The 138,711-nt window shown below is 54.3% G+C and overlaps 1 protein-coding gene and 2 long non-coding RNA genes across 9 annotated transcripts; 1 reads left to right on the top strand and 2 right to left on the bottom strand.

The window, feature by feature from the left end:
- Positions 1-20,760: 20,760 nt before the first annotated feature.
- LOC118547081 (uncharacterized) lies at positions 20,761-23,949 on the bottom strand. Its single transcript, XR_004922933.2, has 2 exons — positions 23,785-23,949; positions 20,761-21,116 (listed from the first exon to the last, which is right to left on the bottom strand). It is a non-coding gene; the product is annotated as an uncharacterized LOC118547081 (long non-coding RNA).
- DNMT3A (DNA methyltransferase 3 alpha) lies at positions 21,900-124,245 on the top strand. 5 transcript variants are annotated; one of them, XM_036110232.2, is made up of 23 exons: positions 21,900-22,037; positions 48,480-48,714; positions 61,091-61,195; positions 75,503-75,773; positions 81,753-81,796; positions 82,250-82,396; positions 105,213-105,428; positions 105,693-105,851; positions 106,293-106,400; positions 106,668-106,824; positions 107,113-107,262; positions 107,370-107,414; positions 108,141-108,220; positions 108,780-108,892; positions 108,994-109,177; positions 109,318-109,402; positions 111,225-111,370; positions 112,156-112,246; positions 112,436-112,584; positions 113,667-113,752; positions 115,874-115,943; positions 116,744-116,862; positions 117,648-124,245. In XM_036110232.2, exons 2-23 carry the CDS (start codon positions 48,652-48,654, stop codon positions 117,787-117,789), a joined length of 2,730 nt encoding a protein of 909 aa, XP_035966125.1. In that variant the 5' UTR covers positions 21,900-22,037; positions 48,480-48,651; the 3' UTR covers positions 117,790-124,245. The 5 variants fall into 5 exon arrangements, with proteins under 5 accessions (XP_035966125.1, XP_035966123.1, XP_035966124.1 ...); XM_036110230.2 differs by lacking the exon at positions 21,900-22,037 and adding an exon at positions 22,533-22,631; XM_036110231.2 differs by lacking the exon at positions 21,900-22,037 and adding an exon at positions 48,186-48,340.
- LOC144379195 (uncharacterized) lies at positions 62,134-65,476 on the bottom strand. Of its 3 annotated transcripts, XR_013441624.1 has the most exons (4): positions 65,373-65,476; positions 62,969-65,257; positions 62,800-62,848; positions 62,134-62,579 (listed from the first exon to the last, which is right to left on the bottom strand). It is a non-coding gene; the product is annotated as an uncharacterized LOC144379195 (long non-coding RNA). The 3 variants fall into 3 exon arrangements; XR_013441623.1 differs by having other exon boundaries at positions 62,800-65,257; XR_013441622.1 differs by having other exon boundaries at positions 62,134-65,257.
- Positions 124,246-138,711: the final 14,466 nt, after the last annotated feature.

Genomic DNA, 138,711 nt, shown 5'->3' with positions numbered 1-138,711 from the left:
AGCAAACCCTTCCTCTTGGGATAAAACTTCCCTGCACTGGCTCTTGCCTTTGAAGCCACGCGTCCCCTGCTCCGAGCCAGCGCGCCTCCTCTGCGGTCCCTCTCAGTCCGGAGGCCTGTGGGGTGGCGGGTGGTGTGCTTCAGCTGTTTCCAATTAAACCCCTCGAGCTGAATCCGAGCGGATGGCTTTAGCAAGTTGAGTTTCCAAAGGGTCAATCTTATTCTGAACCAGCATGTCAAAACAAAATCAACTCAACCCAAAACACAGACAAAGCAAATAAATACATCTGTTTGCAGATTTACCTTAAAAATACAAGGGCAAGGCGAGTTGCAAAGGGCCCGTGGAGCTTCCAGGGAGGGGAGGGGCATCTGTTTCAGCTTCCCCAACGGAGGCGGTGAAGACATGGCACCCCAAACCAGGGTCCTGGCCCTGGGGCGGTTAAGACTGGGCTCAGGCCTGGAATGACCCGTGTCTCCTCCCCTCCTTGGGCCCAGGATTGGGGCAGGTGACCCAGAGAGCACGCACTTCACCTGCTGAGGCCTCCGCAGCCTCGCCCGCGACAGATGCCAGGCCGGGCGCAGGGCATCACAGGCCGTGGGCATCGGAGGAAAGGGCAAGCCCACTGGGCTGACTCCCCGCGGGCACTGCCCCCTGCCCTCGCCCCAGTCTCGTTCGCCCACTGGGCCCTCTGGGGAACGAGCTCTTTGAGGAGCGTGACGCCACAGGGGGCGGGCCCTCATCATTTGGGCTAAAGAGGTAGATGCTCTGCTTGCTGTTTGGGGTCTAAACTGGAGGGTGCAACAGAGAATGGCCTTAAGTCATTTTCTCTGGCCCAAGAGGTGTTTTTAAAAACAATTCAATGGGTTGCAAACAGTGAAACATCAGAAGATTTCACAGAAAAATCCAGATTTACAGCTTCTCTGGAAAAGTGAGAATATCTGGCTACTCTGGTCCCACAAGTCCCCCATGGCAACGGTTCTGCCGAAAACCCTCAGCCACCCTTCCTCCCCACTGACCATGCCTGCGCGTCCTGGGCAGCTGCTCCGGGGGCTGCCGGGGCCTGGAACTAGCAGGCGCTTTCCTGCTGTGTGGGGTGTCCTTGCGTCCTCTGAAGCCCCAGCCACAGAGCACCCACCCGTCCACTCCCACCTCCCCGCCATTCCCAGGCTGCAGCCCAGAGGGAGCCTCCCTCTGGCCTCAAGGAGAAGAAGGAACCCTTTTATTTTTTTATTTTATTTTATTCATTTATTTATTTTTTAATATTTTATTTATTTATTTGACAGAGAGAGAGAGTGAGAGAGCACAAGCAGGGGGGAGTGGCACCCAGAGAGAGAGGGAGAAGCAGGCTTCCCACTGAGCAAGGAGCCCGATGCGGGACTCGATCCCAGGACCCTGGGATCATGACCTGAGCCGAAGGCAGTCGCTCAACTGACTGAGCCACTCAGGCGCCCCGGAACCCTTTTAATAAGAGCCGAGACAACTGAATTTCTGGGGAGCTCGGACTTGTGGGAAAGCATCCACACCCACAGTCATCCCACCCCCCTTTGCCATGCAGACCCAGAGTGCTGGGCCAGAAAGGCCAGAGAGGGGCCTCCCCGCTGAGTCACAAACAGTCCCCTTTGCCCCGGTCAGCTGCTGCCACCGCGCCTCCAGCTGCCATCACACTGGGGGACTCCACTGGCAAAAGCCCCACACCCCCAATCTATATGTGGACCACGCTGTTTTGCTCATCAGAGGCCGATGTAAAATTTGCATAGGTAAATGCCAAACTGTGGTGTTCCTGGCAGACATGACTTTGGGCCACCCCACGGTGACGGTGGCCCGGTAGTGACTGTCCAGGATGGCCCTGGGCTATAAGCAGGAAGGGAGAGGTGGTTTTAGAGAAACAAGCAACTGAGGAAGACTATGAGGAGAGACGCTTCAATGTTGTCGCACTCAGGAAGTCAGCAACCACCCAGCCCAGAAGCTCACCTCCCTGGAAGCGTTTATGCTTTGTGTCTCCATTCATTCAACACATACAACCTTGAACTTTGGAGCTTTTTATTTTATTTATTTTTTTAAAGATTTTATTTATCTATTTGACAGAGAGAGAGTGAGAGAGGGAACACAAGCAGGGGGAGTGGGAGAGGGAGAAGCAGGCTTCCCGCCGAGCAGGGAGCCTGATGCGGGGCTCGATCCCAGGACCCCGGGACCATGACCTGAGCCGAAGGCAGACGCTTAACGACTGAGCCACCCAGGCGCCCCCCTTCGAGCTTTTTAACATGGACTCCTCTTGCCTTCCTGAATGGACTGCAAGCTCCCTGAGGGCGGGGATGGTGACCTCTTTCTTCAAGTCTTCTCACAACAGGAAATACTGTTCTCCAACATTCCTAGTGACTAAAATGAGTGCTTATGGACAAATACCTAAAGTGCAAATGATTTAATAAATATAGATGGATATAATGTAACTAAATTTCTGCCCATCAGTCAACACCCATGAAATGCTCTGATAGTATCTGAACAAAGTTTACAAATAGTATTGCTATTTTGTTGCTTTTTTTTTTTTTTTAAGATTTTATTTATTTATTTGACAGAGAGAGAGATAGCGAGAGCAGGAACACAAGCAGGGGGAGTGGGAGAGGGAGAAGCAGGCTTCCTGCTGAGAAGGGAGCCCGATGTGGGACTTGATCCCAGGACCCCAGGATCATGACCTCAGCCGAAGGCAGACGCTTAACGACTGAGCCACCCAGGTGCCCTTGTTGCCTTTTTTAAAAAAAGATTTTATTTATTCATTTGACAGAGAGAGAGCACAAGCAGGGGGAGCAGCAGAGGCAGAGGGAGAAGTAGGCTCTCCGCTGAGCAGGGAGCCCGATGCAGGGCTCGATCCCAGGGATGCGGGGCTCGATCCCAGGACCCTGGGATCATGATCTAAGCCGAAGGCAGATGCTTAACCATCTGAGCCACCCAGGAGCCCTTATTTTGTTGCTTTTTAAAAAAAGATTTATTTAGGGCGCCTGGGTGGCTCAGTTGGTTGAGCATCAGCCTTCGGCTCAGGTCATGATCCCGGAGTCCTGGGATCGAGTCCCGCATCGGGCTCCCGGCTCAGCGGGGAGCCTGCTTCTCCCTCTGACCCTCTCCCCTCTCATGCTGTTTCTCTCTCGCTTGCTCTCTAATAAATAAATAAATAAAATCTTAAAAAAAAAAAAAGATTTATTTATTTATTTTAGAGAGAGCATAAGCAAGAGGGGCAGTGGGAGTGGGAGCGAGAATCTCAAGCAGACTCCCCACTGAGAGTGGAGCCCAGCGTGGGGCTCGATCTCACAACCCTGAGATCCTGACCTGAGCCAAAATCAAGAGTCAGACACCTAACCGACTGTGCCACTCAGGCTCCCCTTTTGTTGCTTTTTATTTAAAAAAAAAAAAAATCCACCTCCCATCACCTGTCTTCCTGAATGACCTCCTCCAGCCCACTGCGGCTCCGGCCCAAAGCTGGAGCGGTGAGGCTAGGTGTGCTCTCCTAAAGCGGGGGGCCGTCCTCGGGCCCCACGGGAGCCGGCGCCTGCCTGCAGGTGCTTCCTGGGGAGGCGGCAGGCAGTCCAATTACCCTGGCCCACAGGAAGCAATGTTTTGTTCTGTGGCAGCGACCACACCGGGTATTCCCACTTGGGAACACCCAGAAGGGGTATAGACCTCCCCAGACATACCAATCAACCTGAAGCACGGGAGAAGGAGCTAGAAGTGAGTGCTAAGGGCAGATTGGGTGCTGATTCTGAGCAAGCAAATGGCCGGTGTATGGGGACCCAGAGAGTGCATTGGCCTGGAAATGAAACCTAAATTAGAACCAAATTGTTGTGTAGACTGTTCCTAACTAATATGGGTAAAAGAGTGCTTTTCAGTGCAGTTAATGACTATGTGGTTTAGGATGATGCAGAGACGCATCCATCTGTAGAAAAAACTCGGAGAGGCGAACGGGGACAGTAAGGACCGCCTGAAGAGGCAGAGGGGAGCCAATGCTCGAGCGTCTGGTGTCCTCTTACTGCCTAGGAAAGACAGTGTGGTCCCCAGCTGACCCCTGGTCACCGGGGAGCTCCCGGACCCTTGCTCTAACTCCCTCAGTCCCGGCAGCCCGTGTGCGCCTGCTTCCACTGGGTCTGTTCGTGCCCCCAGCTCACCTGCCCGTGGACGTGACCAGCCCAGCTCCTGGAGGTCTTCAAGTGCCAAGTCAGCCAGGCCTGTTGGGCCACCTCAGGCTGCCCTGCTCTTCTTCCCCCACGACCTCCCCAGACTTGGCCTCACTTTTCCTTTTGAATCTTCTCTCTTTTCTCTCCCTGTGAGCCTGCCCCCTGCATGCCCCTGACTAAGGCTTCTCCTTCTGCCCCATCTTTCCTCCCAAGTGCCTTCACTGGCAAGGGCCCTGCCCTCTTCTCTGAGCCTGTCCCCTCCTCTCTCGGAGGCCCAGGTGAGGTCCTATTCCTGGGGAAACCTTCCTTGGGCTCCCTGCCCCGACCTTGTTTTCTTGGGCAGCCGTAGGGTAGAGTGGAACAAACGTGGGCTTTGGGGGGGCAGACACGCCTGTGTCCGAATCCTCATGCCGCTTCTTTCTGGAGTGTGACCTCAGTCACGCCTTATTCTCCGCATCTATAAAATGAGGATCATTTCAAGCTACATGGTTGTTATAACGATTATATTAAAAGTCTGGGAGAGCGCTCAGCACGTAGCAAATGACCAATAGCCTTTCCTTTCCTTCCTTCCTCCGACACTAAGTGCCCCCCCGCTTGACATGCAGGCCTTGCCCTTCCAGAGCCTCAGCCTTGGGGAGGGCTCCGGAGCCACGCCTGGCCCCAGGGGGCTCAAAGTCACCCCGGTGGTGTCTCCCAGGGCCAGCGAGGGCCGCAAGGGCTTGGGGCACCAGCTCATCTCCCCTGAACAGACACATGAGGGGCCACCTTCAGGTCGAAGGGTGGGATTTGGAGTGTGACCAGCTCACAGACCCCACCCCACCCCCAAGTACCTGCACACCCCTCTCTGGTGACCAGCGGCCCCCTCAGTGGGTGAGGCAGACTTTTCAAGCCTCTGAAACACCAGAGTCTTGCACCAGCCTTCTCTCAGGGCAGAGGCCTCTCAGAACAATTTATCCTTCGATGGTGATCCCCGCTCGGCACATGCCACATTACATGGAAGGAGGCTTCTCTACAGACCAGGAAGAATCTGCTTCGTTCATTTAACAAATATTCATAGAGTGCCTACTAGGGACCAGACATATTCCAGGCCCTGGGGATACAGCAAGGAACAACCAGGTGTCTACCCTCCACAAGCCAGACAACAAACGATTGCGTGATGCCAGGAGGTGGAAGATGCTTGGGTGGGGGCCGGGGGGGCGGGAAGGTATGGTGAAAGTTTAGAGAGGATATGGCGGGGAGGGCAGCATGTGAACCTTCCGGTGTTCTCAGCCTCTGCCCCTATGTGCAGGAATTGGCCACTTTTTAGGGGAACAAAGAGAAAACACAATTACACTTGGCAGGAAATTGCTCTGGTAGGTATCCAGTTGAGGACAAACTCTTTTGCCCTCGCAGCTTATGACCCTCTGGGTCATGTCTCACCATTGCTGGCCACCCAGGCCAGACACTCCCAGCAACCTATCCAGTCTCAGACTAAAACCTTCCTGCCTCCTTTTCCCCTCCTTCTTCCCTCTGAAGTCCACCCTCTGTTTCACAGCCAGATGTTGCTTATTTGCATGCTTGCTTTGCCAGTCCTTCATTGGCTACCTTTTCCAGTGACAAAGTTTGTAGTCCCCCTATCATATCCAATCCCAGAATACAGCTTTCTACCTGGAGCAAGAAAAGAATATTCTGGAAGTTACACACTTTCCAGGGCTTTCCCCCACACCAACCAGACAGAAGGCCAGGTAGCCAACCCTGGCTGCCTGAAGGTATCTCCCGAACCACCTCAAATCTCCTTCTACACCTCCCTGGCTTCCTCATCTTCACAAGGGAGCCCACCGGTCTTCTAGAATGAGATCAGTTACCCTTCAGTATCCTACTCTTTGGGGGAGTGGCTCTGTTACTTGTCCTCAGTACTACACTTCCTCAAATCTCCACACTTCTCTCTCAAAGCACCAGCCACTTCTCATTTATTGCCACAAGGAGTTTTTTGTTTTGTTTTGTTATAATTTGACATGGATGTGATTGCTAAATCGTGTCTGTGAGCTCCTTGAGGGCAGGGTCCAGGTCTGTTTTGCTCACGTTGACTCCACAAAACCTCACCCAATGCCTGGAAGATAGTAGAAGCGTAACAGTTGTCAAACATGCAAATAAAATATACCCAAGATACAATTATATTGGTAATACACATACAACAAAGACCAAGGAAACATGAAAAAGGAAGGTCTGCGTGGTAAACCCTAAATCTTAGCTCCCTTGTAAATAAACCATGTATTTGTTATAAACAGGTCTGACCAAGGATTTTCCCTGATGTGTAAATTTATGAGGTGTCTTATAAGGGTATGAAAAATGGAAACTCAGTTTTAGCTGTAAAGAAAAAAATAATAACATGAAATACACACACACACACACACACACACACACACACACACACACACACTTCCTCTCGCCCCTCCCTAAAACCTGCTCTGGACACGAAAAGAAAGCGAGACTGAGCCCAACCAATCAGAAGTCAGCTTTTCCAAGGCCCCGCCCGCCACATGGGTGACAGACAGCATGTTCCGCACCTGCGCAGCGCCACCTGGAGGTCGAGAAGTGCAAGTGCGGCGCCTGCCGAGGGGTTCTTTGCCCAGACCCGGCTGGGTCTCTGGGGCCCATCGAGACGCTGGCCTCCGGTCCCCACGGCCACTCTGTCACACCCACCCCAAGTCAGACCGCATAGGGGGCTGCTGAGGGGTCCACCAAGCGGGAACCTCTGAGGAGCTGTCGCTGGCGGTGTTTATCTTGTTTACTCAAGTGGCTTTTCCCACAACTTTCCCTACTTCGTTGTAAATTACCCTGCTTGACCAGAAGAATGGATTTAATGAGTGTCTGAGAAAAGTGACACAATAGTGGTTTTAAATGCTTTAGTGGCATCTGTTTGGGGCCCAACCTCCATTAAGCAGATGGATGCGGAGAAGGGGTGGCAGTCTTTCTCTGGTCCCCAGTCAGTGGGGGACGTGGGGGGGGACGGTTTCCAGCTAGTGGCCCAGAGAGCCCAGGCCGCTGGCACTGCACCCAGACCTGCAGGTCCCCCTCTCTGAATGGGCCTGACTGGGTGACTGTCAGCCCTGCTCTCCCTCACCTGGTCGGAGCTAAAATAATCACCATTCATTTCATATTCCTTATTCCTGATTTTTTTTTAATTTTATTTATTATTTATTTATTTATTTATTCATTCATTCATTCATTCATTTGCAAAGTTTATTTATGTAAGTAATCTCTACACCCAACGTGGGGCTCGAACTTACCACCCAAGATCAAGAGTTGCATGCTCTTCCGACTGGAGCCAACCAGGCGCGCCCTTATTCCTAATTTGAAAGAAGGTCTGAGGCGTCTACCTGCAGGACACTGAAGATTGCTTGGCTCAAGGTGGATTTTTCCCTTGTGTCACTCAGTGGCCCTCAGGACAACCCCTTGGTGCTGCCTGCCCTCCTCTACAGAAGGGGTTTGTTCTGGAAGGAGGGCAGCCCGACATCCGGGAAGTCCAGATGCTCTCAGGATCCCCCAGTATGGGGAAGGTCGGGGAGGGTAAAAGTGTGGGGAAGAGGACCTTTTATTGAGCACCTGTTACGTGTCATGTTAGCTTTCTGACCAGAACAGCGACATCCTCACAAAAGCCCAAGAAATTTGGTTTAAAAAACATTTTTATGATTTGAATATCACATATTAATTTTATACAAACAAGAATATCCCTTTAGGCTCTTCTTCTACCACCTGGCCCTGCTTTTCTTACCTGTGGCCAAAAAAAAAATGGGAGTCTATAGGCATAGAATGGACAGGCTAAGGTATGCCACCAAAATCACCTGAGAAGGGAGATGAGATCCTGGTCTGATTAGTACCAGAGGAATTGAGAGAGCTGGAAAATAAGGATCCAGGCCTTTCCCAGGCGGGCAAGGAAGAAGCTTGAGGTTTCTGAAGAAACTGGCTCTGGAAACTCCAAGGTGATGTGTCTGGTCTAGGGGGAGGGGAGGGGAGAGGGCAACTCCATAAGCCCTGCTCACTGCTGGCTGCTGGGAAGGGAGGGTCTAGGCCGGTTACCGAATCTGGGAAATCTGCTGAGTCAGGGCTCCATGGGGGTTGGCAGGGGAACCACTCTGTCCAAGACCACCATAGTGGTGAGGGAAGACTTGCTTCCTGGGGACCCAAGTTTGCCCTAGCAGAACCAACAGCCAACCCAGGACCTAAGACAGGCTATTCCTGTCAATCCCTAGGCCAATCTCTAGGCATCACGTAAAGTAGCCTGTGCTGGGGGCGGGGGGGGGGGGGGATGGAGGCAGGCAATGCTGGGACCCCTGAGAAGAACCAAAGCTTAGCTTTTCCCTCTTTGGGGTAGCCTAACCTCTGACCTCTATTTCTCCTCGTTCCAATTTCCTCCTGGCTACTTTGTCCCCAGGAACATGCTAATCCCAGTTTTGGTCAGAAAAATCGGCTCCCATGCCCAGCTTCTCCTTTCCCCCTCTCCCAAGCCCCTTTCCCCCTCTCCACTCCTCTCCTGCCTGCCCGGGGACTCCGATAGCAGCAGGGCCACAGGTTACATTCAGCGCCTGGGAATTCATTAATTGTGGAATAAAAGGAGTGGCTGGTCTCCAAGTAAAGAAATTTCAAGATGTCTAGGGGTAGGAAGGTTTTCTGAACACTCCTTGGATGCTGGGAACCCGGGCCCCTTTGGGGAGGGGGTGCGGGGTACTGCAGGGGCAGGGCTAGGGTGAGGCCTGCCCGGGGACAGAGCTGTGAGCCCGAAGCCCCACACGTGGCATGGCCACAGTGAGCCGGCGAGCTGTGTCCACGACCTCGGCCACGCTCCCGGGCTCAGAGCGGCCCGGGGCCCTCTGGGACCCTCCACGTGGGCACCGAGTGTGGCGAGGAGTCTAGCTCTGGTCCTGCTGGCCGCTGACTTGCCAGGAGACCTCTCTGGGCCTCGTGGCCCCAGCCTTCACACCAGCTAACGGTCTCTGGCCCAGTGCCTTCAGGTTTGTGATTAGGATCTAAGGAGAGCCCCGTTGTAAACATTAGGTCCTGTTGAGGGCATTTTCCGTATTCCTCTCTCACCTCCTGCGACAGGGGACAGAGAGAAGTGGAAAGGCAATTAATAAAGGTACTGTTAGGGCACCTGAAACTAATATCACACTGCATGCTCATTAGACTGCGATGGAAACATACTAGACTTGCTTTAGAAATAAACAAATCAAAGTGCTGTCTGCTGACGTTTGTGGAGTGCTTGCTGGGTGCCCGTCCTGGGACTAGAGCTCCGGGGAGCGAGACCCCCGGCCTGGGGAAACGCCTTCCGAGGAGTCCGACCTGAGTTCCGTGCTCTCCGCAGCTCCCTGCGTGGGCCTGGGAAATATGGACTTTTCTGGGCCACCACCCCCTCCTTTGTTTACAAGGGGTTTTGCTCTCCATGTCCCCTGCCGGGTGTTCCAGGGTCATTTCTCTCCTCCCGGCGCTAGTCCTCTGTTTGGTTAGAAAAGGAATAGACGTGCAGAAGAGGGGCAGACCTAGGGGGCTGGGGGGGTGGTCCTGAGTCCTAAAGTGGATTCTTGCAGCCCTTGAGCATCCCCACGTGCGGTCTGGACTCAACCACCCCAGGTGTGGGAGGAGAGAGTAGGGGGACATTGGAGCCTGTTGCCAAAGCCCATGTTTCAGAAAACTAATGTCTTCTCGGGTCGAAGAGCAAGTTAGAGGCAGAGCTAGGGTTGATGCAGATCTCTCAAGCCCTAGACCAGGCTGCTCTGGCTCCCTGGGCTCAGGCCCCAGCCTGGAGCAGAGGAGGAAGAACAAGGAAGGGGGTGTCTGCAGGGCTGGGGTCCTTTCTGAAAGCCTAAGGGAGAACCCATGTCCTTGCCTTCGCCAGCTTCCAGAGGCTGCCCATAGCCCTTGACTCGGGGCCCCTTCCTCCTCCTTCAAAGCCAGCAGCAGTGGGTCATGTCCTTCTCAGGCCTTGTCCCTTTGAAGCTTCCTCTTCTGTCTCCTCCCCTACTTTGAAGGCCCCCTGTGATTACACCGAACCCCCTCACCCGGGATAATCCAGGTGATCTCCCCATCTCCAGCTGGGCTGATCAGCAACCTTAACTCCCCTTGCCATGTGACCTAACATATTCACAGGTTCCAGGGATTAGGGTGTGGACATCTTTGGGGGTCATTATTCTGGCTGCCATATGCCCCTTGTCCCAAAGGCAGCTCCCCCAAATAGTCACATTTCCTGCACATCCGGCCCAGGGACTGTGATTTGCATCCGCGGCTCTCCCCTCTGCACCTCTTGGAAAAGACTGTGTCCAGCCGCAGCCTCATCCCTGGAGGATTTTCCCTCCATCCCATTTCCGGCTTCCTATGTTCCCCTGCAAGTGTTCCCAGGGGTGCCAGCTCCTGGGGGGAAGGCCCTGGTTCCCACCTTCCCAGCACTTCCCTGTCTTTCTGTGTGTCCCTCCCACAAGTGGACCCTTGGCATCTGGGCTGGAGGAGGGACAGGCAGACAGGCCCAGGTTGCTGGCCAGGCTCAGCAGGGGAAGGGGCAACGCGTCTGCTGATGGGACAGGTGGTCACTCCTGGTGCGTCAGCTGGCTGGCCGCCAGTCCTGGAGTGTGCAAAGGGCTATGGAATCCTTTCCTGTCCTCCCAGGCCCTGAGGAGGATCCTGTCTCTCACTGGAGAAATGGAGTTGGTTTCAGCTGGTGAAATGGAGATGGGGGGCCAAGCCCTGTCTGCTTGTGTGGCCCTGCTCTGCTTGCAGGGGGAAGAGGGGGTGGAGGAAGCAGACTGGGCAGACAGCTGTGCTGGGATCTTCTGGGAACTGGGGTGGAGGCCGTGAGTTTGTCCGTGTCCCCCGACGTGCTGGGGGCAGCTGGGAATTGGGCATCACCGCTGGTCTCCCTCCATTCTGTCCCCTGACCCTTACACTCTCCTGACACTGTCCTCTCAGGGGCCACCTGGGTCAGTCTTGGGTCAAATGCAGCCCCCTTGTCTTTGCTTCCTGTAGTAGGCAGCTAAAATGGTTTCCTGGGATTCAGACCCTTGTATATTCCTTTCCCCTTGAGTGTGGGCTGGTCCTGGTGACTTGCTGTTTTCAAAGAGAGTAGGACAAAAGCTTCTAAGATGATACAGAAGTCTGTGACTTCTCTCCTGCCTGAATACTGTCTCCCTCTCTCAGGCTTGCCACTCTGACGAAGGTGGCTGCCATCTTGTGAGCTGCCCTGTGGAGAGGCCACATGGCAGCGAACTGAGGGTCGCTTTCAGCCTTCAGCCAGCATTGAATAGAAGGCCTCAGTCTGACAACCCACAAGGAACTGAATCCTGTTAAGAACTAGCACACGAGTAACCTTGGAAATGGATCCTTCCCCATCAAATCTGGAGATGGCTGGAGCCACCCCCAGATTCCCGACACACAGAATCTGTGAGATAGTGAATGTTGCTGTTTAAGCCACCAAGGTTTGGGTTAGTTTGTTACGCAGTGATAGATAACAGATATACCCCTTTGTCCTTGACCCCGTTGCCCCACCAGCCCTATGTCCTTGGCCTTTGTTTACTTATCTGGTTCTCCCCTTGCCTTCCTGAGCCTCCTTCTCTCTCCTTCACTGTCATCTCTTCCACCCCAGGCTGAGGTCTACCCCAGTGTCTCTGGTCTCCGCACACCTCAGGGAGAGCCCATCTACTCATGGCTTCAGTAACGTCTACGTACCGTGTCTATAACGATGTTCTTCCAGTCATTCCATCAGCTCATCTGCATTCAGTTCCATTTCTCCTCCGGCCCCTGAATATATATTTTATCTGGATGTTACTATAACAACCCAAACCAGTGAATATGTCCCTTCCCGTCATCTCTGTTTCCAGTCAGCAATAGATGTTCCTTTTGGAAGGAGGCTGATGGCTTGCCCATACCCCTGCTGGAGCTGAGCACAGATCTCGTCTCTGAGCTGCCTCCCTCCAAAGCAGACTCACCTTCCTTAAACATGATCCCCAAGACATCAGATCATCACTCGCTCCCAAGTCTCCACACTCTTTCCCGTTGAACTTGCCTGATGTTTCCCACCCATAGCCCCACGTGACTCTAGTGGCTGGACCAGAGTCTGCATGCTGGTTCTATCATATTCTGCCTGTGTGCAGTTGGGTTCGTCTCCCTGGCCCCCGGTTTCTAACCTGAAGCTAAAAACTGGAAAGGCCCCAGATGTCCTTCACCAGGTGCGTGGTGAAACTGCAGCACGTCTGTACCGTGGAACCCCCCCAGCAATAAAAAAAAAGGTGCTATGGACACATGCAGCAACCTGGATGAATCTCCGGAGACTTACGCTGGGTGAAAAAAAGCCAATCCCGAAAGGTCTGACTCCATTTATATAACATCATCGAAATGAGAAAACTGTAGAAATGGAGAACGGATTCGTATTGCCCAGGGCTGGGGAGAGGCTCAGGGCAGGTGGGTGAGACTGTAAAAGGGGACGGCGTCAATGTCAATATCCTGATCGGGATATGACGTTTAAGTGTTGAGAGAATTTATCACGGGGTTGGGGGGGGTACTGGTCAAGGGTACAGAGGATTTCTCTGTAGTTCTTACAACTGCACATGAATCTAAAATTATCTCCGAAAAGGGGCGCCTGGCTGGCTCAGTCCAGTAGGGTCGGTAGATACTGTTGTGTCAACGTGACTCTTGATCTCAGAGCAGTGAGTTTAAGCCAAGCCCATGCTGGGCATAGCGCTTACTTAAAAAAAAAAAAAGATCTCCGAAAAAGTTTAATTAAAAAAAGATACCCCTAGGGGCGCCTGGGTGGCTCAGTCGTTGGGCATCTGCCTTCGGCTCAGGTCATGATCCCAGGGTCCTGGGATCGAGCCCCGCATCGGGCTCCCTGCTCAGGCGGGAAGCCTGCTTCTCCCTCTCCCACTCCCCCTGCTTGTGTTCCCTCTCGCTGTGTCTCTCTCTGTCAAATAAATAAACAAAATCTTAAAAAAATAAAAATAAAAATAAATTTAGAAAGATACCCCTTTTATTGAGTTGCATGGAACTGAAAGCCTGGAAGTTACATTACTAATAAAAGAATATGACTGAAAAAACATCACTGCTTTTTACTCACGAAAATGTTTGTATCTGACACAAACCACAGGCTTCCAGTCTTTTATCTTGACATTGAATTACATGCCCCACAAAGAGCCAGGTGGGCTGTGGGGTTGTTCAGCAGCTTCCCTGAGCCCATGAGGCCCGATTCAGCAGGTGGTAGCTTCTTCCCTCTTCCCTCCAGAGAAGCAATGAAAGGAAGGGGTGGGGAGGACTTGGGTGAGGGGAGGCTGCAGCAGAGTCAGGAAAGTTCCATAAGGCAGGGTCACTGAGTCTGAGGGTGCAGGCCAGCAGCAGAGGGAGAGAGACTGAGGGGGAGTGACCCTGGGCATCAAGTTCTTGCCCTCCCTGTGTCTCCCCAAATATTTCCCTCTCAGCCCTGATGCCCTCACCTACCAAATCCCAACCAAGCTTTCAGCTCTGGCTTAGGTCTGTTTCCTGAGACGCTCATGCCAGCCTCAATCCCTTCTTGTTTGAGCTCCACAATTTACATTTTATTTTTATTATTTTTTTTTAGAGAGAGAGAGGGAAAGGAGGGGGGACAGGCAGAGGGAGAGAATCCTCAAGCAGATTCCTCATTGAGCAGGGAGCCCGACGTGGGGCTCCATCCCACTACCCTGAGATCATGACTAGAGCCGAAATCAAGAGTTGGACGCTCAATTGGGGCGCCTGGGTGGCTCAAAAGCAACTGCCTTCGGCTCAGGTCATGATCCCAGGGTCCTGGGATCGAGCCCCGCATCGGGCTCCCTGCTCAACGGGGAGCCTGCTTCTCCCTCTGACCCTCTCCCCTCTTACGCTGTTTCTCTCCCTCTCTCTCTCAAATAAATAAATAAAATCTTTAAAAAAAAAAGAGTTGGCTGCTCAACTGACCGAGCCCCCCAGGCCCCCCTGAGCTCCACAGTTGAGCTCATGATTCACTGGCTGACACTGGGCTGCGTTATGTCACATGATAACGCCTCACAGACAGAGAGCGTCGCACCAGGCTCCTTGGCACAGTGCTAGGCATAGAATACACAGTACAAAAGTCATTGTTGGCTTATATCACAGTCAAAGGGATGACCCCCTTGATTTATGGAGAGGTCATAAAAATCAAGAAGAAAGAGATCCATGGCCTGATAGAAATAGGGTCAAAAATAAACAGATCGTTTTCAGTTTATAAATGCAAATGGCCCTTAAACCTATGAAAAGATGGTCAACCTCCTCAAAATGAAAGAAAGAAATGCAAGACAAAACGTGTGGTGAGAGAGCACTGCTCACCTATCAGATGGGCAAACATCCAAGAGTTTAACAACATACTCAACTGGCAACACACCCTTTCATACATAGTCCTGCGGGGAAGGCAAAATGCTACCACCCCTGGGGGTAATTTTTAAAAACTTACTTAAAAGCAATCTTAAACTTACAGAAAAGATGCAAATACAGTAAAAGAACTTCGTTTTCTCTAAACTTTTTTTTAAAAGATTTTATGTATTTACGTATGTATGTATGTATTTATTTAGAGAGCATGAGCGGGGGAAGGAAGAGAGAGAGAGGGAAAGAGAATCCCAAGCAGATGCATGTGGGGCTCAAGCTCATGATCTTGAGATCATGACCAAGGATCATGTCCTGAGCCAAAATCAAGAGTCGGACATTTAACTGACTGAACCACCCAGGCGCCCCTTCTCTAAACTTTTTACAACTGTGTCGACATGATGCCCAATCACTTCCAGGAAACTTTAGTGTTGTGTATATTTCTTTTCCAATAAGGACATTGTCTTTCACAATTACAGCATAAACATCAAAATCAGGAAAGTAACACTGACCCATTACTACCATCTACCCTCAGACCCCATTCAAGTTTCTCCTATTGTTCCAGAAACGTCCTTTAGAGCAAAAAGATTTGATCCGGAATCACATATTTATTTTTTTTATTTTTTTTACGATTTTATTTATTTATTTGAGAGAGCGAGAGAGCCCTTGAGAGAGGGGAGGGTCAGAGGGAGAAGCAGACCCCCAGCTGAGCAGGGAGCCTGATGTGGGACTCGATCCCAGGACCCCAGGATTATGACCTGAGCTGAAGGCAGTCGCTTAACCAACTGAGCCACCCAGGCGCCCCTGGAATCACATATTTAATTGTCATGTGTTAAGTTTCCTTTGATCTGGAACAGTTCCTCAATCTGTCATTGACTTTCATGACCTTGATATTCTTGAAAAATACAAGTCAGTTATTTTGTAGAATATCCCTTGTTTTGGGTTTGCTGTGGTCTGGTGTTTGTGTCCTCTCAAAATTCGTATGTTGAAACCTAATGCCCAAGGTGATGGCATTAGGAGGTAGGGCTTTGGAAGGCTCTGCCCTCATGATTGGGATTAAAGCCCATATAAAAGAGACCCCAGGGTGCTGGCTTGTCCCTCCCACCATGTGAGGACACAGAGAAAAGATGGCTGTCCATGAACCAGGAAATCCTCATCAAACATCAGATCTGCTGGTGTGATGATCTTGGACTTTTCAGACCCCAGAACTGTGAGAAGTGAATGTTTGTTGTTTTGTTTGTTTGTTTGTTTGTTTTTTAAAGATTTTATTTATTTGACAGAGAGAGAGACACAGCGAGAGAGGGAACACAAGCAGGGGGAGTGAGAGAGGGAGACACAGGCTTCCCACTGAGCAAGGAGCCTGACGTGGGGCTCGATCCCAGGACCCTGGGATCATGACCTGAGCCGAAGGCAGACGCTTAAAGGCTGAGCCACCCAGGCACCCATGAATTTTGTTGTTTATAAACCACCAGCCTCTGGTACTTTGTCATAGCAGCCCAATGGATTAAGATAGGGTTTGTCTGATGTCTCCTCAAGATTAGATTCAGGTGATGCATCTTGGGCTGGAATATCATAGAAATGATGCCATGTGGTTGTCACGGCTTCCTGTTAGGTGGCATACCATTTCAATTTGGCTCATTACTGATGATGTTAACTTTAATCACTTGATGAAAGGGATGTGTTTCAGGTTTTTCCATTGTAAAGTCACTCTTTTTCCCTTTGTAATTAGTATTTTGTTGGGAAGTATTTTGAGACTATGTAAATATCCTGTTCCTCATTAAGCTTGCAATTAATTCATTTATTTCTAGCAGTGTGGACTCCTAGATTCCTATTTTATTTGGTGGGTTGTAATCTGTTGGTATCATCGTGATTCTGATGCTCAAATTTTCCCATATTTTGCCAGTGGGAGCCCCTCCCCTGTACCCCATTATTCTTTGAGCACTTCCTTACTTTTCAGTGTGACATGTTCTGGGCTCATCTTGTTCCTTGCTTGGCCCCACTCTGGAATCTGCCATTCCTCCAGAAAGGCACAGTTCTTTTTAGTAAAGAATGGTGTTTAGAAACTAAGATCTGGGCATGAGGTGTGCTCATTGCTGGGGAGGTTTCATTGCTCGTAGGCGCTCTCCGTGGACAGAAAAAAGAATCCATCTATAGAGACACAGACAGACATGCATATATACACACATATATTTTACATCTATATTTTTATGTCTGTCAAAGCACAGTGTGAGGCTCATGTTGGAGTGAGAGGTAGAGGCTGAGGTGTCTCCTGGGAGAAGGGGCCAAACCAACGTCTAGAAATGGGGGAGGTTCATGACAGTTGCTGTGGGAGTGGGGCCTTCGGGGGGCTGGTTGCTGGTCCACAGAGTTCCCAGAGAATGAGCTGACATGCCTGTCTGGCTAAGGCTTTATGGAAGTGATATCAAATCCCCAGACCTAGGGATGGCTCAAGCTCTGAAGGAATCCCCAGGAAGATGCAACAGCGCCACCAGGAAGTTGGCGCTCCCCGAAGGAGACTTCTTCCCTGTGGGCCCTCAGGCACGGCCACGGAGGACAGTGAACCGGGGAGACTCTCTCAGGACCAGGCCCGGGCTCCCCCGTGGAGAAGTGAGCCCTGGCAGCCCAGCCAGCAGGGTGTGGTGTAGGCTGTGGGCTGGCAACCCCCGAAGGATCTTCCCCTTCTCCTCTTTTGCGAAGTCAGTCCTTACGGTGGATCATCTGTTTTCTCTCTGCCGTCATGGACTTGGTGTTTTGGGGTAGTTATATTTATAATTTAGCCACCGTGATAGATAAGAAGCCACATCCACCTCATTGAGAGAAATGCACATTACTCAGAGATCCTGATTTTAGAGCTGGTCATACTTGGATCATCTTCCTTTGGGAAGGAGATCAAGTGCATTTTTAGTTGTAGATGGCGTGGGTTCTTCATTTTAGTAAGAACATCTTAAAAATATCTCTTTTATTGAGGTGAAATTCCCATAACATTAATCATGTAAAAATGTACATTTCAGTGGTGGGTAGCACATTTGCAATGTTGTGCAACCACCATCTCCATCAGATAGCCAGAGCGTTTCGAAAGCGCGTACACGAGGAAAGAAGGTCCGCGTGGATGCTGGGCAGCCATGGGGGGACGTGCAGAGTATCTGCCCAGCACCCCTTGCTTTGGGGGACAACTCTGCTCCTACTCCCTGGGGCGCTGGCTGGATCTGTCCATGCGAGGGCCACCTCCTGCACTCACTTATGGGCGTGGGCATGTGACTCATGCTGTCCTACTGTTTGTAGAACCTGGGTCACGGTGGGCTTGTGACCAAGGCCAGAACAACTGAAGTGACCCTTGGAACTTTTCTGCTGGGGATGGCCCCTTGAGTGAGGGTAACAACAAAAAACAAAACAGAACAGTTACGTGTCTCAGACCTTGAGACTTGAGGTGGGGGAGGGGTTGTTGCTAACAGACGTGGAGCTTCATGTCCTAGAAGCATTGGGGTGCTTCCGGAGGGGAAAGAAAACATTGTTCTTCCACTGGGATTCTGAACTGGGAGAAGGTAGCCTGAGACTGCTGGCCACCATCTTGGAATCTGATGCAAGGAGGAGAGAAAGTGCCAACACAATGGGGAGCAGACAAGCGTGATGGAGACAGCGAGCTCAGGAGGTGGCATTTGAGTCCCCGGATTTACCTATTCCTGACTCTCCAACCCTGGGCTTCCCAATTGTCTAAACTCTAAACTACTGAATCCCTTTGTTTAAAATCTAGTTTAGGCTGGGATTCTGTCCCATGTGACTGAGAGTCTTGACGAATATAACAAGCCACATGGAAGGTAGGTGGAAGTGTCACCATTTGCTATCGATGAAGAACCTACGTGGATAGTGGCCTGTGATGCAGCTCTCCTGGTGGGTGTGACAAGCAGTGGGTATGAAGATGACCCAAGTGGTGAGTCACTGTGGAGTTGAAATCACCCAGCAGGATGGTAGGTGAGCCAAGTCCGGACATCAGGGAGGGGGTGCAGCAAAGGCAGGTGGAATAGTTTCAGAAGCCGACTGATGGAGAGGACATAAGGTCTAGCAGAGTGTGGGGGGCCAAGGGTAGAGTCTCATCTGAGTCAGAAGTGTGGGAATGGAGCCTTCCGCTGGAGTCGCCGGGTGGAAGATGTTAGAGGAACATGTTGTGGGTGAAGGAGTTGCTGCTGCTTTTGCTAAATGTGGCTGGTTCTCCCTGCTTTGAGATCCGTGGTAGTGTTTACTTCCTGGATCCCAATAGTTGAATGGAGCTGTGGGACTGGTTCTGGCCAATGAGGGACGAACAGCTCTGTCAGTGTGATACCCTCCTGTGCTCTCCTGGCGATGGTGGCTCTTCTGTCAGCCAGGGTCCCAGAATATTCCGTGAGCTCTACCCCTCTGCAGACTCGCCTCAGACATGTAACAGGAGCAGGAAAAGTTATGGTTTTTTATATTTGGTACACTTAATTTACAGTTGTGCCATGCTCAATTTTTTTTATTGTGGTAAAATATGTGTAACATAAAATTGCCATCTTAGCCATTTTTAAGTGTAGAGTTCAGAGGCAGTAAGTACACTCACATATTGTGCAAGCATCACCACCATCCACCTCCAGAACTCTTTTCCATCTTTCCAAACTGAAGCTCTGCACCCACTAAACATGACCTTCCCACTCCTCACACCCACCCCCCAGAGCCCAGTCCCTGGCAGCTACTATTCTACTTTGTCTCTATGAATTTGACTCCTCTCCATACCTCATGTACGTGGAATCACACAATATTTGTCCTTTCGTGTCTGACTTATTTCACTTAGCAGAATGTCTTCAAGGTTTATCCATGTTGCAGCAGCTTTCAGAATTTCCTTCCCTTTTTTTTTTTTTTTAAAGATTTTATTTATTGGGCGCCTGGGTGGCTCAGTTGGTTAAGCGACTGCCTTCGGCTCAGGTCATGATCCTGGAGTCCCTGGATCGAGTCCCGCATCGGGCTCCCTGCTCGGCAGGGAGTCTGCTTCTCCCTCTGACCCTACCCCTCTCATGTGCTTGCTCTCTCATTCTCTCTCTCTCAAATAAATAAATAAAAAAATCTTTAAAAAAAAAAAAAAAAAAAAAAAAAAAAAAGATTTTATTTATTTATTTGCCAGAGAGAGACACAGCGAGAGAGGGAACACAAGCAGGGGGAGTGGGAGAGGGAGAAGCAGGCTTCCCACAGAACAGGGAGCCCGATGCGGGGCTCGATCCCAGGGCCCTGAGATCACGAACCGAGCCGAAGGCAGACACTTAACAACTGAGCCACCCAGGCGCCCCAGAATTTCCTTCCCTTTTAAGGCTGAATAATATTCCACTGTATGTATACGCCACATTTTATTTATCTGTTCATCTATTCATGAACATCTGGGTTGTCTTCACCTTTTGGCTATTGCAAATAATACTGCTATGAACGTTGGTGTACAAATAGCAGAGACTATGAGAGTCTCTGCTTTCAGTTCCTTTGGGTCTCTACACGGAAATGGGATTGCTAGATCATATGGTAATTCCACGTTTAATTTTTGTGAGGAACCACCATGCTGTTTTCCACAGAACTTCTGTGATTTTAAGTCACGAAAATTTGGGGTTGTTTGCTATTGCAGGATAACCTAGCATATCCTGACTGATACTGCCCCTCGATCCAGATAATCTAGGATCAACCAGGATTCTGGTCAGACCACAGTGGAATGGACAGAAGTGAGGGGGTCTAGGAGCCCAAAGGGCTAAACCAATCAGAGCCAGACCCAGTGTGATGTGTGGTACGGAGCCCACATTATGGGCTCCCAGGGACTTCATCATAGATAGTTCTACTCAACAGAAACTTACATTTGCCCTTCTTGATCCTGAGAATTTCAGCTTGTGGAGAGCAACTATAATGTTTCAAAAGTGTGATGTGGTGATTTCAGGGTCAGATGAACCAGGCTTTGAATCCTGGTTCTGTGACTTCCCCAACTGTGTGGTTTGACTAAGCCTCAGTTTCTTCATCTGTAGAGTGAGGATAATATAAACCACCACACAGGTTTGGCAGAGAAATGCGCCAAGCCTGGTGCCTAGCACGCAGGGGCACTCAGGAAACAGTCGCTGCTATTTGGGGGCAGTATTATATAAGCCCTTGAGGAAGGGAGAGGTATGGCACCATCCTTCTAAACATGGTCTTCCCCTTAGCCCCGCTTTACAGTACTTGCGGATGCCTAGCTTGGTGTGGAAAGCAGAGCGGCAAGGAACCTGCGATGCACGCATTCATTCAACAAATGTTTACTGAGAACCTACTGGGTGCCAAGTGCCAAGCTACAGATGTGGTTCTTGTCCTCATGGGAGAAACAGCACGAGTCTCTGGAACTGGACAGGTGGAATCCACGGACAGCAGGGCCTGTCATCAGCGGCATGGGGTGACCACTCGAGTGAGGGTGACACTGAAAAAGGCCAGGACGATTGTGTGGAGAGTGGCCTCTGACCTTGAGGCTGGCGAGTGGGGAAGACTGGAGGATCTGGGAGCATTAGGGAGCTTCCAGAAGGAAAACCTCCTGGACGAAAGTTGGGCTCCATGTCTCAAAGAGTTCGGTAACTGTGTACCTATGCCCTCAAAGGGGTGAAGCTGGTGGGGGAGAAGGGAAAAGCAGGACTGGTTTCAGCAGTGAGGGCCTGAGTGCCCATCTCCGGGAGCCCCCGCCCACAAGTGGGATGGTGGGTGCCTGGGGAAGGGAGCACAACATGTCCTGGGTCAGAGAGCTGAGGGCACCGCCATGCAGCTGAAGTGCTCGGTGCACTGGGGGTGCACAGTAGGAGAGGCTGGGGGAGTACAGGCAGAAGTGGAGAGCCAGGCTGAGGGGATCAGGGGGCCCAGCACCAAGCCCTAGAGATAGCAGTTGGGGAAGTGATGAGCAGAGGGTGGCTGTGCTGACAGAAGTAGAGAGAGATGCCCCAAGTCAGAAACCTGGAGCCCGAAGTCTCTGGGAAATGAGAACAACCCCCGCGGGAAAGGGGTGAGTAAGTGTGAGGGTGGAGTGTAGGTGTGCACAGAATCTTAGAGCTGGAAGGGATCTTCAATGTCATTTAGTTCAACCTCCCACCCCATGAGGTCTTTCAGTCTTCCACTGTCCAACTGAGGGCACTCAACTCTACTTGGACACTTCAAGGTATGGGGAGCTCACTCCCCCTAAGGGGACTCATCCTATAGAGGTGCCCGAGCCTCCAGGACGGCCTGGATGGACCTGGCGCCTCGACCTTGGCCCTGTCGAGTGGGCTGGCCTCCATTCGGCGGCGGCACCTGGCGGGGGTGGCGGGTCGGGTGGGGATTGCGGTGCGGATGGGCCGGCGCTGCTGTCCCCAGCCCCAGTGCTGAGGCAGGCAGAGTGCAGTGGGCTCTGGTGGAGGTCGGGAGAACTGCAGGGTGAAGGCCGCCGGGGGCTCCGCGGGCTGCTGGGGGGAGGCACTTGACACCGGCCCGGGGAGAGGAGGGGCCGCTGTCCCTGCGGCCAGTGCTGGATGCGGGGACCCAGCGCAGAGGCAGCGCCAGGTAGCGGGGTGCCCCGCGGGGGGGGGGGGGCGGAGGAGGGCTGCAGCAAGGCCCCCGGCGGAGTGGCCCGGAGCGCGGCCGCGGCGGGGTGCCCAGGCCCAGCGCAGGGTCGGGGCACTGTGGGGTCCGGCCCTCCGTCTCGCAGCGTGCGGAGACCCCCGGCGGGGCCGCAGAGGCCGGGAAGTCGGGCCGAGGGCGCTAGGACCGGCCGCGCGCCCAGGCCGCTACCGCCGCGGCGCCCCGGGGCCCCCCAGTCGGCGCTGCCTCCCGGGCCGGCTCCGCAGCGCCGGGGCCGGGGCCAGCGCGGCCGCGGGGGGCGAGCAGCGGGCGGAGGCCTGGGCCCGCGGGCGGCCGGAGGGAGGGAAGGAGGAAGGCGGAGAGAAGGGGTGGGAGGGGGGGACCCGGCAGAGGAGGCGGAGAGAGGGAGCGCGACAGCGAGCGGAGGGAGGGAGCGAGCGAGGCAGGCAGGCGGGCCGGGAGGGAGGGAGGGCGCGCGGGCGGCGGCGGCGGCGGCGAGAGCAGAGGACGAGCCGGGACGCGGCGCCGCGGCACCAGGGCGCGCAGCCGGGCCGGCCCGACCCCACCGGCCACACGGTAATGAGCGCCGCTGCTGGCGGCCCGGGAGGCCGGCCCGGAGGCGGGCAGGGAGGAGGGGAGGCCGGGCGGGGGGCACAGCGGCGGGCAGTGCCCAGCTCGGGGCACGCTCCCGGACCCCTGCAACTCGGCGCCGGGCGCTCGCGGGGCCAGGGCTGCGGGCGGGGACGGCGGGCCGGGCTGGCCAGGGCGGCGCGGGGGATTTGAGGGTTTGTTTATGTCCCCGCGGGCTCGGCAGGCGCCCCCTCCCGTCCCGCCCGCTCCCGGCGCGGAGCCCCCTCCCCGCCCCCGCCCGGCTCCGGGCTCAAGTTCAAGTCTATACAATGCCGCGGGGGGCCCCCCTCCACCGCCGGCCTCAGCCGTGGTGCCCGGCTCGGCGCTGCCGCAGGGGCCCCGGCCTGGCCGCCCCCGCCTTCCGGGCCCTGCCCCCGCCCCGGGGCCCCGCCTGGGGCCTGCGGCCGGGGCGCTGGAGGGCGCGGACCCCGACCCGGAATGATCGGCTCCCGCCGCGGCCCGCAGGGAGCGGGGGAGGGGGCGGGGGCCGGGCCCCGCGCAGGCTCCGCGGCGGCGGCAGAAAATGGCAGCCTGGCACGACCCGGCCCCCCGCCCCTCCCCCCGGCTCCCGGCCCTCCTCGGCCCGGCGGGGCGGGGGACCCGGGAGGCCCCCGGGGGCGGGCCGAGGGGTGATCCGGGGGCCGGGCCGGGGAGCGCTGCGCAGCGATCCTCCTCCGGCCACCTGTGGCTGGGGGTGCGGGGTGCCAGCGGATCTGGGAGGGGCGGCGGGGGTGGGGAGAGTGCCACTTTGGGGGCACACCTCCCCGCGGAGGGCCGGGCGGCGCGCGGGGGGGGGGACGTCGTGCCTGGCTCCTCCCTGCCCCCGCCGCGGGCCGTGGGAGCCGGGGCGGCGGCGGCGGCGGCGGTGGCGGCGGTGGCGGCGGTGGCGGCGGCGCCGCAGTGTGGGGGCGGGGCGGGGGCGGGCGAAGATCCCGGGCCGGGGCTCCGGGGGCCGGAAAACGCGGGGATGGGAGCTGCGGGCCAGGGCCAGGGCCAGGGCCGGGAGCGGCGCGGGTGGGAGCGCCCGGGGTCGCCCCCCGCAGCAGCACCCCCCGTCGTACACACTCACACGCACGCGGACACACTCACGCACACGCACCCCCGCTGGGCCGGTGCAGACGTGTCCTTGAAAGCTTCGCATCTGTACAGTGAAGGACGAGGCCTCGCAGAGGCTGCAGATCGGGGTCTTCGGCCCCGCGGCCCCGCGCCCCAGGAGACCCCGAGCTTCGGAGCCGTAGGCGGCCGCGGTCCGTGTCCCGCCCTCACCCCGGCTCCCCTCCCCCAGGCCGCCCTGCCCTCCCTCCCCCTCGGCGCGGACCAAGCTGGCGTGGGTCCAGGGCCCGCCCCCGGCCTCCCCCAGCCCCCCATCGCTGGGGCCCGCGGCCCTCCGGCTGCCAAACTGCGTTTCGCTTTCCTGGAACCTCCCTTCTTGGGGGCACCCACTCCCCTCCCACCCCCTCTCTGTTATTTCCCACTTTTCTCTCCATCCCCACGTCCTTCCACCTCTCTCTACTGCAAAGCCAGTTGAGTAGGTGTTGGTGCCCTGGTTGGGGAATGGGGGGCTTGCTGAGTCTCGGGGGCTTTCTTCCCCTGCTCCTGAGGGGAGCCCCCTGTGGCTGCACCTTGACCCAAGATGGCGTCCAGCACCCAGCTGGGCAGCTCCGGCCTCAGGGCGGGGGAGGAAGGGCGGCGGGGGGCGGGGAGGGGGCGCCCAGAGCCACTCCACGCGGCCCCTCTCAAACCAGCAGGGACAGGAGCCTGGACGAGAAGCGCCCTCTGCCCTGTGACCCAGCTTGCCCCTCGCCGCCATGCCCAGAGACTGCCATCAGCATCCCTGGGGGACTGTTCGGTCTTCATGTTTCACCCTGGGCTGCCAGCGGCCGGACCGGCCTCCAGCCTCCTGGGCCGGCGGGCTGTGAAGGGATCCTGGGATCAGGTGCTGCTCGCCTGTGCCTCCTCCCTTCCAGGCAGATGGGACAGCTGCAGCCAGGGAAGCTTTTCTCCCTAGGCGTTGCTGGAGTGTGAGGACTGGCCTGTGGGATCTGGGGAGCCCAGCTGTCAGGCGGAGGGACCCTCTTTGGGCTTGTCCTCTCTGCTGGCAGGGGCTATCTTCTGGTGGTTTCCTGAGCTGCCTGGCTTTGAGAGGCTGCGGTTGTCAGGAGTTGCTGCTAGGTTTCTGGGGCAAGGGGGTCCCCCTCCGCCTCCAGGTCCCGTTGAGGAGAGCCTGGTTGGGCTGTTTGACAGGCCACTCTGTGCAAGCGTGAGTGTGCGTCCATGTGTGTGCATGTGCTGCTCCCGGGCAGGGGCCGGCCGACTGTGCTTCTGCTCTGCCACCTGCCTGCCTCCCTTCCCCGGCCCCACTTCTGTGGGCCCTGGCTCCCTCTCTGCACTCTTGTCCAGCTGCTTGGTTCTTGTCTGCAGCCACTCCTCCGATGCAGAGCCCCCAGCTCAGGCTGACCCAGGCTCTCTCCTTGTTTTCCAGCCCAGGCACAGGGCGCCTGCAACAGGAGGCTGGCCTTAGAAAGGTGAATTCCTTCTAGAATCGAGGAGTGCCGGGTGCACAGTGCGAGGGCTGCCCCCCGAGCCCTGGAGAGGACACCGGACCGCACTGTGGCCATCTGACAGGGTGTCCGCGGACAGGATTCCTCTGTGGGGTGGGGGTTGGACTGGAGCTTGGAGGTCCGTTCCAACTTTGAAATTCTATGGCTCTGATTCTAGTGGTGGAATTTCAGACCCAGGAATGGGGGTGGGGTGGTCTGTTTTCACCACACAGCGGTAATCCGGAAGGGCTTCCAAGGAGAGGAGGTCTGAGAGAGCAAGGCCTCCTGGGGGATGGGGCTTTGAAAGGAAAAGGTGGCGTGAGGGGTGGGGGCCCTGCAGGGAGAGAGGTTTGTCTCAGGTGTCTCCACAGAGAGTGTAAAAATACAGCCTCCCCGGTAGACCTTCACACGCGTGTGTCCTTCTGTAGGCTTCCATGTGTAAATCCGTGTGTGTATATAATTTCTGAGGTTCCCCCCCCCAGTCCAATTCACAATATGCTCTCGAGTCCCTTGTGGATATTTGCCTATCACAGTCACACATCACTGCCAATGGTCCTCTGAAAAAGGCTGCAAGAAATGCAGGACAAGCTATAAAATACTTGCCCAGGGTGACTTGGCCCTTGGGGAATTTACATTCTCCCCTGCTCCCGCTCTCTCCCATAAGCCTGTGGTCTCCACAGGACAAGGCCCTTGACTTGGCTGCCTCTGGGTCCCCCATCAGACATTTAGCGGGACCTCCATGGGTGTCTGCTGAATGGTGGGGGAGCTTGCTACACATCTGTGGTTTTGGTCCCTGTCCTCTCCCTAGCTGTGGCCAGGCGAGGCTTCTTTTGTTGGGAAGCATGTAGGGAACTTGGAGCAGTCTTAGCTGCTCCCCATCCCCAATGGGTAAGTTAAGAATAGACCACTCACTCCCCATCACTGGGCCTGAAATTTTTTTTTTTTTTTAAGATTTTATTTATTTATTTGAGAGAGAGAATGAGAGAGAGAGAGAGAGCATGAGGGGGTGGAGGGTCAGAGGGAGAAGCAGACTCCCCGCTGAGCAAGGAGCCCGAAGCGGGACTCGATCCTGGGACTCCAGGATCATGACCTGAGCCGAAGGCAGTCGCTTAACCAACTGAGCCCCCCAGGCGCCCCTGGGCCTGAAATGTTACCATTAGTATCCAAGCCTTACAATGTAGGGTTGAAAGAGAACTTTAAGTGCTAAGAGCACTTGGAGCTGGGTTGGGGGATGTTTGGGGGTGGGGCCAGGCTGGGGTTGGGAATTCTACCCAGAGCCTGAGGCCAGAAGAGCCGATCCTGCGCCTTTCGCTGTTCCCTTCCTGCTGCTTGTGCGGGCCTGGGGTCCCTGACTCTGAGTGTGGTGTGTGGCGCGGCCCTTGGGAATTGGAGCCCCCACCTGCCCTTTGAGGCTGGGCATCTCCGTGGGCCTACGTTTTGCTGCTCCTGAGGGCTTTCATGGTAAACTAAGGTGCTAGATTCCTTTCCCCCCAAATCTTGAGGGCTTGTTTTCAGTCAGGTCTCTGACTATTTTTCCCTAAAAAAAAAAAAAGAAAAGAAAAACCAAAACCAAAACCAAATCTGAGACCCATGAAGTGTCAGAGATGTGTGTGTGTGTGTGTGTGTGTGTGTGTGTGTGAAGCCTGCCTCCCCTTGGCTGAGTGTTGTGGGCAGGACAGGGTGGGGTGCACGTGTGTCTGTGCAGACTTCTCTGCAGCCGCGTGGGGAGGGAGGTGACTTGCTTAGACATGAGCCCGTTTCGAGGCAGCCGAGGTGAGGGCCCTGGAGTCAGCCACTTCCCTGCCTCGAGATCCGGGGCAGCTAACTTAGTGGCTCTGTGCCTCAGTTTCCTCACCTGTCCCGTGGAAATGCGACGTGGCTGTACTTAAGGTCGTGGTGAGAATTCCAGAGCACGGTGTGTGTCCCTCCCTTAGCGAAGTGGCGGTCTGAGGGGTTTGGGCAGCGTGGGGGGACCAATGCTGCAGGAAGTGCGCTCAGAAGCCTGGTCCACCGGCCTGCCTCTTTTGCACAATCTTGGACAGCAGAGGAAAGGGCTGATTCTGATTGACAGAGCTTCAGAGGGGAGGGCTCCTCAGTGCCATTTGGCAGTCGGTTCCCCGGTGTAACGGATCACACCGCGAACAGGTTGTCTGTGTGCTCACCTTAAATCCCTCACGCTGTAGTTCCAGCTCTTTCTTCGGTCCCGTGTTTGCTTGCTGAGCATTTCCTGTGGGCAAGGCCCTGTGCTAGGATTTGAGGGGCCACAGAGTGAGTTAGGATGAGCCCAGCTAATTAATGACCACAGACCAAAGTCACAGGAGAGGGAGAAATAAAGCGCTCGAAGGCCAGTGAGGTCACAAAGAACTGAGGGGATCAGGGAAGGCTTCTTGGAAGAGGTGGTACCTAAGATGGGCCTTAAAGCACTGAGGTGGGGCTTCCAGGCTGAGGGGAGGAAGCCAGGCTGTGGGGGATGGGGTGGCTGGAGTGTGGAGGAGATGCTGGGTGGGGGTGGGGGGGTGGGAGGTGGAGTGGGGCCCTGGGTGTGCTGGGGGCCAGGCTGAGGCCCCACATCGATTTGGGGAGAGCGGCCCCTGTGCTGTGTAACTCCTGCTTGTCCTGTGGACAGTCGTTTTGAACTGCCCTGTTTGTAGTGGTATTGTGGGGTGGAGTGGGGTGGGGAGAAGCCAGAAGGACGAAAGGGAGGGCAGGGAAGGGGCCAGCTGAGCTCATTTGGTGTAGGCTCTTGATGATCCCTTTATATTCCATAGACTACTAGCGCTTAAGAGCTCAGACTTGGAGGGAAAGAGAGCATATTTAAATCACACCAACCCCAGGGGGCTGTGGAAGTTAAGGGGAACGGCAGCCAGGGTAAGATCGACATGCCCATGGTTGAATGGGGAGGAGGAGTGTCCCTGGCTTGGCCTCCCATTGCTTCCCCTCACCCAGGCTGAGGTGCTCCAGCCTCCAGAACATTCTTGCAAGGGGCTACGAGTAGGAGGGAAATGGGGGCCACAGAAGCTGACTCTGCCCTTCCCTCCAGTCTCTCTCCGCCACACACAGCTGAACTGAGCCCCCGGCTCCGAGGGGATGTGACCCGGGCATGGCTGCAGGTGCCTGGCAGCCCCCAGCAAGGACAGCTAGTGGTCAGGGCCCTCCAGACCACATCTCCCTTGCTGATCACATCCAGGCCAGGCCTGTCTGGAGGACAGCGACAGGGGGAGGAGGTGCAGACGTCTGGGGCTTTCCTAACTGAATCCCAGTAGGGAGTGGAATTTTTTCTTTCAACCATAGCTCAGCATGGTCCACTCCTGTCCTGCTGAGGTCCCCTCTGACCCCTAAGGCTTCCCAGCCTTATTTACTTCTATACCCAGGTTCCTATTTTCTCTTTCCTGCGGTCATGGCCCTGCTCACTGTCATCCCTATTGATTTTCCCTCTCTGTTTCTGTTTCAAATGTCAAGGTCATTTTTATTCTGAGCCAGTTGTTAGTCACCCTGTCTGGGTACACCGAGGGGACAGAGGACCATCTCTGCCAGCTAGTAAGAGGAGGGTCAGAACTTGGGTGTTCTGACTTCTACTCTAGTTCTCTGCTGCTGTGGTGTGTGGATAGATCTGGGGCTTGGTGCAGATGTTCTGGAACTAATAGCTCACCTAGATCCCTGTGCTCCAGTGGTCCTTACTTGAACAGGTTCAAAGATGCTGATAGGGGACGTTATGGGACGGTGGGGTCAGATCTGTGGTTTACTGAGCACCGAATTGGCCCGGGCCGTGTCACGGTGAATGTCGGGGAATGCTTGGGCTGGGAGGCTGGGGCCTCTGGAAGTGTTCCTCCCCTCAGAGGTTCCCCAGAGGACCCTGAGAGGGCCCTGTGCCTGGCAGGAGGGATCCTCCAACACTCCAGCAAACGGAACCTGTTGGGAAGGGGCTTCTTGAGGGAACGGTCCTGTGTGATTAATTTTAGAGATTCTGAAAGGATAAATACGTTTATGGATAAAGGGGAATCTATTTAGATTCCCCTGAGCCAAGCCTTTGAAATGTGGTAGTAAGCATGTCTATTCTGATGTGTGAAATGTCCACGATATGGTGTTGGGTAACCCACAAAAGCAGTGTGCAGAGTGTAATCTTGTTTTTGTAAAATCCTTTAAAATAAATACAAATATACATGGACAGAAAAAGTTGTTCTGGGAGGATACACAGCAGACCTGTCAACAACGACTTTGCCTTTTTACTTTATATACTTTATACATCTTTGTAATCTTTGAAAAAATGTAAACGCACATGTGTTACTTTCTTAATGACAACAACAAAAATAAATAAAACCACACTTTTTAAATATTTTTTTTTAAAGATTTTTAAAAATTTATTTATTTGACAGAGAGATAGCACAAGTAGGCAGAGCGGCAGGCAGAGGGAGAGGGAGAAGCAGGCTCTCTGCTGAGCAGGGAGCCCGATGCGGGGCTCGATCCCAGGACCCTGGGATCATGACCTGAGCCGAAGGCAGCCGCTTAACCGACTGAGCCACCCAGGTGCCCCCAAACCACACTTTTTAAAGCTTCTGGGTAAGGACATGAAAAAGATTTGAGTCATGCTAGGGTTGGAAGGACGACTCTTTTTTATAATGGATAAGAGGTGAGCTTGGAGACTGACAGCAGAGGGTGGGGCCACTCAAGTACCTGTCCTTCCTGGAAGGGTTGCAGGGAGAAATAGTACAGCTGCTGGGAGGCCTCTAAGCAAAGGCTGGGGCTAAGTGGGTGAGTGGAAAATAGGCAGCTGGCTGAATCCCCGTCTGTGCCAGGGCCAGTGGGCCAAGTTAGCTTGATAGGATGGCGACTTGAACTCTCAGTTCACCCAGGATGGGAAGCAGATCGTTGAAGGCTTCGCTCTGGTGGCTCTTGTGGCCCAAATGGGTCCCTGGGAACCGGAGGTATAACCAGGGCCGGGTCCCAGGGTGGAGCTCAGGCGACCCAGCCCTGGCACAGAATGGCCAGCGTGGGGAGCCGCACACAGGGAGGACAGAATGGGGCTTCAGGAGGCCCCAGAAAGGGATGGAAAGGGTTCTGGGGAACTCATCTGGCATGTGGGCTCAAGCTGCACCCAGCTCTGTGATCGGGAGGCCCATGAGTGGGTGGCAGTGACCCAGGGGACAGGGTGGAGAGGTGAGAAAAAGCAGCTACAAATTCCTCTGTCTGTTGCTTGGCAACAGCCCCCACCTTCCCCTTCCACAGCCCCCCGCTCCCAGCGCCAGCCCCCACACATGGGTGCTCTCTGGGAGTTTGCTTTCCCCTCTGAGGCTGCCCATTTAACATGATACGAGAAAGGGTATGCGTCCTTGTCTGTCTCTGCCCCACCCCTGGATTAAGGCAGGAAGATAAATATGATACCATGCAAGCAAGCGCGGAGCAGGTCCCTCTGCCCCACTCCCCTTCCCGCGCCCTGAGCCCCCTGCCACTAGGGGACAGAGATGCTGGGCCCAGAGGAGACTTGGCAGGCCGGGCGGCGGGCAGACCTGGATGCGCATCTCAGCGCTCGGAGCCCGCAGTTCCTGTCCTCGGGTCCTCGGGCCGGTCCTCGTGCGGCAGGCTCGGCATCTGTGCATCAGGCAGGGAGAAGAGCCTCCGCCTCTCCCCCGCATTGCCCGAATCAAATGCACACTGTCTGAAACACAGCGAGCGCTGGTCCTGGCACGCAGTAGGTGGCCAGGAGATACGAGTTCCTTTTCTTTACGTGGGGTCACGAGAGGGCTGCATGAGGGTTTCTGTGGGGACCGGGCAAGATGACCCCCCGCGAAGGCCCTGTTGCTCCCTCAGACCCCACCAATGTTGTCTGTCATCCTCCCTGTAGGGGTCTCAGGGCTGGTGGATCTCAGGCCCTGGCTGCCCGGTCTCTGGGCCTTTCATCTGGATGCACGAACTTCAGTCTTGTTAGAGTCCATGCCCACTGGGGCCCTCGCTGGTCCCCTAAGCCCTGGGCCTCTTCTCTCGCTCCCCTCTCGTCTCTTTGGGCCCAGAACAGGCAGTGACTCTCTGCTAGGTTCTGGGCCTGCTGGCTCTGCCCCCCGGCCTGGAGGCATGGAAGGGTCTAGACCACAGCGGGCCTGGCAGATGGCACGCGGATGGATCCTAGTGGGGTTATGACCAGCGACAACGTGGTGCCTATTGCCATCCCCTCATGCCCGGCTCCCTTCCCATCTGGTGGTGGCCTGAGGGCCCACCTGGTACTGGAGGCTCAGCTGGGAAGCCCACTGGGGCCGGGCAGTTGCTTCTCTGTTTTCTTCGGTCAACACCCTCTACGCAGCCTGGACTCCAGGAGAGCTGGGTTTCCGTGGGAGCGAGTGGCCAGGACCCCACCTTGGCAGGCCTGGCAGCTCTCGGGTTTCTGTCCAGAGGTCCCCTGCTTCAGATCCTCAAATAATGTTCATCTGTTCCTTTACTCAAGACCTACTATTCACCGGGCACTGGCCACAAAGATGAAAGGGACTGAGGCGGTCTCTAAGTGCCCAGTGAGATGCGTCTGACCAGGGCGACTATTAGAATCCAGGCTGGTGGAGAGAGCTCTGGACACCACGGGGGCTCAGAGAAGGGACGTCTCATTCAGAAGGGAGAGAAAATCAGGAGGGGCTTTTTTTTTTTTTTAATTGAAATTTAGTTGACCTATACTATTAAATGAGCTTCAGATATACAACATAGTGATTCAACAATGACATGATGACGTGCTCCTCACGATACCGTTCTAAAGCGGTGATGCTTGAGCAGAGCGTCAAAGGGCAGAGAGCAGTGAGCCAGGGGGTCAAGGGCACTTTCTGACCTGGTGGGATATGAGGGGTGGTGGGCTGTGGGGCCGGAGGGCGGGGCTGGAGCTGGGCCGTGGAAGGCTGGGATGTAGCCCGCTGGGATGTCGGGCTTGGAGTAACGTGCCCGCATTTATACCTGAGAGAGCCCCCAGGGGCCTCCGGGCGAGAGGCTGGGGGCAGAGGGAGCCTGGGCAGAAGGGGAGAGCAGTGTGGGCATGGAGGCGGGGCACTTTGTGAGGCATTTCGGGAGCAGAGCTGAGCAGAGCTGCCAGGAACGGCTGGGCCATGTCACCTGGCCAGCTGCGTGGGTGCAGGTGGCAGCCGCGGAGAGGCACAGGTGGGGGTAGGCTGGGAGAGCCCTGGGGGTGTTTCACGTGGGGGAAGGGACTGCAGTTGGGGGGCCCAGCGTGGGGCCCCGTCCAGCATGACGGATTAGAAGGGCGGGCACATTTTCTTCCATAACTGTGGCCACCCCTGTATTTTTGAGGAGGGAAGTAACTGGGGGATCCTGATGTCTGGGGCCCTGAGCAGGGGCTTGTACTTCTCAGGAGCCCCCTCAGAAGATGAGCCTCGGGGCGCTTGGGTAGCTCAGTAGTTAAGGTTAAGCGCCTGCCTGCCTTAGGCTCAGGTCATGATCCTGGGCTCCCTGCTCAGCGGGGAGTCTGCTTCTGCCTCTGCCCCTCCCCCTGCTCATGCTCTCTCTTGCTCGCTCTCTCAAATAAATAAATAAAATCCTTAAAGAAAAAAAAAAAAAAAGATGAGCCTCAAGGCCTAGACTTGGTCCCTGGGCTCCCTGGCTGCAGGACCCCGGGTGAGTCCTGTCACCCTTTGAGAACAGTATGTGAATTGCAAAGTTGGCATCCACCCTCCCTTCAGAGGCAGGCCTGCCGAGATAGTTGGGGATTAGCTGGGGACAGGAGTTTTGGGAAGCAAGTAAAAGAAACAAACAAAAACTTTCTCTAAAATAGAAGTGAGTCTTCTGTATGTCACGGGAAAGGCCATTTCCAGAGAACTTCTAGAAAAATGACATGAGCCAGGTTAACACCACTGAGAGAAGAGGCAGAGTGTAGCATCGTGCCAGGGCCACCAGACCCAGTGCCGGACAGCCAGGGGTCTCACCTTGGCCCTGCCACCTCCTAGCTGCACCCTTGGGCAAATCATGCCATGCTCCTTAGCCTCAGTTTTGCCATCTGCAAATAACCTCACAGGCTTGTGTGAGCTTGTTTGAAACACTGCTTCTTGCACTAAACCTGAGTATTTTATGTCACTCGTCACACTTTTCATGTCCCCCATCTTTTAGAAGAATCCTTATGCGGTTGGCCTCACGGGTGTTCGAGAATTAACCTTCAGCCGCGCGGGTTCCCGGTCTGGTGCTGCGGACGCGCCCGCGTGCGTGCCCCTGCTTTCCCGCTCTCGCTGGCTGAGCTGCTTCTTGCTCTTTGCCTCTGGGAGGCCTGTCCCACCTCAGTCAGTTGTCTCCTCAGTCAGTTGTGAGGAGTTCCCTGTCCTGGGCAGGTCCATTTATCAAGCTCCATGGACTCTCAGGCCTGGGTCACCCTAGTGTATTTGAAGAGCATCTAGTGGGTGACATGGGAATTAGGGGAGTTGGTTCCTTTTCTCCTTAATAAAGGGGGGACAGAACTGCCCACGGCTGTGTGGAGAGCAGAGGGCGAGGGAGGGAGAGGCTCTGCACTGTGCACGGCCCGGGCGGAGCATGGCTGGGACCTTGCCCAGGAGCTGCCTCGGAGGGCCAGGGAAAGGGCTGCAGGGCCCTGGTGGGGTCTGGGAGATGAGCTTGGGGTGACCCTGTCTGGACAGTGAGGCCAGCTTCCTCGGGAGCGGCACACATGGTGACCATCGGCTGTATCCTGGCCCCCGGGGCATGCGGCCACGCCCAGGGGGAGACCTTTGAAGCATCTCTGCCTTCTGGAGGAGGCTCTGCTGGGAAGATGGCTTCCCCGCCTGGGGCTCCCATGGTGGTGATGTCAGCAGGAAGGCCTGGGCCGGAGTCAGGCCGTCTCTGACCGAGCAAGGGGTTGGGGTGGGGACCACGCTCGATTTGAGTGTGGAACCCAGTGCTTCTCTGGGTTTGTACGGACCTGCGCGTGTGCCCCGTCGGAGGGGCAGGCCTCTGGAAGCTGGGCAGATATGGACTGAGGGTGTGGGGGTGTAATCAGATGAAACGTAGAGCGTAATTAATCTGGCATGCCCTTAATGGTATGCATAATTGTGCTGCATGGTAATTAGGTGTCAATGGTAAGCAGTTCACATAAATGTTTTTGTAATTGGTATTAATTTTGCAGAGGCAAACTAAGTTTATGCGGTTTTTCTCTTCTTGCTCTGTTAGTTTTCTAGCACAGGCAATTCCTAGCTCTTGGAGGAATTCTATTGCAAATGTTTGTTTATCGGGCGATGTTTTGTGTTTTCTCTCGGAACAATGTTATGAATGGTTATGAGGTTCCCAAGCTGGTTTCCAAATGCCTCTTTGGCCCAGACCGTAGGTGAAATGTATGACGCATGTGCAGGGGGCGCCTGGAGTGGGAGAAGAGTGTGTGTGTGTGTGTGTGTGTGTGTGTGTGTGTGTACCTACGTGTCTGTCTACATATGTGTGTCTCTGTGTGTCTCTGTGTGTCTGTAACTGGCTGTGTGTTTGCGGGGGGAGTGTCTGTATGTGTGTCTGTGTGCGCACACGCATGTGTGTCTGTGTGTGCACGTGCATCTGTCTGTGTGTATCTGTGTGTGCATGTGTGTATGGCCACGAGGACAGATTCTGGGCTCTGGTGTAGACGTCACCTGTCCCTGTGGCCAGGGCCCTTGGACTGGTTGTTTCGCGGCAGACTCGGGCTTGAGCCCCCAAGGGGGGCCTCTGGGTCAGGCCACAGCGAGCGAGAACCACTTGTGGGTGTGGTCTGAAGCCAGAGTCTAGGTTCTAGGTTTTCTAAGGACATGTCACTGGCCTTTTGGCCTGATTGATCACATAATACTTTTTTAAAGACTTAACATTTATTTAGTGCCCACTGTGTACCAGGCATTGTGCTAAATGGTTGACTGGGATTCTCGCATACCTTAAAATGGGTTTATAAAGTAGGGGCTCCTGTTTACTGCACTGTACAGATTGGGAAACCCAAGCCCACGTCTGTGAGGGGCAGAGCTGGGGTTTGAGGTAGGGACCGGCTGAGCCTCCCTAGGGCCGAAGTGGGGGATGAATGGCACCAGGGCTGCTGGGCCAGGGGCTAGTGATTCTGAGGGGTCCTGCCCAGAATCTGGCGCTCTTCTTCCTCCCCTTGGCCCCCTCCACAAGAGGTTTGGTTTTGGGTGGGGCAGAGGGTGAGGAGAAAGCAAACCAGGGACCAGTGGGTAGTTCATTTAGCAGTGGGTGGAGAGGACAGCAGCTCCGAGGCCCTGAGGACCCTTTGGGGGACATCTTAGTTTTGGCCTGGGAGGGGGTCAGGTGGGTGGTCGCTTGGTGTCACTTGATCTGGGAGGAGTGAAAGAAGCATGTGCAGAGATGGTGCGGAGAGAGCGGTCCCAGGCAAGCCGGGGACTCAGCCTCCAAGCGCCTGGAGGGGTGTGGGAGACCAGCCCCCCTTGCTCCCTGTGGTTCACTGACACCCTGACCTGGGACCCTCACAAACCCCTTCTCCCTGGGCATCTGGGGGCTGGTGGAGCAGGTGTACGTCCTGGCCTGAGAAAGGTGATGCAGGAGCCCAGAGCCCCTGAAAGTGGCCCTTTCCATTGGCACAGTGCCTCGGGGAACTCTGCTAAACGACCCCTAGAATGGGGCTTGTGGGGGGTCACTCTGGGCACCGCAGCACTGTGCTAGGGATGTTGCAGCTGCCTGGGAGTGACTTCACACAGTCCTCTCTGCCTCAAGGGTCACCTGGAATAGGCAGGAGGGGGAGGGCGGGAGGGGGAGACAGCTGTTGGCCGTTCAGGGGGCCCTGCAAGGTGCGAGGTGTGAACTCTGACCTCATCTGTTTGGGAAAGCAGACATGTGCATATACACATGGAAAGCAAAATGACCACACAACAGAAACTGATTAAAGACCCCTGGTTGGGTGGTCGAGGAGAAGCAGTGGGAGTGGGGGGTGCTGAGGGATGGGGGAGAGGGGGCCCTGTCAGAGGAGAGAATGGTGTGAGTGTAGTCACAAGTGTGGGGACGGAGGATGTAAGCTGGGGGACAGTGACTGGTCCTGGAACGATGGGGTCAGCTGGGAAGCGGGGGCGGGGGGGGGGTTCTGCAGTGAGCCATGGGCATAGACCAGGCCAGAGTTTAGATTTTACTGTGCGTGAAGATCACTGGCATCATGGGCTTTTTTAAATATCAGCTTTACTGAAATATAATTCACATACCATACAATTCACCCATTTAAAGTGTGCAGTTCGATGGTTTTTAGTACATCCACAGAGTTTTACCACTGTCGCTACCATCGATTTTAGACCATTTTCATCAGGCATCATAGGTTTTGACTGAGGAAGCCATGTGTGGAAAATCTTCACTGAGTGGCTGGGGTGGGAGGTCGAGGTACGAGAGGCAGGGAGCCCCGTTGCACAATAACCACCAAGGCCGAGGCCTGTGGTGGTGAGGGCCAAGGCAGAGGTGGGGATGGAGGCCTGAGGATCAGGTGGGGGAAGGGGGATCTCAGTTCTCTTCGGGGTTTGGGACTTCAGCAGCTGAGGGGAGGGTGCTACCACTTCCACAGACGGAGAGAAGCCAGAGGAAGCAGGAGGCATCCGGTTCTAGAAGAGTAGGATTTTAGTTGACTGCCAATCAGCCAGGTGGAGATGTTCGGAAAGTGGACTCCGAAGCCTGAGTGTTTCAGCAGGGGGAAGTTAGAGGGCAGCTGAAGGTCCAGCGGGACCCCAGAGGGTGCCCACTAGTAGAGACAGAGCAGAGGGGCCCGCGGGGTGGGAGAGTCAAGGCCGTGGAGCCGGGTGGAGGCATGGACGGGGGAGAGAGCCAGAGAATCCCCCACCCTGTGAACTTGCAGAAGCAGGGGTGTCTCGGGGCTCAGCAGTGGCGCTCAGTAGATGATTGACGTGCTGGAAGCGGGGTAATGGTTGGCTGGCACGGATGCTGAATTGAACTCAAGGACTGAGAGGTTGGAAAATGGCCCTTTGAGGCTGTGGGTGACCGTATCAGTCAGAGTCCATTCAGAAGACAGAAACCACATAGTGATTTGAACAGGAAAAGTTCACCATCGAGACTTATTAACTACAACAGGGGATGGGAGTAATGAGAGATTGGCTAGTGAGCAGTAAAACGAATGGCAGAGAATCTAGAAATAGCACATTTGAGACCAGCCACTAAGGGGAAGAGGCCCCCCAGGGCTGAGACCTTTGCTGGAAACCTGCCCCCTAGAACCCACTGGAAGCCCATCCTCTGGGTCCCAAGGAAAGCTGTGCATGAGGAAACATCTTGCTGGGGGCACAATTGCCACTAAAGCCCCCTCAAGGGGGAGTGTTGGGTGAAGCTGCTGCCGGTCACACACGGCAGAGGCCAGGCCCTGCAGGAGCCCGGTGCTGGCCGGGGCAGGACTGGGGGCAGGACTGGGTGTAGGGGAGCCACAGGGGCAGCGGGATCTGGCTGCTGGAGGAGTTGTGTACGGTGCTGGAAACCTCAGAGAGAGCACACTGGGTCTAGGGAAGACGGCTCCCTTTTCTTCCGTGTCTCTCCATCGCCCTCTGCTGGCGGAGTCTGACACCGGGCCCTCTGGCCAAGGAGAAATATTTCAAGGGCCTAGCTCCATTTTCACTGAGCAGGAAATGAAGGATGAATAAATCGATAACTGGCACCGTCTACTCCTTTGGCTGCACAGTTCATTTGCACCTTTCACGCACATTTGGGCCCCCCGACAACTACCAAATAAGCTATATTTCTACCTAGCAAGACACAGCTATTTTTCTCACTGAGGTTCTCACCCTTTTCCCCAGATGAAGAGTCCCACCAATCCTTGTATCAGCCACTGTCAACATGAATAACTTCTCAAATTCAATCACAGTCCCATTGACTATTCTCTTACCTAAAGACTAAATTATAGGGGCGCCTGGCTGGCTCAGTTGGTGGAGCGTGTGACTCTTTTTTTTTTTTTTTTAAGATTTATTTATTTATTTGAGAGAGAGAGAGCATGAGCAGGAGGGGCAGAGGGAGAGGGAGAAGGAGAGAGAATCCCAAGCAGACTCTGTGCTGAGCACAGAGCCTGATGCGGGGCCTGATCCCCAACCCTGAGATCACAACCTGATCCAAAACCAAGAGTCGGATGCTTAACCAATTACACCACCCAGGCCCTCTGCGCCTGCAACTCTTGATCTCGGGGTCGTGAGTTTGAGCCCTTAAAAAAAAGAAAAAAAAGACTAAATTATAAAGTTAACTTCCAACAACTGGTGTATGAAATAATGGGAAGAAGGAGGGAAAACAAGAAAACAGTTACCATGTACAAATAAACATGTATATATATCAAGTAAATAGAAAATATGCAAAACTACTACAGTTCTCATTTCTATATTTGTTTGCAAGGCCACATCTGCTGTCTGGCTCCTTTTTCCCATTGCCCACCCTACATTTCCTCTGCGCTCAGCTGGACACTCAGCAGGCCAGCCTTCTTTTACCTGGTGCAGTGACCTAAACCTAGATTCTCGAAGGATCCGAATCCCCGGTTGTCCTGTCTTCTTTGTTGTTGTCACTGTTACTGAAGTTTTCCCTTAACCTTAACTTTGGGGCATGGAAATTCTAAGAGGTAACTGAGAGAATCCTCTGGATTTCAGACATGGTCTCCCTTGCTTCTGTTGTGAACCAGCAACTCAGTTTCTCTTTGGTAACCAGCATCGATCACCCAAGCCAGTGGGGTAACTCCTTTTTTTTTTTTTTTTTTAAAGATTTTATTTATTTATTTGAGAGAGAGAGAATGAGAGAGAGCACATGAGAAGGGGGAGGGTCAGAGGGAGAAGCAGACTCCCTGCCGAGCAGGGAGCCCGATGCGGGACTTGATCCAGGGACTCCAGGATCATGACCTGAGCCGAAGGCAGTCGCTTAACCAACTGAGCCACCCAGGCGCCCCGTAACTCCTTTTTCTGTCTGTTGGTTCAGTGGCATAGGGATCCAAAAAAGCCAGGCTGTTGACTTGCCTTCCAGGGGAACCATGGTGGTGGGGATCATGACGTTCAGCACTCCTAGAGGGTTTCAGAGACATGGGGTGGGGGACTGGATGCAGGGGCCAACGGTCTGGAGCTGACAGGTGTGGATCACGGGCCACCTCCAGGGGAGGGGAGGACAGAATCTGACCCATGCTCACGGCCACCCCAAATAGGGGGTTCACAGGGCTGATTCTCACATGGACCCTCAGCCTGGCCCCTGACCCCGAGGGCGTGGGACGCCCATCTGGCTGCGGCAGCATGCGTGGCTCCCGACAGGGCATCTCCTGACTTGTCACGCTCAGAATTGCATGCTCCTTTCTGGAAGTCTGTACTGGCTCTTTTCAATGCCCAAGGACAACTTCAGCTCCTTACCAGCATCTATTTTGGGTATAAATCTTTTTTTTTTTTTTTTTTTTGCCTCCTTGCTTTTGGGGCTGTGTCATGGTAACCATTAGTTTGAGCAGAGGAGTCTGATTCAGCTCATCTCCGCTAGTGTGGCCGATAACATGGCAGCAGGTTTGGGGTGATCATAAATGCTCACACTGGTGCTCTGGCCTTGAGGGTGGTGTGAGAACCACAAGTCATCTTGTTGTGACTCCAGAGCCAGACAGATGGGCTTTGAAGTGGCAACAGGATGGCAGGACTGTTGGCCTGTTGCCAGCGGCTTTGGGTATTCTATGTGCAGCTGGTGGTTTGGATGGGAGAGACGTTTCTGGAAGCCAGAGTAATGGTATGATGATATGCATCTCACTCATGTTAAGAGAGAATGAGCAGTCCAAAGGAGAGATACTCATCCCTCCCCACACACATCCAGCCCAGTCTTGTGACCGAGAGAGGCTGTGGTAGGGGGGAAAAGACTTGGCAGATAGACATCTCTGTCTAGGAAGCCCTGATCGCTCCCCTCAGCCTTCTACTGGCCCCCAGCTTACCAGCCCTGGAGCTTATCACCACCCTGGGTGGCGTGGGGCACAAGATTACTCTCCTGCCTTCTGTCATCTACAGGAGTCATTTGCTCCTCCTCCCAAGCTCAAGTGGGAAATTCAGCTATGCAGCTGTTATCTGTGGGCTGGTGTCACAGCAGGGGCATAGACAGCTGATCTGGGGTCTATGCTTAGCGTGCACATCCATGACAGAGTGCTGCCATGTTTGTAAGGCCTCTGGAGTTAGATGGACCTGGATTCACAATCCTGCTCTGGAACTTTCCACCTGCGCTACCTCGGAGAGGGAATAAACCTCTTTTGGCTTCAGGTTCTCCTCCTATAAGATGGAAATAACAAGAGAACGTGCTTCATAAACTTCACAGGATTGTTGTGAGGCTGAAATGGGACAGGGCATGTCTCTTAGCGAGGGCCTGGCACATGGTGGGTACTCAGCAAATAGCCGAATGAATGATGGCCACACTGGGCCGGGCACCGAATACCATGATTAGAAGATTGCATTGCTTACCACCATCCCTACCCCTGCCCCCTCTGCAGACAGACCTGACCAGGAAAGGGAGGCTAACCGGAAACTTTGCTTTTGGACCAATCTGTGCCCAAAGTTAATACGTCTGTAACAGTCACATGTTAATTGTAAGAGGACATGATGGCGTGGAAAACTCTGGACTTCAGGGTAGGACAGACCTGGATTTGAATCTGGCTCCACCGTTTAATCATGACCTTGGGCAGCTTTGTTAACCTCTCTATACTTTTCTCATCTGGAAAATGGGGAAAAAATGACCCCCGCTTCAAAAGGTCGGAGTGAGGCGTAAGGATGAACGAGATGTTGAAATTGTAAAGCTTTATTCACAGAGGCTGGAACATCGTGGGAGCTTCCTAAGTAAAGCTCCTGTTTGAGCGATGTACGCTCACAGGCACTCGGGGGATTTCAAGAAAAGGAGAGAAAACTGTAGGCTGGATTAGTCAGGGACTAACAGTTGTTAAAATGTATTGCGTATTTTCTTCGTGCCAGGCACCCTTGTAAGCGCGTTCAATGCATTTCATTTAGATTCTCACAACAGCCCCGTGAAGTGGCTCCTGTCATTCCCCCCGTTTTACAGCTGAGTAAACTGAGGCTGTGGGCCACGGTTCTGCCCCAGGTCACACAGCTGTTAGAGTAACCAGGTCAGGATTTGAACCCCCGCAGGAAGAAGCCCTTTAGGAGGCTGAGATTAGCATATGAGTCAGGACTGTCAGCCGCAGGGCGGGCGCAGACTCACTCATATCACTCATACCCAGGCTCCCATGACGGGGAGGTTTAGAGATGCCCTGCCTCCAGGTGCAGCGAGATTCGGGGACCCAGACAATGACCACAGTTTGCCATCCGTCTATCTTCAGCCCTTTGTTCTCGGGCAAGCCCTCCCCCGCAGGCAGCCGCTCCTGACTCACATCCTACCCCGTAGCATCTTTCCATTGCACCACCTCGGGCCCAGGAGGCGTGTGATTGGCCCTGCCTGGTCACGTGCCCACTCTCCGCCCGGGGTGAGGGGCGGGGTCAGCGCAGAGGCACCCTACTCGGGCTGGTGGGGAGGGGAAGGCCGCTAGATGGCTGGAAACAAGCAAAGTCCACGAGGAGAAAAGCAGACTTCAGGTGGAGGGGGGAAGGAGGGCCTGCTACAGAGATGGTCAGACGTTTTTCAGCAGTGCAGATCCAGGGCTTGAGACGGAGTCCAAGGGGCTCTTATGGCGATGGCATTAGGATTGTTCTTGATGGAGCAAGGATTTAGGTTTGGGGCAAGGCTGGTTTTGCTTCTGGAAGAGAAAATACTTCTGTGCGGGCCCCTGTTGAGGTGACACCGTGGGGTGACGGTGTCAGTGCTGGTTGGGGCAGACGTGGAGGGGAGATTTGGGATGATCCGCGCGGGAGGGGCTGATGAGGTTGGGCTTCGGGAGGAAGGCGGGAATGGCGCGGGGTGGGGTGGGGAGGACCGTGTGGTGGGGGCGGGGCGGGGGCGAGAGGTGACGTGGCGGGTTTGGCTGCACCGTGGGTCTCCGGCTGAGGTGGGCTGTTGAGTGAGCCAGCGCCGTGATTAGGGATGTAGGCAGCCGTGGCAGGCACAGATGCAGTTTGGGAGGTGCAGCAGGCCCCGGGTGCCTGGGCCGCGCCGGGTGCGAGTGATGTACTGGGAGATATTAAACGTGTGGGAAGGGGTGGGGTGGGGGGGCGGGGAAGGAGGTACCACGTCTGTAGCTGGTGATGGAACTCTGTGTGGGTGTGAGCAGCTAGCTGGTCATGGTTATGCTGTGGGATGTGATGGTTTCATAGAGCAACAGAGGTGGAAGGGCTGAGCTGCGCTCAGAGAGGAGGATGGAAGCCAAACCCAACCAATGGTTGCAGTGGGGAGGTAAGATCTCCTTCCCATCCCCGTTCTGTCTCTGTAAAATTCCTTTTTTAATTTCCTCACAGTAGTACATGCATATCATTTAAGAAGGCAATACCAGCATCTCCTCACCAGAGACAGGCTCCCACCCTCTTCCTCTTCGCAGAGGCCACCCCTTCGAGCTGTTTCTTCTAGCAACTTTACATCTCACGTTTCTGAGGAATGTGCCTATTTTTGACTCTTCCATTTTAGACATTTCCCATTGATTTCTTATTTAGTAAATAAAAACGTAGCTCTCCTACGTGGCCACCCTTTCCACTCCTAAAGAGTTCTTGGGGTGGGCACGCTATGAACGGCACCCTACCAGTGTTCTTTCAAAAATGTTTTATGCGCATGTGGATATATGCGTGTAGACGAGTGTTGTAGGCCCTATAATGCCCCGGCCCCCAAGACGACACATCCTCGGCCCCCGAACCTGTCAATATGTTACCCTTATGTGGCAAGAGGGACTTTGCAGTTGGAGATCTTGAGGTGGGGAGGTTATCCTGCACTCTGTGGGTGGGCCCACTGTCATCACAAGGGGCCTTAGAAATGGATGGCAGAAGCAAGAGAAGCAGGGGAGCGAGGGTGGGAGCAGAGGCAGAGTCATGGCCATTGCTGGCTCCGCGGACGGGAGGGGCCAGGAGCCAGGGCATGTGAGCAGCCTTAGGAGCTGAAAGAGTCAAGGGAATGGATTCTCCCTAGAGCCTCCAGAAAAGAATGCAGCCCTGCCAGCACCTTGATGGGTAGCCCGGTGACACGAACCATTTGGAACCTCTGACTCCCAGAACTGCAACAGAGCAAATATGTGGTGTTTTAAGCCCTTAATTTTGTGGTAATTTATAACAGCAGTAGCAGGACGTTTCTATGTACATATGTGTATACATACACACATCCACACGCATTACATATGTGTGTGTGCAGACACACACGTATTTGTTAAATCAGTGAATGCAACCGTGTTCACAACCAGGCCTTACAGTATCCTGCGAGAGTTTCCTTTCTTTTTTTTCCCCGGAAGTTAATAACGACCTTGTTTCGTCATCTGCCTTATTTTCTCTGTACCTTCTGCTGATTGCTACCTCACCTTCTCACAGCTGGTGGCGGGGCTCTCTGCAAGGGCAGTCACATCAAGTATGACATGTTTCAGTTCCAGTTCTCCAGTTTCTGCCGTCTGGGTGTGTGACACGTCGGAGCGGCCATTCTGGGACTTCCTTTTGTGGGCCTCCCTGGCATTCCCTTTGCCTTCTTTCTGGTTGGAGTTCCTGTTTTCTGGATCTCGTGTCTTTCTCTTGTTTGGCTTACTCCCGCTCCGGGACAAGGTACCTGTCAATATCCGAGTCCGTTCAGTTCCTGAGTCTGGATGGCGGAGTGCAGACAGGGAGGGACACCTGTGGTTTCGTCGGATTGAGAAGACGGTTCGGTGGTCGTGGGCATGGCGACCACAGCACTCAGCAGGCCCGAGTCTTGAGTCACACTGCTTAGATCTGAACACTGGCCCCCTACGGCTTCATCTGACCTCTTTTCACCTTAATCCTGGAGAATCCCTTCCTGTGTCTCGGGTGTCTTAGAGGACATCTGCTCGCGGTCCCTGAGAAAGGAGACCTGAAAATATCTTTATTCTACCATCGCACCTAAATGATGATTAGGCTGTGTAAAGAACTCTAGTGGGAGAATTATTTTAAGAATTCCGAAGGTATTGGTTCTTTGTCTTCTTGCTTTCCACATTAACGTTGAGCAGTTTGAAGCCATTCTGATTCCTGAACCTCAGTAGGTCACTTTTTCCTCCCTCTGTGCAAGTCTGTAGGATCTGCCGTTTGTGCCAGTGTTCTGAAATTTCACAGTGATGTGCCTTGTTGTGGGTCTGCTTTCCTCCATTGTGCTGACATGCAGTGGGCCTTTTCAACTGGGCCACTCATGTCTTTCAGTTCTGGGAAATTCTCTTGTACTCTTTCATCAGTAATGTTCTCCCCTGTTTTTTTTTATTTTCTGTAACTCCTGCTCTTCAGGTGTGGAAACTTCTGGACCAGTTCTCTCTCTTTTCCATCCTGTCCAATTTTCATTTTTCTTTTTAAGGTACCCTTTGCATTGAATTTTGCGTCTTTACTAGCATGGTTTGTATTTCTACAGATCTTTTTTGTTCTCTGAATGCTCTTTTTAAATAGCACCACGGGCCCTTGTTTCATGAACGTAGTATCTTCTCTGTGCATGAAGTGTGTCTTTTCCAAGTTGTGTTTTGGTTTGGTTTGGCTTATTTGTTCTCCTTTCTATTTTCCAAGTCAGAGGCCTCCCTCAGGCGTCTACTGGTCCATGCTTGTCCTGTACAGGATTCAGAAGAGGGGACTGGGAGTTCTGTGCATGCTGGTGGGGCTTGTTTCCTGGCAGACCCATACTGGTTAGCCCCCACAAGCCATTTGGACACCATTTGGGTTCTGGGGGCAGCATCTCTATCCGTAGGCCTTTCCTCTCGGACTGGTAAGATTCTCCAGAGAAGAAGGTAAGGGTCTGGCTGCCAGGGTTCGAGGAGCCAGTGGGGGAAGAGCTGGGGGCACTCAACATCAGCATTTAAAATAACCTTCATCTCCTTGATTTTGCTATATTACCGTTGCTCTCAACTGCGCCAGTCAACTCTGTGCAGAGACCCTGTGTTTTGTGCTCCCCAGAGGGTAAACCTTCAGACTTCTGGGGGAGGGGGTCTAGGGCTTTTCCTTCTTTCATTCAGTCCGCTTTATTTTCACACATGGGTCCTCTCCACCCCTGGCCCGGGAGGTACCGGCTGCTGATGCCTCTAGTGTCTTTCAAGGATTCTTGTTATAAATTAGGTTTGTTTTGATTTGATTTTGATTTGAAAGCAGTTTTGTCTGAAATCTGGCCATCACAAGTCTGCTTTCCAGACCCCAAAATTGTGTTGGTGGTGTGTCCTCTTTGTTCGGCCCACTCGTGTGACTATACGTCTTTAAAAAAGCTTTCTACTAAGTTGGATTTAGAAGGTAGTGAAACTGGGTGTGCGTATTCAAAATCCCAGTGCTTTTTCCACAACAGTTTTGTAACTGGAGTGGTAATAATGGTGAGCGTGTCAGTTGTGATACCAAGACTTTTTTATGATGGGATTCCTTAAACATTTGTGGAAGTTATTGTTAGAAACATTATTTATGGCCCCTGTGGCCATTAGAAGTATAAAGGAGGAAATAAAAGCTGCCTGTCATGGTGGTAGGGTTCTTGGCATGGGTTTTTCTTTGGTGGTGGTTCTTGTGGTACAGCCCTTGGCGTGGGTGAGGAAGATGCTTCAGTGCCAGGAGCAGTAGAACCATGCTTGGCGAAGGACCATCATGGTGGACACAGGCTGCTGGTGTTGGGACCGTGGGCCTCGGGGCAGGTCCCTCCCCTCAGGAGGGCTGCTTGAGAGAAGGAAGCTTCTAAGGCCAGGTGGGAAGCGCTGTGTCAAGTCCTGGACCGTGGCCACCACAGGGGGCCCCCTGGCGTTGTGCAGCACATGGCCTGCCTGGCCATATGCTGGGTGGATTTAGATGATGCCGGGGGACTCTGAGGAACACTTTCTGACAGGTCTGTTCCACTGAGGAACACAAAGGAACCTACAGACTGACCCAGGTCAGCTGAGTTTGCTGTGAGGCTAGCGCACCAGCTCAGATATCAGGGGGATGTGTGGAGGAAGGGGAGAAGGAAAGAGCATTTCCCTTCCTTTCCGGGGTGTCTGCCCTCAGGATCAATGCCTTGTGATGTTCTGCTTTTCCCTCCTACTTCCTTCCTCTTCTCGCTGGCAATCAGAGAGAGGTTCTCTGAAAGTGTGTTTTTTTTTGTTTTGTTTTGCTTTTTTTCTCACAGAAGCTCCCTGGATATTTCTAGGCCTCAGGGCAGTGCTGAGACAAACATCTGGCAGAATCTGCCTCTACTTTGTGCCTGGGTCTTCATGGACTCCATGCTGGGGCTCTGGGGCTCCTGAAAGTGTCCCAGCCTTGTCTGCTTCTCCCCTTTGCCCTTGGCACCTCCAACAGCTTGGCAGGGCAGGGCTAGAAGACGCCTTGTAGATCATGTAGTCCAACTTTCCCATTTCATGGATGAGGAAGCTGAGGGTGGGAAGCCCTGGTCAGGACTACAACCCACATCTGCTGACTCCAGGTTCAATGTTCTTTCCAACCAGACTCTGCCTCTCTTAGCTTCCGCATCCTTTTGAAGGTTTTGATGTGTGTGTGGGGGGTCATTGGATATGTTTGTGCTAACAAACGGTGTGTGGGTTTGAAGCGGGAATCTCTGGCTGATAATGGAGGGGAAGCCTCATAGAGTTCTGGGTTGGACCAGTTCTGTAATGGGCTCTCGGGAGTTGTTTCTGGGCGGTGGTGGAAGCTGGGGGACACAGCTTCACAGAGACCGCCCTCAGAGCTTTAGTGGGAGAGATCTGGATTCAAGCCTCTGCTTTGACTCTGGAATATGGACAAATCCTAATCTCTTTGAGCCTGAGGTTCCACTGTAAACGAGGGATAGTAATAGTACTGGTAGCTGCCCGAAGGCAGGCGGGCAGGCCGGCCTGTCACGTGCTTAGCACCGCGTCTGACACATGAAGCAACACTCTCTATTGCTGTCTACGCACGCGTGTATTGGGGCAGCAACCGTGCCCGGAGCCCAGCCCGGTGCTGAGCTTAGCAGTGCGCATTGCACCTGGAGTTTCCTTAGGGCTCACCTGTGGGGCTTGGAGCACCTTCAGCCCGGTGCTGAGGTTTTAACTTAGAGCCCCTCCTGTCCTGGCCCTAAGGAGGCTGCTCCCAGCTCCAGCCTCCCCCTCCACACCCGCGGCAGAGCCCACGTCCCAGCGAAGCGCGCGTCCCTGGGGAAGGGGCTGCGCCCGTGGGAGACCCAAGCCTGTGCTTTCTCCAGTGCCTGGTTTTCCAGGGAGCCTTGGCTGGAGGGGGATGGGAGAAGAAGCCCAAGAGGGAGGGGAAGCCGGGGAAGCAGAACGGGAACTGGAAGGGGAAGGGTGTGGGTGGGCCCAGATCCAGCTGCCTCCCACTTTCCTTCTCCTGCCAATCCCCTCCCTGCAGGCGGGCGCACTGGGGGCGGGGGCTTGGCCCGTGTTTCCTCCTGGGGGGTGGGGAGCCAGAGAACTCGGTGTCTCTGAGCGGAGGGGGTTGAATCTGCAACACCCCCACCCCTAGCTGAGGCCTGCGGCAGGGGCTTTGTTATTTTACTGGCTTGAGGCCCACACCTGAAGCAGGGAAGATGAAAAGCCCCTAAAATTAAGCCGTGTGGGTGCAGAGGGCCCCCTCAAGCCCCCCAGTTTCCCGAGGCAAATGGGGCCGATTCGCGGGGTGGCGGGGAGAGCAGCCCCCGGTCCGCCCTCAGCGTGGCCTTGGCTGTGGCCTCTGCCCACCAGGACGACCTCCCAACAGCACGGCGGACCTAGGCCTTCAGCCTGGCCGCAGCCCGAGTTCAACCTCAGCTTTCTCGGGGCCCGGGCGCTGGTCCTAAAGTGAGGTGACATTCATTTCACTACATCCTGTGACTGCAGCTCACTTCCTCCACGTGGTGGGAGCGGGGTGGGGGTGGGGGCGTGAGGGGAGGACAGGTTAGGAGGAAAATGTAGCAGGGCTGGGGACCTCTGGGATTTCCCAGGGGGTGGCTGGGTGGGAGGGAGGGTGCGGGAAGCTTTCAAAGGAGAGAACAGAAGTGAATGAAGAGAAGGGAGGAGGCAGGAGGCAGTTGGAAGGCCCAGAAGAGGCGCCCACGGTGCCACGGCAACCCGGAGGCCCGGGGAGACTGTTGCCGCCTCGGAGGCAGGAGGCGGCCCTGAGTCGGCCTCGGTTTCCCCCGCTCTCTGGCGGGCTAGGCTGGCCCGAGCTGCCGGTGAGCCTGGGAAGAGGTGTGAGGTCGGAGGAACAGGCCTCACAGGGCGGCGTGGGGGGGCTGAGGGGAGGGGGGTGTCAGGTGGGGCCCGGGCTGGGGGTGCCCTGCCCTGCTGACCCCTCTTGTCTTCCCCCCGCAGGTGGAGGCACTGGAAGCCCACACCGCAGGCAGCCGGAGTCCGAGCTTCACCGGGATCTATGTCTAAGTTCTAACTCTTGCTTACAAAGACCACGATAATTCCTTCCCCAAAGCCCAGCAGCCCCCCAGCCCCACGCAGCCCCAGCCTGCCTCCCACCGCCCAGCTGCCCGCAATGCCCTCCAGCGGCCCCGGGGACACCAGCAGCTCCGCTCCGGAGCGGGAGGAGGACCGCAAGGTGAGCGGCTGGCTCTGCCCGGGACCCCCGGGACCCCCGGCCCCAGCCCGGGGAGGGGAAGGGGGAGGGCCCGTCCCCGAGTAATGACAGCTCTGGTGTGCTGAGCGCTGGACCGCGCAGCTCAGTCTTCACGCTGGGCGGTGGGGAGGGCTGATGTCCCTGTTGGGGCCATGGCTTGTAGAGGTTCGGTCTTGGGGGTACGGCGGGAATTTGAAGCACATAATCAGGCTCCAGGACCCACGCTTTTTAACTCCCCTGGTGTTTGAGCAGAGGTTCAAGCCCCGGGTCTGTAGACAGTGTTGGGGGGCAGCCTGGCAGAGTGTCCCCAAACCCAGATTCCTTCCTGGATTCACCTGTACCAGCGCTGTGTCCTCAGCTGGGTCACTTGACCTGTCTTAGCTATTCCCCAGGCTGTTCAGTAGCTTCTGGGAGGCCAAAGACCAGTTCGGGGAGGCTCAGGAGATAGGAGGCCGCGTGAGGGCTCCCCCTCTCAGAGTGCCAGGCACACAGTGACACCAGTCATCCTGGAGATGGTGATTTCCTGCCCCTCACCCCCACCCCGGGCTCTGAGTGTCACTTCTGACCATGGAGCCAATGACATCCTTGTTCTCAGAGCCCCCTGCGGGGTGACCTCATCACCCTCTGCTGAACTCCAGGGTGGGCCTGAATCAAAGGAGATCCCAGCAGCCCCGCAGGGATCCCTGCTCGGTCCCAACAGGCTGCCTTGGGACCTCACCAAGCTGTGTCCACCCACAGGAAAGCCGCCCTGAACCCCTAACAATTGGGCTCTATTTTCGCTCTCTGGCAGTGAGATGGTAAACCCCACCACCACCTTTCTGGGGAAGCTATACCAGCCATGGGCCTTTCTGGGGTATCTGGTCTGCTGTGCCCTGGTCCCCACGTTTCCCTCTGCCTGTTCCCCTTTTCCTGAGCAGAAGGGAGGGGTGGTGATGCTCGGTGGGAGGTATAGTTTGTCCTTCTGGAACCAGAGTGGACACCTGGCACCAGGTATGGGCCCCTGGGCACTGCGAGGAGTGTCCCATCTTCTCGCCCACCGTTGGGGACAGCTCTGAGACCCGCTTATGCTCCCTGATGCGTCCCCACATGTGCTCAGCTCCTTCCTGGGCTCCTTCAGCCTTTCAGCCTTTTTCTGTTCTCTGAGTGGTTTCCAGCCAGTTGGTTCTTGGGAACAATCCTTCAAATAAGTGGGGGCAAGGACTGATGGCCCTAGTTTACAGATGAGGAAGCTGAGCCCAGCTACTCCGTGGGGGGTCCAGATGAGAGCCTGGTGGATCAGAACCTTTCCCGCTGCCGCACCTGTGTCGGTCCTTGTGCGGACACGCACGCAGGTGTGCGCACGAAGCCCAGTCACCTGCCTCCCCAGCCTGGAATCATGCGGAATGCCCTACTGGGGGGTGTATACCCAGCAAGCCGGGGAGAGAGTGCTTGCTGTGGCCCGCTGAGCCAGGCTCCTAGGGGCTACAGGTCCCCTTCTTTCTGACCCCATAGAGAAAGAACAGGTAGTCCAGGTTATCCTATGGGCCTTCTGAGCTACTCCTGTCCTAGGCAGCAGTCGACCCACACAGAGTCAGGGCCACCTGCGGCCGGCCACCTGTGCTCTCGAGTGGAGGCTCGGGATAATTCCCTTCCCCCCATCGGGTCTGTTTTGCTCCTCTGTTGGATTAGGTGACCCTGACCTCCCTACCCGGTCTGATGCCCTGACTGGTGCTGACAGGGCTCTGTGTCCATACACTTGCAGGTGGGGGTCAGCTGCCCCCCGCAGGTGGGGAAGGTAGGGACAGTCAGGCCAAGCTTCTCTTGTTACCCTAGATAGCAGAGGCCGTGGCTCCCTCGCATGGAGAGCAGCAGAGCAGGCTCTCTGTTCTGACAGTTCAGGATAGAGAAAATGCCCTGGACAGAGTCAGAAGCCCAAGGCCCTGGTCCCAGGCCCGAGTCTGCCACTTCCTGGAGATGTGACTTCAGGCCATCTGGGCTCGCGTTTGCTCAGCTGTAAAGTGGGGATAGTAACTCTAGCTGTGCCTGTTTTACAGGGTGGTTGTGGAAGTCAGATGAGGTCATGGGCATGGAAATGCCCTGCAAACAGCAAAGTCTGGTCCAATTATGAGGGATTACGATTGCTATTATTATCTACCCATAGTAACTGTTCTGGCTCATGCGGCAACAAACACACCCAGCCCCAGATTCTGGTGTTGATAGAGCGGGCTGATAGACGGGGGCCGGGGCTCGGTGGGTGCTCCTCCCCAGCCGCCCACACCCACGGGGCGCATGCTGGCTCACCTGGCACACCTCCCTGGCATCTCTGGGCTGGCTCCCACAGCTCCGGGGAGCTGCCCGGGGAGGGGGGGGCGGGTAGACTGACAGCCACCCATGGCAGCCGGAGAAAGCCAGGCCTGGGGCAGAGGTGCCATGTCACTGCAGAGGGGGAAGATGGGCTTGGGCTGCAGCCCAAGGAGCCTGGCAGAGTCGCCAGAGGCACCTGGCACTAAGGAACTGTTCGGTGAGCCAGAGGGAAGGGGTGTGGCCACCCCCCTGGCCTTGGGCCCCACGTGCCCTTCCAGCCTCCTTCCCGGCCACGCCTCCACGCACCTTCCACTCTGGTACTTCCTGGAGCCGCCAGCCCTTTGTTTATGCTCCTTCCTCCGCCTGGTGGGCCCTTTCCCTAACTTTCACCGCTCCTCTCTGATCAAAGCCTTTGCTTCCTTCAGTCTGCCTTGAATTACAGTTTGTAGGGGACCCGCGGTGCTTTTGAGAACACCAGTGGCACCTGGAAAGGTTAGAAATGCCAGTCAGAGCGTCTGGGGCTGGGGCCCAGCAGTCCTTGTTTTAGCCAGGCCTCTAGGGCATCTGAGAAGTACTGGTGTGGGTAACATCCAGCCCCACTGCCGCCCCTGGAGGGCAGGGCCTGACTAGCACGGAGTAGGTGCTCAGGAAGTACCCGGTGGCTAGGGTAAGAAGGAAAATGAGAGTGGTAAGAGCCCTCCACAAGGGAATAGCCGGGGGCCTGGATCTGGCAGGCTGGATGCGGAGCCAGGGGTGAGAGCTGAGGAGCTGGGAGTGCATAGAGAGGGGTCTGCCCAGCGCCCCTTCTCCCTGCGGCCTCCCCTACCCTGCCGCCCATGTGTTGGATGGGGAGGGAGCTGGTGGGGAGGCTGGGACCATGCAGGTTTGGGGGAGCTGAGCGCTGGGGTTCTGGCCAGGCTACGTCAGCTGGGGAAATGTGGCCACAGTGGAGGGAGGGGGAGCTGGCCTTATGGGATATGGGTGGGGAGGTGAACAACAGGGAGGCCAGGAGCCGGGGTGGGGTGTCAGGCCCTGCATGGAGGGGAGGGGAGGGACAGAGGCAGCAGCAAAGGGGACCAAGAGCATTCCAACCTTGGGGCTAGAAGGGCCTCCTCAGATCCCCAAATATGAATCAGCGCCTGGCCAAGAGTCCAAGCCCCAGGCTGGGCCCCCGATCCTGCGGCTCCCCTCTTTCCTCTGGCCTCAGAAACACAACAGCCAAGATGCACTGAGTGCTGACTCTCTGCCAGGTGCTGTTTTAAGCTCTGCGCTCGCGGGATCTCTTCCGTCTGCCTTGAATTACAGTTTGTAGGGGACCCGCGGTGCTTTTGAGAACACCAGTGGCACCTGGAAAGGTTAGAAATGCCAGTCAGAGCGTCTGGGGCTGGGGCCCAGCAGTCCTTGTTTTAGCCAGGCCTCTAGGGCATCTGAGAAGTACTGGTGTGGATAACATCCACTCTTCACTCTTAGGGCTGCTCCATAAGGTATTTTTCAGCACTCTAGCTTATTAACCACTAAATGGATGCTTAGACACGTGAGGTCACTTGCCTAAGGTCACACAGCCAGTGAGTGGCTAGTCCAGGGGCGTGGCACTCAGCCGGCGGTCCCCTGCGTGAAGCGGTGCCTCCCGGCCGGGATGCCCCACAGCCCTGCCCACGGTGCTTCTGCTACAGGTTCAAGGCTGTTTATCTAGACTGGAAGTCGGGATGGTCAGAGAATGCTTTACTCGGTGTGGCAGCGCTTTTGCCCTGGGGTGGAGGTTGGGGGCGTTCATGTCCAGTAAGAATTCACGTACGAGGCTAGCATGCACGCACGCACACATACACCCCGGACTTCACTCTTCTGTGAAGACAGTGCCGTGGCCACACGGCTGCTCGCCGTTCCTCCCTTCCTGCCTGTGTGCCCATCTCCCTCCCTCCTGCATTGTTTCCCTTTTTTCCTCTTCTTCTCTTTCCTTCCAGGTACCTTCCCAGGTACCCAGCACGTAGTAGGGCTCTGCAGTTCTGTCAGATGAACTGAATAAACCTTCCTGGAGGACCTGGTAAAGGAAAGGGGATAGGAAGATACAAGTCCTGCCTACCATCCAGGGCGGGGAGGCCCTTCCTGGACAGCTGGGGAGAAGTAGAAGCAACAGCAGGGGATGTGGATCTGTGCTGGGCGAGCACAGCATGTGGGCCTGAGTGCATGTGCGTGTATGGACACGTGTGTGGCCAGTGCTGTGGCCGGGCTTCTCCCTTCTCACCCGAGGCCCACCCGGAGGCCCGGCAAGTGCCGACTTCCCTTGGGCACTCACCACTTCCTGCGGTCGGTCCACAGGCTCGAGGGCACCCTGGGTGGGCTTCTCCCAGCTCCACTCTCCGTTGTTCTTGCTGGTCCGTAGGTCTGTTGCCTGCTCGGGCACGCTCTGCCTTCATTACACTCAGATGCCCACACACTATCGCTGAGGGCCGGCTCTTTGCTTTGTAATAGTCACTATAGGGGTTGTTGAAATAGCATCCCTCTTAGGACATTCAAGCAGTTACAGAAAAGGCAGCTGTCCCCTTCCCTCTTCAGGAACCCAGCTAAGAAGAAGGGTGCATCCATTTTTAGCTCAGTGGAGTCGATTAGATGCTTGGGCACGTGGAGCAGGTGTTTAATGCACACGGTGCCCACCCCTGCACTGACGGGGACCTGTGTTTCCGTGTTCAGATTCTCTAAAGTTCTCTAAGTTAGATAGGACAGGCATACCTCAGAGAGATCTCAGGCTCATTTCCGGATCACCACCGTAAAGCGAGTATCGCAATAAAGCAAGCCAGAGGAACTTTTTTTGACTTCCCAATACATAAACGTGTTTGTACTCTACTGGAGTCTATCAAGTGTGCAATGACACACCTAAAAAATTTACATACCTTAACTTAAAAATAGTGCTAAAAAATGCTAACCCTCTGAGCTGTCAGCAAGTTGAAATCACTGGTCACTATAACAAATCTAGTAATAATAATAATAAGGAAACAATTTGGAATATTGCAAGAGTTACCAGAATGTGACACAGAGACACGAAGCGAGCAACATGCTGTTGGAAACACTTGCTGGACGCAGGGTTGCCACACACATTCGGTTCACAAAACGCGCGATACCTGTGCGGCTCGGTGAGAGGGGGTTTGACTGCACGTCCGGTTCAGGTCAATACAGTTGTGAGCAGGCGTCACTGGGACTCTGGAGACAGACCTGTGTTCGAATCTGGCCTCTGCTGTGTGACTTGGCGATGTGGCCTCTGAGCGGGGAAATGAGAGGTTTACGTGGTGTGTGTTTTAACACGGGGGCCTGACACGTGTTCCGTTAGTCTTGGGACTTACTTTGGATAACCAGCTAGCTTGCTATCTACCTACCTAGCGATCTCTTTATCTACCTGCCTACCTGCACATTCATGCTGTAGATCCACTGCAGCCCCCAGGACCTCAGGGGCACAGGGTAAGAGTGTGGAAAATACAGGTGGGGTGTGAATGGTGTGGGTTGAAAGTCCATGGAGAACCTGGCATGTGGAAGGAAGGTTGTTTCTGGGTCCTTGAGAGCAGGTGGGCCTGAGGTCCCTCTTCCCTTCACACATTGAATAGAAGCAACACTGAGGCAAGAGACAGGGAGCCCTAACTCTTGTTGGGAGAGGCCGTGACTACCTTCAGAAGCTTGGGTGAGGGTCCCTCAGGCCTTTATTGGTCAGGCTGGGGATGGAGCCCCTCCCTACCAAGAAGCGTGTCCCCCAAGGCCTTGGTGGGAAAAGCTGAGCTCAGCTCTGCAGAGTAGAAAAGGGCAGGCTGCACTGGGTGTCCCAGGAAGCTGGGGAAGGGGGGGCGTCGATGCCCTTCCTTTCTGGCACCTTGGCCTGGCCCTGCCCTGTGGAGAGCCACAGGGCAATTAGGGATATTCCTTATAACCGTCCCACGCAACGTTTGCACGGTATGGAAGGGCATATAAAGGAGTTTCCTTGGCTTGGCAATTAACTCACTTAATCCTCACGATTGCCCTGGGGGCATCGCCTCTCATAATCCCCATTTTATAGATGTGGAATTGAGGCCTAGGGAGGTTAAGAAAGTTCGCAAAGGTCACATGGCTCTGAAGCAGTTTCATCTGGATTCTTTCCCTCTTTAAATCGAGAAGAATCAAGCCCTATGTAGTGTTGTAGTGCATCCAGAAAGGGGTTCCCTGGTGGGATTGGGGTGAGCTGGTGGACTGTGCAGGGCTGGGGCGGGCTCGGGTCCACAAAGGGGGACACTCTACTCAGGTTCTTCTTCGTTTATGTGTTGCCTCTCTCCCTAAATTGAGTGTTGTGTTTGCTTATCTCTGTGTCCAGTACACAGTAGGTGCTGGATAAATATTTTTGAGCACGCCCATTGGCCTGGCCTCACGTCGGCCTTGAGGCCACAGAGGTTGACATGGCTGGGCTGCAGTGCACTGGGTATGTGCCTAGTGGAGTCTCCATTCTGGAAGGCAGTGAGGCCCCAGCATGGTGCACAGGTTGTGGGGGAGGGCTGCAGCCCTGGCCGGAGGGCTTGGGAAAACCCACAAGCACCGCCATTTTCAACCATTTGGCACTTACGGAACACCCGCTGTGTGCGGGTCCCCGGGAGCTGTGGGGACATGGAGGGCCAAACAGGACATGGCGGTACCCTCCAAGAGCATGGCCTTTTGGGAGGGATGGAGGCTTTCATCAATACGTATAGTATGAAGCAGACTAAACAGTCGATGACTACTTGTTGAATATTGTTGAATAATTGAAACAGAGGGCTGATAGCTTTGGGAGGCGACTGAAACAGCGGGGGGCTTTGGGGGTTTCTGCGGAAGTATGAGCATGTGCGACCATTCCCGGGGCCACTGTGTGGTCACTCACACAGCAGCCTCATCCTCCCCCCACCCCCTGTTCTCCAGCAGCTTGCCCTGCCGCCCACCTGCATGTAGGCCCAGCCTGGGCGTGCAGCACCTGTTAGCATGTGTGCACGGTGTGGTATGAGGGGTCCTGTGGCCGTTGCTCCGCAGACCTGGGCCTCGGGCAGCCCATAATGGGGGCTGGGCCTGGCGGAGAGGCCAGTTGGTTTCACTGAATTCCACGATCATGGACGGACCCCTGGAGGCCAGCCAGCCAGCTGGCCAAAGCTGTACGTGCTTCTTGTCCCAAAGGGTCTGGGCAAGTGGCTGGCTAGATCCGGCAAGTTCATCCCCTCCACTCAAACACCAACTTGAGACATCTGCTCAACGGATGCTGGGTCAGTAGCATCCGGTGTGTGTTCTGGAGGGAGCACGTACATCTGGCTGGCTGGCTCCGGGTGAGACATAGATCTCTTAAGGGGAGGGGTCCTATGTCCAGGCAGGAGCCTCCTGAGACAGCTGCGTGGATGTGTACATGTGAATGCTAATGTGTGCCCCTGCCTTGGATTGCCTGCCTGCTCATGGTTTCCCGGTGATGCACACGGTGACACATGTCAGGAGCACGGAGCCTAGTAGGGCATAGTGGCAGAAAGACCCATGAGTTGGGAATCAAAAGATTTAAATGTTGGTTCTAAAGCCTTTTTTCCTGGCTCTCTGATCTCTGCAAGTTAGGTAACCCCTCTGAGCTTCAGATTTCCCGCCTGTGTGATAGAAGAAAATAATATGGGCTCTGCTTTCTGTAAAGCAGAAGAACAAAATGAAACAATGTATGTGAAAATGCTTTGTTAATTACCGTGTACTGTACAACTGCGAGAGATTATTATCGTCACAGCCCAGCTCATCAGAATGAGAAGTTGTATGTGGCTTAAAATAATCCATCCAGTGAGCTGTGCTGAAATCTAGGTCAAATCATAGCCTCAGAAGTTTAGAGAGGCTGATGGTAACTACCTAATCTAACAGGCCACCAAATGTGAAGGTGCTTGGAAAGCTGTAAAGAGTTACATAAATGTAAAGTGACATGATTGTGTTTAAGCTAGAAAGTACATTTTAGTCATCCTGTTTCCTGATTTCAAATCCTAGAGATCAGAGCCGCACTAGAGCCTCACGCACAGTTATATTCGTGCCGGTTTGTGGATTTGCATGTGCCCCAATGTGTGTGTGTACCTACGATGTGACAGTCACTCATCAAGGGTTTTTGAGTGCCTGCCTCACACTAGGTGCCTCGGTATAGGCACTGGGGGTGCCGAGGTAAGACAAAGCCCCTTCCCCCAAGGGGCTCGTGGCCTGTCTAGGACACTAGTTAGCAATCGCAGTGCTGGGGAGTGGGTTCTATGGGGAAGGGAGGACCTATGACTCAGTCAGAGGATCAGAGGAGGGAGCCTAGGGGAAGGAAATCTGGGAAATGAGGTTGGAAAAGTAAGGGTTTGCTGGTCCACCTGAGGGGGAGGTAGTTGGGGCAGCGGGAACGGTCTATGCCAAGGCGCTGGGGAGGGAAGCAGCCTGCTTTTGCACCTGGTGCAGTCTGTTGGCGATGGGTGGGAGGAAGGCAGTGGGGAGAAGAGACCAAGGTGGCCCGCCAGATCTTGGGGGCCTTCCTTCACACTGGCTAAGGAGCTTGGCTTGATCCTGCAGGCCCCCGGGAGCCCCCTCAGCAAGGGCTTAAGCTCTGCAGAGTGACATAATCAGCTTTGCATTTTGGAAAGATCAGAGAGCCCCGTGTTCCTGAGTATCTCACTGCAGCAGGACCAGCCAGATGCTGGGGTTTGTCTGTGGTAGTGAGTGATGGCTGCAAATGCAGGGCGCTGGGATTCGCATGCGGATGGGGAGGGAGGGCGGGATGCACTTTTGTGAATAGTTCTGGTCAGGATGTGTGGAGCAGAAGTTAGCGGTTCTTGAGGGACTATATCATGTGTCAGCTTTGGATAGACTATTACCTCATTGAATTGTCACAGCATCGCTGTAAAGGAGATGTTATCATCCCCGTTTTATAGCTGAGGAAAGCAAGACTCAGGGTAACTAGCCTGAAGTTACTAGTGAGTCAAGAGCAGGGCAGGAAGTCCAGCTCACCGCCCCCCCCCCCCCGCCCTCTCCAAATCCCACCCAACTAGAATTTCTGCCCCCCTCCTGCCACTTCCCACTGTAGGGATTGACTAATTCAGTCCCCTTAGTGGACGGATGAGGAAACCAACCTGGGCTCATGTCTGTTCCTGCTCAATTTGTTTTCCAGCTGCCCAAGTCCCCATGGATCAGACTCTTCCCTTTCAGAGTATTAGCGATGCCGCCTAATTCAGTGCTGCTTACAGATTTGATAAGCATATTTTACATTCCTTTGCTCAGCCCATCAGCAAAGATATTGAATGAACCCGGCCCCATGACAGATGCAAGAATGGACCACTTGATACGCCTCCTTGAGGGGTCTGGCCCCGAGCCATCTGCTCACCCTCCTCTGTGTGTTATCTCTCTAACTCTGTGTGAACTCAGGCAGGCCTGGAGCAGGAGGTCCCGCCACCCTCTCTTTGCCCTCATGACATTGCTACATGGTGAAAGAGTGTATGTTGGCCCCAAACAACATGCTTTTCACAGAGCCGTACTCTAGGGCCTGATGGAAACGGCATGGGTCAGGAGTTGCGTAGACCTAGGTTCGAGCCCCCACCCAGGCTCTTGGGGAGATTTGGTTTCTTCGGGCACAAACCAGGGGAGCCTGAGGCCTGAATGCCAGACGGGGCATATCGCACCTTGCGCTGGGCTCAGCACGGGACGGCCTGCCCTGGTGATGTCCACACTCTCAACACGGCGGGGCCTGGCTAGGTGGCATGGCATCCGGGCATTCCTTCCTCCCCGGGTGTATTGCGGCTGCGTTGAATACAACGGGGGAGGATGTGTCGAGCATCTCCTGCTCATCCCACATAGCCCGTGTCACCAACGTGCAGAATCACAGAAGTCTCCAGGTGGTGCAGGAGTTGCCTGCCAGACGCCCCTGGGCCTTTCTCCACGTACTGATGGGAGCCAGGGCTTAGGGGTCCCGAAATACCAAGTGTCTTTGTTGTTAGGTCGTTGCAGTGGGGTAACTGTGGTTCCTTAGTGCTGAGCAGGGGCACAGAATGGCTTTTGCATCTCAGGTCAGTTCAGAATAAAACAAACTCAGATGAATCCCTCTGTCGGAGGGATCTTCCATGCAGTCCGTTAAAGAAATAGTTCATAGCCCAGAATTTCTGGGCGGTAGGAGTCTTTCCAGACCCTGTGGCCACCCAGACTGATCCTGATCCACATTGGTGCCCCCCTCTTGCCTATTGCCTTGTGCATTCCAGTCCCAGGGGCCCTGCTGTGAGGAATGGTCAGCAGCTTGGTGAGGTCTGGCCTAGTGCTTTCCAGGCAAACACAGGGGCTGAGCGGGCCTCCTGCCCCCAGGGAATATGTAAGCCCCCCCCCCCCCCCCCTTTCCCGGCGGTGGCAGGGGGGCGGGCATGTGGAATACTCACTCACTAAGTGCATGGCCGGGTCTAGGCTCTGGAAACTCAGCAGTGCACAAAACAGACAAGGGGACAGAACATTTGTTCATTCCTCTTAAAAACTTGAGAAGCAGGCAGAATGGGCCCCTTCATGCTCCCCTTTTACGAATGAGGAGAGTGAGGCTCGGAGAAAGTGATATACTGTAACTAGCTAATGGACAAGCGGGGCCCAAACCCATGCTGGTCTGCTCTAAATCCCAGTGCTGTTGCATGACCTCACATGACCTCACATTGACTCTGTTTTGTAAACGCTGAGTTACTTAGTCAGGATGATCAAGACAGTGCCCATTTAGCAGCGGTAGAGTCAGACCCAAAGCACCGTCTCGCCCTGAAATTCACCGCCATTGCGTAGATGCAGCTGAAACCATCACCAGGATTAGGGTGCCTTGGTAATACTTCCTCTCTCTGCGATCCAAGTGATCATTTCTTCTACAGGGCTGTCTGCAGGGGTCTCAAGGACAGCCCAGCACCAGAGGCCTGGCCTACCGTGGGGTATGTGCCCCCTGTGGCCATCCTGCCCTCACAGCTTCTCTGCCATGTTTTCCTGAAAAGAGCCTGTCAGGGGTCTCTGGTCCTGGTGCACACTCTCTCTCCACCCTGGACCCTCCCCTCCCACCCACAGACGGGCAAACCACAAGCTATTTTGAAATCACAGAAAATGAAAGTTGAGTGGGATGTTGAGGGACATCTTGATTAAATCCACTGGGAACCTGGGCACCCTCCCTTTCTCTCCTGGGGCACCGGGGCTGCTCTGGGGTGGCACCCTCCCCAGGGAGGACCATGAAGCCATCTTTGGCTCCTGACATCCTGCAGGGGCTTGGAGAGCTGCCCACGGTCCCTCCGCTGGGTCAGGGTCCTTCCCCAGCGTTGTTTCTGTTTGTGATTAGTCATGCTGGAGCCGGCTGAGTCAGAAGCGACCTGTGGGTGGTTTGTGGCCGGGCTGCTGGAGCAGTGAGGCAGGAGGGCTTTCTAGGTTTCTTACTCCATGCTCCATGAGACAACGTAGCAGGGCCCGGCCCTGGCAGGTGTCGGGTGAGGTGGGTCTGTAAACCAGACTTCGGGTCCAGAACTCCATGAGTGCAGGGAGGGCATCCAGATGAACCAAGACACTGTCCCTGAGATGCTCCTGGGGGGTGACAGGCATACGGGGCAAGCGCTCCCCAGCAGGTGTATTCACAGGGGCCATGAAAGTTCTCCATCGTTGGCCATGGTCCTCATTCCAAGTGTTGCTCCTGTTTCCAATTGCTCAATTTAATATTTCTTTTCAGGGGATCTTATTTTCAAGAAAGGTGATCCATTAAATATGAGACTCATTTAATTTTTGTACCCGTGTAAGATGTGTTTCACAGAAACAAACTCCTATCCAGAAACACACTTTTTGTCGGAGCACGCATTGTGATTCCGGGGTTAAGAAAACGTGTCCACCAGGAGGGAGGGCGACATAGCGTTGGGCCAGCAACGTCTACCCTGAAGTCCCCCGAGGTTCTGTTTACACGGGGTCCGAAGGGTGGGTTCTGGCTTTGCCAGGCCAGAGACGGGCGAAGGCCGCCCCTGCCAGGGGGAACAGCCTGGCGTGGCCCTGGAAGTGTGGCCGTCGTGGGGGTCGGGGGACAGGGGAGGGGCCTCTTGGATCCAGCCCCGGCTTCACAGGCTGTCTGTACCCACAGGAGGGAGAGGAGCAGGACGGAGCTCGTGGCAAGGAGGAGCGGCAGGAACCCGGCACCACCGCTCGGAAGGTGGGGCGGCCTGGGCGGAAGCGCAAGCACCCCCCGGTGAGTGTTACGGCACCTCCCCCCCAGCACGCACGCACGCACGTGAGCACGCACACATGCTCTAAACAGCAGTCAGTCATGTGTGTCCTGCAGGCACCTGAGGCCATTAGGGCCGGGCCATGGGGTGCAGCCCTCCAGCTGCAGAGCTCCCTGACCTTCCCCGTGCTCGGAACCCTACCATCATCCTCACAACTTTCCTGCTCTCTGCCTTGAACCAGAAGCCCCTAGGGACCAGAGGACTTGCACTGTGAGTTGGAGCAGAGCTGGGACTTCCTTCTGGAAGGGGCAGTAAGAGAGCCTGACAGTGACCCCCGGACAACCTGCACAGGCCCCTTCCTCCCCGTCCACACACCCACCCTGGGCCTCAGCCCCACCTGAGAACCTGGAGGAAGGGAGCCCAGGCCTGGGAGTCTGATCAAAGTGAGGGGAGATGCAGGCCGATGGGTCCCTTCAGAATAAAGAAGGAGAACCGGACGCTGTCTAAGTGTGGGCTTCAGGGCCGGCCCCAAGCCCAGGTTCTGGCGGCCAGAACCTCTCTGAGTCTGGGGGGGAGCCCCGGGGTTGCCCAAGATGAACAGTGCTCCAGGGGGCACGACCCATGGGCTCTAGGAGCCTGCGTGCCTATGCGCTCGACTCAGAGGCAGAAGTTATTTGCAAGTGCCGAAGACAGCTGGTTCCTTTCCTTCAGCCCCTTCCAGCTGAGAATGGGAGCTCAGATTTGTAACTCAGCCCGTCAAGGAAATGTTCTCAGCAGGGCAGGATTTTCTCCCGTGGGGTGGAGAGTCAGGGTGCATGGTGGCCTTAGCGAAAGGGACAGCGGAGGGTGGGAGGGCTGCAGCGGCGGGAGGTGAGGGGGCCCAGAGCCAGAGGCCGGGCACCTGCGCGTACCAAAGTGCACCGCTGCTAAATCTGCTTAAAGACTGGGAGGGGCAGGGGGGTAGAAGTTAAGTCGTTTAATTGGTAAGTAATTTTAAGCATTTTAATATTAAAGCAAACATGGATATTTTATGGCCTGTAATGAAAAATTCACGTGAAGTTGAAAGATAAAATGGGACTTCAAAGGAATTTCCAGCTTGCTTCAGACTCCAGGCTGTACTCCCAGATTCCCAGGGTGCCCCTCTCCTCTCCTCCTTGTGGGAGAAGGTGGAGGGCCCCAGTGCAGGCTGAAGGGGGAGCCAGGCTGAGTCAGAGCCCACTGGTAATTCCCCATCTGCCCGTGTGACTACGATTTGTGGGCGAGAACTCCGCCTCCCACCTCCCATCCAGGTGCATTGGGGACAAGAGTCACCACCTATAGCAAATAAAGACCTGGCAACCCTTTGGCTCATCCTTGTGAGTCTCCAGGACCAGAGGGAGGGCACATCAGCGGGAGTGGAGTGAGGCCCTGGGGACAGAAAGTGCAAGGAAGTCAGGGGCAGGTGTGTGGAAATGTGTCCAGAGAGGGACCAGTGAGAGGGAGGAGGGGCAGGGCCGAGTCGGGGAAGGGTCAGTGGGTCCTCCAGCCTTCCCACCCCTGGCCCCAGGACAGGGACTTAGTGTAGAGGGAAAAGCACCATCTTCAGGATACAACAGACCTATGTTTAAGTCCTAGCTCCAGCACTCACCATCCATGTGATCTTGAAGAAGTCACTGTCTGAACCTTGGCTTCCCCCCCTGAAAAACAGAGATGATAAGGATGCATTCCTCTTAGATGCCTGGGGGAATTAAATGTGTGCAAGCACCAGAGAGAGCCAGTGCTTAGCAGAGGCCCGTCGTGCCCTTGCCCCGACAAACCTTTCCTCTTTAGGAGGCCACGGCAACCTCAGTTTGATAGAAGAAACCGCACTGGAGTTACTGCTTCCCAGCTGTGTGACCTTGAGCAAGTTACTGAGCTTCTCGGAACTTCTTCTTCATTGGGAAAATATGGCTACCAGTAATACCTGTCCTGTCCACCCCCAGGGGTGCTTTGCAAATTGCAAAGTGGATCCAAATGTGCAGGGCGGATCCCCTGAGCCAGTGGGGCCAGGGTCTACCAGACCTTTCAGGTGGGAGCCCAGCCTTGGCCTCGCAGCAGCCCTGGTGGGAGGTGCTGTACATTCTGGGTGGGTCATAGTCTGCGTGTGGTCCGGCCCATGCCCTAGCTGACACCTGCAGCCTCCTGGACTCTCAACAGAGGCCCCAGGATGGGAGAGAGAGCATGGGGAAGGCAACGCTGATGGGGGAGGCAGCTCTTGTGAAAGGGACCCCTTGCACCCTAGGGGAGCAGGGAAAGACTGACCCCAGAGAAAAGAGCTCGCAGGCCTTCCCAGACAGCAGGCCCCCGGGCCCCCAAGGGAGCCCACGTGGGGGACGTTGGCGCTGCTGCTAGAGGTTGGCTCCTGGTCCCCTGGCTCCTAGGCCGTCTGGCTTGCTTGTGGAGCAGGTGCTTGCCCTGGCCTCCCCTCCCTCCCCAGCAGAGAAGTGTAGCCGGAGGGCTTCTTGGGGACCTGGTGCAGCTGTGGCCCTGGGAATAGATTGACCAGGGAGCTTTAAAGCAGCTGAGTGTGTGTCATCCAGCTAAGGCTGGAAAGAGGAGGGAGCTTGGCTCAGATCCCGACAGGTGGCACGGAGCGGGGAGTGCTGGGAAGCGAGAGTCAGAGAGGGCTGTGGGCTGGGGTCTTTATTTGTGCATATCCCGTGCCGGACGGGGGGAATGAGGCACACCACCACCGTCCTCACCATCCCCTGGCCTCCGAGGCTAAGGAATCATCGTCTCTCTCCTTGTTTTGTCCCCACGGCCCGTCTGTTCCTGGGTATCTCCCACTCATTCCTGCTCCGGTCTCAGCCTCCTGGCTGCCCCCCAGTATACTTTATAACCCCTCAGCGACGGACACTTGACACCCGCTGAGCACGTACCAGGCTGAGGAGGCCACACTGATAAATAAGACTTACCTTTCACCTTGATGTGCTAGAGAGGAGGGCCACATTCAGTTACACTAAATACTGTCCACGGTACGTTTCTGTTCAAGACTCTCCAGGGAACCCCCCCTTTTTTTTAAGATTTTACTTATTTATTTGAAAGAGCATGAGCAGGAGAGAGGGAGGGGCAGAGGGAGAAGGAGAAGCAGACTCCCCACTGAGCAGGGAGCCCAACATGGGAGCTCCCAGGACCCCGAGATCATGACCTGAGCTGAAGGCAGGTGCCTGACTGAGCCACCCAGGCGTCCCCAGGGACCCCATTTCTTATGGGACAAGGTCTGGAATACTCCAGATGGCTCATCACCACATGATCTCTCCTGCCCCTGCTCTGGGACTCAGTATCCATGGCTTTTATCATAGAAACCCCGACTTCTTGCTGCCCCCAGAACACACCAGGCATGTTTCTCCTGCTGCCTCGCGTGCTGGTCCACGGTCTGCTCTTCTCTCTCCCTGCCCCACCGTCCAGACCATCCAAGCCCGTCCTGCAAGTGAAGCCCACTTCAGCCACTGTGACCCTCTCTCCTGAGCTGCTTGTAAAATTAATCAAAATGAACACTAAGGAATAAAAGAGGAGATACAAAGCCCACTGATCGTGTGCTTGGACGGCACTGGTCTTTGACCTGCTACAGGTCTTTATAGGACGGGAGAATAAGTAATTTGAACCCTTTACGTCAATGTGATACTGTCACCACATTTTGTATTTTACCAAAGTATCATTTCTTGATGGATTGAGAATGAAGAAAACTACAGCAAAAACCTGGCCTTTCAGCCCAGATAGTTGGAAAAGCACACAGAGAGAGCTTGTCCCTTCCACTAGATTTGACGCTTACTACCACCCGACCTTGCACTGTCTACCCACCTCCCTGAGGCCAGAGACCACGAATAAAGGCTCAGAGTCATGTAGCACTTTATGGCCTACAGAGGCTTCCGGCAAGGATGACCTCTCTGTGTGGGAAGTAGGTGGGGCCCCTCTCATTACCATGCCCACGTTCAGATGAAGAGACCGAGGTTCAGAGAGGCTGACGGCCTGGGGCTCCACGCGTCCCGCCCTGCAGAGGCCACAGTGCTCATTCCTCCTCACCACTGCAGTCACGTGCTCTGGAAGCCTGGGTGTCCAAAATGCCCCTTAAGTTAACATGTGAATAATGCAGGGCTGTTAGAAGTGTAGACCTGGTCCAAGGAGCATACAGAGAAACAGAACTCATATATATAATAGGAGGAGGGTGATTGACCCAAGTACCGGGGAGCCTGTGGGTCAGCGGGGAAGGCGGCGGCGGTCTGAGGAGTGAGAGCCGGGCCGTCCAGACCAGGCAGCGCGGTGCTCTGCGGTGCTGCCTCAGAGCCGGGATGCCTGAGCGGAGCCGGCAACAGGAAACAGGAAGCCAGGGCAGGGCTGGGCGGGGCTTAGGAAGGGAGCTGGCACCTGGGCTCAGGGCCTGGGGCTGGCCGGTGCCCACGATGGGGAGGAGGGACAGCAGAGCGCAGGGCTGATTTCTGCTGGCCGGAGAGTGTGAGCCTGTGTGTGGGTGTGAGCGTCAGGGTGAGAGACAGAGGCATCTTCCTGTTCACCAACTCCTGAGGACGTCACAAGTGAGGGCGTCCAAAGCTGGGTCCTGACTGGTCACAAGCCCAGGCAGCCCCGCCACCACTTTGTCTTTCATGCTGGTTACAGCTGGGGCATCAGGAGGGACAGTTTCTGCCTTGCCCACCAGACCCTGGGTGACCAGCCCTTTGGGGTTCCATACCCTATTTACTAGCTATCTGTATTTATTCATTGAAGATTTATACCCACCAACTTCCTCCAGGGTTATTTTTGCTCAGTGGGAGCATTCTGAGGTCACCTCTTGCTAAGAATAACCCAGAAAGGGAGGGGTAGGGGGAAGGGGCTGGGGCTGGGAGCAGGGGCTGAGCTCAGCCAGGCCAGCCCAAAGCCAGCATTACTCACTCCACATTGGAGGCTAAGCCTCTGTCACAATGCCCAAATGAGTTCAAGAGGGCAAAGCTGCCCCTCTTCAGGAGCAGAAGACTTGGGGTATAAACTGGGAAGTTAGGGAGCCATTCAGCTACAGCTTAAGCCAGCTGGGGACAGTTTAACTCAGCTGTTGGGAGTTTGCAGTGTGGGCTCATTTGCCAGTCTAATAGGAACTTTTGATTTGTCTCCAAGTTAACACGGAGCTCAAATCCCCTCTTTGTGTCCAGGTCAGAATCGTTCCTTCACCAATCCCTGGAACCTTGATTCAGTGACTTGGTGCCCCCCTTGTTTTTATGCACAAAATTTCCAGAAAGAGTATCTCCCCATCCTAGCCGCCAGCCCCTCCGAGGTCTGCCCTACCCGTGAGCCTGCATGGACACTGCTGGCCCCCCTCTGCTCACGTGTTTGAAGGTGTGAGGAAAACAGGTCTGTCACACGTCTTACGAGGTTAGAGACCTCTCTTGTAACTGTGCCCTGCAGATTCATCTGCCCATTCCTGCACCTGACTGGTCAGCAGCACTCACCAATGGCATCCAGTACCGAGAGGCCGGCTGCTGGGCTGGTCTTCAAGTGCCAAAGACATGTTGTGTGTGTGTGTTGGGGGGAGGGGGGCGGGAGGTCATGTTTCGAAGTCCAGGGCAAAGTGGGAGATTTTCCTACCTGGGACCTTCCTGAACGAAGGTGTGGAGGGAGGAATGTGCACCGGGGGAGGGACACATTAGTCCTGGGTTGGAGAGGTCGTTTGCAGGCGGCCTGAGGGGTTTATGCTTTATCATCTCAGAAATGTGTTTATCTGGAAGGTTTCTGAGGGGATGGGGGGCGTGAAGTGATGGGAGTCCTGTTTTGGGAAGCTGGGCCTGGCATCTGTGAGCATGGTGGGTCGAGCACGAGAGGATGCAGGGAGGTAGGGCAGGGTGGGGTGGGGTGGGGGGGTGCCAGAAAACACCCCCCAGAGCCTGCTGGGGGGAGGCAGCGGGGGACAGAATTGGCAGGGCCCCCGCCGCTGGCTGCCGCGGACCGGGGAGAGCAAGGGGAGGAAGGAGATGTTTCAGGCCCCAGGGATGGCATCAGTGTTACTGTCAGAGACGGAGGGAGACTTCTGGAAGAGAGCAGATTTGGCAACAGCCCTTGCAGAGGCCACTCTAGATAGCTGGTCTTACTTAGTAGGGGAGCATCTCAGTGAAATCCCAGCATCTCCATTTTGTTTTTCCAAAAACTCCCCCTTGCTTTTCATCCCTCCCTGTTCCCTTCCTTGGGGTCACACATTCCAGGGCCACCTCCAGGGAAGTCACTCACTCCCCCAGGTCTGGCCTCCCTGGGCTTCCTAGGAGCCTGCAGCCTTCTCTAGAGCCCAAGCTGCGCCGGCGCCACTCCTGTGCGGAGGGACTCGCTGGCAGGTGCATCTGGACAGAGCTGGTGTCGCTGCTTTCCTTTCATCATCCTCGCCTAGAGAATTGGGTGCCTTTTGGTCCTGCCACCTCGAGAAAGATAGACCTGAATTGGAAAAGCTCCAGAGCCGGGCAGCTAGCTTGATCAAGGGGAAGGCTGTGGTGCCAAGTGAGGACAGACGAAAGAGATTATGGCTCTCCAGTCTGGAGAGACAGGAGCTAGAGGGGACATGATTAAAGCTATGAAATCACGTTGTGGGGTGGGGCAGGGGGAGTGCACCCCAGTAGGGGCGCGGCGGGGTGGGGAGATACCCATTTGAAGCTTTAGAAAGGTACGTGAAGCATAGAAAAAAAAGCCCCATTTCCCATGGTGGGTTTCCTTCTTACCACACCCCAGGCATGGATGGTAGAGGTTGAAAATAGAAATCACTTCAAAAGAGATTTACTTAAATGTATGGATCTCCTGTACATAATGGTTTTTTAGAGGGAGCCTCCAGCTCATCCTGAAATCCTTTGAGGTTGACTTCAAAGAGCACAGCCAGGCCCTCTTCCAGGTGGACAGGTGTCCCAGCTGGAAGCGGAACCCCGAGCGGCTTGGCCACCACCAGGCATGCTCGTTCTTGCGTCCCTGCCATGGCCAGCAGCGGCACGGACTGCGTGACCTCTGAGGCTCTGCCGGGCCCCGAAGTTCTCTCCTAGAATCAGTGTCTGTCTGTCTGTCTCTCTCTGGCACACACACACGTGGTAGAGAGATCTCTGGGAGGAGGGAGGGAAGGCAGCTCCCCGCCCAAGTGGCGAGGGAAATGGTGAGACCCAGAGAGCATGCCCAGGCTTTCCAAAGTTGGCCCTCTTTGGCTTCTGATCCTACTGTCCCTTCATCCCCCTGGTGGCCCTTTTAGCTGCTCCACCAGGGAAAAGGAAATCAGAGGTCCTAGTTCCAAAGTCTTGGAGCCTGACTCCATTCACCCCAGGAAGGCTGAGCAGGGAGGCTTTGAGGACCTCTCTTGGGAGCTGGCACGGGGTGGACCTCTCCTACTCTCCCTGCCTCAAGGCCACTTCCGGCCAGTCGGATGCCGGGCTGCCAGCAGAAGGGGCTGCAGGAAGGCCTGGAGCAGAGGGGATGGGGGAGGCGTGGGCCCAGCGCCAGTGCTTGTGGGACAGGCTGTTTCCTGAAGCTGGAGTCAACCTGGGAAAATCCAGGCCTCGGTCGGGGGCTGATGGGCCTGCAGTTGCAAGGAGGGGGACTGTTGACATGGCTCCGCCGCATCCCTGCACCTCTCCCGGACTGTGTCTCCAGGAGGTAGCGCACCCCTGTGTGTCTGTGCGTGCGACTGGGTGTCTTTAATCAAGAGGCCAAGGCTGGCCGGATGCCAGGGTTCCCGGCTGGCACGGAGCTGAGTGCCGCCACGGGCCTTAAAGGCACAATGGTGGTACCGTGGGGGGGGGGGGCCGCCCCACATCTGCCGGCCTCTGGGCCTCCCTCCCCAGCGCTGCACTGGGGTGCAGCAGAGAAGGCCGCTTCCAGCCGCAGCCCCTGGCCTCCAGCACCGCAGGGGAGAGCGAGGCAGGTGCCCAGAGCCAGCCTGGGACCCTGGCTCTGACCTCCAGGGGCTGCCAGTGAGCGAGGCCGGGCCCTGGGCCTGCCCCCTCCACACCTGGGCCCAGGGGAGCCTGCACGCAGCTGGTCCCGGACAGCTGGTCCCTGTGCCCTGGCCGCCCCCAGCCGATGGGCTCCTCTGACCACACATGGCTGGGCCTTGTCTCCTTTGTATCGTTTCCCTCATCTCTTATTTGCCAGGTTTTAATTTTTTATGTGTAAATATTATTATTATTATTATAATAAAGGGCCTCTCAAAAATCACTTCCTTATTTGGAGCTTCAGCACTCTGCCCCACTTTGGGAGACCAGGCCTCACCTGGAGAGGGAGGGGTGGGAGTTCTGGGGTCTGGTCCAGACTTCCAGCAAAGGGGGAGGAGGACAGGGGCTGGGGCCTGGACAGGTTCACTGCCGAGGGTTGCTCCTCGCTTTGCCTCCGGCTTGTCCCTGCAGTGGCTGCTGCCAGGGAAACAGCCTGGCCCTGCTTAGGCACATCAAAGCCTCCTTTTCCTCCTTGGAACCCTTGGGATTTGAGGTTGGGTTTTTCCAGAGACTCAACCCAAAGAGGGAGCCAGCTTTCAAATGACTCTTTTGTACCTGGGTCATTCTGGAAGCTTTACCACTTAGAAGGTGTGTAACTTGAGGCAAGCCTTGGAGCCTTTTCCCTCAGAAAAGTGAGGGTAGCACTACACATCAGGACAAACGTGATAATTACATTTATTAATTGTAGACGCATATTTATGCCGGGTGCTGTGCTTTGTGCTGGGGAGCTGTAGGTGGAGTGGTTGGAAGGGAGATAAATAAAAAAAAAAAATAAGTAAGGCAAAGCTCACAAGTCTAGGAGGGAGACACGCAGTGAATAATGAGGTGCAGCCTAAGAGCAGGAGTGCTGTAATGAGATAGGGTGTGAAAAGCTCTGTGAACAAGCCATGCCTGCAGTGGGCTGGGGGTTCGGTGACCACTGGAGCGGACTTTACCCCCACTCCTTTGCTGGGGGGCTAGGGGGCGGGGCCTAGCACAAATGCCTCCCTCCCAGGGGTGAGTGTGTGTATAAGAGACAGGCAGACTTTCAGACGTTCCCGAGGAGACAGAAAGCAGAGTAGTGGTGACCAGGGACCAGGGGCCGGGGGGGAATGGGGAGTTACTATTTAGTGGGGACAGAGTTTCAGTCTGAGGTGCCAAAAAATTCTGAAGATGGATGGTGGTGACGGTTGTACAATATGGATGTACTTAATGCCACTCAATTGTACACTTGGAAATGGTTAAAATGGTAAATATTATGTTATGTATATTTTACCACAATATTTTTTTTTAAGTTTAAAAAAAATTTTTTTTGAAAAAGGTTCTTAGAGAAAGGCAGTCTCTGGTCAGTGCGCCGACCTTCAGCCCGGGGTTTTTCAACAACAGCACTATTGACATCTTGGGCCGAATAATTCTTCGTTGTGGTCACCGCCCTGTTCTAGCGCGGGTTTCAGCAGCATCCCCGACCCCTACCCACTGGAAGCCAGCAGTCTCCCCACCCCAGCGTGACCACCAGAAGTGTCTCAGACACACAGTCAAAGCAAAACTGCCTCCAGGGGAGAAGCACTGCCTTCACCAGCTTGGAAGAAGCCGCTCCCGGGGGGGAAGCCTGAGGTGGGGGTGGCAGGCAACAGAGAAGCAGGAAGCAGCTGTCCTGGGATGGAGGGCCTTGCCTGGACAGAAGGCAAAGGGCAACGAATTCTGAGGGACCCCAGGAGGTGGTGGGCAGGGTCTGAAGATCCAGAATGGGGCAAATCGGACATGGGTAGGCGCACAGAGGGCAATAGGATCAGACTTTACCCAAATCTGTTGCCCCCCCAACCCCCAATTCCAGGGGAGACCTCTGCTGCCCGCACCACCCCCCCCGCCAGCCTCACAGGTGAGAAGCAGAGGAAGTTGGAATTGTCAACTTCAGCTGCTGGTGGTGCTTCTAGAAGGACTAGGGGCTTCTGCTGCTCCCCCTCCCCCCACAGGGAAAAATGAGTATCTCAGGGTATATTGTCTCTCCTTTGAAGGCAACTGTAAAATACAAGCAAACAAAAACAGAATTTTAAACAGTTACTTTTGATGTGCAACTAAGTTGAAACTCCCTCTACTCACACGAGCAGGATGTTCTGAGTCTTAAGCGAGGCTTGGCATTCAGGAATCAGTTACGGATACTGAGCGCCCTGAGTCTAGCCTGAGAAAGCAAAGTCCCTGACTCCAGGAGTGGACAAGCCAAGGGTGATGGGGGACAGGAGGTGGCTGAGAGGTGGGGGCAGAAGGGTGCAGGCCTGGCTCTCCTAGTGGCTTCCAGGTGTGGATTAGGCTGTTCTTCTCATCAAAGATGCCCCTTTCAGGGTGCACCGAGCCCCTCTAAGAGATTTGGACAGTTGCTTCAGTCCGTTTACCTGTGGACCTCCTTCTTCCCTCTCAGTAGTTTCTTATACGTGGATTCAACCTGCTCAGTTGCCTGGGCCCCAGAGAGGGAGCCAGTGAAGGTCCACTCCTAGCTGGGGTGGGGCAGAGGGGGTGTGTGGGTCTTTTCTTTCTTTCTTCTTCTTCTTCTTTTTTTTTTTAAGATTTTTTATTTATTTATTTGACAGAGCGAGAGAGGGAACACAAGCAGGGGGAGTGGGAGAGGGAGAAGCAGGCTTCCCGCCAATCAGGGAGCCCGATGCGGGGCTCGATCCCAGGACCCTGGGATCACGACCTGAGCTGAAGGCAGATGCTTAATGACTGAACCACCCAGGCGCCCCTTAAGATTTCATTTTTAAGTAATCTCTATACCCAATGTGGGGCTCAAACTTACAAGCTGGAGATCATGGTCACATGCTCCACCGACTGAGCCAGCCAGTCACCCCAGGGTGGGGGGGTTCTTGAGGGGTAAGTTGGATCAAAGGCTGGCCTGGGTGGGAGTCAGCAGCTTCTCCGATCCCAGAACTTTGGCTAATACAGGGTCATCTAGAACCAGAGAGGGTGGCTCAGTTGGGAGGAGAGGAGGTGAGGCCTGGGGGGATCAAGGGGGATTTCGGCATGCTGAGCTAACCCTGGCGGGGGCTGTGCAGAGCGCTTCCCTTCCCCTCATTCGCCCACCTCTGGAAGGGGTGTGGGCCTCACGCTGCTGCAGCCTGGGGTCCTCCAGGGCCGGCCTGGGAGGGATGCTTGATGAGAGCACGTGGGGGGTCAGAGCAGGTACTCCTGGCTCTCTCTGCTATGGAGATTGCTATGGCAATCAACAGGAAGTGAGTCCCAGGGTGAGAGGAGGCCATGTGGTCCCCAGGCAGGAAGTTAGTGACAGCAGAGTTGTCTCAAGCAGCTTTGTGGGCTGGGAGCCTGCTCCAACTTGAGGTGTCTGTGGGGCAGCAAGTGGCCAGAAGGTAAAAGGACACGGCCGTGGTAAGAGCTTGACTCTGACCTGAATTCCCCAGCCCACCTCCCTGGCAGAGGCACGATCAGAGCTCTGTGATGCCCAGCACAGCTGGACATCGGGGTGGCTGTGGGGGCCTGGGCATGCCCCACTCTGCTTGGGCTGTCTAGAGGTGAGAGGATTTCTACTAGGGAGGGGCGTTCTAGGCCAGGGAACCCTGTTGGCTTGACCTGGGAGGTGGGAAAGGCCATCTCAGTCCTGGACAGAGTGTGTCCCAACACTCAGGGATGGAAGCTAAGGAGAAAGACAGGGCCTACTTGCTCACTCGCATTCCTGTGTCTGACCTCCTGGCCCTGCTGCCTTCAGCCCTCTGTGCCCAAGGCTAGGCCAACAGAGGACTTCTTGCCTCCTTCTCTTGCTCTAGCCCCCACCCCCACCCGCCGAGGACTGCACACCTTTGCAGCTTTCCCTGGGAGCTTCCCTTCCTGGAAGCAGGCCTGCTCCAGGCTGCCCCACTCAGCCAGGAAAACAGCTTAGCAAGTCCCTCTGCTCGCCCTTAGGCTGCTCTGTGTGCCTGGAACCTTGTCCAGGGAAGACTCTGGTTTTTATTTCGTTTTTATTTATTTATTTTTGTCCCCAAGGCCCTTGTCCCTATTTGCCACCCTGGGGGTTCCTCAGCAGACAGCAGTGGGCTCAGAGTTGAGGACATAGACCTTAGAGCAGAAGCAGCCTTGGAGATTGCCGGGCTGTGTGGGAGGGAGCCCAGCGCGCTCTGAGGCTGTCAGGGTGTGCCCGAGGGGTACACCTCTTTGGAGGGAATTTGGCCTGTCTACTCACACCTAGGCAGGCCCTCCACCAGCCAGCCCATCTCTGGGACCCCGATCTATAGACATATGCAGGCGCACGGAACTGTAAGTGCACGGGGTTCATTGCAGCAAAAAGCAAATCGGCCCAAAGGCCCACTATTAGGGAACTGTTTGAATAAATTATGGAGCATCCATTCAATAGAATGTTGAGCAGCTGTGAAATAGGAGACAGATCCATATGCACGGGTATGGAGTGATGCCCACTATGCTTGTTAAGTGAAAAAGCAAGTTATAGAACACTGAGTAGCAAGACACCCTATTAGAAAAAAAAATTCTGGATCTGGCTGTGCGTGTGAATCCATGTGTGTAAACATGTAACTCACACATGATTGTAGACACGTAGAAACAAAGTCTAGAAAGGATCCTCACCAAACTGTTAATAAGGGTTTACCTATGATTTCAGAGGTGGGGGATTGAAAAAGGAGCTTTAACTTTTCACCACGACTCATTTTTGTGTCGTTTGAGGTTTTATATGTGTCTGACTTTTATAAACAGAAAAAAAAAAAAAGACTTAGATGGAAAAAACCTCAGGGGACTAGCCTAGGGATCTCCCCTTATAGGTGGAGCAGCCGAGCGCCCTCCTGAGCAGCGCCTTGCTGGGGTGGCAGGCTAGCCACGTGTCTGCCCTTCCCAGAGGCATTCCACGGATGGAGCCGGGTGGGATTGCTGAGGGCAGCCCTGTGCCCGTGGGCATGAGCACAGGGGACGCTTGCCTCTTCCTCCGCAAGAGAGCACCTCCATTCCTCTGAGATGCTCTAGCCTACTTGCCCCCCGCAGGGCCGAGGACAGAGTGTTCCCCAGGCTCTCATGCCCTCACTCTGTCCTTACAGAGTGTGTGACCTTGAGCAATTCTCTGAGAGCCTCCTCAGGGAGGTTGAGCGGCTCTAAAGGGTGGTCATGGTGAGAAGGAGCCTTGCCCACCAGGCAGTGGCATTTACAGAGGACAGTTAGAGGATTACCCTTGATGTGAGTCTTATTACCTGGAACTGTAGCAAGTTCTGTTCTTAGACTCTTGGGGATGAAGGGATACATTTCCTTCTGGAAGGGGAACGTGAGACCACATGCCAGGGGGCGCTTACTGTGGACGCTGCAAACTGCTTGTGGGGGCTGCGGATCTCCAGGGTCAAGGTGCCGGAGAGACGGGGGGTCCAGAGCTGAAGGAAAGAACTGTGCTGGGCTTTGGGGCCCAACAGAATGCTTATTTGGGAGGCCTCCTTTGACCCTTTTGCTCCAATGCGCAGCTAGTCCCTGTTTGGGTCTGGGCCTTTAGAGGCCAAAAGGAAAGCCGGAGGGATCTGGCAAAAGTCAGATCAGCCCAAGGTTACCCGAATTGATTGGTGGCACTAGAGTCTTCGGAGGAGGGGTCCTGATTTGAAGTAGGGATAGTGTGAAGAATGTTTGTTTTTTATTTTTTTATTTTTATTTTTTTTGAAGATTTTATTTATTTATTTGAGACAGAGAGAATGAGAGAGAGAGAGAGAGCACATGAGAGGGGGGAGGGTCAGAGGGAGAAGCAGGCTCCCTGCCAAGCAGGGAGCCCGATGTGGGACTCGATCCAGGGACTCCAGGATCATGACCTGAGCCGAAGGCAGTCGCTTAACCAACTGAGCCACCCAGGCGCCCAAGAATGTTTGTTTTTTTTAAAAAAAAATCATTTATTTATTTATTTTTTTTAAGTAAGCCCAGCGTGAGGCTTGAACTCATAACCCTGAAATCAAGAGTTGCATGCTCTACCGACTGAGCCAGGCAGGCACCCCAGAATGTTTGTTTTCACTTACACATATATGTATTTCTTTCCCCACTTACGTATAGAGGAACGTTTGTTTTTAATAGGGGCTTCAGAGTAGGCTCGGAGGCCCTATGTCACCTCAGGGAGTGGGGGTGCTAGCTGCCGTGGGTCACAGCTTGGGCATTGAAACCAGGCTGGCAGACCTGCCTGCATTCTTCTGCTTCTTATGCTCGAGTCCACAAACCTGTTGACTTCAGGGAGTCAGGCCCAGAGATCCCTTAAAACTGAGAGCAGAATTGTGTGTGTATTTGCTTGCGCGGACACTTATGTGAACAAGGTTTTCTGGACAACGGGTGCATAACTTTCACCGGAACTTCAGAGGGGTTAGTGATCCAAAAGAGGCAAGGCCACTGATCTAATTGTCGCCTCCTGTTTCTTCATCTTTCCAGGTGGAAAGCAGTGACACGCCAAAGGACCCCGCAGTGACCTCCAAGTCCCCGTCCATGGCCCAGGACTCAGGCCCCTCAGAGCTGTTACCCAACGGGGACTTGGAGAAGCGGAGTGAGCCCCAGCCAGAGGAGGGGAGCCCCGCTGGAGGGCAGAAGGGCGGGGCCCCAGCAGAGGGAGAGGGTGCGGCTGAGACCCCGCCCGAAGCCTCCAGAGCCGTGGAGAATGGCTGCTGCACCCCCAAGGATGGCCGAGGAGCCCCTGCAGAAGAGAGTGAGTCCTGGGCGCAAGGGGCAGCCTCTTCTGGGATCCCCAGGATTCTTCCAAGGGTTAGAGACTGGGGGCCAGCAGGCCCCAGGAGGCACGGGAGCTGGAGGTCTACTTGCCAAGGCTGTACCCCGGAGTCTGCTGGCTGGCTGCAGCCTGCACACATGTTTTATTTGGCCCATATAGTGTTTTAAACATTTTCAAAAATTAGTTGCCAGTATTTAAAAATCAAGAAATTTCACATAAAAATCTGGAGTTTTGGCTTCTCGTGGAAAAAAAAAAAAAGCTAGATCTGGCAACAGTGGATTTATAGGACGCCAACAGTTGCAGGACTGGGGTGATGGCTGTCCCCCTGCCCGACCCCCCCCACCCCTTCATAGGCTGCTTGTGAGCCTCAGTTTCCTTCAGCCCTCACGTGGCCTGCTTCCTCTTCTACAAGACCTGCAGCTCCCGGGGACTGCGTGTGTAGCCCCTGGCCTGGGTGCTCCAGGCAGTGGATGCCCTCGGAGCCCTGAAACCCCAGTTAGCTGCCCCAGCACAGATGTCTCGAACGCACCACAGTTCAGCTGACTCAATTCAAGTGTGGTTGTGACTGAGCAGGGTGGGGGTGGGGCGGAGGGGGGTGGCCAGTTCGCCGCCCCGGCCCAGACCCCTTCCTCCCCACACTTTCTGGTCTTGCCCTGGAGTCCTGGAAAATTGCCTACTTTTCTCTTTCAGGTTAAGCCAGTGATTTCAGGGCCAACCGAGCTGTAAACATGTTAGTAATGAGGACAACTAGCATTTGTACGGGGCTTCACAGTTTACAGAGCGCTTCCTCATATATTATCACATTTGATCCTCCCGGGGCCCTGCCAGGTTGTTTTGCATATGTGCATTTTAATTCAAAAAGTCTTCCAAGTGCGTCTGATGGAATGAGTAAATCGATTAATTGGCATAACTTATTTTGCATGGATCTAAACCCAATATTCATGCAGGATTGAGAGCATTTCCAGAAAGGAGATTTCCAAATTAAAATATATATATATTTCATTCATTTATTATTCAACTAATATTTATGATGTTCCCATTATGTGCAAAGCGCTTTTTAAGGTACTCCGTATTCGCTGTTTTAGTTCTCCAAACAATCTTCTTCAAGAGGTATTGTTATCCTCATTTTAAGGGAGGAAAAACCTGCCGCTTAGCGAGATGAAGTGACTTGGTCAGGGCCTCCGAGCCTGTAAGTGGTAGATCCAGGATGCATTCCGTCTTGGCTTCAAAGTTGGTGTGCCCTTCTGCTGTCTCCTTTTATTCTGCAGTGGGGCTCGGGGCAGGCTAGCCCGGAACTGCCCAGGGCGTCTGGCCTCACCTGAGTGCCTTGTGGGTAGGTCCTGACACTGGGCGGGAGTGTTCAAGGGGCCGGAGTGGAGGGAAACTGAGGAGGAAAGGGAGAAGAGACCCCATCCCTCCTGCTAAGAAGACCAGGTATTCCAGAGCGGAAACTGGGAGCCCATACGTTCCACCCCCCACCATGTGCTGATTCCTGGGACCCCACCACGACTGGCAGTAAGCTGCAGTCCTTCCCGCCTGGTGGGATGGAGCCATAGTTCTAAGGCCGCTCTTAACCCTTGAGGGTTTGCTTTCACTTTGGTGTTTCCCTGTCTCCACTTCCGTTTGTTCTCCAGAGTTCCTTCTTCAGTCATTCAGTAGGTGTATATGAAACATCCATTGTGTGTGTGTGTCAGGATCTGGGCAAACCGTCATGAACAAAATCCTGGTTCTTGCCTTCAAGGACCTCAAAGTCCGCTGGAGAGACAGACGTTAATGAGAAATTCACACTGAAAGGCGTGTGATTATACAAGGAGATAGGTTCTCTAAGAGAAAATAAACACGGTTCTCTGAGGAACTGTGACCAGGGAAACCCCAGGCAGCCCGGCCTGTTCCACGGAAGTGGAAGGATGACTGGGGGTTCACCAGGTGAGGGGTGGTGTGGGAGGGAGTGAAAACAGGTACAGAGGCTCCTGGGTGGGAGGGAGCAGGGCACCCAGAGACCTGACAGAAACCAGTAAGGCTGCAGTGAGAGAGCAAGGAAGAAGGGTGTGAGAGCTGACGGGACCAGGGCAGGCCTTTGAGGACACCCTCCGGCGGGGGGGAGGGCGGGGGGCAGGTGACATGATCTGCTTTATGTTTTGAAAAAATCACTTTGCTCTCTGGTTCCCAGAGTGGAACCGAGGGGCTGGGAAGCCGGGTTAGGGGCTGCTGCAGGTGTGGTGGAGAGGAGGGCAGCTGTAATGAGGTGGCAGCAGAGGTGGAGAAGCGGACAAGCGCCAGGAACCCAAGGGGAAAGGGGAGAGATGGTGTCGAGGTGATTCCTGGGTTTGGGATTTTCCCACATCAGGGGACCTTCCTCAGAATCTTAGTGCTGAGTGTGGCAGGCCAATGCTCCAAGCCTCCCTGACCCCCCAGTAGCCTCGGAGCACTCCTGTGTTGTGTGCTGGCAGCCTCAGAGCTGGGGGGGACCCCTGAAGGCCACCATGCATTGCCTGGATGCTGAGACCGGCGAGGTGCTGCCCGGGGGCGTAGGCAGCGGTCTGCTGGAGGCTCGGCCACCTGGCCCGCAGGCAGCCACACAGAACACGTACGCAGCTGCTTAGTTCCAAGGTGGAAGGAGACTGAGGCCCCAGGGAGGAAATGCGTTGGCCATGGTCTCCCATCCGTTCCCCTCACTCCAGGTCTCCTCTCAGGGGGCCCGATCCATCTCCCCTGAACCCCTCCCATTAGTTCCTATACAGGAAAAACGGAGGACTTTAAGGCAACATTCCTGTGCACACAGGTGCCCCAGATCCTGATAGTACAGCCAGGAGAAAGAAGGAGGAATGGGGGAGATGATGAGTCATCAGGCCAAGAGCCACCTGGATGGGCAGGTGGCGGCCTCGGGACTGCTTCTGCACTCCTAGCATTAATGCTGCCATGATCCTCATAGAAACGATGGTAATATGGCTTTCTTTTACTGAATATTGACTACGTGTTGACTGTCCTATATCCTCACTACTCAAAGTGGCCCATGGACCAACAGCGTTGCCTGGTATCACCTCTGAAGTTAGCAATGCCGAATCTCAGGCCCCACCCTAGACCTGTGGAGTCAAAATCTACATTTTAAAGAGATCCTGATTTCGATGCATATTGAAGTTTAAGAAGCCCGGCTCTTTAGTTACACGTTCTCTTGTTTAATCTTTGTGATCATGTCAGGAAGACTCTTATTGTCCCCATTTTTCAGATGGGGAGACTGAGGGTTCAGAAAGGTTAAGTTACTTACCCAAGATTATCCAACTAGTAAAGGACCCTTTTCTGCTCAGATGGAACACCCAGTATTGGGTTAGTGACTGTCCTCTGAGGCAAGCCTGGCCTTAGCCTTGTCATGGAGATTTGGGTTCCTTTTAAAGGAAATTTGGGGCGGGTCCCCCGGCTGAGTATAGGCTTAGACCGATGGGTAAGTGTTGGAAGCACCCTGGCCTCTCCTGCCCCCTGGACCTGAGATACTCTAGGGTCATGTCTGAGCCTGCCAGGGCCACCCTGGGAGGCATGCAGCCACCTGGCCCGCCTGTGACCCTGGGTCTGGGCCAGGAGCAGATGGACTGCAGAGGGAGTGTTGAGAGAGCAGCTGACCCTCCTTGACTCAGGACAAGTGCTGCATTCGGAGGCAGCCCAGTTTGTTGTTTTGCTGGGCCAGGCTGGAAAGTGTGTGTGTGTGTGTGTGTGTGTGTGTGTGTGTGTTATGTGTGAGATATCACTCAGTGGGCATGTGCAGAATCTGTCAGGGAGAAAATTCCAGAAAGAAGCCAGTTGGAAACTGCACGAGGAAAAGCAATTCTCTTTGGAGGAGCATGGGGGCCAGGGAATGGGGAAGGGGAGAACAGGAAGGTAGTGGAGGGTAACGTGAACGGGCTTGGCATTCAGGAGCCCTGAAATCTGATTTCAGCTCTGTCAGTAAGTCACTCCACCCCCACCCCCAGCCTCAGTTTCCCCATTGGCAAAATCTAGGGGCTGGACAGGTGCTCCATCATCTCTATAGTTCCCTTCAACCCTGATTTTCTTTCATCCGAATGAATAGATGATTCCCCATAATGAGATGCCACGGAGGGACCCCCATAGGAAACGTTCGAGAGGTCCGAGGGACCCCTGGCCGCGGCCTGGTCCAAGGGCGGGCGCCCCCTTCTGGCAGCCCAAAGCCTCGCCGGGAGAACGAGCAGGTCTGAGAAAAGGGGTGGGGGACCCCCGGGGGCGGGAGGGGGACCCGGCTCCAGGAAGCCTGAGAAAAAGTCGGGGGAGCTGGCTGTGCTGAGCGGAAGCACGGAGGAAGAGACAGCGAGCCCGGGTGAGACATACCTTAAAAAGCCTGTCGTGTAAAGTGTTGGCGGCACCCCCGTTCCCACCGCGCGCGCGCCCACGACAGACACTGGCACGTCCGTGTCCCGTTGTTCCCCCCCCCCCGCCCCCGTGGCACCGGCTCGGTGCCCATGCTGGCTGCCGGGGGAGGGCGGGGCCTGCGAGCGCCGGCCCTGCCTCCCCTCCCCCGGGCTCCGGGGGCGCTGTAACCCCGGGACTGCCCCTCCCCCGGGGGCACACACGGAGAGCCCCAGGGCTTCTCTAGTGAGAGAGAGGGAAAGAAACTTCCTGTCCGGGGCCTTCAATGCTGTGTCTGGTTTCCGCCTCAGAGCCGGGAGATGAAGTAGGGGCTGTTTTTTCCGTTTGGGGCTCCCCCACCCCAACTACCATGAGCCAGCCTCAGCGACCTTCCTGCTCTGGGCCCAAGCTCAGTCCTCTTGGCTTCAGAGAAAGGAGTTCAGGGGCCCAGATGAGAGGGGGGGCTCCCCTCCCTCCCCCCCCCCCCCCGAAGTTCTGGAAGGCATAATTACGCCAGCCCCACAGCCAGGGGCAGCTGGACTGCAAGGCGCGTGCTGGGCCTGGGAAGGGCATCCGGGTGAGGACCTGAGACGCCCAGGGTAGGAGCACAAGGATATTCTGGAGGAGTGTGGCTGCCCTCCTGTGTGGGGCTGGGACAGGGAGAGGATGAGACTGTCCTATAGACAGAACTTCTGGGGCCTCCTGCCCCCAGGGAAGCCTCTCCTTCTAGGAACTGGAATCCGGGCCCAGTTGAAGAGCTGCAGGGAAGAGGAGCAGGGAGATGCCTTAGGGAAAGGGATCCAAAGTAATATTTATTGAGCACCTACTATATGCCAAGTCCTGCTCCAGGCACTCGATGTTCCCAGTAACCTAAAGATTTTAGAACAGTTGGCTATATCTTGATTCAGTGACAAAACAGGCTAAGAGAGGTTACAGAGGTCACACGGAAACACCTGGAATCTTTTAGATTTTAGAATCTTTTAGTCTTTTAGAATAAAGGTTCAGAGACCTGAGACTGGGGTGGGGAATGGGGGCACAGAGGCAGGTATCAATAACAGAACCACAGTATTGAGAACTGCAGAAGGACCCTAGAAATCATCTCCAGCATCATTATTTTCCAGATAAGGATGCTGAGCCTCAGAGACAAAGTTGCTTTATCAGAGTCTTGCTGCAGTGGCCGTGTACCCCATTGCCCCCCAGGACATCTCTGCCTCACTCCATAGCAGCATGCAGCTCCCTTCCAGGGCAGGGGGAGACTGTGCCATCTAGGCCCCTCCTCTGGGAAGGGAGCTGTTCCTAGACGACCCCATTTGTGTGCCTGAGACAGAGTCAGTGGGCCAGAAACCGTGGCCCTGGCTTTCCTATCGTTCCTTCGGATTTGGGCCTCCGAACCTGCCCCAGTCCCTTCTCTGCTCTAGGCCATGCTCTGAGTCCTTGGGGCCAGCATGGTGCCTAGCACATGGTGGGCCATCCAGGTTTGACACATGAACAACTGAATGGTTGGAGGACCCCTGTCCCCGTGGCAGGGACCCCAGGCACAAGGTGGGGCCTCTGAGCCACTCCCGTAACTCTGCCGACAGTCCCTTTGTTCTTCCCTCTCCACAGGCAAAGAACAGAAGGAGACCAACATCGAATCCATGAAAATGGAGGCAAGTGTTTTGCTCAACCCCCAGGGGCTCTGTGGATCCTGATTCTAGAAGAAAGCCACCTCTCTGACCAACTGTGGCGAATGTGTGTGAGGGGATTCCTGAGGTGGTCCCGTCCCCTTCTTTATATGTCCCCGTGTAAGGAGGAAAGGAGATGGGTGTGGAGGTTAGAAGCCCCCCAACAAGGCAGCCAGCTGGTCCCCGTCTGAGACCAAGCGCCTCCCCTCTTGGTTCACGTCCATGTGCCCCCCTCAGCCTGTGGCTCACTTCTCCAGCCCAAATAGGGCCTTGCCCAGCACTTGCAGGGTTGACATCTCTGGCCAGGAGTCAAAGCTCCTGTGTTCTGTTCGAGGTGAGTGCCTCCTCAGTTTCCCCTCAGGAGGAGCAAACCTTGCAGTGGGACTGTCAGTGCCCATCTTAATGCCAGTCTGTCTCTCTGTCGTCTCTCTGTCCTAGGGCTCCCGGGGCCGGCTGCGGGGTGGCTTGGGCTGGGAGTCCAGCCTCCGCCAGCGGCCCATGCCGCGCCTCACCTTCCAGGCGGGGGACCCCTACTACATCAGCAAGCGCAAGCGGGACGAGTGGCTGGCACGCTGGAAAAGGGAGGTGAGGTGCCTTCTGGCCTGGGCCCCAGCCTGTCCCACAGAATTGGAAAACCAGAAGTTAGCTTCAGCCACCCTCTGGAGCTGTTGTCAGGCCCCGGCTGAGCCTCAGTTTCCCCTTCAGGTTAACCTCTTGCACTTACAGGGAACTGCTTAACTGCTAGGCAGTGACTGGTTTCTTTTTTTGTTCAACAAACGTTTATTGAGCACTTAACCGTGTACCGAGTAGCGTACTAGGCTCTGTGCATATGTAATTCCCGGCCTCGTGGAGCTGACATTCTGATGGAGGAGATAGAACAAGACAGAAAGTAAAGGAGGGGCTGAAATAGAGGATAACAGAGGCCTGCTTTAGGTGGGGGTGGTCAGGGGAGGCTTCTTGGAGGAGGTGGCATTTAAGTTAAGACCTAAAGGAACAGGAGAGCTGGCTCTGATCTGGTCGCTCCTTGGTCCTTCAGTTCTCCACTGCCTCAATGCCTCTTGCTGCTAAATCCCTCTACTAGCTAGCTTCCACCCCCCGACCCTTGCTGCTCACGACCCCCATGGAAGGTATCTGGTGAGGAGCGGGATGGGGTAGAATGTTCTAGGCAGAGGAAACACCACAAGCAAGACCCCAGCTTGTTTGGCGAAATGAGAGACCAGTATGCCCAGTGTGAAACGAGTGAGGGAGAAAGTGGGGTCAGACAAGGCTGGGAGGTAGGCAGTGGTCCAATCACGTGGGGCTCTGCAGGTCTTGGCCAGAAGCTGGTATAATTCTGAGTACATGGAAGGTTTCTGTGCAGAGGAATGATTTGATGTGGATTAAAGGGGCAGCAATGGAGACAGGGCAGATTCAGGACGTATTTTGGAGATAGAATCAGTAGGGCTTGCTGATGGATGGGAGGGGTGAAGGAGGGGAGGAAATGGAAGGACCCAAGGACAACTCGGAGGGGTCTCACTTGAACACCCAGTGATGGTTGTGCCATGTCCTCAGATGGGGAAGGCAGGTGGAGAAGCGGGTTTGGGACTGGTGGGAATTGCCAGTTCAGTCTGAGAGGCCGAGGTGCCTGGAGCTCGGGGGGTAGGGAAGTCTGCGCTGCAGATGCAAAGGTGGGAGGATGTCAAGAGCAGAAGCTGGTGTTTAAGTCCAGGGAAACTGATAAGCTCATCTAGAGACAGGGAGAGAGAAGAGGCCAAGTCCCAGGATCGCATCCACGGAAACCCCACCATTTATGGGCTGTGTAGAGAGGCCTACAGGGGCTGAGAGGCATGCCCATCGCCTCTGACAACCTGGAGGTAGCCGGTGACTTTTCTAAGAGAAGCTTCCATGGGGGTGGAAGCCAGCCCATGGCAGGCTGCAGCAGGGACAGGAGGTGAGGCCGTGGAGACTGAAAGACCAAGGAGCCAGCAGCCTATCAAGCCCGATGTGAGGGACTGCTCTCCTGTCTGATCCTCAGAGACAAGGCGGTTGACCTCTGGCACCAGGAAGTGAGCGGAAATGTTGCTGAGCTGCCGCCATCTGGGGCGTTTACCCCAGGCCTACAAAGGAAGGCGTTACATTGTGTGAGAGCTTGCTCTAGAAAAAGGTCAGAACAAGGTAGGGGTTTGGCTACTTGACTGTTTCCAGTTCCTTCGGGATCCAGGAAGGCAGAAATTTCTCTCCTGGAAGAGCCTGGAAAAGGAGCAGCCTGTCGAAGTTCCCGGAGAAGAGAGGCACTTGACCCTGAGCACAAAGTGTGGTCTTTAGGACGAAATTCAGGAGCTGGGGCTGTTCTTGCCATCTGGTCAGTTGCCCACTAATCAGTCCCTGGTGGCCAGCAGGGGGGGTTGCTTTTTCCTGCTCTCCCTGAGCCCGGGGGCCGGAAGCGTAGGCATGGTGACTTTTAGACCTGGAACATTTATAAGTTCTGTGGTTCTCAAAGTATGCTCCCCTAAAGAAGCAGTATGGGAGCCTGCTTTCAGCTGCCATAGCAAAGGGGATCTTCTCTCAACTCGCAGGAAAAATTAAGAGAGTCGATGCATTTTATCGATGTTAAGATTCCTACTAAAATTTAAAAAGACTTTATCATGCACCTCTTGTAGTATACGCAGAAGTACAGACAGTAATGTGCTGAACAAACCCCCACGTACCTTTCACCCAGCTTCAACAATCATCAAAAGCTTTTCTAGTAAACTTTAAGTGTTTGGCATCTGCTTCCCCAGCCCCAGCCAAGAAAGGTAATCAATGAGCATTATCAGAAAAACTTAAAAAGTTGATTTAATTGAAAGTGTTTGAGGTATATGTGACTTGAGATGTAGAGACCTGCCCCTGCCCCCAAAATATATTTTCTGGGGCGCCTGGCTGGCTCGGTCAGTCAAGCATGAGACTCTTGATCTCCGGGTCATGAGTTCAAGCCCCATGCTGGGTGTAGAGCTTACTTAAAAAAAAAAAAAAGTATACTTTTTGCCAAACTGTTCCTTCCTTATTTATATTCTATGACTAAAGATGTCCGTAGAGAATTCTGTGACTGCCGGCACAGGTGTCAGAACTGCTGGTCCCCTCCCTCTCAGGCTTGGGGGGCAGGGGCCGCACTTGGGCGCTGGCCACGGGCCCGGGCTCCATTCAGGCTTCCTGCTGCCCGCCGAGGCCTGGCCCCAGTGCTGTACCAGCCCGCCTTGGGCTGGGCCAGCGGTCTTGAGGAGAGCTAGCTGCAGGTAACAGCAATGTTGGGGAAACACGGGTAGCTCTCAAGACTGCCAGGTTCCCTTCAGACTAAAGAGTAGTTAACTGTCATCAGCAGAGTGGCTTACCAGAGGTAAAGAAACCCTTCCTCCTCTCGTAACCTCACCCCGTTCCCTGGCATCGACCCTTTCTTCTAACACCGCCTCCCTCGGCCTTCCTGACCTTGGCCCTGAAATTCTTTTTTTTTTTTTTTTTTTTAAAGATTTTATTTATTTATTTGACAGAGACACAGTGAGAGAAGGAACACAAGCAGGGAGAGTGGGAGAGGGAGAAACAGGCTTCCCGCTGAGCAGAGAGCCTGATGCGGGGCTCCATCCCAGGACCCTGGGATCATGATTTGAGCTGAAGGCAGACACTTAACAACTGAGCCACCCAGGTGCCCCTTGGCCCTGAAATTCTTCCCCATTTCCCCCAACTGCATCTGCTCAGCCTCCTCCTCTGTCCCATGACAATGGCATCCCCAGATCTCTGCCTGCCACTCTTGATCCCCTTACCACTTATGTGCTCTCATAGATCCTACTACCTGCCTTCCTCCCAAAAAGACACCTCCCCTCCCAGAAGCATGGTTCCAGCTGTTTCCTAGGCAGTGTCACTTGAAGGCCCAGCCAGCACGTCCTAACCTCAGAATGCAACACCTGCTCTTTAAAACTTCCTCCAGGGCACTGTTACTGGGCGACCAGAACCCTCCATGTCTGAGCGCTGGGGGGTACTGGCAGTACCGGAAGCCTGGAGAATTCCTAGTTATCACAAGATGGGATGAGGTTTCAGGGCACCTCGGGAAGAGCATCACCCCAAGGGGCTTAGATCTCAATTCTGCCCGGATCATCCATGCATCAGCAAGAGGTGGCTTTTGGCTTTTGGCTTTTAAGGGATGAACTAGAATTTCGGGAAGAGGGAAGAAGGGCATTGCAGAAAGGTGTACAGCCTGTGCAAAGGTCCTGGGGCACAAGGCAGCATGGCCTTTTCAGCATCAGGAAGGGAAGTTGGTGGTGGGGCATAGGATGTGGGGCCTGAGGACTGTGTTGTCCTGTCTTGGGGTTTCCACCAGACCCCAGTCTGCACCTGCCCCTTTCCTGGTCCACATGCCCCACCTGTGGGGCCTGCTTCCCTCAAAATACTCCGTCAGCTAAATTTCTTTTTGCCATGACACCCTTGTCAGTCCAGTTATTGAGTGAGGTTTACTTTTGACTTTTACATCTGAGATTACCGACCTCCCCAGGCTTTCCTCCCCCAGAAAAAAATGTTTAAGAAGGTTTAGAATATCACAAAAGGAATGAAATTTAAAATAACCAGGTGAGGAAAATGAGACATTTGCTCCTTCCCTGGGGCTGAGGTGGGAACTCCGGCTGGAGGTGGGGAGGTGTTATCTTCTGTCTCTCCCATCACGGATTCCCTTCACTTCCTCACTAATCCTTTTAAGGACTAAGCTCTGCTTGAATCATGACCAGGCCCTGCTCTATAATGTACAGCGGCTCCCCATTGTCTCCCTCATGGTGCCAGAAATCCTCCGGCTGTTTCTCAAGGTGTCAACTCTTGCTGTGACTTCATCCCACCCCGCTTCACTATCATTCTCTAAGAGAAAGGTCCTCTAAGAGGGACCAGTCCCCGCTTTATATTTGACTCTTCTTTCCTCCCTGCCTCTGTTCCCACTGGGCTTTCCTTGATCTGTTCTTTGGGAGTGAGTCCACGGAGGCTCTCCGGCTCACAGGGACCTCCTTCTCTCCACCCCGTAGCCCTTACTGTCAGTATTTTTGGATTTAGCACTCCGTGATATCTCATAGGGTATTTTTCACTATTTCTTACGTGTTAATCGTGTCTTCCCCCATCATGCCCAGTTGGAGGTTGGGCAGGGGAAATAGGCTCAACAAATGGCTGTGGGTTGGCCATGCAGTTGACAGGTTGGTGAATGTGGGACACCCCCTCAGAGAGCTCAGGCCGGGGATTTCTGCCTTGAGGCCCCAAGCCCTTGGTTTCCATATGGTTTTTTCCAGAGGCGCTGACAGTGTACCTGGAGAACAGCACGGAGCCAGGGGACTTGTGTGGTTAGGTTCTCATGGATAAGGTGGGGCCTTGAGTCTTGTCCACCCTGTGCTCCTGCTGTTTCTGCTGGGCCTCTGCTGTGCTTGAGCCCAGGAGAACCTGCCCCGCCCTGGTGGGCAGAGGGGCCTGGGCCCCGGCAGCAGGGAGGACAGGTGTGAGGCAATTCCTCCTTCCAGGGGAGGGCAAGGCCTAGGCTCCTCTTTCTGACAGTTAACGGAACAGAAGGACCCAAGGACTCTGGGCTTAGGAAGGGCTTCTCACATGTGGTACTTCCTTGGTTCTTGCCACTGTGAGGAAGAGGGGGTGAGGAGGGCTAGTCAGGCAGCTGGAACAGTCATCCAGCCAGAGGGGCTGTGGACTCCCCGCTGCTTATGGTTTCAGGACTCACTTGCAGCTGGGGGATGTCGTGGCTCTGTCAGTAGTCTCTTCCCGCAGCCTGATCCTAAGTTCTGTCGAGACAAGGATACCGTGTCCTGCGGATCTAGGATCTGGTCTCTTTCCTGGCTCTCCCTCTGAAGGGAGGGACTTAGGCATCCTTACACTTACGGGATGCTTCGTACACATTCAGTAGTGATGATGACAAATAATCTGTGGCTCAAGGCTAGTCTCTTGTCCCCTTCCATCCCCCTCCTACATCGGGCAGCTCCCCCATCCCCTGCCTCTAGGCTGCCCTACAGGTAGCAAAACTTTCATATTCCTGAAGGGAAGGGTGCCTTTGGAGGCTAGTTCAGATGCCGCTTGGCGACTTACCAGAGGTGGGACCTTCAGCATCGCTTTTAATCTCACCGAGCCCAGGTCCCTCAGCTGTCTCTGGCCTTGGGCTATGCTGGGCGCTCCCAGGCGTGTCGCATGTCCCCGCGAGCAGCACTTGCCCGTGCTTGCTTTCTGCCTCTCCCCAACCCGAGCCTGGTAGATGCAGGCACTCTAGGCACCTCTGTCCCCAGGGCTGGCATTCAGAAGGAGCTGGGTAAAGGTGTGCTGAACGAATCAATAATTCTAATCTCAGAATTGTGTGGGTTGATAAAGTAATCCTTAATATCTAAAGCTCCTAGGGCAGGACTAGCATATAACAGGAGCCGGGTGATTTTTGAAATGATTCTAAATGACACAAGTATTACCCAAATACGTTCTTCTTGTAAAAAAAACTCATCCCTCCCCCGTGGTTTTAATTCCTCCAGCAGAGGTGCCTGATGTTAGTTTGGCGCATATACGACGTGATTTTTTTCTATCCATCTATCCAAAAAAATGTATAATTTTGCTTCACAGTTGCTTTTGTTTCTTTTCCTTTTTTACATAAATGGAACCACATTGTCGTTTCATTTTACAGCTTGGTTTTTCACTTACGATAAGTATCAATAATCTAGCCGTGTAATTACGGTTCTGTCCCACCGTATGGATTACCATGATTTTACTTAACCACCCTGAGTGGGGAGCGTTCGTGTTGGTTATAGTATTTGGCTGCTTGACTACCTGCAGCGGTGAGCATCCTTGGTCATGCCTCTTTGTGCGTCTGTGTTTCTCTAAGACAGACACCCAGGAAGAGAAATGCTAGGTCGAAGGGAATGTGTATTTTGCTTTTTGTCGGATCTGCCAAATTGCCCTCCAAAAAGGGCAACTGCCAGTTTATGCTCCCATAAACAGGGTATGAGAAGACTTCCACCTTTGCCAACATCAATGTTTTGCTAATCTAACGGGTGGGGAAAAAACGGTATCTTGTTATGATTTTAATTGGCATTTCCCAGATACTAAGTGAGGCTGGACATCTTTTCATATGGTTATGGGCCATTTGTGCCATGGCTTCTGAGCAGAGCAAATGTTGCTTCCTTTTGCTTTATAACCCTGCAGTCTCAACGGACTGCTTCCTGTCTGTCCGGGAAGAACAGCCTGTGAATGTCCAGAGGGTCATCTCCTGCTGCGCTATATTCCATTTAATAAGCTATCACTAAGCACCTACTAAGTAGGGGGCCATTGTGCTGGGGGCTTTGGGATGAATTAGGTGTGATCCCCTGGGCTTTATTACAGGAGACATGAGAAATGGTGGCAACACAAAGTAGATCATTAAGCACTAAAACCAAATTATTAGCAAAGTATGTGGCTAGTAGTTTTAGGGTGTTCTGGCCGGTAGGCATTCCTCACTTATCCACCATATATAAATGAATGACAACCTGAACTTTTGCAGGATGGCCTCAAAAATAACATCTCCCTTCAAGGAGGTGAGGCCATTTGGGGGCAGGCATGACAAGAATACTTCACCAAAAGGCTGAGCACGTTTTTAAAGGCATGCCTTTGACAGCCTGTAATCAGAGTGACTTTCAGGGCTGGCCTTTAGCATGGGCTGTGAAATTGTCATCCTAGCAGCTCCCATGGTCTCCCAAGTGGGTGGGCCGTTTGCACACTGGAGGGTTCACTTCATCCCCGGGACACAGAGAAGAGCTCTGAGAACAACCCCAACTTTTTAGGGATGAGAAAGCAAGCAGCGGGGCTGGCCATAGTAGTGGGCGGGGTCTAGCGGGGGGGGGGGAGGGGGCCCGCACCAACCCTGGAACCAGGCTAAAGGGGTCGGACTTGACTGAGCACCTATTTCATGCCAGGCACTGTGCCAAGAGCGTTCACTTTCACCCCAGAGCTAAGTGAATTTGTGTATCGGGACCCACAAAATTGAGTCTGCTCCAGGGGCCCAGCCCAGGGCAGAAATCTAAACCTCGGTCCCTCTGTGCTTATGGGAAACACCTGTCCCCGAAACCTCACAGGCACCAATCACAGTTGTCCAGCTCAGCTTTCACGCTAGCTCACCTTACCCTAGAAATCAGGACCTGCCAGCCTTTTAAGGAAATTCCCGACGTCCTAGCCAATCGTGCCCTGCTTCCGAGTTGCCTCTCCTAATATTCCGTCAAGCTTGATCCTATCCAGAATCCCTCAGGAAGAGTGCTCCATTTCTTGTTAGGCTCTGTACGCCCCAAACCGTGGATTGTTCTCCCTTGAACAAAGGACATCAAACTCATTACTAAATTGTATTATTTTTGTCATTTGACAGATATATTGTCTGCAATTACTATAAGAACTATTTTTATCCCTGTTTTACTCGTAGGAAACCAAGATTTCCCCTAGATAAGGAGGTAAGAGCCACATGGATATGCTTGTAGAGCATTCCCAGGGGCAAAACTGATCTCAGGCTGCTTCTGTTTTGCACCCAAATGACTCACCTAGAACAGGATCTTCCTGGTTTGCAGTCGTGACTTCTCCTCCAACTAAAGTATGGGGCTAAAAGAGGGATAGAGCTAGCTGGCCCAGCAGCCCCCAGCTGCCTCCACTCCCCACCTCCTGGGCCACCCACGTGCATGCAGGCCACTCCATCTTTCCAGGTTTGGGTCCTTCTCAGCCCTCGGGACTGGTCCCCTGCTCCGCTCCTTTGGTCCTGAGCCCTTCCTTCCCTTGAGTTGCTGTTTTCTTGTGACTGTCCATTTGACATTGTGAGATTGGATTAAAACAATGTTGGAATGCGATTCAGGAGGCCTGGTTTCTGGACTCAGCCTCTGCCCGTGATGCATTTGAGAAGGTCTTTCCCCTCTCTGCACTTTAGCTTCCTTATTTGTAACGTGACGGAAATAGACATAGCTGATCCCAGAGATTCTAAAATTTTATAATTTGCGGGGAGGAGGGCTGGAGTCATGCTCCGTAGCGCCTTTGTCTCCCATACTACCTTGTACGTGAATTCCAAATTAAATATCGGAATGCATTCTCAGACCTTACATACATGCCTCTTCAAGAATCGCACATGTAAAGTATCCTGATAAGGATTTTTATAAAGACTTCCGTAACATTTACGTGTTTGGTGCTAGAGTCTAGCTTTCCTTTCCTCTTCACTACTATCCCTCTTTCCTCCTCTGCTGTTATGTACCCGGATCAGAAATGTTGACCGTGGTGCTCATCTTCAGGCACTAGGCCCAGGCCGGGGAGGGGCTAAAAAGGCCATGTTGCAAAGCGGGCCCTCCTCCCCCCAGCGGTTGACACTCATGTCTTCCTGGGGCATTTCCTCAGCTCGGGAATTCACGTTCCAGCTTCTGGCTTTGGTGGCCATCTACTTAGATCTGCCCCTTATTGTTAGTTTTCTTTTCGTGAATCACATAATCATTCATTCATTATTTTAAAGACTTGTCGAACCTTAACTGAGCAAGGTTCAGTTAAGGCGTGCTCAGGCTTTAAGATAAGACCACATGTGTTTGGGTGTCTACTGCATGTCAACATTTTCTAGACACTAAGGAAATGAATGCGAAGGAAAGCCAGAATCCCACCCTGGGATTCCCCTTCCCCCCAGAGAGGTAGGCAGGTAAGGGAGTACTTCATGCTATAACCCAGTAGGACCATTTTAGAAAAATGAGCAAATGGGCCATGGGAGCAACTAACTAGCCCTGCCTGAGGACCTTGGGGCCGGCTTGCCAAAGAGAAGAGACAGCCTGCAGGCCTTCCACGGGAACCAGGAGTCTCCCTGGCAGGGATGGTGGGGGAAGGGCATTGAGGGGGGATCCTAAGGTAGGTGCCGAGAAATCTCTGGGCGTTTGGAGCCTAGAGCACCTCAAGATAGCTTGCATCGTTAGTTCAACTTGGAGAAGAATTCTCGTAGTACTTTCTATGAGGCAAAGGAGAAGATACAATGGTGATGTTCTCTCTGCTTTGCTTTAAAGACCAGCCCATTTGTCCAGGAGGCCCCAGGGATGTTCAAGCATGGGGAGGGCGGCTGAACTGTGTGATGCTAGTAAGGAGCCAATATGCTAGACAAAGGGGGTAATGGGCTTGAATTTCGGTTGTTACTGAACACACAGCACTGTGCTGTGTGTTGGAGGATTGCACATCCCAGAGGCGCAGGTGGCTGGTGGAAGAGCCTGGAATGTTCACCGTGAACCTAGGTGTCAGGTAGAGCGTGGGGCTTGTTCTGTGCTTCTGGCACCAAGAGTCTGGTGAGCTACCAAGGAGGGGGAGGGCGCTTCCTGGTGGAGGCATCCTTTGAGAGTTGTATTAGGGATACACACGGAAGGTATTTCAGGGAAAGGATCACTGAGGGCAAAGAGAAGGAGGCATGAAGCTTCTGGGTTATTTAGAGAACAGCAAGAGATCTGGTAACTAGGGTGTGAGAGTCAGGGAGGAAGCGTAAGAAGAGATAAGACTACAAACGAAGATGGTCAGATCGGCAAAGGCCTTCCTGTTACGGTGAGAAATTTAGGCTTCATTGTGCAGGGGAGAGCAGGAATGTGAGAGAAGTGAACGTGGATTTTAGGAAGATAGCCCTGGCAGCACTGCAAGGGAGTCCAGAGTGGAAAAGTTGAGAAGGAAGATGAGTTAGGAGGGCATTCCATTTGGCTTTGACCGAGGGTCCAGGTAACAGGAGGCAGACATGATAGAATTGTCTCCAGTTGGAGGGCAGGGAGAAACCTGCTTCCTATCCGGGGGCTGGGGGTGATGGTCATTATCTGAGCTAGAGAATCCTGGAGGAAGAGCAGGTTTGGGACCAGAGGGTGGTGTGGGGCTTTTCATTTCCTTAAGGATGTATTCTGATCAGCAAGAGCTTTTAATTTTAATAAGGTCCAGTTTATCCATTTTGCTTTACTTTTATTAGTTCGTGTGCGTATCTCTAAGAATTCTCTGCCTACCCCAAGGTCAAGAAAATACTCTCTTGGGAGGGGCTGGACCTTTGAGTCAGGCGTTAGACAAGCTGCTTCTTGGCAGGGTGGCTGTGCACGGGGAGAGGTGTAGCAGGCAGCTCAAAAGGTGGGTCGGGAACCAGAGTCACCGTTGTGGAGGGCAAGTGCATGCTGCAGAGCGGGGAGGGGAGGGCCCGGAGCATGGAGAGCAGCCCGCACTGACAGGACCCGGGTAGGGAGGGGCAGGGACACGGAGCGGACGTCCGGGACCTGAAGGAGTTCTGGAACCCATTAGAGGACCATTCAAGCCCCCCTTTTCCGCCAATCTGTGGAGCCCTTTCTAATATCCTTGTAGTGTCTGGCCATCCTGGCCTTTCACCTCTCCGTTTATACTCTCCCATGGCCACCAGGTCGTGTGTGTGTGTGTGTGTGCGTGTGTGTGTGTGCGTGTGTGAGTGTGTGTAATTTTCCCAGTTTTTGGACTTGCCATTTTTTAATTACAACTCTTTGCAGATGCCTTATGACTCTTCCCCTATTCCTCTTTAGTCAGTAGAGGGTGGGCAGTATAAATAATTTTTCATTTCCAACTCAGATGGGTTGAACAAAAATAGGGATGAAACAGCTCAGTCTCCTGTGTATTTGCATCTAGATGCTGTTTAAAGGGCAACTTTGTGGGGGTAAACAAACCAAAAATTGAGTTGGACTTGCTTTATACGTAACAAAAATGCGATCAGAATTCAGTGTGTTTTGAAGGGCGAGTTGGTGTAATAATACTGCATCAGAATCACCTGTGCAGTGCATTCAAAAGGCACATTCCCAGGCCCCTTTTAGAACCTATGGAGGCAGAATCTTTAGGGCCGTTCCTGAGAAAGCTGGTTTTCTAGCCAGCTCCCCAGATGATTCTGTGGCTTACAGAAGTTTGAGAACCACCAAGCTTTGGATGATTCCAAGGAAACTAAACTCGGCAGAGAAGTGATTCCCTGAAAGATGCATTTATTGTAGCACCCACATTGCGGGCGGGGGGGTCTCTGTGCACATTAGGATCACTTGGGAGTTTTGTTTTGCTTTAACCACCACGGCCTGGGCCCCTCCTCTGGATTCATTCATTACATTTAGAATTTAGTGATGGGCCCTGGCCCACGTAGTTTCTGAAGCTCTCCAGGTGATCCTAATGTACAGCCCGGGGTGAGACTCTGATCTGGGACCACTGAGCTGGGAAAGAAGTGCGGCCTCTAAGCAGGCAGAGCTAGGGAACTGTTTCCAAACATGGGTGGGGGAGAGAAGACCGGAAAGGACTTGGTACAGGAATTCAAATTTTCCCTTTGGGATGGAGATGGTAGGCGTTCCTGCTGTTTTCAGCAATAGTTTACCGCAATGCTGGTCTGCCGGGCTCCTCCTGGGGCTTCTCTTAGGACTCTGAAACTTGAGAGGGTCTGCATGCCTGAATCTGAATGGTGGTCCCCAAGGCCCCTCCCTTTGACCCCCAGGCCTGGAGCAGGGGTGGGGGGAGGGGAGAGCAGCCCAAGCAGTTTGGGTTTACCAGGTTCCTTTTGACCCGTACCCCCCAGGTATGAAATTCACACTTCTCTCTAGGGTCAGGTTTCTAAAGCAAAGGGACAACATCGACAGGTCCTCAGGCCAACTTGTCATAGGGTTCTTTCCACCTCTCCAGTGCTGTGCCCCCCGACTTCCTTCCGTCCTCCCTGCAACATTCAGCAGATATTCGTGGTCCCATCAGACTGATTAGGGAACCAGGATCCAGAGAAGCTAGGCATTTACTGAAGGTCCTGGCATCCGCTGTGATCCCCTGCTCAGTCCAAGACCTCATATCCCGCTCCTTGTGCGGACGTGGTGAGGTATGGGGACCAGCCACACGGCCACCCGCACCCCTGCTCCCGGCCCAGACCCCGCCCCCCACTCACTGGCGGATCCCTGCACACCCAGCAGCTCTGGGCTAGGGGATGAAAGTGATCCAGAGGGGAGAGCTGGCTTTGCGGGGAAGCCTTCCCCTTACGGAGCAGACCTGGAGCTGGAGGGAAGGAGAAGGCAGACGGGGGCAGTGAGGAAGGAGGTAGCAGCTGCGGCTCCGGGAGCCTCAGGGATGCTCTGGCGAGCTGGGGCTTCCAGGCACACGGCATTAGCGAACGTGCAGCAGTGACTGAAGAGAATGACGGGCACTGGGGAGGAGTGAAGGCTGCGGGCAGAGGTGAGGCGAGGTGTCAGCCAGGGGGTGCCACCCCACCCTTTCTGTGGCTCTCTGGGTCCGAAGAATGCATGTGAGTGATCGGAGTGCGTGGATTGTGCAGCAGGTGCCCCGGGGCGCCTCCTCTCTCACAGCTAGGCAGACGCTGTGCTTGCGCCTCGCACCCCTGCCTCCATCTGCTGGGGGGCCGATGCAACTGCACACACCCCTAAAGATGGGGCCGCTCCTGTCTGAAAAACCTGGGAGGTCGTGCCCACTCCTCGTTCACCCTCTGCCACGCTCCCACTGCTGCCCTTACGGATCTCGGTCTCCTCCGATTTCCTCCAGCACATGGAGACAGCATCCCTACCACATAATTTACCATCTAATTGCATGCTGCCTTGGATGAGGGCTGTGGTTCCATGTGCGGTGGGCCTCGGGCATACGATTAGGCTGTGAGTAACAGAAGGGTGGAGGCCCGTCTCCCCCACCTCCACAGTGCCCTCCCCTGGCCCAGCTACTGCAGGTGCTCGGGACGGCCGTGCTCCCAGATTCTGGGGTCCCGCTGAGTTTCAGACAGGCTCAGGTCGTCGGTTCCAGAGCACAGCACAGCCCCCCTGGGGGTTCTTAGACTGGTGGGGGGGTGGGGTGCCCCTGGCCCCCAGCGTTTGCCTGAACGCTGCACCTCTCCTGGGCCCAAGTTTGGGAGGATGGCACGGAGCCCAACCAGGCCAGCACAGTGCAGGTTGCCATGGTGACCCTTTTGGTTTCCTTTCCGAAGGAGGATAGTTTCTTTCAGCCCAGATCATCTGCCTGGGCTGCCACCATTCTCTGCACTCTGGGAACCAGGCTGCCCAGCCCCATTACCTCTGCTTTGTGCCACGGGGGACGGCTTGTCGAGAGAGGCTCGGTTCTAAGTCACGATCCAGTATCAGCTGGTAGCGTGTTCTGGCTTGAAGGGGAGCAGGAGGGAAAGGCCCCGGAGATGCGGCCTCAGTTCAGACATGGGCACTGGGGGAGCTTACCTCTGCATCTCCTACCTCCAGACCTCTACCCCCTCCTCTCTCCAGACCGCTTCCTCTTCAGTTAGTGGCTCTGACCCTTTGGGTGGGCTCAGTTCCTGCAGGGTTTCAGTTTCCTCATTTGTAACAAGGATAGCCGGGGCCTTTAGTGGTTTCCACACCTGGCAAGAATCAGAATTACCTAGGGAGGTTTCTGAATAGATTCCTGGGCCCTGCTCCAAGCCTGCTGATCTCCATAGGAGGGCCCAAGAATCTGTATTTTAAAAAACCTCCTTGGGTGATCCTAATACAATTAAACCCAACCGACTTTGGGATTCTTCTGGCAAGATGATCTGTGGGGCCCTTGCGGGAAGAAAGGGAAGCTCTGCCCTGTGCTGAGGACTGACCGGCCTTTCTGGGTTCTCAGGAGCTTCTGAAGAGCCTCTCGCAGGTTACTCTTGTCAGGAAGCGGGTGTTTCCTGGTCATGCTGGCTAAGCCAAGACCAGGCCCCCACCTTTCCCCCACAGGAGAAGCCCGGAGAGAGAGAGAATGACAGGAAGGGGGGGGAGATGTTGCCATAACAACCAGCTCTAGGCAGAGGCCTCCCTTCCAGGGGCTGGTACTTCACCCCAGTAATGGTGGTTTCCATGGAGATGGGTTACTGAGGGACAGGGGGAACATTTGCCCCACTTAGAGCATTAGTCAGGAGCTGCCAGAAGGCAGAACATCTCTAGGTGGGAGCCTTGGACCCCTGTCAACTTCAAGCCGCACCCCCCCCCCCAACTATGGCCTCTGCTCTCCAGGTGCAGGTCTGACACTCTCCTGCTTAGTTGCTCTCTCTGCGATTGGTCTCCCTAGCAACAAGTCCTGCCAACTCCTTGCTGTTGGCTCCGTGGCTATTTTTAGCTTCACCGCCAGCAGCCCAGTCCTGGTCATTTGCTTGCAACCTCCATGTGGATTGCAGGGGAACAGGCAAAGATTCCTGGCCTCTTTGGGGGGCCCTAGGCCTGCACCTCTTAGCACCTATTAGAAATTTGCTCTGGAAAGTATCTGTCCCCCACTGGGAACTCGGGCAGTGGATTCTGGAAGAGGCTCCCAAGACAATGTTGAATTCAGTTCAGCAAACGCTGTTTAAATCCTCTACAATGTGCAAGGAGCGCTAGTCCTCACCGCTTCCATAGGAAGCTGAATAAGGTCCAGGCCCTGCCCTCTAGGAATTTTTAATCTTGTGGAGGAGAAAGATGAGTACACAATCGCCTTAGTGGGCAAATATGGGCAGGTGCTGAAAAAAGATTACAAGGTGCTATGGGAGTAAGGTGGAGGAGGGGCAGGGTAATTTTTCAGTGAGGGGAAGGTAAGGGGGAGGGGCCACAGCAGCGCTGTCCCCACAGAACTTTCCGCAGCGATAAAAATGTTTTAAAATCTGTGCTGTCCAGGACAGTAGCCCCAGCCACGTGTGGCTCTTGGACACTTGGAAGGTGGGCCAGTGCAACTGAGGAACTGAACTTTTCATTTTATTTCATTTTAATTAATTGAAATAGCACATGCAGTGAGTGGCGACCCTGTTGGACAGTTTGGGTCTAAAGAAACTTCCCTGGTGGAGGTAACTGGTGAACTGGGCCTGGGAGGACAGATAGGATTTGGGCTGGTGGGAGTTGAAGGGGAGGAGCAAGGAACAGCATGAGCAAAGGCACAGAGGCAGGGAAAAGGGCATATTTTGGGAATAGCAAGTGGGTGGGCAGAGTGTGGGCTGTGTGATGTAAGCGCTCTACAGATTGTGGGGGCCTTGAATGCCACGCAGAGTGTTGACTGTAACCAGCAGGTAGTCAGAGTCTCCTGCACGGCACAGAGGCTTTTGAGCTTGTAGGTAAGAGAAGGGCAGGATCAGAATAGACATCCATTTTGATCTCATGGCCTTTTGTCTGGATAAAGCCTCCCTGGCCTTGGGATGGCTGGGAATGCTCGTGTGGCAAAAAAAATACGAGGTGCCTCCTCGATACGTGCCTTTGCAGATGGCTTCAGAGGGATCCTGGCTTCTCTGGTTTTGAGTAAAGGGACTCCGGTGGTTAAATATACTGTTTCATGGAAGCCACATAACCTCCCCCCTCATTCCAGCACTGGATTTCATGTCAAAGCAGACCACAGAACACCCAGCCCAGCTGACATGGCATTCCCACCTTGACATGTGGGAATTCCTGCTTGGGGTCGGGGGGGCTCTCAGTTCTGTGAGCTGGAAAGTCAGATTAACCACACTTACTGCGATTGTGTTCTTCAGAAACACAGGAGCACGACATATACCAGAATGTTAAATTTACCAATTTCTAACAGGACATGACCTCCTTGCCACACAGATCCTACTGCTTGTCCTGCTGCATTTGGCAACTTAGTGGTATCAGAGTCACTGGGAAATGTCATTAAGATTAGAAGTTTGCTTGATGAATCCAGGATCAGGGCAAAGAGTCAGGTGTCCTGAAAAGAGGTAATTCATCAGGCCTGCTCTCTGCCTGTCAAACAGAAGTGTGCCCTCTCTTTCAGGTCACCCTCTCTTTGAGGCCATCCTGGATACTTCCTCTCCAACACTTCTTTTAGGCTCTTGACATCCACCAGATCTTCTTTTCATCCAGGAGTTCCCCCTTTCAGCATACTTTTATCACGTTGCCAAGACCCTGCCTGGATTTGCATGACCCTCCTACTTCAGGCTGACTATCTTTATCACAAAGGCCTGTCTGTGGGCACCTGGCTGGCCTGGTTGGAATTGATCTCGGGGTCGTGAGTTCAAGCCCCACGTTGGGTGTAGAGATTACTTAAATAAATAAACAAACTTAGAAAAAAGATCTATCTCAGGAACCAGCCCCAAAGGGTTACTTTGGACGGTTGAGGACATACATGACCTGAGGATCCTTGAAGCCCGCCCTATTTTGTTCCTGACCTTTTGCTAAAGTCACCTCTTGTAACTCTGAGGTCTTTTCTGTTTTGGGGCCTGTCTCTGCCCACTGAGCATGAAGAAGACACGAATCTCTGAGTGACTCATGCATTGTACAGAAGAGGGGGACCCTTCCTGTCCACATAGCTACAGGAGAGGGACGCTATCCGAGGTTGGCGAGGGGACAACCTTGAGTTTGGGCTTTCTTTTGCTTAAGCTGGGAGCTGCATGTAAGACATAAGATTTGAGCTTAATTTTAAAGGATGAGAATAAGGAAGTTTGGCAGCTGGAGGGAAAGGCTACTTTATAAGTGCGGCAAGAGAAAGTGAAACTGATGATGGCCCTGGTCCATTCTGACACCTTGAGTCCTGGCTGCGTGCATAGACATCATTACTTACTGTCTGAAGAAGTCCCAAGACCAAAGAGTTGTAGAGTCTAAGGTGTTATAGCCACAGTAATGGAAAAGGAGATGTCAGAGAGGAGACAGAGTATCTTTAAAAAGAGCCAGCCAAGCCAGATCAGAAACTTCATTTTGAGAAGAGGCGGGGGGGGGGGGGGGGGGTCTACAGTGGCCTTGTTTACCAGCCCTGGATGCTGAGCAGACATCAGGGAGAGAAGCAGCAAAGCAAGTCCTATTGCATTCCTTAAAGGAGAGCAGGTGAGAGGTACAAATTCAGGGCTTCCCGTCTCTGCTTGGGGCTCTCCTGAAAAAATTGTACCAGATACCTTAATAGGGTTGAAAGATGGGTTGGAGCAGAAGAGCCTGTGTTTTGCAGAACGGCTCCTTCTCCTGGCTGTATGGATTCTGGGCCTCCATCGGGGTTGGGAGAGGGAAGTTTGAACTCCCCAAGTATTATCTGGAGAAAGCCCTCTCTCTGATTTGGCGTCCTCCTCCCTCTTCAGGGCTTGCTTGCGCTGATGGCCCTCAGAAGGATGCTCAGCCCCAGGAGGGAGGGTGGGCTGTCCTTCACAGCACATCTCTTGACCTCATTCTCCGGGCATGGGTTCCAGCTGGTATGTTCCCAGCTGACTGTGGCTGGAAGCCAGGCACCTGGGGCATTATCTCTTTTAAGAGATGCTGGTATTCCAGGGCCTGGGAGGGCAGATGTTATCACTTCTGTTTTGCAAATGAGAAAACAGACCTCTTGGGGTTAAGTGACTCGTTCAAGGTCATGGTGGTGGAACCAGAACCCAAGTCCAGCTCTTCCAACAAGTGCTGCTGGCTAAACCGCCCTCTGCTGCCGAGAGTGATGGCCTTCAGTTCCTCTGCTCTTCCTTCCAATTCATCTTGCAAACTGTCTATGGCCATACCAGCCTGAAGGCGCCGGATCTCGTCTGATCTCATCTTGCAAACTGAAACCAGGCTGATCTTTCCAAAATACCCGTTCATCTGGTCTTCTCAGAAAGTCTGCCGTTATCCTTCGCTGCTATAGGATGTATCCATTGACCTCTTTGCACCCTTTAGCCTTAGTTGTATTGGGAGGTGGCAGGTGGAGGTGGGCAAGATTTTACTCCCATTCCAGCCTTACCTCTCTTTATTTCCTTCCTGTCTGACCTCATTCCAAATTTGATTCATCTCTGCTCCGCACTGCCCTCCTTAACCTCATTTATCATTCCTACTAGCCATTTGGTTTTTGTTGGCTTTGAAGCCAACCAGGTCGGTGGGGCTTGGTATTTGTGGTATAGTTATCTTTACAGATGTTTTTCAATGACCTTTTCCTACCTCTCCAGGTGTAGTTGAATCTGTCAACTCATTGAAGGCAGGGCCAAGAGGGTCTGCTTCTTTATTTGATGTGGGTGGAGAGTGTGAGAGAGTGTGTGTGTGTGTGTGTGTGTGTGTGTGTGTGTGTCTCCGTGGGGGGAGGGGCCTCTGCTAGGGAGGAGGGAGCTTGAATCGGTTGAGGCTGCACCTGGGGGCTGCACCTGGAGGCTCCAGGAGATGAATGAAGTCTCCTTGAGCTGCAGATGGTTGTGTCCAGGAATGAGAAATTGCAGAACTTTTAGAGTGTGCCCTCCCCACCACCACCTTGCACGAGGAAAATGGGACGTTCAGTGCAGATCCTGAGTGACCTAGGGGACCCAGGGACTTGGCCAGGAAGAGGTTTTCAGAGCCTGAACTCAAGCCACGCTTTTAAGGGACCCCTCTCTATCCACCTGTAGCATGAAGAGGAGAACCCTCTCCCCAGCAGTTCTTGCTCTGGAGCGCTCCCAATTTCCGCAGGCGCCTTCTGTCCGCCTCTGTGTGCTTTGAGTTTTCCCTACAGCTTCCTGGGCCTCTACGCTCATCTGTAAGCTTTTTCTTGTTTTCTTTCCTTTTTTTTTTTTTTTGGTTGTGCTGCCGAGAGACTGACTTTTAACAACTTTCTCCTGGCTCTCCCAGGCTGTCCGCAACCTCCTCTCTTCTTTTGCCGGCGCTCCTGGCTCTCTCCGCGCTCCCGGCTTACCTCCGCCGCTGCACAGCAGCCCCTTCCCTCCCGGTCCCCTTCCCTGCCTCCGCGGGCTCCCCGCCTCGCCCCCACGGCGCCCCTCGGAGCTCTGGCAGAGTCGGGGGGAGAGGGGGCGGGAGGGCCAGCCCGGAGGAGGGGGCGGCGCCGCCTCCAGCCCGGCCTGGGCGGGGTCCTGGGAACGGGCGGAGGCCCAGCCGCGCCCCCAGGCCCCAGCGGCGGCCCGCGCCCCTCGGACGGGAGGAGAGGGGCTGGCCCACTGCCAGCGTCTGAGAGCCGGCCCCCTCCCCCGGCCCGCTTGCAGCCAACCAGGCACTCCAGCGGGGCCCACGTGACCTGGAGTTCTAGACAAAGAAAATGTTCAAGCCCTCCCCCCCACCTCCCCCCTCCCCCTCTCTCTGGCCCCCTCCGCCCCCAGCCCCATCGCCCCCTTCCCCTCCCCCCAGACGGGCAGCTACTTACAGAGCTTCAGGGCCGGGGCTCACACCTGAGCCGGACCACAGAGGGGCTGCACCTGGCCTTATGGGTAGGTTCCTGGACGGAGCCCTGGGGAGACTGGGGGCGGGGAGGCGGCAGGGGCCGGTGGGAGGATCTCTGGGCCGCTGCAGCCCTCTGGATTTGCGAAGAGTCAAAGTATGCCTCCCTGGCCCGCAGGAGCTGGTTGCTCTGCCTGGCCCGAGTTCTGGAGATGCTGAGTTAGTGCTGTCCCACCCACTCCCTCCTCAGGAGCCCCAAGCCCCGCTCCTCCCAGCGCTCAGGTGGGACCTGGCGGTGCAGAGGCCAGAAGAGCAGCCCCAGCGTGTGAGCCTGGGGCAGTAGTCAATGAAGGCTGGGGGGCAGGCCCTGGCCCAGGGGGAGCTGGGAGACCAGGAGTTGGGCTGCAAGGAGCGCCCCTGCTGAGCTGGCCGGCTGATGGGCTGTTGGCATTTCCTTGCGGACCTGTGCTCCTGGCTGGTGGACCATGCTGTCCTTGGGCCATGCCCACCTTGCGGCCTCTTGGGAGGGACAGTTCCTCTCGTGCGTGTCCCTGGGAGCCAGCGGGCAAGCCCGCAGAGAGAAGTGGTGCTGGGTGGGAGGGAGCAGTGTGACCCTGACAGGGGCTGTGGCACATCAGCGGGGGCCGTGGGGGGTGGGGGCAGCCTGACGACGCTGGCCTGTGATGGGAGAGGTGCCTGGGACAGCCTGGGATCCACTGCACCAGCGGGGAGCCCGCATGGGCGCCCAGACCTCTGACCTTTGGAACGGGAAGCAGCCTGCGTCGCAGAGGAAGGCGGAGGCGGGACAGCCGCCCAGGAAGATGGGACTGGTCGGGGAGGCCTTGCCTCTACTCGAGTGGAGTTACCAGTGGCTTTCCAGGCTGGACAAACTCCAGACGAAGTGGCTTCCTTGAGCCACGGTAGTGGGGGCTGGGGTGGTGTCTCCCTGGGCCTGCCCCATCTCTGGGCCGCTGTGGAGTAGGACCTCGAGAACTGGGGATAGGAGCCTTTAGCCCAAATGCCAAAGCCCTGAGTTAACCCTTCTTTCTCCCATTGTTTGCCTGGGGAGGAGGGTCGGAGTGAGCGTGGAAAAAAGGCATTCCCACACTGCCCTAGGCAGACTATTCTAATGAGGCCCCTCCCCCACCCAGCCACCATCTCTGCCACTTCTTCCCCTTTCCTCCTGCCTCCCGCTGCTAACCCACCCCCTTCCTCCTTCCCCCACCCCTGCTGGCCTCGTCCCGACGGAGGCCCCCTTCTTCCTCCTCCTCCGCCTGCCAAAACCCTGCTGGGTGCGTGTTCTCCTGCACCTAGTGGGCTGGGGGCGCTTAACAGCCGTCAGCAGCAGCGTCTGACAAGCTGGGGGAAGTTGTGGGGGAAGAATAATGTTTAGGAACTCGCTGTGGAGAGGTTGAGAAGAGAGACAAAGGGGCTGTGGGGGAGTGAGGAGGGTGGCATCAGGCACGACTCCCTTCTAGACCTGGGGAGCCCGGCACCCGCTTGCCGTGCGGGGGACTTCACCTTTCCTCAGAAGGCCCCTCCCGCCCTCTGCCACCTGCACCTTGTTCTGGCCGAGGGGCCTCATCACCCCTGAAGCGGGGTCTTGGGGTCACCCATGGCAGCACCCTGGTCTAGGTCAGTCAGCCATTCCTGAATTTCAAGGAGGTGTGGAGTTTCTCTGTGAGCGGATCTGGGGCTTTAATAGTGCATCCCTAGAAGAGGATGGGCTTGAGTGCACACCTAGGTGCATCTTCTTATGGGGGAGGGGGTGGTAGATAAATTGATAGTGGGAAGGGGAGGGCAAAGTCCCAGCAGGTGAGAGAAGGGGCTTGGGAGGGAAGAGCAGTTGCTCTGTATTCTCCCACCACCGGCTTCCTGCTCCTTTGCCCAGCTGTTTGTGGGCTGGGGGCAAAGGATGCATTATCCCATCTTAGAATTTGTTGAATCACGGAAAGAACTAGGATTTCCATCCTCAGTATTCAAGGACTCTACCGGAAGCAGGTTTGGTTGGTGGCCTGGAGGCAAAGACATGGGACTGAAACAAAAATGACTCTACAACACAGTAGACCTTGAGCACAACACAAAGGTTCTTAACCTGGGGCCCTGGGATCTGGGAGTCCATTGGCAACTTGGGAGAGTCCTTGGCATTCTTGATACTTATATACATCAGATTCTTAAACCAGTCAGAAAAGTGTAACGGAAATCCTTTAGATGAAAGGCTTTTTTAGGTTGAAGCAACTTGGAAGAGCAAGGACTGCTCCAGAATCTGCTGTTCAGTGAGTTGCAAAGCGAAGACAGGAATGCAGATCCTCTGCCTTCTAGCTTAGAGTTCTTATACTCCCAGTTACTTTCTGATGTTCTTGTTTAGTCTTGAGGGTGGGCTTTGCATTCCCAGCTCTAAACTCTCTGGGAAAGCTTCATGTTGAAAGCCATGTTGAAGATGGGAGGTTTTTCACTGAATGTGGTGGAAACAGGTGCAGAGCCTTAAAGTTTGAGTTCACGGGTCCCTCGCATTCAGTCGCTGGGGTGAGATTAGGTTGAATGGTTCTCAGGGCTAAGGAGCAAGGATTTCATTCTCTTCTGTAGGGTGATGGGAATCCTGGAGCAGGCTTTGGGAAGGATGAGCGTGAGACAGTGAATGGATGGAGGCTGCCCAAATGGGAGCACGATTGGGTGTGGATTGTTAACTTATCAGGATAGCAGAGAGGATGCGTGACCTGTAGTGTGTTCTCAGTAAACTGTTGTTGAAAGAATAAATGTATTGATGGATCGGAAAGGTGTGTGTAGAAAGAATGGGTGAATCTGATAACATACATTTGATAGAATCCTAAGATTCCAGAATGGCGTGGGAGCAGGCAAGCTCTTTAGGGGCTTGCGGTGGTGTTTGAGCAGAGGGGGACACGGAGCAGTGATTTCATCACTGTAGACATCACGACCAAACTGGATTTGTGGTCTGGAAGCCAAGACCAGGAATAGAAGGGGTTGATTGCCCGGGAAAATTGTGAAAAGGATGAGAGGATCCAATTCGTGATTGGGAAGTAAGATAGGAGAGGACGGAGCCAAGATCTGTGCCTAAGCTAAGACGCACGATTACTCTTTGAATAGAATTACTCTTTCCATGTCAGAGGGTGGGCAACTGAGGGAGGCTGACCTATGGAGGAAGATTTCGGGAGAGGCGCAAGAGAAGGTTGGAAACCAGCCAAATGATTTGCGTTCACCGACCAACTTCAGATTTTCCCATTTTCCATGGCGAGTCAATTGAGTTGATGACCAAAGAACTCAGTCCTTTACCTCCTGTCACTGTCTCCAGAGCACAAAGAGATTGAGAAGAGCAGACCCCCCCCTCCCCCCAGTATCAAGCGGCCTTGCTTGCTAATACCTGGAGAGGTCAAGGTAACTTCTGTTCCTTGTTCCTCCAGGCTGAGAAGAAAGCCAAGGTGATTGCAGGAATGAATGCTGTGGAGGAAAACCAGGGGTCTGGCGAGTCTCAGAAGGTGGAGGAGGCCAGCCCTCCTGCAGTGCAGCAGCCCACCGACCCTGCATCCCCCACCGTGGCCACCACACCTGAGCCCGTGGGGGCGGACGCTGGGGACAAGAACACCACCAAAGCAGCCGACGATGAGCCGGAGTACGAGGTGAGCGGCTCGCTTCTTCAACTGCCTCGTCCAGCTCTTTCCTGGGTCCTTCCACTACCAGCTCTTCCCGTCCTGCTCTCCTCTCTCCACCTGACCCCAGGCCTCTTCGTCTGCCCAGTCTTGCTCTGTCTCGGGCGGTTCAGATGCAGCTCCCTCCTGGCTGTCCCGACCCTCAGATGCCCAGGGCTGGGGTTGCCGTGGGGGGGTCAGGGTGGCAGGGCCTCGTGACCACCACGTAATGACTTCTGCTCCTTGGGGCTCCAGGACGGCCGGGGCTTTGGCATTGGGGAGCTGGTGTGGGGGAAACTTCGGGGCTTCTCCTGGTGGCCAGGCCGCATTGTGTCTTGGTGGATGACGGGCCGGAGCCGAGCAGCTGAAGGCACCCGCTGGGTCATGTGGTTTGGAGACGGCAAGTTCTCGGTGGTAAGTCCTGGGGTCTGGTGGTAGCCTCGGGGAGGGATGGGTCTTGGTCCCAGGGCCTGTGGTTTGGGGCTGGGGGCTTGGTCCAGAACTGCGGTGGAAGAAGTGGGCTCTTCTCGCCCCCACTCTCCACGTGGGACCAAAAGAAGCCCTAGAGAAAAGTGGGCTGCCCTGGGGGGGCTCCGGGAGCTGGGGCGCCCGCCAAGCTCTTGCCTTCCAGGACCCTTTCTCCAGAACTCCTTTCCTGCTTGCATTCAGGTCCTCCCCCACGTTTGGGTTGGACTCCTCCTTTGAGCATCATAGAATTATTTATCAATCCATCTGGTCCTCTCAAGGGCAGAGGCTGGGTCTCAGTGCCCCAGTCCCTGCCCTTTGCCAGGCACGTGGTGGGGGCTTGATGGGTGTGGCAGAAGGAGAAAGCGAGGGCGTTGGTCGTTCCTCCAGGTGTGCGTTGAGAAGCTGATGCCGCTGAGCTCCTTCTGCAGTGCTTTCCACCAGGCCACCTACAACAAGCAGCCCATGTACCGCAAAGCCATCTACGAAGTCCTGCAGGTGAGTGCCCCTCCGGGTAGAGGGGGCTTGGACAGCAGGGACTCCTAGTTGGTCTAGAAGCTGGAGTGCAGAGGTCCACCTGCAAGGCCCCCAGGACTCCCTTTTGTCCCCCGTGTCCCCCCCCATTACTCACCCCTTTTCTGCACTCCCTTCCTCCGACACTCTTCTGTGACCCTCCCCTGCCCCTTTCCCCAGCGCTCGCCTCAGGCCGCCCTCGCTGTCCTCCAGCCTGTCCTGACACCCTCCCCCATACGTGCTGCCCTCCAGGTGGCCAGTAGTCGCGCGGGGAAGCTGTTCCCGGCATGCCATGACAGCGACGAGAGCGACACAGCCAAGGCCGTGGAGGTGCAGAACAAACAGATGATCGAGTGGGCTCTCGGAGGGTTCCAGCCCTCTGGCCCCAAGGGCCTGGAGCCACCCGAAGGTAAATGCAGGTGCCCAGGCCAGCCTTCTGGGAGAGCTGCCAGCTCTTTGGTTGAGAGGCCCAGGGGGTGTGGCCACAGTCTCCCTTTCCCTGGGGTCAGGATAGGGACAGGGCCGCTTGGGGACTCAGGATAAGCTCCTCCCATTGGTTTGCTGGCACTGGAGAGCTGGGAGCTAGAACAAGTTGGGGACCAGGCTGCACCCCTTCGTAGGCAGAGTAGAGGAGGGGAGGAAGCCGGCACTGCGTGTTGGTGGTGACCGTGATCTCGTCACCTGCTTTCCCCATCAGAAGAGAAGAACCCCTACAAAGAAGTTTACACAGACATGTGGGTCGAACCCGAGGCAGCTGCCTATGCACCACCCCCACCCGCCAAAAAGCCCCGAAAGAGCACAACGGAGAAGCCTAAGGTCAAGGAGATAATTGACGAACGCACAAGAGGTAGTTGGCCTGCCTTTGGAGAGAGTGGCGCGGCGAGGCTGGCGTTCAGAGGCGCGGCCGTGGCCCTCACGGCCCCCTCTGATGCTGGGCTCTCCTCCCCCCCGCAGAGCGGCTGGTGTACGAGGTGCGGCAGAAGTGCCGGAACATCGAGGGTGAGTCCCGACGGCCGTTGACTCCCTGGCAAGTCCGTAGTCTGTTGCCCCCCGGGACTGGCTGGAGGGCTTGGCTCCTGGCGCGGGGCCTGGTGCGGAGTAGCCTAGGCCCTTAGGGAGGTTGAACGTCATGGGACGTCCGTACCCAGTGAAGGCCTCTGTCCTGCCCGTCCCACCACCCCCACCCCGCTTCACCCACATAGCTGTCTTCCTGGTGCCACCATCTTACTTTCCTATCAATGGCAGGCGCTGGTCATTAGGGTTTGGGACACTCCAGTGGGTCCGAGAAGGGTGGCCTCTCTTGGATTTGCTTGAACTTGTGACCTTTGGCCTTTTACCTTTCCTCATCTGTTCTCATCCAGTGGTCATTAGAGCATCGCAGGGCTGGCAAAGATGGGGGCAGGAGCATAAGATTTAAGGACTGCCCAGGGACTGTCTCCAGAGTCCCCCAGGGCCCTGGCCCTCTTCTCAGACGTTCCCGTCCTCGAATTATGCCTTTCCTGGGTGGGTGGCATTGCCACTCTGAGAGCTGAATGGGCATTGAGATTGGGGCCACAATGCCCCCCTGCTCCATGGGGCACCCTCCCAGACTCGCCTCCTTTTTGGGCTGCTGCTCCCACATGCCCTTTTCCTGTAGCCCTTCTTGGAGCTGGGCTTAGGCGCCGAGGTGGGAAGGGGCCCTTTGGAGACATTCACTCTGCTTTCTCCACGCTCCCTGCTTTCCAGACATTTGCATCTCTTGTGGGAGCCTCAATGTCACCCTGGAACACCCTCTCTTCATTGGAGGAATGTGCCAAAACTGTAAGGTAGGAGCACAGCCCCCGGCGGTCTATACCTTCTCCCGTCTTGGGGCTCACTGTCGCCTGGAGTAGCTGCTGTGGTGACCCCGCGGTTTGCTCTGGACGCAGAGTCCTGATCAAACAGGCCCGTGGGCTTCGAAGTGTTTGACTTGCTGTTATTTGTCCTCCCCGCAAAGATTGTCCCCCTCGAAAGCCCATTCTGGTCCGCAGATGTGGGCTCACCGTGTCACAGTCCCTGGTGTGGGGCAGGGGGCTGACAGATGGGTGGGTGGGTTGCCGCGTCCTTGGGGTCCTGGGAGGAGAGCCCAGGGCTGTGGCGAGGGACAAGGGGGTGCAGTTGCCTCTCTGGCCTCGCTCTGGGGCTTCCCGATTCTGTGCACTGCTCTGGGTCGGGACACCTGCTGGCCCCTTCCCACGCGTGTGGCTCAGTAGGCGGCAGGCTCACGCCCGCAAGGACGGATTACGGTTCCTGGGTCAGGGCCCAGAGGCCGGCGCAAAGCCTGCCGTCGCGCTGGCCGCGCCGGGTGCTGCTCGGTGGTCTCTGACGCCCCCCCCCGCCCTCTAGAATTGCTTCCTGGAGTGTGCGTACCAGTACGATGATGATGGCTACCAGTCGTACTGCACCATCTGCTGCGGGGGGCGCGAGGTGCTCATGTGCGGGAACAACAACTGTTGCAGGTGAGGCTCCCCGGCCCGCCCCCTCCCCCCACCCCCGGCCAGGCTCCCTCTGGGCCCGAGAAGCCCCCCTCTCCCCCCCGCTACACTGGGCTTCCTTCCAGGTGCTTCTGTGTGGAGTGTGTGGACCTCTTGGTGGGGCCAGGGGCTGCGCAGGCAGCCATCAAGGAGGACCCCTGGAACTGCTATATGTGTGGGCACAAGGGCACCTATGGGCTGCTGCGGCGGCGGGACGACTGGCCCTCGCGGCTCCAGATGTTCTTCGCCAATAACCACGACCAGGAATTTGTGAGTGCTGGGCCTGGGCCGTCCGCGGGGGCGGGTTCCGAAGCCAGCGCGGTCCTAGCGGGGCTGGGGGGGCCAGCCCTGGGTGCCCGCCTGCAGAATCCTCCCGGGCGCTTACCTGGCCTGTTGTGCTCGCCACCTAGGACCCTCCAAAGGTGTACCCACCTGTCCCAGCCGAGAAGAGGAAGCCCATCCGGGTGCTGTCTCTATTTGACGGAATTGCTACAGGTGAGCGTGTGGCCCCCGAGCCCCACGAGGTGCTGCCGTCCCTGTCCCGGGGCAGGGGAGCTCCGCGTGAGGGACCGCGTGTGCTTCTCACACGATAAACAGTAGTTAACATGACAGCCGTTGAATTGGTACCCCGCCGAGGAAAATTTGTGTTGAGTGAGAAGTAAAATCGTGGTCAGCTGCTGTGTCCGGGAGGCCCGTGTCTCTGTTGGGGGGGTGGTGAGCTCCAGCATTGGACAGGGTGATCATTAGAGATTATTGAAGATTTTCACAAAGCCTCAAAGGACAGACTCGGCGACCAGAACGAAAACATAGGCAGTGTTCTGTCGTACGATGACTGTAAGTCACAGTAAAAAAAAAAAAAAAAAAAAAAACCCAAAAAACGATAAACAAGAGAGTAAAGAATAATATATAATTCTATAATTAGCATTTTGGTGAATATCCTTTGATGTTTTTTTTTCCGTGCATATATGTATGTGTGTTTCTAGAATCCTACGTAGCTAGAAAAATAAAACGAGAGTATAGTAAAACGCACACTGTGTTGTAACTCGCCTTTTCATTTGCTGTCATGACTGCTTTTTCATGTTAACATGGAACTGCATCCTTTATTTGTAAATGCTGCATAGGATTCCATTGGGTGGAAAGTACCATGATTTATGTAACTAACCCTCTGTTGGGTTGTTGACTATTTTTCTCTGTTATGAGCAGCGCTGTGACAAGCATCCTTACACACACATCATTATATACGTAAACTACTCTCTTGTAGGGAGAGCTGGGGCACAGCCTAGGAAGTTTGTTTCATATGGTTCTTGACCTTGCCCGAGAGCCCTCCCGCAAGGTGCTACGGACACATACCCACCCCCCTGCCATAGCCCCAGGCCGACGGCTTCTCAGTTCTTAAGAAAGGAATAACCTCCTCAGAACGGGTGTCTTCACGTGACCGGAGGGAGACGGGCTGTCAGAGGGCCCGGGCGGGGTGGCATCCCAGGCCAGATGTTTATATTCTGTTCTCGGCTTAGTGTTGAGATTCTATAAACCTAGGGAAATTAATTTACAGCCTTGGTTTCCCAGGCCAGAACCTGGAGGCCCTCTTAAACCACGCCACGCCCCGAGAGGCTGGAAAAACTCCTCGGTGGGGAGGTCTCTGGGAGCAGGAAATGGTGCTGCTGAACCCTATTTCTCCAGAGGCTCTCAGGGTCTGTTCTCATTGTTTCCTTGCCCTCGATCCAGCAAACATTTGTGAAGGGGTCATGGTAAGGAAGTGAGTGTAGTTTGCTCGGGAGGAAACCTGGGTGAGCTCCTCTGTTCTGAAGAGCATTTGCAACCTAAGAGGAGGGCTGAATGAGGAATACACAGGGTTCTGAGGAGTTGGAGAGAGATGCAAAGTGCGGGGGGCTTACAGCGGGGGGGGGGTGCTTCCAGGGGGCTGCAGGGTGCGGTGTGGGGGTGTTGATGAAACCTTCTGGGAGCAGGTGGCATTTATGTTGAGTCTTGGAGGATGAAGTGCAGCAGGAGGCCATGGGTGGGGGGTGAGGAAGGAGCAGTCTATGCAGGATGTAGGAACAGCAAAGAAAAGGCCACCCAAAAAGTCACCTGCTGTTCTCTCTGGTCCTGGAAACCACCTATTGTCTGGTCTTGACGGCCTTCTGAGTAGGTCAGAGTAGGTATGAAATGGGATCCAGAAGGATCCTGCAGCTCACTGGGCAGGGTAGGGCTCAGGCCTGTTGTTGACCCATGTGTCCGGCTGGCCGGAGAGCCCCCTGCGAAGACCAGGGTGCTGGGGAGGAGCCCCAGTGACCGTGCCTTTCGCTGGCTGGCACAGGGCTTCTGGTGCTGAAGGACTTGGGAATTCAGGTGGACCGCTACATCGCCTCAGAGGTGTGTGAGGACTCCATCACGGTGGGCATGGTGCGGCACCAGGGGAAGATCATGTACGTCGGGGACGTCCGCAGCGTCACGCAGAAGCATGTACGTCAGTGTCGTGGGTCCCGTCCCACTTCTCTGTGTCCCTTGCACTTTGCTCCTGGGGGCGGCGGCGGCCCCCTGGCATTTTGCTCATTTGCTCTTTTCCTTTCTCCTTTTTCCCAGTCTCTTCTCTGCCGTGTGGAATATGGGCAGATTCCAGCGGGAACCGGGAGCTGGCCTTTTGAGGCTCCGGCTGCCCCCTGACTAGCTTCAGGGCCTTTGTAGCAGAGCGCTTTGGTTCCCATTTTCCCAGTACTTTTGGCAACAGCTTTACCAGCCTCCGTTTCAGGGGGGGGACTCTGGCAGGGTCTTGCCCAGGTGACCCTTTGCCTTTCCAGTTAACTGTGTCTACGACCCTGAAACTGCAGACCCTCAGGGATCCCCAAGGGCGTTTGGAGGGCATTCAGATGGCCCGGACACCCTGCCCAAAGTGCACAGAGCACAAAATGCCTTCATGGTCAGCTGCCCGGCCTGGACCGCCTTCCCCCTAAGTGGCTGTTTTTCGTGTTGGGAGCACAGCGTCTCCCTGCTGGCCTCAGAGATGATCCAACTGGATCCCTTCCCTTTGTTTAGGAAACTGAGCTCAGAGAGCCTCAGTGACTCGCCCGTGGCGCTGTGTGTGTGTGAAGTATGTACTTACGAAGGTATATAGTGAGCATACCGAGCAGCTGGGTCTCCTCTCTCCGGTGCCAAAGTACTTTTTTTAGCCAAGTCCACAGATAACTTCCTTCTTCCTTTCTGCCTCTGTCCCCGGACATCAGGCCATCCCATTACCTTTATCCTCCCAGATCCAGGAGTGGGGCCCGTTCGATCTGGTGATTGGGGGCAGTCCTTGCAATGATCTCTCCATCGTCAACCCTGCCCGTAAAGGACTCTACGGTAGGTGCCGTGCTCACCCCTCCACCTTCTGAGCTGGTGCTTCCGCACGTAGGTTTCCTACTTGGACATTTCTGCCCTGGGACAGCTACTCCCGATGACCCTGTCCTCCCTTGCCCTCCCTGTGCCCGAGCCACACCACTGTCTCGTGCAGACAGCCCCAGCTGATGGCTTTCTCTTCCGACCTCTCAGAGGGCACTGGCCGGCTCTTCTTTGAGTTCTACCGCCTCCTGCATGATGCGCGGCCCAAGGAGGGAGATGACCGCCCCTTCTTCTGGCTCTTTGAGAATGTGGTGGCCATGGGCGTTAGTGACAAGAGGGACATCTCGCGATTTCTCGAGGTATAGCCAGCAACCTTGGTTTGGCCAGCTCACTAATGGCTTCTACCTTGGACTGCTGCTTTATCCCTGTCTCATCTGCATTGTGGAGCTGGGGACTGGTGACTTCTGCTTTGCAAGGGGCCTGTTCGGGAAGCTCGAGGGCTTCCCAATTAGACAGGGAGGAAACACTGGTAGAGGCCTGCTCTGGACAGAACCTGTGGTCTGACTCTAAGAGGTAGTGTGTGGGTGTGGGCCTCAGGGCTTGAAGGACTTGACTGTTCCTAACAGGGTGGGGTGCCAGGCTCCTAGAGTTTGGGGTTCTGAGTGGTGTTTCCCTAGGGGCGCCCTTTGAGGTGGCCACGCCAATCTTCCCCGACCAGAATGGCTTGCCCTCACTCCCTGGCACCATGACAGATGCGCTGTGGTGCCTGGGAAGTAAAAGACACGGCTTACCTGTTTTTATTCCCCATAACGTGGGTCCCATGTCCGTGCTGAGCCGGGTTGGAGGCATGCACAGAGGGTCTCTGTGGCCAGAGGCATTCTCGGGGTGGGCGGTCTGGGAGCTCGAGCCCATGCTCCAGAGTCTTGGGGTCAGTAACACCTCGAGCTGGTGTTCTGAAGTGTGAGCAAGTGTCTATTTGGCTCATGATCTGGACATACAGTGAACACGTCTGCACTCATTGGAACTTTCTTCCTCAGAGCCTCTGGGTGAGCTAGAGCTACGTAGTCCAGTTAGGGTAGCCCTCAGGCACGTGTGGTATTTAAATTAACATTAAAATTCCTCTGTCGCTCGAGCCTCATTTCAAGTACTCATTAGCCACCTGCAGCCACTCCATTGAACAGTGCAGACAGAAAACCTGTCCATCATCACAGAATGTTCAGTTAGACTGCAGTGGTCTAGAATGTTCTAACGAGAGCATGTGGAATGTGGCTGGGTTCCATTCTGGCTTTTCCTGGAGGCTTCAGGCTGTCCCACTGCGTGGCTTCCTGAGAGAGGAGTAAGCAAGAGCCTCTGAGGCTGTAAGGCTCCAAACTAGCGTAATTTCCTGGCACCGTCTGCTGTTCCTCTCTCGCTCATCTTTAATCTTTCTCCTGTTTTATAGTCCAACCCTGTGATGATTGATGCCAAAGAAGTGTCAGCTGCACACAGGGCCCGCTACTTCTGGGGGAACCTTCCTGGTATGAACAGGTTGGTGAGAGTGCTCGGGCCTGGGGAGGCAGTGGGTTGGTGTCTGCAGGCAGATCGGCCCGAGGAGGACGCGGTCGCTGAGTGGGCGCTCTTGGGCACCCTCCCCCGCTGACTAGCTTGCTGCTCTACCATGTTCTTCTGTTTCCTTCTCCTTGAGGGAGCAGGGGAGTGAGGGTATAGAAAATATTTGCCTGAGAAACCAATGGCTAGTGGTTGAAATAGGAGAAGCACCATGCTGCTGAGTTACATCGTTGGTTCTCGTGCATTGGTGACGTATCTGGAGTCAGCTTGTCCTCGGTCTCCAGAGGTGAAGCTGTGGAGGGTGGGGTTGGGATGGGGAAGAGTGGTGCCCACAGCTGGGCCACACCTGCTGGGTGCAGCTTACGGAGTCCTGCTTTGCTTATTAGCCAAACACTTTGTGGCTTCGGGTCCATCGTTGGGAGGAGGTTCTTTATTTAGGTTACACAGAGAGAGATGTTAATGTCTAGGAACGGAGATAACCTCATTTCTTCAGCGTCATAGTTGGATTATAAAAAGGCCTGTGAGGAGAAAGGAATTCTGATCGAGAGTCAGCAGTTCAAGAGCAGAGTGAGATCCACCCCAGCTGGATATCTGTTATGCAGGGAAATATTTTCCGGAATGTTCTAAGAGTGGATTGTCAACTTTGTTGTATCTATAAATTGTTCACATCATCTAATCTGGCTTCAGTCTTCTCTCCCTCTCCACCATTAGCATGAAGTTGTAGGAACATCCCAGTCTCATACCCGCTTTACAAAGCTGCTGTCTTTTGTGAAGGTTTATTGATGGGAAGGAGACCTGTCCGTGGGATAGCTGACCTACAGACCGTTGAGTGCCCCCTCCTAGGTTCCCCAGCCGTACCTGTGTCCTGGAAGAGTAGACTGGGTTATGTGGTCCAGTATTCCGTGGAGCCACGAGCTCAGTGTCTCCTCACAGACCTTGGTCCTATGGCATTGTTCTCACCTGCTTCTTCCAACTCTAAAATTCTAGAACTCTGAGCTTCGAGGTGGAGCAGAGGTACTGTGTGGGGCCGTGTAGGGGGTGTGTGTGTGCATAAATAGGGCGGAGGCTGGAGGCGTGCACTTTGGCCATGGGTCCCTATGGGTCCCATGCTGAGATGGTAGACTGCTGTGTGAAATATCAGAAAAGGTCAGCCCTAAAGGTGACGTTCAGTGATCTGCTCCGCTCTCTGAGAAGTGACACATTCAGTGTCACAGAACTGTGGTCTTCTGGGCACTGTGCAGAAGTTAAAGCCTTTTAAACTGTACAGTTAAGGTGCATGCTTCGATGAATTTCATCCAGCATACACCCACGCAGCCATCACCATATTCAAAGATACAGAACATTTGGTCACCCCCAAAGCTTGCTTTGTGACGGATACTTTTTTTTTAAAAGATTTTATTTATTAGAGAGCCCATGGGTGGGGGGAGGGGCAGAGGGAGAGGGACAAGCAGCCGGCCTCACTCAGTGCCGATTGCCGAAGCGGGGCTCAATGCCAGGACCCTGAGATCATCACCTGAGCCCAGGTCAGACGCTTAACCGACTGAGCCACCCAGGTGACCCTGTGACAGATACTTTTAGAACTCAGTATGTTTTACGATGACTGGCATAAAAGTCATTGGGTTTTCCTTCCTTTTTTTTTTTTTTTTTTTAAGATTTTTAAAATTTATTTGACAGAGAGAGAGACAGTGAGAGAGGGAACACAAGCAGGGAGAGTGGGAGAGGGAGAAGCAGGCTTCCTGCCGAGCAGGGAGCCCGATGCGGGGCTCGATCCCAGGACCCTGGGATCATGATCTGAGCCGAAGGCAGAGGCTTAAGGACTGAGCCACCCAGGCGCCCTGGGTTTTCCTTCTTGTGGACAGGTGGTATCTGCTTATTTGTAGATTGAGACCACTGTGGAATTTAGGTTTAAGGGTTAACGCTTGGTGTGCTGTCCGTGGATGGCTGCAGTGTGTGTGCGAATGTTCTGGGGGAGTTTGAAGGGGGTTTCAGTGTGTGCGGGTGACGACAGTCCCCGTTTACCTCTCCGTGTGAGTCCTGGCTGCCGGCTGCATCCCTGCTGGTCTCCTGGTCTCTGTCATTACCTCTCTCTCTGCTTCCTAGGCCGTTGGCATCCACTGTGAATGATAAGCTGGAGCTGCAAGAGTGTCTGGAGCACGGCAGAATAGCCAAGGTCAGCCCCGGTGCCAAAGCCCTCGCTCTGCTGGGGGGGAGGGAGAAGGGCAGAGAGGGCAGGATGAGCCCGAGCGCTGTCCAGGCCAGTGACCGCTGCTGGTGCGGAGAACGCAGTTTAGGAGGTGGCTCGGGGTCGTACGCCTAGCCGGCCAGAGGGGAGGGCCCAGGGGAGAGCCTGGAGGGCAAGGAGAGAGATCGGAATTCCTTCCCGGTCTTCAGTCCCTCGTTGAGCATCGCCTGCCGGTCCTGTGAGAAGCAGACACTTAAGAAGTCTTTGCCAAAGCCCCTGGATCTGCTAGGGCACTTAAACGTTTTGGCCAGGACCTATTGCACAAGCCTTCAGGACGGCGCATTCTCCTGTGATGTGGAAGCTGCATTTCTCTCTGGAGAAATCTCCCGGATTGAGTGTATCGGGCGTCAGGTTCCACGAGTGGGGGCGCCAGCATCCAGCCCTGCGGGCGCCCCTCAGTAATTTGGGATCCTTTTGCCTGCAAGTCACTACACGTGTGCAAGAACCCATTCTTAGAAGACTGAGGAAGTTCAGTGGTGCGAGCTGCTCCCTCTCAAGTCCTTGGCCAGCGAGCCTGGACTAAGGATGGCCGGGTGACCTCCAAGTGAGAAGAAGAGCAGGGCAGTGGGGTCTGTGGAGGCCCGCGCTGGAGCCTTACCCCGGCCACCTGTGCGGACCAGGCCTTGTCCATGTTTGATTCACCTGTCCCGGCCCGTGCCTGGCACACGTGTTAGATGCATGGCCAGCGAACGAGTGCTCATTCCTCTTTTCCTCTCCTCATCTTCTAGTTCAGCAAAGTGCGGACCATTACTACTAGGTCGAACTCCATAAAGCAAGGCAAAGACCAGCATTTCCCCGTCTTCATGAATGAGAAAGAGGACATCTTATGGTGCACTGAAATGGAAAGGTAGTACCGGAGGCCATGTGCTGGTGTCGTGGGATGCGTGGCGCATGGCGGTTGCGGCCTCTGAGGGAGGGATCGCTGCCCCTTCCGGCCGGGCTCGTAGCTTCCCCAGATACCACGTGAGCAGTGGGTCTCCCCGAGCATTTCCCAACAGGGCAGGTTCCTGGAGGTAGGGGGACACTCCTGTGCATTGTAAGGCCGGGCCCAGGGTCAGAGGGATCTAGGAGTGGGTTCCGGGGGCCGTGGCTCCCAGGGGTCCGGCTAAACTCCCAGGAAACAGTGCTGCTCATTTCGGGAACTGTGCAAACCAGGACAGCACAGGACCGGGCGGGCCGCGCACCCTCATGCCCTGACTGGGTGCAAACCAGACTCACGGGCTAGACGGCCTCCTGGTCCCCAGTGTAACTGCAGTTTAGCCAAAGCGACCCTTGACATACGCGACGCGAGCAGACGGAAGCTTGGAGCTCTTGCAGTCGGGCAAGAATTCGGCTCCTTTGTCAAGTTCTTGCGCTTGTGGGCGAGGTCCCAGGGATGCGTGTTTATTACGGATAGACTTCAGGTACCTGCTGCGGCTGCGGCTCCGGCGGAGCACGCCCCGGGGGTGTCTTTCACCGATGCTAACTTTGTTTCTGTCATGTGGCCACTCCGGGCGGCGGTTGGCTTCCTTCCCTTCAGGCCCACGGCAGGTGGCAGGGTGCCTGAGTCGTGGTTGGCGACACAGGACGGAAGATGCAGCCGGATCGCACCCGCCCGCGCTCACCGCCGCCCTCTCTGCCTTTTCTCCCCAGGGTGTTTGGCTTCCCTGTCCACTATACGGACGTCTCCAACATGAGCCGCTTGGCGAGGCAGAGACTGCTGGGCCGGTCGTGGAGCGTGCCGGTCATCCGCCACCTCTTCGCTCCGCTGAAGGAATATTTTGCTTGTGTGTAAGGGACATGAGGGCAAACTGAGGTAGTGACACAAAGTTAAACAAACAAAAAAACACAAAACACAAAACACCAACAACATGAGGATCGAGAGGAGTATCAGCACCCAGAAGAGAAAAAGGAATTTAAAACAAAAACCACAGAGTCGGAAGTTCCGGAGGCTTTGCCTTGCACAAAGGGTTGGACATCATCTCCTGATTTTTCAATGTTAATCTTCAGTCCTATTTAAAAACAAAACCAAGCTCCCTCCCCCCCCCACCCCCCACCCCCTTTTTTTTTTGTTTTGGTCAAACCTTTTGTTTTCTACTCTTTTCAGAGGGGTTTTCTGTTTGTTTGGGTTTTTGTTTCTTGCTGTGACTGAAACAAGAGGGTTTATTGCAGCAAAAATCCGTAACAAGAAATCGTAACAATACCTTGCAGAAGAAGGGTGGGAGAAAAGGAAAAAAGGAAATTCTATAGAAATCTATATATTGAATTTTTTTTTTTTTTACTATATATCTTTTTTTTTTTTTTTTCGTTGTTGTCTCTAGCCTGATCAGATAGGAGCACAAGCAAGGGACAGAAAATAGTGACACTCAGCGGCAGAATTCCCTCCCAGCCACTGAGCTGTCTTGCCAGCACCATTCCTGGTCATGCAGAACAGAGCCCAACTAGCAGCAGGAAGACAGAACACACAAGACCCTTTTATACAGTATTTCAGGTGCCTACCACACAGGAAACCTTGAAGAAAATCAGTTTCTAGAAGCCGCTGTTACCTCTTGTTTACAGTTTATATATATATGATAGATATGAGATCTATATATAAAAGGTACTGTTAACTACTGTACAACCCGACTTCATACTGGTGCTTTAAACAGCGAGATGAGTAAAAACATCAGCTTCCACGTTGCCTTACGTGCAAAGGGTTAAACCGAGGATGGAGAAGGGAGGCAGCTTGAAGGTGAATCGTGGCCGTGGTGGGCTTTCCCCCCGGTATTGAACAAGGCGAAGGGGGAGAATCCGGGACCCGCGTTCTCCTGCTTCTCCCTGCCAAAAAACGGGGGTGAGGGGAGGTGGGTCGGACCGTGGAGAGCTGAGAGTGGGATTCATCCAGGCTCACGCAATAACCTTTTGATTTTTTTTCAAAAAGGAGACTCCCTCGGCAAGATGACAGGATAAGGGGTCTTCCTTCCCAATTTCTCACATTAGCCGATTCGAGGGCTCCTTGTGGTGGGATCAGAAATAATCCAGAGTGTGGGCAAGTGACCGTTAAAACCCCACCTGGAGCAAATAAAAAAACATACAAAACGTACTGGTGCTTTCCTGTCTAAGTCGCCTTTTGTGTGTTCTTTTATGAGGCCCTCACCATCCACCCTCTGTGCACAAGGCGGCTTCCGGCCCCTGGAATGTGATGTTTTTGGTCATCTCCAAAGGCTGCAGTTTTATACTGGGAGGCTGATGACACCTTTTGTTAATAATTATTCTTATGGTTCTGGTTATAATTATGTTTGTTTTCAGATTTTTTCTTTAAGAAAACAAAAACCCAACCCCCCCTCCCTTGCGGTTTCAAACCGAGGTGCGGGGAGCAGGGTGCTTCTAAGTTAGCGGTGGCCCTGGTGCCCTGGCTCCCCACCCCTCGGGCCAGGTGGGCCACCGGGCGCAGCGAAAGCTGGGCGGCCAGGGGAGTCCCCGAGGCCGGCCTTCCGGGCGCGTCCCTCCTCTCTTCTACTTCCCCTCCTCTGAGTCGTGCGTGTCAGGGCTGGAGGGAGGACCAGGCCATCTCTCTCCTCGTGTGTATGATTGGAGTGGTGTGTATTTCTTTTCTAGTACTTGGTCTGATGATAGCTGTGCTCTTACCCGGAGCCGGCAGCACCTGGAGCCCCAAGGGCACGGACACTTGGTTCCACCTCCTACCGAGGCGGGCATCGGCGGTAGGCAGGGCCAGCATCGGTGGCTCCAGGGTGAGGGCCCGACGGGCAGATGCTTGCCTGAATAGATGGGGTGTAGATATGTGGCATATAGAGATATATATTTTATAATGGGAGGGGGGATGGCACCTCCTGGGACGGGCAGGGCTGGGAGGTGTGCTGGCAAGCACATGGTCCCAAGTTCGCATCCCTAGAAGATAGGGCCTACGGTGATAGGCGCTATATAAATACATAGATAGGGTCATGTATAAGAAATATTATGTAGTGGGGAGCGGGGCGAGGGGGCTCAGAGTGCTGAGCCTCGGGTCCCACTGCAGACATAAGCCCCACACCAATCAGTCAATCCCACACGCATACACAGGAACCGATCTCTACCGATGCGGAATGGGCGCACACACACACACACACACACACACACACACACACACACACACACACAGCCGGGGGCTCCCAGCGCTCTTCTCCCCAGGATTCAGGACTTTGTGGCGTCGACCCTGCAGCTCTTTACCTCTGTTGCCCTGATTGCAGGTAGCCTCTCAATCCCAGAAGTTGCTAGGTGCTGAAGGCCGGAAAAGGAGGAGGTTTTATCCCCGCAGGTGCTCTCCTCTAGCAGGTAGCATTCTCTCTCTTTTGCCCCTGGTGATGTCAAAAGATTCTTCTGTTAGCAACCTGTGATACTGACCTGCAACTCTAGGCACCAGTCAAGTCAGCCCTCGACTCCCCCTACCTATTCTCCCCCAACCAAAAGAAAATTGACATCCAGGTCTGTCTTGGCCAGGGGGCTTCCATTGGGGAAAAAAAAAAAAAAAAAAGAAAAATGGGACAGTGAAACTCATCTTTTGAATAAAGTAAATTAGTAATTGGTGACAAAACTAAAACCAAGGCTTTGAATCCCTCGCTCATTGCTCAGGAGTAAGCTCACAGCTGGTGGCCACGGTCTCCCACTCCTTTTAGAGGTGCTTGGTCCTGGGCTTCAAGCTACGTGTTTCCTTGTCAGGTTGGTTTTTAAGATCACACCCAGTTTGCTCCCTGCCAACTCCGTGACATGGCGGCAGGTGGCCACGGTGGGCCCCCTTGGGGCTGGAGCAGCTAGGAGGGGGAATACCTCTGCCCCTCCCTCGTTGGAATCCCTGTACCTAACCCGTGGTGCTCACCCTCGTCCCCTCCTTCTCCAGCCGGGCTCCATCTTCCTGGCCTGGGTCCACCAGCACCACTCCAGGAGGGCTGCGGGGAGGAGGGGCTGCCTCAGGCAGTCCAAGGTGCTCCCTCCCCCACTGGCCAAGGCTAAGGTCTTCGCAGCCCCCAGTGTCAGGACCGGCTCTTCACGGGCCTGCCTCTGCAAACAGACTTTCCAGCTCTCCTGGCCCTCCTAGGCCTTTCGTCCACTGCTTACGTGAAGGAGTTGGCCTTTCCCGATGGCCCAAGCTTCACCGGGGGCTTGGTGTGGTAGCCGTGGAGGCAGCAAGCCTGAGGGCTTAGTGTGGGCTGGCCAGCTTGCTGGGGGGACGCCTGCTTGTTGTGACTGAGCCTGAGGAGTACTTGTTTCTCCTGGTCCGGCAACCTGACTAGGCCCCAGAATGGGCCAGATGACCGTTAGCAATCACCAGCTTTTCTTCCAGCCCGCCCCACGGGCTTGGTCCCCCCAGTAGAACTTGGGAACGTACCAGCCTGGCCGTGCCCGATGCTCGAACAGTCTGCTTCTAGCCCTGGTTGGGGTGCTTCTGGGGACACGGATCTGGTCGCCTTCTAAAGGAGGGCTGTGCTTTGGCCGAGGCAGGGTTGTGTGAGGATGAAGGAGGGGATCATTACACTCGCTGTGGGTGAAGCCAAGGGTAGAGGCGTGGAGTAGGAGAAACCAAGAAGGCCCAGGGAAAATTCTGGAGTATGTCCCCAGTGGGATTTTTCTTATGAAATTTACCCCTGGAAACCAGGGCTTCTGGGGACTGAGGATGACGCCTCCCCATTTGTGGCAGGGGCCAGGTAGAAGGTGGCGCCAGAGACATGGGTGGCTTTTGTCTGGGGGAGGTCGCCGGGGGCTCGTGCCAGGGTCACAGTGCCGACGGTCGCCTGCCCGGGGAGGAAGTGAGTCTCCCGCAGGCAGCTGCTGAGCCCTGTGGGCCGGGCCTCAAGCTGGCCGGTGCTAAGCCCCTTCCCCGTGGGATTGGCTGGAGAGCAGTTGGCTGGGGGAGCCGCAGGTGAGGACTGGGGCGGGGAGAGGGTTCTTGCAGTCAGCAGATCACGCCATGAGTGTGTTACTATCTGTTTTTCTCTCTAGACCTCAGAACCTTCCTGCTATTGAACATTCTTCTAGAAAGCAAACTTCCCCAAAGAGCGTCCAGGACCTCTTAGCTTTTGAGACAGGCCTGGGAGTGGTTGGCTGGTGGAGATGCCCGTGGGAGTCTTGGTGAGTCGCTAGGGTGTGGATTGGGACAGGCAGACCGGGCAGCAGGGAAGGCTGCTGGACAATGAACTGGTCTCTTGAGGGTCGGCTCCCCCTCCTCCCCGCCTCGCCGGTGGTTCTGGGAAAACCTAGATGAGAATACCTACCATCTCCAGCACAGGAAGGTCTGTCGCAGGAGCAAGGGAAGGAGCCATCTGGGAAGCGTGTGCTCCAGGAAAACTGCAATCCAGAGTCCTCCTGTGTTTGACGATCTAGGTATACATAAAGTTGATCTCGGAGGAGGTTTTGAATTCCTGTCGCCGTTCTGCTTGGCCAGAGGTTGCTGTGGCTTTCGGAGCAGTCATTTTTAGGAAACTTGCAGGAGTCCCCTCAAACTGTGGATTAGGGCCTTGGGGCCTCCCCTGGCGCTGTGATCTAGAGAGGGCTGGTTGTTCCCTTTGGTCAGGGGAACAGCCGACCCAAGATTCTGGCGAGAACAGAATTTCTAGCCAGGCCCCATTCTGATCCCAGGAGGTGAGGGATCTGAGTTTGTCTTCGGGCATTGTCTAGTCTGGTTGCTCCCAGTGCTTGTGATTAGAGGTGACATCGGAGTTGTCCTTGGCAGGAGAGCTGAAGGCTTTCCTCCAGCACAGGATGGGGGGCTGTTGTGGAGGCCTGGCCCGGAGCTAGCACGGCCTCCCGGCCTGACCCTGCTGAGGCAGGGATTCACGACACTTGTTTGCAGGATCTGGGAGGAAAGAGGGGGAGATTGATGGCAAGGATAGACTCTGAGGTTCTAGCAGAAGCTCTCGAATCTTTACATTTTGGTAAAGGAAAGCCTGGGTGTCTTTGGGAAGCGAGGGCAGCCCCTCCTGTCCCCGTGTGTCTCAGAGACCTGGCTGAGGGGGGCCTTTGCTTGGTGACCTCTTGCCCGTCACGGACCCTAGGCAGTGGAGCTTCTGGGGCGGGAGAAACAGGCAGGTCTAAAGCAGCGAGGACAAGGACACAAGGTCCCTTTGCTATTTGTGACTGTGGCTGAATTGCCTGAACGGAGGCCCATGGACTCCTGGAACTCTGGTAACTGGAAACCCCCCCCAGTCTGCTCCACCCGAGGGCTGCAGGAGGGCAGGCGGCTCCCCGCTCCCCACCCCTGTCCCGCAGCCTCCAGCCCCTGCACCTGAGGAGATGAGCAGGGATCAAAAGCCTCACACCAGTCCCATTTCACTTCCCAGACTGATTCGGTCGCACAGCTCTAGAATTCAACATCCAACCAAAATGCCGAAATTTCTTAGAATACGCAGAGGGAGGAGGTGACTCAACAAGGTGCTAAAAACATTTTATTAAAAATATATATTGTTAAATTAAGTCTGCTGTCTGGACAATGACTGTTTGTTTTGTTTTCTTGTAGTGGAGTTTAAAAGAGACTATTATTTTACTCTGATATATTATTATTAAAAAGGCATTTTAACTTTGTACTTGAAAACTAAATGAGCGATTTCATGTGTTTTAGCTGAGGCATTGAAGTAGCGGGTGCTTACTTATTTGTGGGAAATCATGTATTCATACTGAAGAATAAACTCTGTAGCTGATTTGGTAATACCTTTTACTGTTACAGACGATTTCGCTTTGACCCCCCGCGGCAGAGCACTTTTACTCCACATTCCACGCAGCTAAATGCAGGACTTCCTCCCCCGCCCCTCCCCCACCCCAGCCTTTCTCTTCAGTTCCTCTTTTTTTTTTTCTTTGGGTTTTTTTTTTTTTTTTTCGTTTGTTTGTTTTCCTGGTTCCAGCATCCTTTCACCACTGTATTTTTTTTTTTTTTTTAGGGTTGCTTCTCTATTTATTGACAATAATAATGTACATTTCACGGTCTGGTTCTGGGACATCCAAGGAGGGGCGCGGGAGAGGGGGCCCCCACCCCGAGTGGGTCCCCAGCCCCGTCCCCCGGTGTTCTGTTGTATCTCTGTGTAAGTGATGCTCGTGACATAGCTGTTTATGAAATAATTAAAGAGGTCAATGCGTACAGCAGATGTAGAAAGTCTGTCAGTTCCGCCTTCATCACATTTTTTTTGTGCCCAGAAGAATATAATAAAGCTCCTTTCTAATGTACTTGTGCTGGAGAACACTTGAATAAATGGACTGTTTTTGTGCAAAAAGAAAAACGGAAAAAGCACCGTAATAATGTCCTTTTGTCTTGCGTCTCCTTCCCCCCCTCCCCCACATGACTGTTCACAGCCTTCCCGGAGGGGTCAAGTGCCCAAGTGGGGAGGGACTGGCATTGGGTCCAGACGATGCAGTTTCTCCCTTGAAAATATCACCTGCGTGAGCATTAAATAGGGGCTGTAGACTGGACGGAAAAAGGGACAGTTTTGTCAACTCGAAGCTCCAACATAAGTTACGGAGTGAGACGAGGTCGCTGAAGGAGCAAAATCTGTCCTGGGCTGAGGGGTAGGAGTTTTCAGGCTGCCGTGAGACGGGGGGCCTTGCGCCAGCGCCTGGGTCAGACGAGCGGAGGGCTTTTGGTTACGGGCACTGTTCCCCTCCCTAGGGGGTTTCTGGGAGGTAGACAGTCTGGACAGTGCAGGGGACCCTGGAACAGACTGAGGCATTTGGCCTAAAAAAGAGAGAATCGAGAGATGTTTGCAAACACTGACAGGGCAAGGCCGAGGGGCTGGGATTGTTCTGGGTAGTTCCAAAAAGCAGGCAAAAGTGGGGCCAGTTTGCGGGAAGTCAGCCCATTTCAGCTCAGCTGAAGATAGATCCTTCTTGGCCCCTGGCCAGCAGTGCATGGGGCCTCCGGGAATGGCAGTGAAGAGGTACTGGGCAGCCGTTTGGGGATACTACTGGGCTTCCTTGAAACCCCGAGTCTGGGCTCCTCTCGCTGCCCAGCCCCTTCTCAGAACTGTCTTGCAAGCGGATAGTGCCTTACGGCTTGAAGAGTTCGTTCGTATGCAATGTCCCCTTCATCCTCACAATTCTTTGTCTATGAGTCACTCAGTGACTCCCAGTCTCCACCATCTAAAAACCGGAATCTGAACACACATAGGAACGGGATCTTCCTGCCATATCTCAGCTCTAAGACCCTGGCGTTCCGTGTGGTGTTTCTATCTCCCAAGTGCCAAGCAAGTCCCTGCCAACGGCTGCTTCCCTTAAGGGTGGATTATTCAAGGTTTCTTTCCTGCCTTAGACTTTGGGAGGGGTTTAGGACTGCACCACTTTGTTGGCTGCTTTGAAAGAAATCCTAAAGGGGAAATTTGAGAAAAAGGAGAAAATTAACTTTTCTCATGGGCACTTTTCTTTACAAAATTGTAAATGTACGTTTAACTTTTGTCCTACTTTTTTCTCTATTTTTCAGTGTTGATGTAGAATGCTTTTTTTTTTTTCTCAAATGGCTGCATGGTATTTTCTTGTTGGATATCTGTTTCTATATATATGCATTTTATTTTAGCTATAAATAGAGCTGTAATAAATATCTTTATGTGTTGGGTTTTTTTTCCCCCCTATATTTTGTGTTTTTTCTCCTTAACTAGATTCCCAGAAGTGAGATGTACTGGGACAAAGAGAGAAAGATTTTGGTTGGCTCCTGACACATTTACCTGATTTCCTCCAAGTGGTCAGCAGACCTGTAGTAGATCTTAAGCTCTGAGGCTCTCAGTCCAGAAAAAAAACAAACATAGTCCTTAGTTGGACCAACTCAGAAAAGTGTTAATCCCAGTGGGGAAGTGAAGGCTCAAACATTCCCCCCCCCCCGAGAAGCTAGAAATCCGTACCAAGAAGCTGGAGGTAGAAACATTGGTCACTAAATTGTGCCCACGTGGAGGAAGCCTGTGGGGGATGGAATGCACGCTGAGTCTTTGAGACTCGGGTTCCAAGGCTAAGGAGGAATGGGAGGATGTCATCAGTATGGAGCACGCCAGTGTCATCTGAGCTGGATGGAGATGGGTGGTATGGCCAGAGCAGACAGGAAGGAGCTGCGGGGGTCGTTCCATTAGTAAAAACCATCTCGTGAAGTTCCTGCATTTAAATGAGGTACCATTTCATGGCGGAGGAGTAGGGAGAGAGAGGGAAGGGTCAGGGCTGGGCAGGAGTGAGGTGACAGGGCCCACAGCCCAATGGGACTGCCCAGGTTGGTCTTCCCTGGGGTGGGGTGGAGACCGTGCACACCACCAGGCCCAGGCTTGCTGGTTCGGGAGAAACTTCCCCGGACTCAGCAAGATTGACGTGGTGAATGTGGGGGTGGAAGAGAGGAGGGAGGGAGACAGGCTGTCTGGGAGGTGGCTGGTTGTGGGGGCCAAACGCATAGGCCAGAGGTGGCAGGCACAGGCAGTGGGGGTCCTTCCTGGGGGAGGTGGGTGTTAGGTGGGGGGCTTCCCTGAAGGAAGAGAGTATATGTTGAATATGGGGGCATAAGGAGGTCACATCCGAGGGGAACAGGGCTCCCCTGTGATGGGCTCCTGGCATCACCCCCAAAGCTCCCTTTCTCTTTACTTCCAATACACTTTAAAAGAACAAGGCCCATTCACCTCAGTTGGCATATTTTGCTCCTCTCTGCTGGAATCCTAGGGGGGTGCAGCTGGGTTGGGAGGAAAGGGCCTGGAGGTTTGGGGGTTATGAAGTTGCAAGTGCCCTAAACTGCCTCAGAAGGAAGACCACAGCATTTAGAATGCTGGGATCTGAATGCTGTGTGACCTTGGGTGAGTTAGCTACCGGCCTTGAGCTCAGTCTTCTGGCTGGAAACCTGGGTCTTGTCTTTTTGTCTGTCAAGCTTGTGGCTTCTGGCAGGTGTGGGAGGAAGTTTCGGGGCCTGGGGAGGCAAGGAGCCGGGCCTGTGGAGACATGCTGCCACTCGGCCCTCGCTGAGCCCAGGGCTTCGGCCAAAGAGGGTATGTGTGCGTTAAGCGAGGGAACCTAAAGCCTCTCGGAAGCTTTCACTCTGAGGGAAACACAAGGCCCCCGCCTCTCGCTGCACGACCATCCCTGGCCTGGCCCCAACTTGGCTCATGTAACAGTGCCAGGAGCTGTGTAGATCACCTGGGTTCTGCCTGGCCCGGTGTGAGGACTTCTGTGATCTCCCTGTCCCTTCCTGCCCCAACCCGTCCCTGCTCCTGGTTCAGGGATCTCCCTCCACTAGGACCACCCTTGTCTGGCTCTGAATCCCACTCTGTCCTCCTGCTTGGCCATGGCTCCTAAGTCTGGCACCATTAATCTCTGTTTTTCCCTGAGCATTTCCTTAATGGCACCATCGATCTTAAACACACGTGCACACTGTCCCTTGACCTCCTCCAGATGCCCTATTTCTCTGCTCCACTTTACATCAAAACTTGAAAGCACTCCTGAGATTTGAGGACTTTGCTTTTGTGCTCCCATTCTCGTCCACCTGCCCCAGCGGGGCCCACACACCCCCACCCCATGTCCCTTCTCAGGAGCTGGGGCCCGGGGGGCCTCTCTCCTCCCTGAAACATCTTCTTCCCTGGGCTCCTGACATCATACCCCGTGTCTTCTTACCCCCTGGCTTCCTTGGCTCTTTCCTGTTCTCTACATGTTGGAGGGCTTGGGGATCCCTCGTCTGCTTTCACCCCGATGTCCCCCGAGGCCCAGGTTCTCCTGTCCAGCTGCCTGCTTGGCCTCTCCACTTGGGTGTGCAATGGGCACTTCAAACATGACCTGTCAAAAACCGAACTCTTGGGGCGTCTGGGTGGCTCCATCGGTGAAGCATCTGACTCTTGATTTCGGCTCAGGTCATGATCCCAGGGTCATGAGATTGAGCCCTGTGTCGAGCTCTGCACAGGGAGTGGAGGCTGCTTCAGATTCTCTCTCCCTCTGTCCCTCCCCTGCTCTCTCTCTCTCTCTCAAAAACAAAACCAAACCAAAAAACCCCCCTAAAATCCCAGAACTCTTGGTCTCCTCCCAGCTTGGTCCCATACTTCTATGTCTTAGTAACTGGCGCTTAGTTGGTGTCAAGGACCCTGGGGCTCATCCTCGATTCCCCTTTCTGTCACATCCCACTTCCAGCTCGCCAGCTTGCTCTGACACACTTACCTCTAAATATACCCTCATTTGGGCCATTTTGCACTATCTTACTTTTGCAGCTTTTCCCCAAGTCCTCATCATCTGTCCCTGACTGGTCTCTGTCCCCATCATACCACAACAGATCTCTTTGCTCTGTTCCTGTCCCTTCCAGGCCATCCAACACACAGAATAATCTTATTAAAAATCAAACCCTTTAGGGCGCCTGGGTGGCTCAGTCGTTAAGCGTCTGCCTTCGGCTCAGGTCATGATCCCAGGGTCCTGGGATCGAGTCCCACATCGGGCTCCCTGCTCTGCGGGAGGCCTGCTTCTCTCTCTCCCACTCCCCCTGCTTGTGTTCCTGCTCTCGCTATGTCTCTCTCTGTCAAATAAATAAATAAAAAAAAATCTTAAAAAAAAAAAAAATAAATAAAAATCAAACCCTTTAAAAACCCATCAGCTGTGTGCCCCTGCAAGCAGGACAAGCCCTTCTTGCCCTTCTTGCCCTGGACTGCATAGCCCGACCTCCTCAGACGCTCCAGCCGCCGGCCTCCCTTCCCGGGAACACGCCAAGCTCTTTCCCGTCACAGAGCCTTTGCACGTGCTGTACCCGCCACCTGGAAACCTTGCTTGCCTTTCTCCTCAGCCTCTTTCCCCTCATTCAGGTCTCAGCTCGGAGAAACCCTGGCTGACCACTGTTTCTCCAGTACTTCTGTGCCCGCCCCTTTCAATTGTATGTATTCTCTTCGTAGCTCTCACCCTCTGGACTTCTTACTCAGGATTTGGCCTACCTGTGTATGGAGGAAGCCAGGGCATAAGGGAACCTCAGTAGATTTATTTTATAGCTCTTCTGTGCGCAGACATTCCTACTGGTACCACTTCCCCAAGAGAGGCTACCCCGGGCTCAGATTAGGAGCTCCTCTCCCCTAATTTTCTGTTTCAGCCTTTTACCTCCTTTGCAGTTCTTACCGTAATTAGTAATCATTTTGTTTACTCATTTATTGGGTCTCCCTCACTAAAATGGAAATGCAGGAGAGCGGGAACAGAATCTGTCTTGTCCTTTACTGTATCCCCAGAAGCACATTACGTGTTTGTGGAATGAATGGGGAACCACACCCAGCCCCACACCTGTGGGGATCTCCAGGACGCGGCTCTCAAGAAGCCTCCTGCTGGCCTGAGCAGGGTTTCAGGAATTTTTTTATAACGTCTGGGCCTTTGTTAGTTCCAGGTCGGCTGCATGAATGTTGGCCGTGCCCTCGGTGCTCTCAGGGCCGGGAGAAGGGAAGCAAAGTTCATTATTGAGTGTCTAGCAGATCCAGGAATCCTGCCCCCGCCGCCGCTGCCAACAGTGACCGAGCTTCCCATGGGTCCAGACTTGTGCCAAGTTCTTTACGTGCATTAGCTCACTTAATTCCTATGCAAAGACCTCGTGATTGTGCGCATTTTATGGAAGGGAAAATTGAGGCTCATCAAGGGTACGCAACTTGCCAGGTGGAAGCTGGATGGGGGTGCGTCTGACATCCCAGCCCAGCGGGCTGCTTCCACTGTCCCGGCTCCCTCAGAGAGGGCGTCTGCCCAACGGGAGGGGTGCCCGTGCTCTCCAGGCAGCCTCCACATCGAAGAGAATGAACCAAGGGTTTTTAAAGAAATCAATATGACTCCCCAGCCTAAAATCATGTGAATCGCACCTTTAAAATAATGAAAAAGGGATAAGTGAAAACTCATTCATTACCCCACCTCCCAGAGATAACTGCTTTTGGAATCTGTTTCTTCCCTTTGCATGAGACACATCTACAACTTTACTAATTTCAGACCACATTATTTGTCAATATACTGTTTTGAAATAATTATTACTAACAGTTTTTTGAGAATTCACTGTGTGCCAGATATTATTTTCCTGTTAACATTTTCCTGTGAGCATTTTCCCACATCACTGTTCTTTGAAAACATTATTTTCAATGGCTGCATGTTATTCTGTCTCATAGATGTAGCATAATTTATTTGATCCAGCTTTTCCTCCAGAGGGTGGGCCCCCCCACCCCACCCGTGTGGGCCCTGTGCAAGCGCCTGGCGCCCTCATCTGCTACAGTGACCCTGCTTCCCCCGTGACCCAGATGCACCCTGCCTGTAAGGAGGGGTCTAACGGGATCCTTTGTTCAGCCTGGTGTCCGTATGTGATCATTTTCTAGCATAAATGTTTGAGATGTAATTTCTGGTAGAAGGACTCAGAACCCGTATGAGTAAATTGGTCCCAGAGAGATTGTGTGCTCCCGTCGGCGGCAAGTGAGGACCCCCGAACCCCCCGCTCCACTTTTTGGCAGGTGGAACAGCGAATGGAGAAAGGGCAGGGGCATTAGGGGCTTACCTTTACCACGCAGTTCTCAGCGGCCACGTGTGGGGGTGGGCACGGGGGTCGTCGGTGGTGGTCAGTGGCAGGAGTGTAATGGCTGGGGGTCCTGCACAGTTAGGTTGCAGCCTCCCAACCTAGGAAGGTTATTTTGCTGCTCTGAGCCTCAGTTTCCTCACTTAAGGAAATGGGGGCAAAATAATGGGGTTATTGTGGGAATTACAGTGATACTCGTGTAAATGGTCAGCACCAAGGGCTGGGCTGGCCTACATGGAAGCACAATAAATGCTGTGTATACGTGTGTGTGTGTGTGTGTGTGGTAGGTCCAGGAAAGGGCACAGGTTTGGGATGTGCACAGGGTCACCCTGGCCCGCAGCCTTCTCCTTTGCTGCCCTGAGGCTGTGAAGTCCCACTGTTTACTGTGCAATTTTCTCCATATTAGTCCTCCACACCTGGGCTTCTAGGTGAACTGAGTCAGAGGAGGGGCTGTGGGAATGTCTGGGTTTGCAGCCCCAGGGGACTCCACTGTGGTGGGAGTCCTTCTTGGAGGTGGAGAGGAAGTGTGTGTGTGTTGTGGGGGATAAGGGGTGCAGCTCTCCCTGTCCTAGCTTGCCATAGAGGGGAGTTGGGGGGACAAGGGCAAAAAGTGGGTCCTGCTGGCAGGTGTTCACCCCTTTGGAATTTGGGTGCTGTGTCCAGAGATCTGTGGAGGGAGCAGGCCTCCTGGTCTGGGCCAGATTCACCCTTTACCTCCTGAATCCGATGTGTGGCCAGTGGGAGGGGGCTGCTAGAGCTGAACAGGCTGCTGGCTCCATTCCCTGCAGCTCTGTGGAGCCAGGGACCCCCAGAGGCCTGGAGAAAGTTTAGTCGGGCTCTCCACGCCTGGTGGTGTGGTCCCTGTTGAGTATGCATATGGAAAAAGCACTGGACCCGGGGTCCAAGAATGTCCCCTCTTGGTTCTTACTGTACACTTTGTGGGCAGGGTACTTGACCTCTCTAAGCTGCAGTTCATTCACCTACAAAATTCGCTAACTTTCTGCTTTAACCAGGTCAACAGGGCATGACTGTGGGAAGCCACATGAGGCGACGGCTATTGAAACCCCTGGTCAACCTGCGCTAGAGTGCAAGGTCAGAGACATAGGAACCCCCCACCCCTCGGTCCAGGTTTTATCCAATTACTCAAGTCACACTTGTCTGCTGAATTAAAAAAAATTCGAAACTACAGAAAGGCACAAAGTAAAAAAAATATCACACACTGGTTACCTGGGTGCGTATTTTTGTCAACACGATTGAACTGTACTCTTAAAATAGGTACAGCTTATTGTATGTACATTATGCCTCAATAAAGTCTTTATTTTTAAAACATTTATTTTTAAAATTCCCACCATCATTGGCATCTTAGTATATTTGCTTCTAGATTTTTACTTAGACATAACATATATTCTGTCATATGTATGTGTATATAAATGTGTGCGTTTCTCTATATAAATATTATGTACACAAATGCTAAACAACTCTCAGACTCTAAATGTATGTGTGTGTGTGTGTGTATATATATATTTATTTGTTTTTTAAATAAAAATGGACGAGGACATGTGTGCTGTTTGTGAGGGGAGGCGTGCTGGAGCCCAGGCCGCTGGCTGGCCCCGTCTACCTTGGGGCGGCCTCACCCCGCCTTCATAAGGGAACCGGGCTGTGCTCACGGGCCCCCATCCACACCGCGTGCTGTCTGACCCCAAGGCGCTCAGGGTGGGGAGCCAGCCCGCCTGGCGAGAGTAACACTCCCTGCACTCAGCAAGGCCTGTCTCGGGCCCTCGGAGCCCCGGGCAGAGGAGGTGCAAGGCCTGTGGACGAGGCTGGGGAAGGAGGTAACACTGGTCGAGCGAAGTCGAAGTGAGAATGTCTAGAAACTCGGGGATGGCGTAGGTAGAGAGGAAGTCCCACTTGGAGGGGGAGGGATGGGAGTGGTATGGGCTCGGTCACAAGAGGTGTCGGAGGGAACCCAGGACCCTGTCTGGCTGATAGAAGGCGGCTCGGCAGAGCTTGGAGTAGGATAGGTGTGGAGGGTGGAGGGATGGGAGGCAAAGATGCTTGGATTGATGTGGGGTTTACCAGAGAGACAGGGTCCCAAGAACTGCCATAGGGATTTCTGTATGGCTGGAGCCCATACTGGGAAGATCTGATATGATAGGTGTTCTGAGCCTCGGAGTCGGCCGGTGTAGAACATACTATCTACGTCCGAAGGGCAGAGTGGACAGATGAAACAGGTGCTAGGGGCGGACTTTACGGGGCCGGCTGTCTTCTCACCATGAGAGAAACTTCCTGGTCAGTTCAGCCTCCATCCCTCGAGCCCCCGGAGCAAGTTTTCATGGTGACATATTACAGAACCACATGCTTAACAAAAAGGAAACGGTCCCGCTCAGAGTTAGGAAGGACGTGGGACTGATCGCAGAATTGAACAGACGTCAGGACCTGGCCTGGAGAGGCTTTGCCGCCTCTCTTTTGCTTTCTCTCTCCTTCTTGATTTCTGTCTCTCGTGTTCTTTCCACTTCTCTCTTTTGTTTGGCTCTGCCTGGCTTCCTTCTGTAAACAGACCTATTCCAGATGGGGGAATGACAGCCGCGGACATCTCGTAGCTCACAGCCTCGGTGGAATTCTGCCAATCGCCTTTTAGCTCACTCCTTACACGGACAGTGTCTGTCCAAGGAAGCTGGGTACTCTGATTGGCCAAGCCAGAGTGATATGGTTGAAGGGGATGGGGTAGAATCTGCTTCCAGAAGGAAACGGGGTTGACAGGGACTAGCCAACCAAAAGCCGTCACACACAGTTTTCAGGATAAAGTTAACAACGAGGAAGGCAGAGGGTCTACATGGAAGAGCACAGTCTATTCAGGATGAAGGAAACACAACAGAGGTCCGTAGAACATACTAGTGGCTGGCTATCCTCAGCCCACTATGAGACTGCTTGGCTCTTGGAAAAATTAGAGTACAGAACTGTTACCCCTACTCTCAACCGATTGACTCACATTGCAAGGCCATAGTAGTTGGGGGAATCAAGCCTAGAAATATGGGTCTTAATTATGGTAACAATACAGTGTGGCAAAGCAGAAAAAGCACACAGACCAGAGAAGGAATACTTGCTCTTTACTAGCTGCGTGATAATCAATGTCTTCAAAGACTCAGTTTCCTCACCTGTAAAATGGGAACAATGAATGGCCTCCTTCCCAGGGTTGTTGTGAGGATGAAGACATGCACCTCAGGTGTTCGAGAGAGCACGTACACAAGCGCTCAATAAATGAGATCCAACATTACAGTACTAGTCTTTGACCCACTGCAGCTACCAATGAAATGATTGGAATCCCAACCCTAGCTCCCTCCCTCTATTCTGGGGGGATCCTTACTTCCCAGAACCCCAGATGCCTTCCTTGGGCAGAAGTAAGGCATCCCAGCCCTGGAAGGCGGGTGGAACCTCCTCGGATGGAGGAAGATGCCTTGAGTAGCTGCCTTGGGCTGGGCCCACCCTGCCTTCCTTGTGAACTTGCCCCGAGGCAGCTGGTGTGGCTGCAAGGTCCAGAAGCCCACCTCAGCTACTTACATCAGGGGGACCTGGAAGAAGCAATCAGGCATTCGGGCACCCAGCTGCAGGAAGCAGAGCAGGCGTCCCAGCAAGGAAGGACACCAGGCAGCCACACTCTCTGGGGCCCTGTGCTCTCTGCCTGCTGCCTTCTTGCTTCTCTGTTCCCTTTCCTGGCCTCCAGCCGCTCACTTAAGCGTGCCTCTCAAGGCCCCTCTAAAGGGCCTGTGGCCCCACATTTCCAACCTCCCAATCCAGGCACCAGTCCTGGCTGACTCAGTCTTTCCCTCCACACCAGGTTTCTGGGACAGGATCTGGTTGCCCAGCTTGGAAGGGGGGTCACCTCAGGCCAGTGAGCTCTGACCGAGGAGTGGCTCATGGGGGGCTGAAGCCCTTCTTTCCCCGGGGAAGGGGACGGCCGGCTCTCTAAGGCGGACCAGTGGCCGGGAGATGCCGTCCGTCCCTGGAGGAACTACCTGCCGTGTCCGTGCTGAGCCCCGAGGCTGCCTTGTGTTCTCTACAAATGACACCAAGAAGTATTTGGTGACCTGTGAACACCATATAAAATTCCAGTTCAGGGTTGTATTCGTTTCCTGGGGCTGCCGTAAGAAAGCACCGCAAACCGAGTGGCTTAAGACGGCGATTTCTTGCCCCAGAGTTCTGGAGGCTTGGAAGTCCCAGACCAAGGCACTGGGTGTGCCATGCTCCCCCGGACGCCTCGAGGGAGGATCCTTCCTTGCCTCTTCCCGCTGCTGGTGCCCCCCGCATTCCTTGGCTTGTGGCAGCCTAGCTTCTGTCTGCTCCGTCCCCACATGGCTGCTTCCCTCTGTGTCTGTGTCCCCACGCGGCATTCTGTGTGTGCCTGTGTCCACATGCCCCACTTCTCAGAAGGACACCGGTCGTACTGGCTTAGGGGACACCCCGAGGACCTCGTCTTGACTTGATGACGTCTGCAAAGACCTTATTTCCAAATCAGCTCCCATGCACAGGGACTGGAGGTGAGCACTTCCAACGATCTTTCTGGGGGAACACAATTCCATCCACAGCAAGGAACTGTGAGTAAAATGTAATGTAAAACCCTCGTAAGTAAAGCCTCCATGCTAGCTGGGACGGAGACGGTAGACAAAGCTTGAACTATTTCCCATTTGGCCTTTACAGGAAATGTCTGCAGTCCCCTGCCCTAGGGGAGCGGGGTGGGGTTCACAGGAGGAGAAGGTGAGGGGCGTCCTGGGCCCAGTGGCTGGTCAGGGAGGCCTCCAGGGAATTGTGACCCCGGAGCGCTCACCAGCAAGACCTCTCATGAGCTAGAGTTAAAATACAAAGTGTCTTGCGTGGAAACCCGTTCAGAAACAGACCTGCAGTTTTTTCTTCCCCACGGGGAGGGCAGTGTGGGAACCAGAACCTTCTGTCTGTGTGCACCCCCTGCCCCGCCCCCAGCTTCGGGGATCCCACTGGAGGGACAGTGTCTGTCCGGGTGGGTGCGTTGATTGTGCTCAGGGCCTGGGTGAGGGTGCCTGTGTTCGGCAAAAAACCACCTCACAGTAGCCTTTTGTTTATTTATTTTTTAAAAGATTTTATTTATTTATTTGACAGAGAGAGAGACACAGCGAGAGAGGGAACACAAGCAGGGCAAGTGGGAGAGGGCGAAGCAGGCTCCCCGCTGAGCAGGGAGCCCGATGCGGGGCTCGATCCCAAGACCCCAGGATCATGACCTGAGCCGAAGGCAGACGCTTAACGACTGAGCCACCCAGGTGCCCTCATAGTAGCTTTTTAGATAGACAGGGCAGAGGAACGATCCCCATCTGACTGCTGGAAACTGCAGCTCCAGGCATGTTCCTTGAGTCACCAAAGGTCACGCAGCTAGGTGAGGTCTGGCGGGACGGGCACCTCGGCCTTGTGCCACCCCCGGCGGGCCTCCCTCCGCTCTCTACCTGCCTTGTCCTGCCCAACCTTTCCTCCTCTGTTCCTGGATCACGTAACACGGCCTCATTAAAGGGCGACTTTTAAAGAAAATCTCTCAAATCCCAGCACCTTAACTCACTGCTACATGTGCATGTGTTCTTTAAAAAAACCATTCCTGCATGATAAAATTGCATATTACTAAACACATACACACACACGACTGTAAGTAAAACTGGGTAACTCTGAACGAGGTCAGTGGATTCAATCACTGTCAATATCCTGGTTTTGCAAGATGTTACCATGAGGGGAACTGTAAAACCTGTATTTTATCTAGCAATCTTGATTGCAAAATTATATTAATAAAATGGAAAAATAAAATGATAAAACATGGTGATAAAAGATAAAAAAGAGTAAAATAAAGTTTAAAATGAATACAAAATATAAAATTTAGAGAAAGAAAAGAAATTAGATATACTATAAAAATTAGAAAATTAAAGATTCAAAAATATAATGAAATGTGTTTGTTTATTTAACAGGTGGGTGAAGGCCTGCGCCGGCCCTCGCTCCTTCACCGTCCAGCAGTTTGGCAGGGGTCCTCAGCCACCTGGTGGGGAGGATTCTGGGTGCCAGGTGCCTATTTCTCAGGGGTGATCACTGCCCAGGAGGCACAGTGGGGCCAGCCAGGGGGACCCACCGGGGGGCGCTTGAAATACAGAACGCCCAGCTTAATTTGAATTTTAGATAAACAATAGATAATTTTTTAGCATATGTATATCCTATTTAGTGCATCCAATTTAGTATAAATATGTCCCTAGTATTCTGTCCTGTATTTTTATTTATTTAAATCTGGCAACCCTATCTGCAGAGGAACACCTTCTTTGGAGGAAATCTGACCGAGAATCCTAATACCTACCACAGGGAAATCGAGGCAGTTTGTATGAACTGAGGGCAGGGTGGGAGGATGAGTGTCATCCAGCGTCTCCCAGGCCGACCTCAGGAGCCCCGCTGCACAGAACCCATTAACCCGACCTCTCCCGCAGAGGTTAAGCTTCCCGGAGGGCAAGATAGCAAGAGTCATAGCCGGAACCTGATAGAGCCTGCTGTCGCTGTTCCTGTCCCTCCGGATTTTAGAAGGGGACCCACTGGCCCCCGCAGAGGGAGCCACGACCTCTGCACGTCAAACTGTCGCAACCACGACTAGCCCACATCCTCTGAAAATGTCCCTCAGGCCCATATCCTGTGAGCAACAAGTTCTGAGGGTGGGGCCCAGGTTGGTCACTGTGGGAGATGGGCAAGCCACTGACACCTCAGTTTCTCCATCTGTGAAATGGGGCTATTGCTGGGGTTACGCAAGACGAGCGCAGTGAAAGTGGTGAACTGCAAAGCACAGATACTCCGGGACGCTCTATGCTGTAATTCACAAGCAATGACGTCCACCAATTAGTATAACATGGAACTCTGACCTGTTTACAATTGTGTGCTTACCACAATTACATATATCCCCCTTTTTCAGATCGGTGAACATCTGTTGAGCACTCTGTCCTCGGCTCTGCCAGGCACTCCGGGCACAGAGATGAAAGCCGGGCATGGGGGTAGTGAGCGGTGTACCCGCTGGGAAGGGGCTCTGCTTGCACAGCCTTCTGGATCGGGACGAGGTGTACCCGTTCAAATACTCACTCGACAGGTGCCAGGCAGGCTCCTACCTGGTGCTGAGGCCTGTACGCGTGAGTGTGTGTGTGAGAGTCGGTGGGGTCAGCGGGCAGAACCGGCTCAAACCCTCTCCCTGCTTTAGCCCAGGCTCTGTTCCAAGTAGAGAACGTAACAGCTGAGGTCTCTGTCCTCACAGAGCTTCTAGTATAGTGGCCTGGGGGATATTTGTCGTAGGGCAGAAAGGTGGGGTGGGCGAGGGTCTGTGGGAGCCCGGAGCAGTTCCAATCTCATCTGCCTGTCCGTGTTGCCTTTTAGGTAAAGCTGGAATCCCCCGACTTCTCAGCACCGCCGCTCTCCCAGGCACCGTCACGCCCCCTCTGGATGGCCGAACGTCTCTCCAGAAGCTGCCTATGGCCCTGTGGTCAGCTCGCTCCATGTTAGCCCGAGTGATCTTAAAATAGCTGCAGCGACAACTTTGGTGCTATTACAGAAGTGGTACATGCTCAGGATAAAAATTCAGATAGAGAAGGAGGACATAAGGTGAAAAGTGAAAGCTAGACCCCTGGCTCCCCCAACCCCAAACTCCAGGCTTACTTCCCAGAAGCCATCAGGTTCTTCTGTATCCTTTCAAATTTTTTCAAAGCATACAAATGCTTTCATCTATGTGTGTATACATAGATATGTATATCTATTTATACACGTACAGTGTACGCATGCAGCCTTGAGACACAAACGATTCAGATTTCCGCACCTTGCATTTTTCCCTTGAAAGTGCACACCGGGGCGCCTGGGTGGCTCAGTCGTGAAGCAGCTGCCTTCAGCTCAGGTCACGATCCCAGGGTCCTGGGATCGAGCCCCATATCGGGCTCCCTGCTCAGGGGTGAGTCTGCTTCTCCCTCTGCCTCTGTGCTTCCCCCTGCTCGTGTTTGCATGTGCTCTCTCTCTCTCGCTCTCAAATAAATATATAAAATCTTTAAAAAAAAAGAAAAAAAAAGAAAGTGCGTGCTGGAGCTCTTTTCCTACGGCTGTATCTGAGGACTGCCACCGTGTCTCCAGTGATTTGCTTGTACCAGTGAATTCCGTTCCTAAAAGTGGAGTTGCTGGTGTAATGGGGATGGACAATTAAAATGTCTGTAACCACTGCCCAGCGGCCTTTCCTAG

The sequence above is a fragment of the Halichoerus grypus genome, chromosome 10 (genome assembly GCF_964656455.1).
Source record: "Halichoerus grypus chromosome 10, mHalGry1.hap1.1, whole genome shotgun sequence".
NCBI lineage: Eukaryota > Metazoa > Chordata > Mammalia > Carnivora > Phocidae > Halichoerus > Halichoerus grypus.
The sequence above is the reverse complement of the archived record's forward strand: the minus strand, read 5'-3'. Positions and strand labels throughout refer to the sequence as shown.

What these genes read in the sequence shown, in the direction of transcription:
- DNMT3A (XM_036110232.2), top strand. Translation starts at nt 48,652, where the DNA reads ATGCCCTCCAGCGGCCCCGGGGACACCAGCAGCTCCGCTCCGGAGCGG. An exon ending in TCGAATCCATGAAAATGGAG is followed by an intron (nt 81,797 to 82,249) that starts GCAAGTGTTTTG and finishes TCTCTGTCCTAG; the next exon opens with GGCTCCCGGGGCCGGCTGCG. An exon ending in ATTTGACGGAATTGCTACAG is followed by an intron (nt 109,403 to 111,224) that starts GTGAGCGTGTGG and finishes TGGCTGGCACAG; the next exon opens with GGCTTCTGGTGCTGAAGGAC.